General features: G+C 44.2%; 2 protein-coding genes and 1 non-coding gene across 4 annotated transcripts in view; all 3 read right to left on the bottom strand.

Moving 5' to 3' along the window:
- Window positions 1–2,147: 2,147 nt before the first annotated feature.
- On the bottom strand, window positions 2,148–75,534 carry LOC129865390 (cGMP-inhibited 3',5'-cyclic phosphodiesterase 3A-like). Its single transcript, XM_055938144.1, has 15 exons — window positions 74,614–75,534; window positions 27,848–28,105; window positions 20,122–20,279; window positions 18,587–18,714; window positions 18,050–18,284; window positions 14,088–14,161; window positions 13,775–13,959; window positions 13,401–13,541; window positions 10,936–11,047; window positions 10,523–10,630; window positions 9,545–9,756; window positions 9,102–9,305; window positions 8,652–8,813; window positions 3,652–3,919; window positions 2,148–3,143 (listed from the first exon to the last, which is right to left on the bottom strand). Exons 1-15 carry the CDS (start codon window positions 75,532–75,534, stop codon window positions 2,818–2,820), a joined length of 3,492 nt encoding a protein of 1,163 aa, XP_055794119.1. The 3' UTR covers window positions 2,148–2,817.
- Window positions 75,535–132,382: 56,848 nt separating this feature from the next.
- Window positions 132,383–132,509, bottom strand: LOC129866125 (small Cajal body-specific RNA 14). The gene has a single exon (XR_008761482.1). It is a non-coding gene; the product is annotated as a small Cajal body-specific RNA 14 (non-coding RNA).
- A 110-nt stretch (window positions 132,510–132,619) lies between these two features.
- The window catches only part of LOC129865392 (zinc finger protein AEBP2-like), a 19,019-nt gene continuing 7,459 nt past the window's right edge, over window positions 132,620–144,179 (bottom strand). Inside the window, exons 4-8 of one of the 2 annotated variants that reach the window (XM_055938162.1) lie at window positions 143,573–143,759; window positions 142,971–143,095; window positions 137,505–137,572; window positions 135,600–135,713; window positions 132,620–134,507 (exon numbers count right to left, since the gene is read on the bottom strand). In XM_055938162.1, the coding sequence (XP_055794137.1) occupies window positions 134,495–134,507; window positions 135,600–135,713; window positions 137,505–137,572; window positions 142,971–143,095; window positions 143,573–143,759 (507 nt within the window). In that variant the 3' untranslated portion in view covers window positions 132,620–134,494. Of the gene's footprint in view, window positions 134,508–135,599; window positions 135,714–137,504; window positions 137,573–142,970; window positions 143,114–143,572; window positions 143,760–144,179 lie in introns of both variants that reach the window. The other variant, XM_055938161.1, reaches the window with a different exon arrangement.

Below are 144,179 nucleotides of genomic sequence, written 5' to 3' on the forward strand. Positions count from 1 at the left end.
CAGAAAACCCCACAAACGCTTCTCTTCCGCCCCTCTTCATCTCCCTTTCTCTCTCATCCCCTTCCTTCTCCTATACCATTCTCTCTTATCCGCTTCTCTCTCTCTCTCTCATATCCTCTTCACTTCCCTCTCTCCTCTCCTGTTTCCTCTACCTTTCCCTCTCATCCTTCTGTCACCACCAATTTGTCTCTCTCTGGATATCAAACGGGGCTATGGAGCAATGGACAGCCACGGGGAGCCCAGCACTGACTGCAGCATGCTGCCTGGCTCAGGCTGGCTGGCTAGTCCACCTGGGCTGTGTCCCAAATAGCACCCTTTTCCCTATATACTGCACTACTTTGACCAGGGTCCATAGGACTATGGTGAAAAGTAGTGCACTATATAGGGAATAGGGTGCCTTTCCGGTCACACACCTGCTTAGGCCTGATCTGCCTGGTCATGTCATGGGAGCTGCCCTGGGCTAGGAGCTGGATGGATAGGGAGAGATGGGATAGCTGCAGGTAGATGTATCATCTGATAGCTACAATGGGGTAGCTACAGTTCAACCATGTTGGCCTTCTTCGACAGGTGCTTGAACCAGTTGGACCTATGGTTGAAATGTTGAAACTATCAGAAAGTTAATAAATACATCACTTATTTGTGGGAGTCAGCAAACACACACTAAGCAGACATCGGCCTTTCTTGGTATGGATATTTTTACTGCATTCTCTTTCTTCACACTTTTGTTTGCTTTGCATTCAGCCCCATGCGTGATTCACCATGTTCTATAGAGCAGCACAGTCTCTCTGTGGGTATGTGGAGTATATCTGTAACCGTGTTCTCTTGGTTGAACCTCAGGGCCCCTCCGCATCTCCTTCAAGGCTTTCCAAGGGCCACCCAGCAATTAACTTTCTTTGATCACTTGACTAGCTGAAAGCTATTCCAAGGCCTGTTATCATTTCAGCCTGATGGAGAAAAAGATGATATCCCAGAGTTCAATAGAAAATGCCGGGTTATGACTGTAACCTTGGTTCTCCGAAGGAACTGAGTGAGACAGCTCACTCGATGGGGAATTATGCTCGCTGAAGAGACTGAGAGAATCTGTGTACTTTCGACATTGCCTCTCTTGGCTGAACTGCCTGTCAGGGTATTGGGTGGTAGATCCCATTGTGAGAGAGCACAGAAACACAGGCTAGAGGTCAGTGTCCTGTCAAAAGAGTTTTACGAGAGAGTTCTACAAAATAGTTTATCAATGAAGACGGCTGTAGAGAACCTTTCAAAAAGGTGAATCTCTTTTTCAGTGTCATGGTCAGATTGACTTCCACAGATGAATCCAAATATGAATGCTTCTTCTCCAGCGAGGTGGTACACGTACTCATCTACTGGGTCAAAAGGCTATGAAGAGAGAGAAAAAATCTGCACTTATTAAACATCTTACATTGGAATACGTAACTAGGCTTCTGAATAATAGAAAGATCGAACTCTATAAGAAACCGTGTGATTCAGATTCAAAGTGATTCCCTTTGTAGTGTGCAGATAATCAAAGTACAGGGTACGTAAAATAAGAAAGGCAACAAAATAAAAGTCCCGCGCCATATTTAAAAAAACACAAACGCCACCGAGAGTGAATATCTTACGGCAAATGTTAATAAAAATAAGAACGCAAAACCACAAACCAATAAAACAAATGAAAGAACAATCACTTGTGTTGGTTGAAGCAACAATGACAAAGGGTACAAGGACACTGTGATGAGGGCTCTGCGTTGGGTCCCATTGGGCAGACGTCAATTCGATGCCAATTTCACTGTGGCTCAACGTAATTTCATTGAAACGACGTGGAAACAACATTGATTCAACCAGTCTGTGCCCAGTGGGGCGTGTCAGTGTTCCTGAGTCCTGTGGAACTGCGTAGGAGTGAGAGGAAAGAAAGAGCCTGAATGACTGACACAAAAGTGAAGAGAGTGAAAGAAAGAAAGACAGAAAGAAAGAAAGAAAAAACATGGTAAAATTGGGAACGAGGAGAGAGATGAAGAATGTGATGAAACACTGTGCTGTGGATTTTTCCCATGACTGAGTATAAAGCTTTTTTCAGAGCTACAGGGTTCTATGTTAGACTTCCCATTCCCTCTTCCTGGGGTAGCTAGCAAATCTTCTGATGGGTTTGTGTGTGTGTGTGAGTGTGTGTTTGCCTCCATGCGTGTGTGTGAGCACACTCTGTATCAACACTGGCCCTCCTCTCCCCAGTCCTCAGTCCTCTCCTCGCTCCCTGAGAACCAACACAGAGCGGACACAGCTTTTTCCCGCACTTTCATCTCATTGTCCTCAGGAGCTAGTGTTTGTACTGTCTATTCAGTACAGTCCACTTTGTACACCTTGGTTCTGTGAGGGCGGTCAGGTGGATGCGGACCACTAGTATGGCCGGCTGTGTCTTGAGGCTGGCAGTGGGGTCAGTGTTCTGTGGGCCCGTATTGCGTTGTGGGCACCTTGTCAAGGAGAGGGATTCTGAAATGGAAACCTGATCCAATATAGTACGTATGTAAAACAATAAATCCCAACTCATCCTCAGCTTCCCCTCCCTCCACCTTCTTTTCTTTAGGCACATGTTACTCCAAACTTCTACAGTGTTGTGTCTAAGTGATTTCCTGGCAACCAAATATCAGGGGCTGCGTCTCAAACAACACCCCGATCCCTGTATAGTGGACTAGTTTTGGCCAGCTAGTGCACCACATGGGGAATAGGGTATATTTTCTGACAAGAGTCAGAAAGTCTATTTGGGAGAGGGTATGAGTTTGTATAAATGTTCCATTTCCTGATCTTCAAGGGTCAAAGATAATCCTCTCACTCCAACTCCTCCTCCCTTTTCTCTGCAGTCTCTGATTGCTCGACCACTTCCTCTTCCTCCGCAAGCCCCGTCTCTTCCCCTTCTGTCTCCTCTCCCTGGCCATCTATTGGCTCCTCCTTACTGGCTGGCTCATCCTCCTCCTCGTGGATGGCTGTGATTGGCTCGGCGGGGTTGCTGAGGCAGTTAGGCGCCTCTCTGTCCGGTGTGTCCCGGGTTTCCGAGGCGATGACTCTTGTCCACATTTCGTGGTTGTCCAGAAGGTGCTGAGTGATGGGACAGAACACTCTCCTCCTGCTCTTCTTAAGCTTCACCACGTGCTTCTCTGTAGGGGGAAAAAATCCCTCAGAACAAAACCTACTACATCTCTACCCCCTTATACTGTACATGCAAACCCTTATCAATACAACCTCTGGACAGGGGTTACAAAGCAGGGTCTGATAACCTGGGAAGACCAAATACACTTAAGGCAGACCAGGTAGCCTCGTGTATTTGAGGCTTCTGCATCTACTGCTAATTACAAACCGGGTCGTTTGGGTCTTGGATGCTTATTGGCTGACTTGGTTTACTGTTCTATTAATGTTGGTAACCAGCTTATAATAGCATTACGGCACCGCAGTGTTTGTGTTATATGGCCAATATACCACGGCTAAGGGCTGTATCCATGCCAATATACCTTATTGCTTAAATCCACTACATGCATTATTGATGGGCACTATATCAACAACTCAATACCTGGGCCATTTCAAGCTGAGCTTTGATTTCAACAGGTTTCTGTTAACGGAGTTCTTTCAACTCAAAGAAGTTCAACATGAACGTCAACATGCTCTTACGGGAACTCTCAGAGCTAGTCGACGCATCCTCCTCTGCTGTATCCTCCTCTTCCTCCTCTGTCTCTCGTTCCCCCACCTCCTCTCCCTCCGTCCTCCGTGCGTCGGCGGGGTCGACCCAGTTCCCCGGCATGAGGGCGGCGGAGTCGTAGGAGGAACAGAGCGGCCCCACGATGTGTGTGATGAAGGACTCCTGGAGCTTGGCGAGCTGTGGCGCAGAGCGGTCCATGAAGGGGCTGATGGGAAGGCCCAGACTCGACTCCTCATCGCCCTGAGGAGTGGTGCATTATGGGTAAACATGGCAGAATGTTAGATATAAGCGTCTGAAAACCCACCTCTTCACAGAGTATTTTGATTAATCCCACAGCACCCCCCTCTCAACCCCACACCCCCCAAAAAATATAATAACCTTGATTTTATTAAACACTTGTACTTGTCTTTTCATACTAGCACGGACTTTTCTGATAGCTACTTTACTGAGAAGAAATGTACTTACATTGACTGTGATATATGGTTGTTTCACCTAGCTATCTTAAGATGAATGCAGTGCACTAACTAAGTCGCTCTGGGTAAGCACTTCTGCTGAATGACTAATGTAAATATAATATGAATGACCTCTTTACGTCACCATTTGGCACTGAGGAAAGTCAATCAATCAATCAATCAATCAACCAGCCAATGACATGAGGGAAATTAGACTCAAATGCAGGGCGTCACAGCTAAGGTACTAATACACAGAGAGAGAAAATGACCTTCAGAAATGATGTAAAACTACATTCAACTGCATTCTAACTGATGGTCGAAAACATATCAACATTTGTAACTCTCTCATTTTGTTCACCAGCCCGTCTCAGTCTCTAAGCTGGTAAACCAACGGCAACCGCCAGCGCGCAGAGCCTGTGGGATTAGCTACTGAATAATCAAAGCTTCAAACTGGGTCAAGAACATAAACAGCAAAACACACACGTCTATCCAGCTAGAGGAAGCCTACAAGTTCATCTATAGGTCCAGTATTGGCTGACTGACAAGATCACGTATACACATGTATAGCAAAGTAATATATAGCCGGATACATATATATGTGTCTGTTGACGTCAGGGGCTTATACACATCGAAGTGGACCGCAGCAGGCAAGGTCTCTTGTTGCCATAGTAACCAGCGGAGCTTTCGTCAGTCAGTGCAGTGGACTGAAATGAGTGTCTGAAGTGAAGAGGGAGAGAGAGAGAGAGGGGGAAAAAGAGAGAGAGGTGCTACTCTAGAGCAGAGGGGCGTGTTGAACCATTAAAACATCTTCTAAAGACAGGTGTCAAGGAGAAGGTAAAGTTACAACTTAACCACTGATACAGGGTCAGATCTTTAAGATGTTTTCACTGTGTTAATGGTCAGCGTTAGGATTGTGGGTATTCTCCAACTGACCTTAGTGTGTGTGTGTGTGTGTGTGTGTGTGTGTGTGTGTGTGTGTGTGTGTGTGTGTGTGTGTGTGTGTGTGTGTGTGTGTGTTCCCCTGTGTGTTATTCGTGTGCATGTCTTGGCGTATAGTGCAGTCAGTGCAGTTGAGTGCTCTGTGATCTGATGTGTGGCTGCTGCTGCATCTCTGTCTGTGTGAATGACGACTGTCACTGATGACACAAGTAGGTCAGCTGAACTGCAGTACAACAACACTTCCTCTCTCTATCTTTTTCTCTCTCTCCTCCCCGTCTTTCCCTCTCTCCCTTTCACTTCCCTGTCTTCGTGTCTTTCCCTCCCCCTTTATCTTTCTCTCTCTTCCTCCCTCTCTCTCTCTCTCCAAGGACGCAAGCAGGTCTGACATTTGAACGAGGGTTTGGGTTTTTATCATTGAGTGAGCTCAGGCGTTTGAAGAGACAGACAGACTGCGCTGTCAATCACAGTAGCACTGATTATAACCTACACCCTTGGTGCTCCTATCACTGTAGAGTGACATATTGTGCATTTTGTTTGTCAACACATCAACAATCTAATTGTCTCTCCATCAATGCCAGGGATCCCATTTTGAATAGATGATGCATTATGCAGTACATTGCCTACATACAAGGACGGTATGTGTCACATCAACACTACTGATAAAGAAACAGAAGAACAAAAGTAATTCAACATTTCACATTATTCCTCACAGTCAATTAATAAAACCTCTCATTGAGTTCCCCCCAACCAGTCCACGTATTATATGGTCAACTAATCATCAAGCCACTCATTAGTTAAGTGTTAGTTCTGAAATACATCAAATAAGTGGACTGACTTGGGGTACCCAAGGATAGGTCTGGGAAACACTGGCATAGAATATTCCGGAACTGGTAGACCCAGTATGGCCACGATTCCACATCAGAGAACTTTGATTTGAATGGGAGTATCCATTGGTTCTATCTATTCTGATGGGAATCGTATTAACGGCCATTGTTTACGTTGCCCATGCATCGTCAATGGGCCACGTGGTGCATTCTGGGCAATTCTGGGACAAGAAGAGCACTCCTTCAATGAGTGAATGGGAGACAATTGGGCGCTAGTTCAAAACCCCAACGTAAGCATTAATTACGTAAACAATAAGTACAACATTACAAATCTTTCCGAGATGTGAGATAATTTACTTTGTCTCTGCAATATCGTATAGCTTTGGAATCGTGACATTAGGTACTTTTGAGGAAAATAGGCAGGTTTCTCGACTCATACCCGGACTTTTAGAAGGGATTGCATGACGATTAGCTTAGCAACCACGTGACACAGCATGACAATGTGAACGCGATTGGTCGACAGTCTGCCGGGTGGGGCGTTATACGCTCCTCCATTCATTGCCCAATGGGATTCCTATCTCCTCCTTTCTCTAATACAGTGGGGCAAAAAAACGTATTTAGTCAGCCACCAATTGTGCAAGTTCTCCCACTTAAAAAGATGAGAGAGGCCTGTAATTTTCATCATAGGTACAAATCAACTATGACAGACAAAATGAGGAAAAAAAATCCAGAAAATCACATTGTAGGATTTTTTATGAATTTATTTCCATATTATTATGGTGGAAAATAAGTATTTGGTCACCTACAAACAAGCAAGATTTCTGGCTCTCACAGACCTGTAACTTCTTCTTTAAGAGGCTCCTCTGTCCACTCGTTACCTGTATTAATGGCACCTGTTTGAACTTGTTATCAGTATAAAAGACACCTGTCCACAACCTCAAACAGTCACACTCCAAACTCCACTATGGCCAAGACCAAAGAGCAGTCAAAGGACACCAGAAACAAAATTGTAGACCTGCACCAGGCTGGGAAGACTGAATCTGCAATAGGTAAGCAGCTTGGTTTGAAGAAATCAACTGTGGGAGCAATTATTAGGAAATGGAAGACATACAAGACCACTGATAATCTCCCTCGATCTGGGGCTCCACGCAAGATCTCACCCCGTGGGGTCAAAATGATCACAAGAACGGTGAGCAAAAATCCCAGAACCACACGGGGGGACCTAGTGAATGACCTGCAGAGAGCTGGGACCAAAGTAACAAAGTCTACCATCAGTAACACACTACGCCGCCAGGGACTCAAATCCTGCAGTGCCAGACGTGTCCCCCTGCTTAAGCCAGTACATGTCCAGGCCCGTCTGAAGTTTGCTAGAGAGCATTTGGATGATCCAGAAGAAGATTGGGAGAATGTCATATGGTCAGATGAAACCAAAATATAACTTTTTGGTAAAAACTCAACTCGTCGTGTTTGGAGGACAAAGAATGCTGAGTTGCATCCAAAGAACACCATACCTACTGTGAAGCATGGGGGTGGAAACATCATGCTTTGGGGCTGTTTTTCTGCAAAGGGACCAGGACGACTGATCCGTGTAAAGGAAAGAATGAATGGGGCCATGTATCGTGAGATTTTGAGTGAAAACCTCCTTCCATCAGCAAGGGCATTGAAGATGAAACGTGGCTGGGTCTTTCAGCATGACAATGATCCCAAACACACCGCCCGGGCAACGAAGGAGTGGCTTCGTAAGAAGCATTTCAAGGTCCTGGAGTGGCCTAGCCAGTCTCCAGATCTCAACCCCATAGAAAATCTTTGGAGGGAGTTGAAAGTCCGTGTTGCCCAGCAACAGCCCCAAAACATCACTGCTCTAGAGGAGATCTGCATGGAGGAATGGGCCAAAATACCAGCAACAGTGTGTGAAAACCTTGTGAAGACTTACAGAAAACGTTTGACCTCTGTCATTGCCAACAAAGGGTATATAACAAAGTATTGAGATAAACTTTTGTTATTGACCAAATACTTATTTTCCACCATAATTTGCTAATAAATTCATTAAAAATCCTACAATGTGATTTTCTGGAATTGTTTTTCTCATTTTGTCTGTCATAGTTGAAGTGTACCTATGATGAAAATTACAGGCCTCTCTCATCTTTTTAAGTGGGAGAATTTGCACAATTGGTGGCTGACTAAATACTTTTTTGCCCCACTGTATATCTGCCTACACGCTGATCGCTTTCTGACCTCTTAGAGTCGCTCTTCCTGATCAGCGGTGTGGTTGCTAGGCACTCGTCCATCTCTGACCAATGAGCAGCATTGCTACTGGAGAGTGGGCTGTTTCCAGGCACCTGTACCTCTTCACACTGGGCAGAACTGTGATGGACTCATGAAGTGGCCCGCCTTCTATTTTAGTCCCAAGTGGAACACATTTCAATGTAATTTGATGGAGAAATATAATGGCCCCTCTACACCCTCTCAAGTCTGTCATAGCTATTTATGCAGAAGGTAGTGTAATGACCATTTCATGATCAGGCAGAAAACTATCTGTATTTCAGTCTTCTCGATGAAGCATTGTGGACAAAGGTCAAATTTGGAGTACAGTATCCCTTTCCTGCATTGAGGTATGTTTTCTGATGCACATCTCACGCCGGCTCCACGGTGTCTTACTGTAACCATGATTGCATTCTGACCCCAGTGCAGCTCAGTGTAAACAAGCGTAACGGTAGGGTCGGTATCTTCTGGCAAACCTAGACCTAATAGATGTACCTGTTCATAGAACTCATTGACGATGCCCTCGGTCCACTGTAGATGCAAGTCCTTGTGTTTCAGTGGGCCGTTGATGTCCGCCAGTTTGATGCACATCTGACACACCAGCAACCGGTCGTTCTCATTGGACCAGTCAATTCCCGAACAGCCATCATCACCCACCTGGAGAGAAGCAAGGGTTAAATGACTCTCAAATGTCTTTCCTTGTGTTCTCACATCCTCTATGCCTACTTCCTTTCAACCTATCAGAGAGAAGCAAGGAGAGCATAAGAGGAAAAGTTCTGAGTAAACAAACCTCAGATCTTCTCCTACAGGCTTGTTACTGACATACTGTAAGTTGTCAGTCACCAGAGAAAATGACACAGTGCTTCAGTCCATTCAGCTGTAGATACGTTGTACATCAAAGAGAAATGTAGAGATTAGAAGCTCATGACCATTTGTTGTGTTTACCTTGGCGTTGAACTCCGCCAGGAAGTCAAAGTGTTTCTTGAGGTCGGTGGCGAGGATGGCCTCGATGACCAGGAAGCGGAAGCGTTTGAACTCCACATGCTCCAGGTTGCCCAGGAAGTTGTACTCTGGCCGGGACATGAACAGGTTCCAGGCCGACGCAGCGTGGTGGTTCTCTAACACCGAGCGGTCGTTATATAGCACGGCCTACAGGGGGAGACAGAGAGCAACATGTCACTCATTAGTTATCATTGGTGCATCTCAGTGGTCCCTTTGTCTTCCTACATTTATCTCTTCAGTGATCTGAGAAGAACACAAGATATGAAAGTATTATTGGTGGACATCTACCGGGACTTTGCTTTCACCTTTCCAGTTCCTTTAGTTAGATCCATCCATCCATCCTCTCCCTCTCTTCTTCCTCCCTCCTTCCCTCTCTCCCTTCCTACCTGAGGAGCGCTAGTCGCCACGAGGAAGGCGTTGGTCCGTCCAGGGTGGTCGTAGTCGTGCATGGCTGCAGCCACATACAGAGCCATGAGCTCCAGTGACGGGATGAGGCCAGACAGACATCCATAACCCTCCTCCATCACCGCAGACATCTTAGAAACCAGGAACCCTGTATGGCCTATATGGCTGGGGGTGAGGAGCCCACTGTCAGAGTCTGGGGACACACACACACACAGGGATAGAAGGGTCAGAGAGATAAATGAGGTGAGGGGTGATGGACATTGTCATAACAAATCAGAAACTTTAGCACAAAACACTTGGGTCAATGGGTGTTGTGTGTGCGTGTAAGTGTGTGCGCACGTTAGCGTGCTAATGTGTGGGCAAATGTGTGTATGGGATGACATGAGCATCAGAAAACAACATGAATGACAGACAGCCAGCCACCCTGCCCCTCAGCCATCAGAGTAGGCCATCTGCCAGCCCAGTCAGACAGGTTGTGTAAAGAACAAACAGGTCAAGACCAGCGTGTTGACATTGGTGTCTGTTGTATTCCTCTGGAAGAGATAGGCTTCTATGGAACAGCTCTACATAGAGAACGAGAGGTAAAAGAACTGTCGATGACCATGAACTAACGGTCATCTGATCTCACTGGAAACATTGTTCTGGGAACTTCCACAGCCTCCGGTCTGCAAACTGTACGGCTGATGTAAGACAATATTATGCCATTTCACATAAGCTACTGATGTGGTTGGTGTGTATGAATTAATACACAGCAGCTAATTGAGCCCCAGAAGGATGCCATCAGCAACAAGCATACAACAGTAGGCTTATAGACATAGGATATTAGCCTCCGTTGGAACACAAAGGAATGGAGAGTGGAGGAAAGGAGTGTGCACACACGCGTGTGTGTGTGTGTGTGGTTGTGTGTGTCCGTGCATGTGTGTACGCTTGTATTTGCATATGCGTGTGTGTGTCCTCACCAGAATCTGAGCTGTGGTCTGTGAGGTGGTTGGGCAGGCCTGGCACGGCCTGGGTGGTGAGGTACCACACGGCATGGAGCACGTCAGTGGCATGGATCCTGTTGTGGTCTGCATGGAGAGGGAGAGGAGATGCCAACTGTAATACTAACTTAGTCCACTGGATGATAATGAGACCTCACAAACCATACAGAAACAGGTGGCGGTAGAGGGAACAGAACGTGCTGTGATTGCATTGAGAAAGCCAACACCTCCCTCTTGTGGATAGAATAGGCAGTGCTACCGCCACAGCTGCACAGAGTTTGGATTACGGTAGTTTCAATTAAATGTTTTTGATATTCTTGAGTACTTGATGTAACTGTGTGTGCATTTTCAAAGCATATTCTCATAGATGATTGATGGTAACGTTTGCTCACATGGGATGTCCCTGTATCCGTTCTCCAGAGCATGGAAATAGTTCATGAACTCCTTGACAGGAATCTTGAACGTCTCAAACAGTTCCGTGTCCTCAAACAGGCGGTAGGAAACCTGGAACACACATAGATCAGCCTTATCCCATCCACCTAGTTAGTCTCTTCACACCTGAAGCTGTGATCTGCTCATGGGTCTTTCCCCGAAATGAGTCCCCTTTGTGTCACTTTGATATATTAAGTAGAAATTGTGCACCAATATTGAATTAAAAGCCTGTTATATTAAATCAAGTGCACTTTAATATAGACCAAATGGAAAATTCAATACATCTGATTGTTTTATACGATTAAAGACTTTCTGCAAAATTCTGCATTTTGACATGTCCCTCTGTGTATAACCGTGTGAGAACTTTGGGTCGACAAGGGAGGGGTGGGTGGAGAAAGTGATTTTTTCCCACGCTACAGAAGGCTATATAGGTCCACTAATACAGGACTAGTAAAGGCCCAGTGCACAACTCCAGCACCCCTACTTCCTGCGGCTATGCCTCTGCGCACCGTCTGTGACTTCTAGCAAGATTTTAACTCACTTAATCCCAAAATGTTCACCATCATTGTAAAACCGTAGTTACTTTGTCGCTTCGATAAAGTCATTTCTAAAGCTTATTTTTTATTTCATGTGATTAAGGTCAGCCCTGTTAAGTGAACTGAATTCTCGTTTTAATATGGTAAAAATATTCCTTTTAAATATTTGTTTCAAAAGAAAAATTGAATAATCAAATCATAGTGTAAAAGTAACTTTCCAGTGAAAAACTCATTTTTAAATGTATAATCGGTTTCCTCATAACCGATCAATGTTGTTGACTCATCCTATACTCGTATTTGTGGCCAAAGCATAAATTGGAGAAGAAAAACACATCGTCAACCCTGTTACGGTCAACCGTGTTACGGTCAACCCTGAAACAGTCAACCATGTTACGGTCAACCCGGTTACTTTATTTGGCACTTAATAAAGTTATTATCTATGCATAGTCACTTTAATAACTCTACCTACATGTACATATTACCTCAACTACCTTGACACCGGTGCCCCCGCACATTGACTCTGTCCGGCACCCCCTGTATATAGCCACATTATTGTTATTTACTGCTGCTCTTTAATTATTTAATTCTTATCTCTTACTTTTCTTTTAGGTATTTTCTTAAATACCTAAAAGCCCTTAATTGTTGGTTAAGGGCTTGTAAGTAAGCATTTCACTGTAAGGTCTACACCTGCTGTATTCGGCGCATGTGACAAATACAATTTGATTTGATATTATAGTAATTTTTTTATGAACCTCTTGAGATGAGAACATGTTTTTTATTAAGTTGAACATGTGCTATTCATGACAGAATGTTAAAATTAGGTGAAATAGAAAGTTGTTTGAACTCATTTCGTGGAACGACCCTAATGCCGTCTTGGTTTACAGTACACTGCAATTCCAATTACTTGTAACTACTGTTTCAACCAGTAGATGGGAGTGTAATCCCACCCATATCTCACAGTGCTTTATTCACAGGCATCCCTCCATGGACAAATCGGTGAGCGGATTCCTCTGTCTATCAAAGCCCCTAAGTTATGGAATAGCTGTTCCTGTCATGTAAGAGGGGCAGACACCATTGAGGCTTTTACATCACGTTTAAAACCCCACCTTTCTAGCTTGGCCTTTAATCAGTGACTGTTTTAACATCATATGTGTTTTATGTTCTTTTTATTCATACTTTTTACTGCTTCCTGTTTGCTTTAACTATTTTTCATTGCATTGTCATAATGTATTTTCTTAATTGTGTTGTGATTTTAAATGCATTTTAAATCAAGTTTGATTTCAAGTCTGAGCCATTCTCTCTTGGTTCACGATGGACTGTTTTCACCACAGTATTCTTACCTGTTCACCTATCCATACCTGGATGGGTCTGGGTTTTTCTCACTTGGCTCTACAGTAGCTAACCTTACCTGGCTGAGGATGCAGCCTAATCTCCACCCGGTTGAAAACCGAACAGATGTGCTGTTCTCACCTGTACTCACTGGTTGTCACCTGGCTGTAGCCTGTTCTCACCTGGCTGAGGCCTGTTCTCATCTGGCTGAGGCCTGTTCTCATCTGGCTGAGGCCTGTTCTCACCTGGCTGAGGCCTGTTCTCACCTGGCTGAGGCCTGTTCTCACCTGGCTGAGGCCTGTTCTCACCTGGCTGTGGCCTGTTCTCACCTGGCTGTGGCCTGTTCTCACCTGGCTGAGGCCTGTTCTCACCTGGCTGTGGCCTGTTCTCACCTGGCTGTGGCCTGTTCTCACCTGGCTGTGGCCTGTTCTCACCTGGCTGTGGCCTGTTCTCACCTGGCTGTGGCCTGTTCTCACCTGGCTGAGGCCTGTTCTCACCTGGCTGAGGCCTGTTCTCACCTGGCTGAGGCCTGTTCTCACCTGGCTGAGGCCTGTTCTCACCTGGCTGAGGATGCATCCTGAGCGGCCGTGTGTTTTCTCCACAAGGTTGAAGATGGGGAAGTTCCAGCTGTTGAGTTGAGTCATCAGAGGATCCAGCTCTGACATCACCAGAGGCTCTGGGGCCAGGATAGACTGTGTGTCCTAGAGGTCAGGGGTCAGGATCAAGGGTCATTTCAAGTGGCTATGGCTAATAGTATGTTACAAGTAGGGTAGTGCACTATATAGGGAAATAGCGTGTTATTTGGCATTTGCTCTTCGAATCAAATGCATCATTTCATAATGTGTTGATTGATTGATATTGCAGCCATGAAATGTTTAGCATATTTGTAGACCCATTTTCATTCCACTCAATGCATTTCTATAGAGGAACCTACTTCTGGAGGTGGCATTAGGGGTTGCAGGACGATGCCCTCAGGCTGGTACGACCTGCACCCGTCCTGGGTGTCCGAGGGCTTCTTGGCCCCCTCCCCGTCCTCCTCGTTCTGTGCAAAGTCACTGCTGTCACTGTGGTTGGTCTCGTAGGTGCTCTCACAGTCTGACGACGCCACTGCCGGGTCATCTTATAGGACAGGACAGATCAGGGGTTAAGTCAGGTGGCTGGCACGCTCACGACGTGGCAAATAGAAATGTAACACTAAGAGAGAAGACAGATATGGAGACGTAGAGACGTGTCCTTTTACTACTTACCAGGGTGGGGTATTCTGTCCCCTTTGTCCATAGATCCCTCCCCATGGCTCAGCCTGCTGTACGGTCTACCACAGCTGAGAGAGGGACAAAGGACAGATACACGAAGGATATTCAAAACATGTAAACAACTACAATGTGAAAAAATGCTCGACATTTATATCTACTGGGAGAGGAGAAAAGAGAACAAGATCCGTAGCGTTAGAGCAGGGGTGTCAAACATACGGCCCGCGGGCCGGAACCGGCCCCCAAGGAGGTTCGATCAGGCCCGCAGGATAATTTGAAAGTGGAAAAAATGCATAAAAGACATGGAATTAATATTTTTAATTCGCTGCAATTCATGGATTATCCGCTAAGGGGCGCACTCTTTCCATCAGAGTAGAAGACAAGCCGCATCACTGAGACAGACTGAAAACAGCAGACGGTATCAATGCGCCATCTGCTGCTTGTTACGACGTTGTTAATACCTTGGTCTCTACCTCTCCGCTACACCCTCATTAGCCAAAATGTCGTTATCCAAACGGAGAAAAGTAGATAAGGAGTGTAGAATTTTCAAAGAAAAATACAAGTCCAGACTAGACTAACACCTTTAAAATGCTGCCTTAGATACTGTTTGCATTGAAAGAATACAGCTCTGTGAAGATGAATCCTTACTGTGGTGATTTAAAAAATGTGCACTTTAATGTTAGTCAGCAGCTTCAAAACAAAAGTTGTGTGATGGAATTCTACTGTTCATACAACTCCATAAATTTTCAGTATGTATTGTATGTGTATGTATGTTTCATGTATGAAGTTTACAGATTTACAGGACAGGCGAACACTTTCTTCATTACACATTTAAAATCACTCTCCTTAGTTTGTAAGGTGTACGCAGGGATTACATTTAGATTTTATATGCGTATGTGTAAGTGGTTTAAAAATTCCTTTCTTTAAAAGTCTCATTTAATCTTAAAGTGCATTACTATATTTTTCAGTACCAATTAAAGTTTTGTGCCTTTGTACAATCAGTGGGATCAGTTGCAATGCATATTTGTGAATGATAAAAGTAAATTGCACATTTGTCTAAGGAAATATGAGGTGTTTCATGAAATGTTTTGTAAAAGGATAGTTCATTAAATTTCAATATTTTCCTAATGTTCTTGTGCTTCTTTACACCAAAACAAAGGAAAGACATGATATTTTGGTTATTTATAGCAGAGTATGGTATAATTTTAATGGTCCGGCCCACTTGACATCTCCCTAGGCCGTATGTGGCCCACGATGCGAAATGAGTTTGACACCCCTGCGTTAGAGGAAACACGGCCAGATAAAAGGCCAAAGAGTCCAGGTCAGTGATCACTTCTCACATCATCAGACCAGCTGTTCTAGCTGAACCAGGATCAACGACATTATTCCTCTGAACACAGCCAGAGCCAGGGGTGTATAGTTGTATTTATTAAGGATCCCCATTTGCTGTACTCTTCCTGGGGTCCAGCAACATAAAGGCAGTTATATACAAAAAATATATATTACATGACATTACATTTCATAAAAACTTTTCACAACACATTAAGTTTGTGCCCTCAGGCCACTACTCCACTATCACATATCTACAATACAAAATCCATGTGTACATGTGTGTTTGTTATAATGTTTATCTGTTTGCGTGTGTCTCTGCCTGTATTTGTGTCTCTTCACAGTCCCCACTGTTCCATAAGGTGTATTTTTATATTTAAAAAAAATCTGATTCTACTGCTTGCATCAGTTACCTGATGTGGAATAGAGTTGCATGTAGTCATGGCTCTATGTAGTACTGTGTGCCTCCCATAGTCTGTTCTGGACTTGGGGATTGTGAAGAGACCTCTGTTGGCATGTCTTGTGGGGTATGCATGTGTGTCCGAGCTGTGTGCTAGTAGTTTAAACAGACAGCTCGGTGCATTCAGCATGTCAACACTTCTTACAAAAACAAGTAGTGATGAAGTCAATATCTCCTCTACTTTGAGCCAAGAGAGATTGACATGAATATTATTAATCTAGGCACTCCATGTACGTTTAAGGGCCAGCTGTGCTGCCCTGTTCTGAGCCAATTGTAATTTCCCTAAGTCCTTCTTTGTGGCATCTGACCACACGACTGGACAGTAGTCCAGGTGTGACAAAACTAGGGCCTTTAGGACCTGCCTTGTTGATAGTGTTGTTAAGAAGGCAGAGCAGCGCTTTATTATGGACAGACTTCTCCCCATCTTAGCTACTGTTGCATCAACATGTTTTGTCCATTACAGTTTACATTCCAGGGTTACTCCAAGCAGTTTAGTCACCTCAATTTGCTCAATTTCCACATTTTTCATTACAAGATTTACTTGAAGTTCAGGGTTTAGTGAATGATTTAACCCAAATACAATGCTTTTAATTTTTGAAATATTTTGGATTTATTTCTTGCAACCCATTCTGAAACTGACTGCAGCTCTTTGTTAAGTGCTGCAGTAATTTCACTCCCTGTAGTAGCTGATGTGTATAGTGTTAAGTCATATGCATACATAGACTTTACTCAAAGCCAGTGGCATGACATTAGTAAAGATTGAAAAAAGTAAGGGGCCTAGACAGCTGCCCTGGGGAATTCCTGATTCTACCTGGATTATGTTGGAGGGGGCTTTCATTAAAGAACACCCTCTGTCTTCTGTTAGACATCGATAACGTCAAAAGTAGCACTGAGGTCTAACAAAACTGCTCCCACAATCTTTTTATCATCAAGTTCTCTCAGCCGATCATATCCACTAGTGCAAACCGTAACAAAACGTTTCACAATGGAAACGAGAGTTTCTATCGGACAAGTTCAGGTACAGTAGGTCCCTCCCCGTTTGTTTCCGTTTGGTTCCTAGTGAATACACCCCAGTACTCCCTTACCATGTCAACAACACAGCCCTGGTCTCCATTACTTACTTTATGGTTTCCTTTATGTCCACCATCTCAACACTTATAACCCTCCCACATTCAGCCATTCATTATTGTCTTTATGTATTTCTTCTGTGGTGGACTTTTCTTCCTTAGATCACTCATCTTAATAACTGAACATCTTGTCGATGCCATAAAGACAACCTATACTCCTTATCCACGTCCTCTTGTCTTAGAATATTGCAGCGGGACCTTCTCTGTGACTCTCTGGCGTGAGTCCATATGCCTCAGAGGAAGTATTTTTCTATCTATTTCTCTCTGATCTCTCTCTCTCTCTGGTGTGAGTCCATGTGCCTCAGAGGAAGTCTCTTCATCTCTCTCTTTGACTCGCTCCCCCTCTCTCTCTCTCTCTATTTGACCCTCTCTTTCTTTGACTCTCCCTCTCTTTCTTTGACTCTCTCCCCCTCTCTTTCTTTGACTCACTCTCACTCTCTCACTCGCTCCCCTCCCTCTCTTTCTTTGACTGTCTCACTCATCTCTCTCTCTGGCGTGAGTCCATGTGCCTCAGAGGAAGTCTCTTCATCACTCTCTTTGACTCTCTCCCCTCTCTCTCTCCCCTTGACCCTCTCTTTCTTTGACACTCTCCCCTCTCTTTGACTCTCTCCCCTTCCCTCGCTCTGACTCTCTCCCCCTCCCTCGCTCTCTCTCTTTGACTGTCTCACTCATCTCTCTCTGGCGTGAGTCCATGTGCCTCAGAGGATCTCTCTCACTCGACGTGACTGGTTACTCATCTCTCGTCCTTTGTAAGACACGTGCACACAGAACAGAAACACACACAGGACAGTGAAGCCGCATGATGCCGTTAAACAACGTCTCGTCTCCGATTCAGCGAGGCTGAGCTTATAGCTACATGCACGACTTCCTCAGTCTTTGCTTCAGTGTCTTCTAGACAGCGCTGCCAATGATCAGTGAATTAACGGGCAAGAATGCGACGTTCAAGCTTTTCTCTGTGTGTATGTTCTATATATGGTACCTCTTTGTGACAGCAAAAAGAGCAGTATCTGTTTAGTGTATATCTGTAAGTGCGTGTATGCTACCTGCTGCAGAGAGATGGTGGCCCCCAGTGCGGTGTGGTGGAGCTAGGTGCACTGATGCTGTGTGTTAAGGCTCTGTGTGGGACCTGGGGGTCCACAGGCCTCTCTCCCTGGCTGTCCACAGGGTCCGGTAGGTCCACAGAGCAGGACTTGGTGGTGGGGCTGGAGACAGGGGTCCCCTGGACCGGAGGGGAGTGGCAGGGAGAGGCCAGAGGTGATATATTGGAGGGGGGGTAACCTGGAGAGAGAACAGGGTTATTAGGAGGGAAGACTCGTTCAACGAAATGTAACAAATCAGATCACGATTTAAACAAAGACAAAATAGAAATTGCACATACTGCCAACACACAGGCACACATGCACCGACACAGGCACACACTGAATGGACAGAGAATGGGTTAACCCGTCTCTTGCATCTCTTACATGGCCCCATAACATTTGAATCATTCTAAATGACCTGTTCTGTTCTGATGGACTAAAATATCACTCTCTGTTTGTCACTCAAAGTGTCTACACACACACACACACTCACTCACACACCTGGTCTGGTCATTCGTCTGTTGTAGAGGTGGTTGGAAGTGGCTGAAGCAGAGTAGGAGGCAGACATGGAGCGACTCTTCGAGATGGTGAGCATTACAGAGCTGTTCCACGACTCACTGTTCACCGTGCTGGAAAACACACGGGATATCAAAACCTCAGTAAGTCCCAATACTCTAACACACAGGATATCACAACCACAGTCTGTCTGCACTGTCTGTTGAATGCTGTTATGGTGAACTGTGTTGCCTTTTCGCTATTAAACAGAGCATCTATTCAACTTCCATTGTCCCTGAAGAGTAGCAGATCAGACACTATCATAATACCATCACCTCCACAACATGAACCCTCCACTCTTAGAAAAAAGTGCCATCTAGAACCTAAAAGGGTTCTTCCACTGTCCCCATAGGAGAACCCTTTGAATAACCATTTTGGGTTCCATGTGGAACCATTTCCACAGAGGGTTCTACATTGAACCCAAAAGGGTTCTACCTGGAACCAAGAAGGGTTCTCCTATGGGGACAGCCGAAGAACCCTTTTTCCTAAGAGTGTACTTGGTGGTGACTCCAGCAGTATTTTACGCCTGCTCTGACACACAGGATAAAAATCTCCCTGGGACATTTATTCTAGAATGTTTAGTCTCCAGGAAGCCGCCAAAGAGCCAGACTGAAGTCTGCAGATACCGATCTGACTTCAGGATTAACTGTTATACTCTGAGCTTCAACCAATATCTCAAAAAGAGGAACAATTTAGATGATAAATAATAGCACCAAAAGGGATGTTGTTTTGGCCAGAACAACACAGATTGGGCCCCGGAGAGTACAGCCAGTTCTGAGTCTGACACAGAGTGGAAATGTAAGGAATCGCAAAACTGGTGTGCATTATCATCTGTATGTCTCAAACAATCCTATCATCTCAGGTTAGGTGGTTTATTCTGCATATTTCTTACACATATCCAAATCTTTAGGATCTACAAAGTGCTAGGAGGTAGGGGTTAGAGAGTATAGGGTAGGAAGTAGAGGACTAGGGTCAGTTTAGGATTGGGCAACAGACCCTGGATGCTAAAATGCAGCCTCTGTACAGATGAAGGCCAGCTGCCGTGGAGGAGCACTCGACAGGACTGAAGCCACAACCAGACCACAAACGGTCTCCTTCAAAGACAGGCATACACATATAACATCGTACATTCTCCAGTTCAAACTTCCACATGACCCATCCATCATTCACGACTTAAGAAAATATATTGCACGTGACGGGCCATAAAGGAGGAGGGTTTGCAGCTGGGGAGGGCCTTATGAGGACCGCTGGCCTCAGGATGACCCCTACGAGAAGCTACTCGAGCAGCAGGAAGCAAGTCTGATGTCTGGATGTGGAGAGAAATAAAGACGAACAGAGAGAGAGAGAGAGTCTATCGAGGAGGAGAGGGGCTGCTACCTGCACGGTGGTCGTCAAAAAGGGAGAAAAAGAGGGAAAGACGAGAGGGAAATGTGTGAGAGAGAGATGGAGAGAAAAGGGTAGTAGAGGATAGTGCATGCTACCTGCATGGTGGACTGTCGTGGAGGGGTTTGATGCTGGCAGAGCGGTCTCTGCGTACAGGTCCTGGCTCTATGGTGGGAAGACCTGTAGCTGAGGTGGTGGTGGTCCATGTAGAGGAGATCCTTCTCAGCAGGCCTGGAGGCAGGCTCCGTCGCAGACGCTACAACACACACAAAGTTGCGGGTCAGGTCCAGCTCTCTGAACAGCTAATCAAATCAAATGGTATTGGTCACATACACACATTTAGCAGATGTTATTGCGGGTGTAGCAAAATGCATCTACTTGTAAACATTTGATTCTCTACTGTGCACCAACAACATCCTGGACGGGAGACCCGAGGTCAACCACTACAGTACAGACATTATGAAAGGAGAAGAACATTTGAGGCAGGCAGATGATGGTTTTCCGGTTGATAAGGGAACGTGACAGATGGAAGACCTGGAGGAATGTCCTCAGAATCATTTGGTTGGAAAAGTGTTACTCTTTAACCACAGTAAAATGTGGCAAAAAAAATCTGTGCCAGGTCAAATCTTCCAATGACTGCATGATTCATTATCATAAGTTCAAATAACATGCTTGAGAGATTAGTTTGAATTAATTTTATTTTGTGATGATACAAAGCATACGGGTTAGTCTAGTATCAACTTAATCTTAATGAAACTAATTTTATCCATAATTTGGATAGATATGTTTTAAAGTAGTGGATAAAAGCGCCATTGTACATTGACTAAAGAGAGAGAGAACAGAACCAGAGAAAAGCCTTGCTGACAGGAACATTAATATTTCACTCTTTCCTGTGTGTGTGTGTGTGTGTGTGTGTGTGTGTGTGTGTGTGTGTGTGTGTGTGTGTGTGTGTGTGTGTGTGTGTGTGTGTGTGTCTCCCAGCATATTAATCCATCTGAAACACACACACCCTGTGCACACCCTTATTTAGTCTCACCTCCGCACTAAGTGCCTGCATGCATTTTGAAGTGCTGGCCTTGTAAAATATTAAAAGCTTTCTGTGGGAATGTCTGTCAATGCTCACTACATTATAGGGTCTTTCCAGCATGGGGAGGTGAAATGGGGATGTATGTGTGTGGACGAGTTTGAGAGGAGTGTGTACTGTATGTATGTATGTATGTATGTATGTATGTATGTATGTATGTATGTATGTATGTATGTATGTATGTATGTATGTATGTATGTATGTATGTATGTATGTATGTACAGTTGAAGACGTAAGTTTACATACACTTAGGTTGGAGTCATTAAAACTCGTTTTTCAAACACTCCACAAATGTCTTGTTAACAACCTATAGTTTTGGCAAGTCGGTTAGGACATCTACCTTGTGCATGACACAAGTAGTTTTTCCAACAATTGTTTACAGACAGATTATTTCACTTATAATTCACTGTATCACAATTCCAGTGGGTCAGAAGTTTACATACACTAAGTTGACTGTGTCTTTAAACAGCATGGAAAATTCCAGAAAATGATGTCATGGCTTTAGAAGCTTCTGATAGGCCAATTGACATAATTTGAGTCAATTGGAGGTGTAACTGTGGATGTATTTCAAGGTCTACCTTCAAACTCAGTGCCTCTTTGCTTGACATCATGGGAAAATCAAAAGAAATCAGCCAAGACCTCAGAAAAAAAGTTGTAGACCTCCACAAGTCTGGTTCATCCTTGGGAGCAATTTCCAAACGCCTGAAGGTACCACGTTCATCTGTACAAATAATAGTACGCAAGTATAAACACCATGAGACCACGCAGCCGTCATACCGCTCAGGAAGGAGACGCGTTCTGTCTCCTAGAGATGAACGTACTTTTGTGCAAAAAGTGGAAATCAATCCCAGAACAACAGCAAAGGACCTTGTGAAGATGCTGGAGGAAGCAGGTACAAAAGTATCTATATCCACAGTAAAACGAGTCCTATATCGACATAACCTGAAAGGCCGCTCAGCAAGGAAGAAGCTACTGCTCCAAAACCGCCATAAAAAAGCCAGACTATGGTTTGCAACTGCACAAGGGGACAAAGATCGTACTTTTTGGAGAAATGTCCTCTGGTCTGATGAAACAAAAATAGAACTGTTTGACCATAATGATCATTGTTATGTTTGGAGGAAAAGGGGGGAGGCTTGCAAGCCGAAGAACACCATCCCAACCATGAAGTACGGGGGTGGCAGCATCATGTTGTGGGGGTGCTTTGCTGCAGGAGGGACTGGTGCATTTCACAAAATAGATGGCATCATGAGAGGGGGGAACTTATGTGGATATATATTGAAGCAACATCTCAAGACATCAGTCAGGAAGTTAAAGCTTGGTCGCTAATGGGTCTTCCAAATGGACAATGACCCCAAGCATACTTCCAAAGTTGTGGCAAAATGGCTTAAGGACAACAAAGTCAAGGTATTGGGGTGGCCATCACAAAGCCCTGACCTCAATCATATAGAAAATTTGTGGGCAGAACTGAAAACGCATGTGCGAGCAAGGAGGCCTACAAACGTGACTCGGTTACACCAGCTCTGTCAGTTAGCGATGGGCCATAATTCACCCAACTTATTGTGGGAAGCTTGTGGAAGGCTACCCAGGAACGTTTGACCCAAGTTAAACAATTTAAAGGCAATGCTACCAAATACTAATTGAGTGTATGTAAACTTCTGACCCAATGGGAATGTGATGAAAGAAATAAAACCTGAAATAAATCATTCTCTCCTATTATTCTGACATTTTATATTCTTAAAATAAAGTGGTGATCCTAACTGACCTAAGACAGGGAATTTTTACTAGGATTAAATGTCAGGAATTGTGAAAAACTGTACAGTTGAACTCGTACGTTTACATACACCTTAGCCAAATACATTTAAACTCAGTTTTAAACTCAGTTCTTCACAGTTGGGATGGTGTTCTTCGGCTTGCAAGCCTCCCCTTTTTCCTCCAAACATAACAATGGTCACTGGAATTGTGATACAGTGAATTATAAGTGAAATAATCTGTCTGTCAACAATAGTTGGAAAAATTATTTGTGTCGTGCACCAAGTAGACTTGCCAAAACTATAGTTTGTTAACAAGAAATTTGTGGAGTGGTTGAAAAACGAGTTTTAATGACTCCAACCTACGGGTATGTAAACTTCCGACTTCAACTGTATGTGTGTATGTGTATGTGTGTGCCTCCCAGCATATTAATCCATCTGAAACACACACACCCTGTGCATCCCGGGACAGTCTTGTCACCCTACTCTTTCTAAAGCCTCTCTCTCAGGACCATGGATTAGTATTTCCATTGGTTATAACATGAGTACAGTCATTGTCGTCCTTATGACATTCCTATGACCTGATGGTGAGATGGACACAGTGTGATTGGCTCACAGACTCAGAGGCTTGGAGCAGGATTCAAAGGGTTGCAGAGATCCAGATGTCTGATGCTATCGAGGTGAGCCATGTCTCTTCCAGTTACTCACAAAGACAGTCTGTGTCACAGCCAAGGGGGAGGGGTCAAGTCTCATCCTATCAGGGTCTGGCCCACTTCCTCATATCAGCCCTGGTTTGTGTCTAATGGGCTCTAAACATTACCTCATTGAATCTACTCTGTAATCTATCTGGGTCTAAAAGCATGTCAATACTACTTTGCTATGCATAAGGTTCTAGTGAATTCAACTTTATTGAACAAAAATATAAACGCAACATGCAACAGTTTCAACTATTTTACTGAGGTACAGTTCATATTCGGAAATTAGTCAATTGAAATCAATTCATTAGGCCATAATCTATGGATGTCACATAAATGGGCAGGGGCACAGCCATGGGTGGGCCTGGGAGGGCATAGGCCCATCCACTTGGAAGCCAGGTCCACCCACTAGGGAGCCAGGCCCAGCCAATCTGAATGACTTTTTCCCCACAAAAGGGCATTATTACAGACAGAACTACTCCTGAGTTTCATCAGCTGTACGAGTGGCTGGTCTCAGATGATCCCGCAGGTGAATCCGGATGTGGAGGTCCTGGGCTGGCATGGATGTGAGGCCGGTTGGACGTACTGCCAAATTCTCTTAAACAATGTTGGAGGCGGCTTATGGTAGAGAAATTAACATTACATTCTCTGGCAACAGCTCTGGTGGACATTCCTGTAGTCAGCATGCCAATTGCCTGCTCCCTCAAAACTTGAGACATTTGTGGTATTGTGTTGTGAGACAAAACATTTTAGAGTAACCTTTTATTGTCACCAGCACAAAGTGCACCTGTGTAATGGTCATGCTGTTTAATCAGCTTCTTAATATGCCACACCTGTCAGGTGGATGGATTATCTTGACAAAGGAGAAATGCTCACTAGCAGGGATGCAAACAAATTTGTGCACCACATTTTAAAGTAGTAAGCTTTTTGTGCTTATGGAAAATTTGGGGGATGTTTTATTTCAACTCATGAAACTCATGGGACCAACACTTTATATGTTGCGTTTATGTTTTTGTTCAGTATATTTAATACAATTCATACATTTTCTGGTGAGATTTTCCATATTATGTCATTGTGATATACGCCTGGGATGCTGTTTTTCACTACAGTCTTATACAAATCATTGGTTTGGCTGCATTTGTCAGAGGAAAAGGTTTTGGGGGGAATTGAAGCATAAATAACTTCTCTAATCTAACACCATTATCATCAGAGGTACACAGTGTGAGCAAAGCAGCTTTTCCTCTGGACTGCATTTAGCTAGTCTCTCTCTGTCCCAGGCCCTCAGACTGAGTTACCACACACACTTACACACACACACACACACACACACACACACACACACACACACACACACACACACACACACACACACACACACAACACACACACAACACACAAAACACAAAACTCCAATATTCCGGAGTAGCACATCTCTTCTCTGGAATTTCAGAAAGTGTTTTGTCTAGCAGACTGAACGTCGAAACAGCTTTTATACAAGAAACAGAGATGGAACTGCACAACCAGACATCCCCTAAAACAAACCAGTATTCTGATCCAAGGGAAGAAGGAAGGAAGTAAAGGGGCATTGTGGACTGGGTAGCAGATGTAAGGGCCTCACCTCCTCACTACGACCTTCTCTAAATTGTGTTTTGATTACTTTTAACCATCAGAGAGAGTAAGAGAAAGTTGGACGGACACGGTTTTATTCACATGGACTCTGTGTTGACACAGCTGTGGAGAACCCCAGATAAAACAGCAGCAGCTCAGGAACCAGATGCTCTCGGTGGTGTTTGTCTGCACTCAGAAACAGACAGAATGTCACCTTTAATTCACAGGCTGAGAGTCTAGAGTGAGTGGAGACCAGGAATGTGGTCAACAGTCTAGCTAGGAGAGTAGAGCCCTACAGTATCAGATACAGTAGATGGTGAGATGAGACAGAGGGGTTAAGGAGTAGTGGGGTCTAGACTGCTGATGTAAAGCTAAACACTGGTGTGGGTAGCAGTTATAGGGAGTAGGGTAAGGGTTTGGGGACCGATACACGTGATATAAGGAGCTATATGTCTGTAAAGACGTGGCTGTTAAGATATAATGACCCCAGAGATGTAATTTAATGGGTACACAGTAGAGGTCGACCAATTAATCGGCATGAGTGTTTAATTCGGTCCGATTTCAAGTTTTCATAACAATCGATAATCAGTCTTTTTGGACACCGAATATGGCCGATTACATTGCAATCGGCGAGGAAACTGCGTGGCAGGCTGACCATCTGTTATGCGAGTGCAGCGTCAAAAGGACCTTGTGGCTGCAAGTAGCCAAGTTAAGTTGCTAGCTAGCATTAAACTTATCTCATAAAAAAATCTATCAATCTTCACATAATCACTAGTTAACCTAGTAATATCATCAACCATGTGTAGTTAACTAGCTTGTCCTGCGTTGCATATAATCAATGCGGTGCCTGTTAATTTATCATCGAATCACAGTCTACTTCAACCTCGCCAAACGGGTGATGATTTAACAAAAGCGCATTTGCGAAAAAAGCACCATCGTTGCACAAATGTACCTAACCATAAACATCAATTCCTTTCTTAAAATCAATACACAGAAGGATATTTTTTTAAACCTGCATATTTAGTTAAAAGAAATTCAGTTTAGCAGGCAATATTAACTAGGGAAATTGTGTTACTTCTCTTGCGTTCAATGCAAGCAGAGTCCCGGTATATGCAACAGTTTGTGCCGCCTGGCTCGTTGCGAGCTGTGAACTAATTTCCAGAATTTTACATAATTATGACATAACATTGAAGGTTGTGCAATATAACAGAAATATTTAGACTTAGGGTTGCCACCGATTCGATAAAATACAGAACGGTTCCGTATTTCACTGAAAGTTAGTTTTTTTTTCGAAATTACAGTTTCCGGATTTGACCATATTAATGACCAAAGGCTTGTATTTCTGTGTTTATTATATTATAATTAATTCTATGATTTATGATTTGATGTTTGATAGAGCAGTTGGACTGAGCGGTGGTAGGCAGCAGCATGCTCGTAAGCATTCATACAAACAGTACTTTACTGCGTTTGCCAACAGCTCTTAGCAATGCTTCCAGCACAGCGCTGTTTATGACTTCAAGCCTATCAACTCCCAAGATTAGGCCGGCAATACTATAGTGCCTATAAGACATCCAATAGTCAAAGGTATATGAAATACAAATGGTAGAGAGAGAAATAGTCGACGCGTCATAATTCCTATAATAACTACAACCTAAAACTTCTTAACTGGGGATATTGAAGACTCGTGTTAAAAGGAACCACCAGCTTTCATATGTTCTCATGTTCTGAGCAAGGAACTTAAATGTTAGCTTTTTTACATGGCACATATTGCACTTTTCTTTTCTTTTCCAACACTGTGTTTTTGCATTATTTAAACCAAATTGAACATGTTTCATTATTTATTTGAGACTAAATAGATTTTATTTATGTATTATATTAATTTAAAATAAAAGTGTTCATTGTTCATTCAGTATTGTTGTAATTGTCATTATTACAAATATATGCATAAATATCGGCCGATTAATCGGTATCGGCTTTTTTGGGTCCTCCAATAATCGGTATCGGTATTGAAAAATCCTTATCGGTCCACCTCTAGTACACAGCATACACTATGCATTATGACTATGTTCATAGTTGACTAGCCACAATGACTAATGCAATGCTTGGGTGTCTATGAGCCATGCCACGAACCCAACGTTTTTCCCTGATCTGAAAACGTCACCTGACAAGGAAAAACTGGGCCCGAGTTACAGCCTACATAACCCTAACTACATCAGTGGAATCCATAAAGAGTTCAATGAGGCTGTTTAAGCTTCTCTGGGTATCCTGCATAGCATCACACGCTTTATTTAGTCTCACCTCTGCACTAAGTGCCTGCATGCATTTTGAAGTGCTGGCCTTGTAAAACATTAAAAGCTTTCTGTGGGAATGTCTGTCAATGCTCACTACATTATAGGGTCTGTCCAGCATGGGGAGGTGAAATGGGGATGTATGTGTGGACGAGGTTGAGAGGAGTGTGTCTGTGTGCGTGTGCGTGTGTGTATGGAGTGTGAGTGTGAGTGTGAGAAGTGCTAACTAACAGAAAATATGAACATTCAGGGCGTTCTCATTGAAAATGTAGTTAATTAAAATCGACAGAATAAAAATGTACAGGTTTGTCATGCACGCACAAAACCTGTGTGCATGTATGTGTGTATGCGTACATACTATACATACGTACACGTGTTTATAAAAGTACAGTAGCCTTTACCTTTGGGATAGCCAGTTTCTCTCTCTCTGGCCAGTCCTCGGAGTCGGAGCAGGTGTGTGTGTCGCTGAGTGACTGCAGAGGGTGGCTTCGAGGCCGGTGCAGCGGCTGCAAACTGATCTGGGTACTGAGCAGGTTACTGACAGCCCGCAGGGTACTGCAGGTGTTGGGGGGCAGAGAGGGGTCCGCCAGCAGGTCTGAGATCAATCCATGGGCTTCCCCCATCACCGCTATGTCCACCACCACACTGGTACCCGACGACTTTAGGTAGAGAGAAGGAGAGAGGGAGAGAGAGGGGAGGGGGGGTGGAGAGAGAGGGGGAAGGAGAAGGGACAAGAAGCAAGGGAGTGTAGGGGAGAGAAAGACGGTGAAAGAGAGTCAGTTAGCGCATCTCCTGTTCAGGAAAGCTGACGCGGTGCAAAGGTGACGCTATCACTATGCTAGGCAGACGTCACCGCATGCTGACGCACACCGATTCTGCCTCTGCCCTGATACGTACTGTACCTGTGTGTGGGGGGAGGGGGAGATTGCAGAGGAGGAGAGACAAAGAGGGCCAACAATGAGTTTAAGAGAGAGGGGGGGAGAGATATGAAAGGGAGTAAGGGGAGAAGAAGGGGACATGATATCCTCCTTTAACTAATTTAATCTCTGTGTCAGAGAAAACACAACCAGTGGGTAAGGAGGAAGGCTGTATGAATCTTTGTGATTCATCCTGCCATTCCTTGGAATCCACATTCATCCCATACATATCCCAGGACAGTGTGTGTGTGTGTGTGCGCGTCTGTGTCACTCCAGCTCCCATTGAAAACTGTGTATTGGCAAGGCCATGATAGAATAGACAGACCAGTGGTTGCTGTGGCAACAGACTAGCTTCTGTGGGTCACACACACACTAAACAAGCTGTTTGTGACAGGGGCCTCGATGTTTTGGCAGCCAGATGCATCCACTCTGACATCTGACATTAAAGCAGACAGGAAGCCATGTCGGGGAGACAGTTTCACAGCAGGACACTGCTCTTCAATGGGATGTCTTTGCGTCTGCAACACATTATCCATTTTGGAGTCCATGGAGGTGGGATCTTGCCAGTGTAAAGCCGGAACTAACAAAGACAGCTAAAGCTCAATACAAAACTATTGCTCAACACAGAGACACATATAAAGAAAGTGCATAAAACGTTCAGACCAAAAGCCAGGCTACCACACTAGTGCTAGCACTAGTAAAAATAATATTTAGATACGATAGATCTCTTATTAAGATGATGGAAGAGCAGCTGACAATGTTTAGTCTCTAAGAATGGACGCAGCTAATCTTATCCAAGACAACTCATAACTCCATACGAATCAATACAGCTGTGTGTACTGAGGCAATATAGCTCAAGCATCCGTTTGAGGGTCACACACACACACACGGGCACGCACGGGCACGCACACACACACACACACTGTTTTTTTAATCGCTTTGGTGCAAGTTTGTGGTACATTTTCACAACTCTTAGCACAAAACTCAAAACAGATCAACAAACATTTTTTTTCTAAAAGTACAACACGAAAAAGTATACAGTCATCTTTTCGCCTAGACTTAGTGTTTCATCTAGAAATACATGTTTCACATAGCAATACATGTTCATACAATGCTCACATTATTTTTATGACTCTTCTCTTTTGTTAAAATACATTTTACTATTACTTAAGGGGCTTTCACACCAAATTGGTTTGATGCGTTTTAAACTTTAAAAGAAAAATCTCTTAGTTTGGTTGGTTTGGACTGGTGTGAGCACTATCCACACTCGGGAGTGCACTAAACAACGCACAGTGGTTCACTCCAAAAGGGTTGTCTCGGTCCGATTCAATTCGTACGGTGGTGCGGTTCACTGTAGTTGAGAACGCAGTCTGGACCAAACACAGGATAAGAACCAAAGTTCCGCATTATTATTGGTTGTTTGACTGCGAGCATTTGATGAAACACACACATCATAAATTGAGATCTCGGAAACATTCTGCTAATAGCAGGGCATTTATGAGCGCATCCCAGCTAGCAATGAGGAATTGGCCCAGAAGCGGCCCTCTTCTGGGGGTCCAGACCTGATTGACAAATAGTCAAACTCTGATTCGAACTATAGCTCAAAACTGTGTGTGAAACACCGGTAATCCGACTGGTAAATCGATAGAATTTGACATGTAAAATGTTTTTTTTACTACAGATTTTGAGAACTACATAATGAAAATGTATGTTTAGTAGAAACGAGTATGATACATACTCGAATGTACTACTATGATGATGACTATGATTTTACTTCAAAGTAAGTATTAAAAAGATCAACGATGTGCCGTATGTAACAAATCAAAATCACAGTTTATTGGTCACATACACAGACTAGCAGATTACAGTAGGTGCAGCGAAACGCTTGGTGTTTCTAACTCCTACAGTGCAGTAATACAATATCAACCCAATACCACTATGCAAATAATCCAGAATGTCCAAAACAAGAAAATTGTTTTATCTCCTATACAGTAAACATGTATCCAAAGTATAGCATGCTTTAATAAAACTGCATTGGCTAACGCAGTACTGTAATATATGCCATTTACGTAGCAGACAGTTTTACCCAAAGTGACAACAGTCCACATATTTTGGTATGTGACGCCATTGGGAATCGAACGAACAATTATGGTGTTGTTAGTGAATGAACTGAGTCACGTACAGGTCCACTACCTGCCATCCCCATGAGTGTACCACCCTCCTTATTTAAATAGGCAAATCAGTTAAGAACAAATTCTTACTTACGATGATGGCCTATCAGGGAATAATGGGTTAACTGCCTTGTTCAGGGGCAGAACGACAGATTTTTCAGTTACCGGGCCAACGCTCTAACCACTAGGCTACCTGCCGCCCCATGAATGAGGAATGGAATGATATCAATTCAGACCTACAGTATGTCAGGCTTCGATTCGCCAAGCCAAAAGGTTTTTCCCCAGGTGCATAACCAATGAGGATATTTACTGTGATTTCGAAGAGAACCTATGGCCAAATGCTCAAGACGACTTGACGCAAACTAATGCCTGCTAAATATGATGTTTTTCATTTGATAACATTGCGAAATACATGTCTTCAATGATCACACATGGGATATACATTTTGGAAATTTGATGTTCAGTCAATTTTAATGGGCAGTGCTATTGTATTGCCTAATGTGAAAACAGTGCAATGTACTTTAATTTACAGTACTGTAACATACTACATTCAAAGGGTCATTTTTTTTTGCTATTGGATTAACTGGTTGTTAAAATAACTACATTAAGAAGATATCATTATGCTGTGTTTTGGTGATTAAACCAATGTACTCGTTATATTTCACAGTAAACATATTTTGGATCAATGCTTGTGTGATGAAAGATGTCTGCAAACAAAATGAATGCACAATGAAAGGGTTTGAATGTAAGACTGGCTGCGTTACAAGTGCTACCATTTTGGAGTTTAGAACAATAAAGAAACGATGATTACCACGACACACAGCACGGCCTCCCGTGTCTTTCCACTTTGATAACAAAACAACTGTACTCAAAGTAACACTCAATTGTTCTTAAGGGGATAATATACTCCAGCTAGTTGTGATCACAGTAGTTAAAAATATATATATATTTAAGGAGGCAAACCCTTCCCTAAACCAGACTACGCTGGGCCAATTGTGCACCGCCCTATGAGGCTCCTGATCACGGCCCGGTTGTGAGACAGCCCGGGATCGAACCAGGGTCGGTAGCGACGCCTCTAGCACTGACATGCAGTGCCTTAGATGGCTGCGCCACTCAGGAGCCCCGGGAGTAAGAGAGTGGTGTCACTGGAGTCACTGGAGACTAGACTAATCTAACACATCATAACAGTACACTGTTAAGAGTACTGATCATTGCTGCCTGGAACATCTCCGGCTTTGTGACCATGCCTCTGTTGCTGTGTGTGTGTGTGTGTGTGTGTGTGTGTGTGTCCGTTTATGTGTGTGTGACTGCTCTAACTCCTACAGAGGTGATAATTGTATAAATAACCTAGGGAGTGATGGGAGAGGATGAGAGCAGCCTGGATAGCAGTGACCATCTCAATCACACAGGGACAGTAGAGGGAGTCACAATAACACAACATGACAACTCCACAGCAACCTGTGCACCGCCCTATGAGTGTTGGTGAGACATTCAGTGGAAGAATGGAAGAGCTGGTGTCTTATGTCGAAACCCCCTGTATCTGTCACTTGTGCATTCTGAGGGACCACACAGCAACATCTCATGCTAGGACCGAGGGTTGTGGAACTCTGTTCTATATATCACAAATATGACAAGAGGGACAGATGGTGTTTTTTCTTGTTTCAGACGTTAGACAAAACTTGACAATAAATCCATGTTGAGTTTCCGATCAATAAGCAATGGAGCAGAGACCCACATACCACTGTGTGTGTGTGTTCCTCTCTGTGCGTGCCTGAGACCACCCGACAGCATTCGCCAGGACGGATCAATGTATTGACCTATTAACCAAAGCACACACTTCATGTAAAAAGGTCATCCAAGCCATGTCAGAGCAGACCCATGATGGGCACCTCCTGTCATAGCAGAGTTGGGCCATAATGGACGCCTGAACGCCAGTTGCCTGTCAACGTCAACATGCCGCTCTCGCTGCAACAAGATCTCATAGTTTCCCTTCGAAATTCAACGTATTATGGATGAACGTCTTTTTTTTTTAATATAATTTTATTTTATATATATATTATTATAAAAAAATAATAATAATAATTACCCGCTTTTTCGTGGTATCCAATTGTTAGTAATTACTATCTTGCCTCATCGCTACGACTCCCATACGGGCTCGGGAGAGACGAAGGTCGAAAGCCATGCGTCCTCCGAAACACAACCCAACCAAGCCGCACTGCTTCTTAACACAGCGCGCATCCAACCCGGAAGCCAGCCGCACCAATGTGTCGGAGGACTGCACCTGGCGACCTTGGTTAGCGCACACTGCGTATTCACACACAGGATTCGCTGGCGCGCGATGAGACAAGGATATCCCTACCGGCAAAACCCTCCCTAACCCGGACGACGCTAGGCCAATTGTGCGTCGCCCCACGGACCTCCCGGTCGCGGCCGGCTGCGACAGAGCCTGGGCGCGAACCCAGAGTCTCTGGTGGCACAGCTAGCGCTGCGATGCAGTGCCCTAGACCACGGCGCCACCCGTGATGAGGCCCTTGATGAACGTCTATTTTTGAAGCGTTAATTCCACGTGGTTATAGGGTTAAAACAGAAACAACTCAAAGGGTAACAGTTTAGCCTGCTGGTTTTCTGTTCTACCTGATCATTAATTGCACAGTCCCTGATTAGAGGGGAACAATAAAAAAAAATTGAGGTCCAGAGTTGAGTTTGAGGTGTTTAGGCATTCATTCCGATTGGTTAAGGTTAGGGCTGTGGTTTGGGGAAGATTTAAAACAAATCATTAAAAACAACGTGCTATTACCAGGAAAACACACACATGCACACACACAATGGTATGTGGGTATCAGCTCTTTGCTTCATTGATTCGGGCTCCCGAGTGGTGCAGCGGTCTAACGCACTGCATCTCAGTGCTTGAGGAATCACTACAGACACCCTGGTTTGAATCCAGGCTGTATCACAGCCGGCCGTGATTGGGAGTCGCATAGGGCGGCGCACAATTGACCCAGCGTCATCTGGGTTTGGCAGGTGTAGGCTGCCATTGTAAATAAGAATTTGTTCTTAACTGACTTGCCTAGTTAAATAAAGGTTAAAAATGTTTAAGTATTCTCACGGCTTGCTAGAACATTGTGAACTGCAGTGGCGCAGCAAGCTCCAGCCTCATGAGTTTGCACCCAGTGCTGGGCAATCACTTTTAATCTTTTTTGTGAGTGTAGAGGAAGGCATATATCGACGTTCTCAGGATCTTTTCAAACGTCCGAAATGGAAGTTTATTTCTAGTGATCAGGCTGCTCTCCAATCTTCCTGGCCCCCTACAGCTATTTTGCTTCTCTTTCTTTTCAGTCCCGTTCCTCTCCTCTCTACTCTCTGTTTCCGGTCTGTACCCATTCAGCAGACGTGTTAAGTGTTAGGGGAAAAAGGTTTAGTTTAGTAAAAGGCACGTCCACAGCAATAGGCTAAGCTCTTGGATGTCGATTAAGGCTGCCCTCCTCACACCTCTCTGATTCAGAGGGGTTGGGTTAAATGTGGAAGACACATTTCAGTTGAATGCATTCAGTTGTACAACTGACTAGGTAGCCCCCTTTCCCTTTTCTTTACTGTACAGAGCAAAGCTGGAATTACTGTAAGCAACATCATTAGAATCAGTTCCAAACACCAAGAATCACTCTCCACAGACCTGGGCAATAACACACACAAAAACACACATACTCCCCTAACAGCCTTGGTAAATTACACAGTGCTCAGGGAAAGCGTCACAACATTGGTATTTGGTATTTCCTTCCCTGAATTACTGCAAAAACACAAACTGTAGACTTTCTTCCTGACCACTGATTCCTCTGGAACTTTTTTCACACCTTTGCAACTGAGAGGAGAGGTTTTTAACCATTCATATTTCATAGTGGAGCCATTTCAACCAGGGAATCTGTGAAAGTAAATAGCCACAATAAACTGTGCTTCATAGGGTGAATCTCAATTGTCTAAAGTGGTATCCTTTCCATATCTACTTTCCTTCCTACAGATGTTGGATTTTAATGTGACCTATATTGTCACAGCAAAATAAATCCTGCAACAACCGGATTTGAACGTGTAGTCGATAAATGTTGCTTGATTGGTGGATAGGCTATGCCAAAGGTATGATACATGAAAAGTGCAATACTGTTAATATAACCGTGTCTTAGTGTGGGTTTTCATAGAATGTATGTAAATCACAAATTGTATGACTTTGTCTACGTGTGTCTGTGTGTTTCATCACAGGCTTCAGAGTCAGATGTGGCCAAACGTAAGAGAGCTGACAGTAACTCTATATTGAGTGATTTATTTTGAGCGAGAGGAGAGAGAGTAAGTGGACGGGAGACCTTGCAACTCCTTTGTGTGGGAGGCTTCCGCTCGCTCCATCTCTCCTCCCTCTCTCTATCTCTCATGTCTCTGTCGGCCTCCAATAATACTCCCTCTTAGTGCTCGGTAAACAGAGCAGCATCATAAACAACTGACCGCAGCAGAGCACAGGACAGACATTTCCCACATTCTCAGGTCAAACTGCTGTGTGATCAGATGAGATACCAGATAAATAAATACACAGACACACACGAACATGCATGGACACAGCCAGGAGAGTACACACACACACACACACACACACACACACACACACACACACACACACACACACACACACACACACACTCTTTCTCGCTCTCTTTAGCAGTACACACACACAGATTCAAAAACCGCACTTTGGAGATGTCTTATAGCAGTTACAGAGAGTTGAAACAGGGATAGACACCAGTGTCCCACTGCTGTACAGAAACTCTCATGTATACAGTACAAATGATTCATCATGACCATCTTGTTTACTTAAACACCTCGTATTAACTCCTCAAACACTGGAACCCTGATGACTGACTCACCAAACAGATCTAACAGCAATGCAGAAAGAGAGAGCTAATAGATTCCTCAAAGTAGCCTGATGCTCTGATACAGATAGATGTGGAACAGCTAGGGTATGGGCCCCAATTGGCACCCTATTCCCTATGCACTACTTTCGACTAGAGCCCTGTAGGCCCTGGTCAAAAGTAGTGCACTACATAGGGAATTTGGTACCATTTGAGACGCAACCTCGCTCTATTGCTGTGCGAAATCAGCTCAACCTGAACAAAACCCATTAGAGTTCTCTTCACTCAGGTCTTTACGACATCCTGTGGTTGTGACATTCAACCATTACCTGGCAGTAATGGACTCCGTGTGGTTGGCTCATGTCCCTGGGAGAGAGAAAGGGGGGGACGGAGGGAGAGAGAGAGAAAGATACTGTAGATAACAAGGTAGAGAGTGTGGGCCTGTGTGTATCTTCTTTACGTGAGTACGTGTGTATTTAGGCCAAGCAAGTGATAGTGGGAGCCGTTATAGCGGAGACAGAGGTCAGGGAGTGGAGAAGTATTGATCTTGATGGGTTTAAAGACCGATCGCAAACAGACCAAGAACACAGAGAGGAGTCATTGAATGTGTGCACGCGCACACACGCGCACACACACACACACACACACACACACACACACACACACACACACACACACACACACACACACACACACACACACACACACACACACACACACACACACACACACACACACACACACACACACACACACACACACACACACACACCACACCCACCCGAGAGACCCAAGGTAACAGGGTGTCAATATCTGTCATTGATGGAACAGCTTTAGGGTTGTAGAAGTAGTACTGTAAACCCGGGCCCTTATTTCACAGTAACTACGTTACCTATGTGATCTTGCATACAGGTTTAAAACCGCATACAGAGGGGAAAAAACTATGCAAACTAGAGGAATCCATTTCCAGTACACCATAGAGCAACTTTTGTTCTTTCCATCGAAATGGGACGTGTTCTCTCTCTTTTTTTTCCATCCCTTCTCCTCCTCAGAGACACTGAAAGGCACATGAGACCAGTTCAAGCGTAAGCACGGTTGTGTGTAATGTGTGAGGTTGTTTGTGTACATGCATGTGTGTGTTTGTGTGCACGCGTGCGTGTACAGCTGGTGAGCTGAGTCCACAGGCAGAACTGAGTTAGCCAGGTGGAAAGTGAACAGCCCAACAGTTACAGACTGCCTGACATCCTCACTGCAGCACTCCACTATTGCTACTGTCAACAATACACTAATACGGTATTATCCCAGTACTCTACACTATTGCTACAATCAACAATACTCTAATACAGTATTACTACAGTCAACAGTACTATAATACAGCATTACTACATTAATCTACCCTATTATTACAGTTAACAATACTCTAATACAGTATTACCACAGCACTCAAGTCTACACTAAAACTACAGTTAGTTTTAGTTTTAGTTTTTTACATAAGAGTCGTGCCCTCTTCACGACTGTCTTAGTGTGTTTGGACCATGATAGTTTGTTGGTGATGTGGACACCAAGGAACTTGAAACTCTTGATCTGCTCCACTTCAGCCCCGACGATGTTAATTGGGGCCTGTTCGGCCCTCCTTTTCCTGTAGTCCACTGTAATCTATGTGTTACTTTTTGATTAGATTTTTTTACTTTAGTTTAATTAGTAAATATTTTCTTAACTCTATTTCTTGAGCTGCATTGTTGGTTAAGGGCTTGCTAATAAGCATTTCACACGTGACAAATTACATTTGACATTGTGTATGTTCATTTACACAGTAATTATTCAATGTTTCCTTACCAGGGATTTGAACTCACAATCCTTAATCACTATGATAAATATAAATCGTTTTTTCTTGAGTTTACTTTTAACAGAGCTGAAATTCACTTTGAAGTGCAAAGTATAGGAATACAGGTGAAACCAGTCATTGATACAGACATGGTGGAGTAGCAGTAAGCTTGGAATGCTATGAACCAAGTGGTTGAGCGTTCAAATCCCAGGTGAGGATGTGTTGAATAATAACATGTCTGTAAATGAAAGGGCACAAGGTAATCACGTGTGTCAAATATGTTGAAACCATTCGATGTCAAAAGCACCATTTTAATGCGTGGGTGTCCATAACCTAAGTTCTCAAGTTGGAGCTGAGTTTGGGCCAACCAAAAATGTTATGTTTAGGTAACACTTTGACCGAAAAGTTTAGTAAACTATAAAAGACTGTTACTAAATCATAATTAGTTGAATCAACAACAACAAAAATTGTGTACACAGATGAAAACATACATGCTGCCTTACAACGTACAGACTGGTAAAGAGCCCACCTGTTTGGGAGGATGGGTGGTCTCCTGATAGCGTCTCATGGTACACGATGTGTACCCCTTGTTCATCATAGCCACAATGCACACAACCAGCGACCAATGCTTAACATCAAACACCTGATACCCGACTCCTATCTCTTCCTCTCAGCCGCAGTAGCTGTCTTCCTATGGTGCCTGTCCTCCCTCCTCCTCAGAAAGTAAACGGTCACTCCTCTCTTCACTCCCTCTCTCTTTTCCTTCCTCTCTCACACCCTTCTCTCCTCTGCTCAACTGTACCACATAGGCAGTCAGTCCCAATAACCCTCTGGCCCTCGCCTGCTCCTGCCTCAGCCAATCCTGTGAGAGAATGCTCCTAGGTGCCCCTCCACCCGTCGAGGTGGGCAGACAGACAGGAAGCATTTATATAGAAAATAGCCTGTTGCTAGGAGACGCAGGGGCAAAGAGCAAAGTGAGTCCTACACAATAAATAGTTGTTTGGGTTAAATTGGATGCAACAACGCATCATCCCGTCCTACGAGTTTCCCTTTTATTATTAATAGTGTGAAAAGACGGGAAAGAATAGAAGTGGGTTATTTGTATTAGTACAGTGCTACCCACACATCACAGTAGTCTCAGTAGTCTAAATTCATCCTCGCCTCGTGTCCTCTCTCTTTCATCTGCAGTGACACTGAAGACAGCTGAGAGGAATGGGACGAGGCTTTCACCAGCTATTTGCTTTCACCAGTACAACTCTTTCTCGTGAGTAAAAAATGAATAAGGAGGAGTGATGAAGGAGAGGATATGAGCAGAAGAGATGAGGAGAGGAAGCCACGTTAGACTATTGAGAGCATGGCAGTGCATTCATCAATCAAATGTATTTTATAAAGCCCTTTTTAGAGCAGCAGCTGTCACAAAGGTCTATACAGATAAGACTTCGCTATTCAACTTTTTTCCAGGTTTAGGAATTCATTCCGAATGGGTACGGTAAGGGTTAAGGTTCGGGCTAGGGTTAAAAAAATATGTATAAAAAAAAGAATAGTGCCTAGTACTGGGATTGAACACACGACCCTCAGAGCCAGAGCTCGTTGGTTACGCCTATCCACTATCCCCATCCGCAATGCCCTAGCAAGCCGCAAGTCTACTTAATGGTAATAGTGCTTACTGTTGCTCCTAGTGGCCGGTTTTGAAGGCATCTCCCGACGCCCTGGGGATCTGGACGAACGTCAAATATTGCCTTGGATCTCGAGTGACCTGGCTGGACACCCAACCTAAAACACCAAAGAGCAAGCAATGCAGATGTAGAAGCACAGTGGCTAAGAACAACTCCCTAGAAAGGCAGGAACCGGGCTCCGAGGGGTGGCCAGTCGTCTTCTGGCTGTGCCGGGTGGTGATTATACGAGTACATGGTCATTTAGGCAAGATCGTTGCTTAAGATGTTCAAATGTTCATAGATGACCTGCAGCGTCAACAGTTTTACACCTCAGGACTAAATGTCAGTTGGCTTTTCATAGCCGAGCATTCATATCAGGGACTGAAGAGACACGGGGGGGATGAGTGATACATTCTCTTCTTCCCCTGAGACCTACTCTTGCTGAACTAAAATAGACACATATACACACGCTCCCATTCCCAGATGGGACAAGAATGGAATAATGTCAATAACTCAATATTTACCTCCTTACACCCGTTTCCATTGATAGAATTTTGGGGGGAATGTATCCCTATAAAACCAATGAGAGGTGCAGAACCAAGATGTTTCATGCACATGTTTATGCACATACACACACATTGTTCAGCCAGTGCTAGTGTCATTGTTCCTGCTATCAGTACCAAGCCTCCAGATTCTACAAGGGCTCAATACATTCTCCTCCTGCCAACACAATCTCTCACAGACACGACACATTGTGGAAGGTTGTGATTGACTGGTCGACCAGTGTGTGCATGTCTGTCTGTCCGTGTGTGTGTGTGTGTGTGTGTGTGTGTGTGTGTGTGTCTGTGTGTGTGTAAAGGCTTTGCTTCTCCTACAAACTGTAATCAGTCTGAATGTATCATACAGTGCCAGCATGTCTGTACACTATAGAGAGACTTAAGAAAATTAAAACGTTTTTTTTTTGTGGTGTGTGTGTGTGTGCGCACGTGACTGTGTAAGCCACTGTCATAGCAATCTTTCCAGAAATAAGATACACGATCTACAGTATTTTACCCACAATTCTGATCAATTCTGATCTGTCCCCTCTAGAATAATCTCCAGTGATTCACCATTTACTGCAGTCTACAGAGTTCCATAATATCCTACTGTATACCTATAGCGTCACCATCATCTCTAATAATAACTAAGGAAAGGGGGATACCTAGTCAGTTGTACAACTGAATGCATTCAAACGAAATGTGCCTTCCACATTTAACCCAACCCCTCTGAATCAGGGAGGTGCGGGGGTCTGCCTTAAATCGACATCATCGGTGCCCGGGGAGCAGTTGTTGTTGGGGGTTAACTACCTTGCTCAAGGGCAGAATGGCAGATTTTTCCAATTTGCCAGCTCGGGATTTGAACCACCAACTCTTTAGTTACTGAGGTTGACACAGATCTAGAATGGAGTTTATCCTCCCCTAATCCTAACCTTAACCACGAGGGGAGAAAACCACCAACCTTAGATCATTGTTTAGGGATGCAATTTTATATTACTCCTTAATTGCCTGGGTCTTAAAGGAAAACCAGCCACCTAAAAGGAAAGTATTTCCTGATCAGACAGACAGCAGTAGCCCCATCTGACCAGGGGAGAGGGGGAGGGAGAGGTGAAGAGGGGGAAAGGAGGAGAGGGGATACGCACACAAGCACTGGTCAGTCAGGTGGAGAAGTTAGAAGTAGCTTTATTGATTTCTCGCTCCGTCAGTGTTCATTCAGTACGGTTAGAGAGAAAAGTAGCATCCCCCCTCCTCCCTCCCCCTCCCCCTCTCTGTACTGACCTGAAGTGTTCATTCAATAAAGGGTTAGAAAAAGAAGCATGTTCCCCCTTTCTCCCCTTCTCTGCCCTACCTGGGATCCCCGGGCACCCCTCTTGTGGTCCCATTCAGTCTGTGAGATCATCTGGGGACGAGAGGGAGACACCAGTTTAGAGGAGATTCATCTCCAGTCTACTACAGTATCTTTAAGCTTTCTTCTCTATCATCCTCCACTATCTCTTCTCCTCCTCCTCCTCCTCCCCCTCTCCGCCGAGGGCTAAAAATAAATACGAGGCGGTGCTGGTGAATGAAAAGAGTGCATCCCCTACACTTGCGGGCTTCATCAACACATCCCTCTATCCCCCTCTCATTCCTCCCCTTCTATTCCTCTCTCCAACCCTTTCTATTTTGATCAACCATGCTAGGCTGTCATGTAATTTCACAGTGAGGCTGGGGCGTACTGAGCCTTTCAGCACAGCATAATGGCCTCTGCCAGGCTCAAACTTGAATCACTCTAATTAGCAAATAAACAACATACAGTACTAACATAGACATGCACGTACACACACTAACCTCCATCCCGAAGGCACGCCATGCTAAGTGCAGGCTCGTTTACACTCGCCGTCGCCAGACAGGAAGCATCGCAGGATCAACATCACAGCATTAAAGCATCATTGCCATTTTGGACACACATTGCAGAGACTAGTTTACCCTGATCTTCATGGTAAGGCAGGGGCAGGAGAGGAGGGAATCCACAAATGGACTGAAATGTACAGTAGCTTGAATATTCTCATGGTTTGAACTGATGTACAACAAATTGAAAGAGTCCCTCTAAAATCAGTGACATTGTCTCTGATTTGAGTTTCTGCTTTTCTGAAGAGTGTCCTAGTATTATACAGTAAGTGTCCAGTCTTTTACAGTCTGATGGGGCGACTTAACTCAGCTGTTGAGAATGAGTCCTGCATTGACTGGCTGACACTCTGTGGGCGGCTGGCTGTATGTCACATACGGTAACATTACGTAACACTTATTGGTGGGGTCCTCACCCAGATTCACATTGAGCCACAAACTCAACCATGATTATTTTTAACACAACCTTTTCAAAGAGGGAGAGAGAGGGAGTCAACGGAAACATTATTTATCTATAAAAGGATCATTCAGATCATTTTTCTCTGGGTGTTTTTTTTGTCTCTTCCACTCTCTCGTCCTCTAGCGTAGAGGAGAGGATGGTACTGTAGTCGTCGATGGTACTGTAGTCGCCACCACTCAACATCCTGGTTAACTAGACAGGTGTTGTATGTACTCAATACAGCTGAAAAAAAAGAATATTCTGATTCTAGTCCACATGTGTTCTCTCCCTCTGACCACACTGTAGTTAGCTGCGTATGTCGTTGCAATATATATATACACATAGGTTTTAATACCATGAAACATACAGAGAGGCTAATGATCAGAGAGAGAACCTCCTGATCTTCTCCATGGTTGGATGGTGAGTCTCAGCCAAGTACCCATTAAGTTAACCAAGTCTACAATGTACGCTATGTCCGACAGCTTTGAGGTTCTCTCAAAAGACTTCTCTCAAACGTCAACATTGTTGATGGCTATTTTCCTGAGCTTCCATTAAAAACCTACAGGTCTATATGTTATATTATGGTCTGGCTGGGCTGTTTTCCTAGAAGTACAGCAAGAGCAACTTTAAGTAAAAATAGAGGCCCGGGGCTGTACCTTTCATTTTATTGAGTTCTCTGGTAAAATCATTAGAGAAGTCGCATTTGAAACGGAGCAGTGTTCCTTTCCATGGTTCAGGATCTTAAACGGTTTACAATTTTATCCAGGGACAGCTTTAATGTATCATATAAATAACAGTCATTTAGGAGACACTTTTATCCAAAGTGACTTATAGTTGACACATGATACGGTAGCCCACTAAGGAATCAAACCCACTCTACTCCAGTGATAGAGACTGTGTACTAGTCACTACACGCTAATCAACTGAGCCATCAGAAGCACTCAGTTCTAAACAAGTTACCAGTAACAGAGTAACTGGGTCCCGTGTGGCTCAGTCTGAGTCCCGTAATGGTAGAGCACGGGCGCTTGCAAAGCCAGGGTTGTGGGTTCAATTCCCACGGGGGACCAGTAATGAAAATGTATGCACTGACTATTCGCTCTGGAGCGCGTCTGCTAAATGACTCAAATGTAAAAATAAGTCCCTGGGCAGAAGAACAGGATGAATCGGACCACCACTGAACCAGAGGGGAGTGAGTAAGCGGTGAGTGTACAGCTCATGAAAATCTAATGAGCAAACGGAGAGCCTGATATGTCCTCCTACTAACTAACTCTCTGTGTTTTGTTCATTTAGATAGAAAGAGAAAAATAGAAAATGTAAAAACTCTCAGGGAGGATGACAAAGGATGAAGGGAGCATGATAGAGGATGACAGAGCTGCAAACCAGAACTCTGTCTGTGTGTTATTAAATGACAGACGAGGCAATCTCCTTAATAAGGGGATGATGATGCAGTGTGTTTAATTTACCATGAATGAAACACCGCCACTGGAAATGCCTCTCTCTTCTCTCTCCAGTCTCTCTCTCTCTGTGTGTCTACAGCCTCAAATCTCAATCTCTCTCTTCAGTAGCTCTCTTTCTTCAGTATCTCTCTCTCTCCCTCCAGTATCTCACTCTCTCTTCAGTATCTCTCTCTCTTTCTCCAGTATCTCTCTCTCTCTTTCTCCAGTATCTCTCTCTCTCTCCCTCCAGTATCTCTCGGTCTCTCTCGCTCTCTTCAGTATATATATAAGTTACCAGTAACAGATATATCTCTTGAGTATCTCTCTCTCATCTTGCGCTCTTCTCTGTGTGTCTTCCTTATCTCTCTCTGCCCTGCTCATTGGTGTCATATACAATAGTGATGCGGGGTTAGACTCATAACCCTCATATCGCTCTCTTTCTCCAGTATCTCTCCCTCTTTCTCCAGTATCTCTCCCTCTTTCTCCAGTATCTCTCCCTCTCTCTCTCTCTTCAGTATCTCCCTCTCTTCAGTATCCCTCGCGCTCTCTCTCGCTCTTCAGTATCCCTCGCGCTCTCTTCAGTATGTATCTCTCTCTCATCTTGCCCTCTTCTCTGTGTGTCTTCCTTATCTCTCTCTGCCCTGCTCATTGGTGTCATATACAATAGTGATGCGGGGTTAGACTCATAACCCTCATATCGCTCTCTTTCTCCAGTATCTCTCCCTCTTTCTCCAGTATCTCTCCCTCTTTCTCCAGTATCTCTCCCTCTCTCTCTCTCTTCAGTATCTCCCTCTCTTCAGTATCCCTCGCGCTCTCTCTCGCTCTTCAGTATCCCTCGCGCTCTCTTCAGTATGTATCTCTCTCTCATCTTGCCCTCTTCTCTGTGTGTCTTCCTTATCTCTCTCTGCCCTGCTCATTGGTGTCATATACAATAGTGATGCGGGGTTAGACTCATAACCCACAATCACCGTGGTTATATCGAAGGGTGGGTGGACGAAGGGTGGGTGGACGAAGGGTGGGTGGACGAAGGGTGGGTGGACGAAGGGTGGGTGGATGAAGGGTGGGTGGATGAAGGGTGGGTGGTGGGCGGGTTGAACAAAGAGAAAACAATGCATTCAAAATCCATAAATGTATAATTCTCCGCAATTAATATCTATAGGTTACATTTAGGTTTATAATTCATTATTTTTTATCTTGCGTTAGTGCGTAGCCTAAGCCTAATCTTTACGGCCTAACTTTACGCTCAACAAATACGCGCCAATTGCTTTTGGGAACTTGGGCAGAAAGAATTCACGTCGATCCACCTGAGAGACAAAAAGGACAATGCCGGAGTTGAATTCAATAAGAGAAAAGCTGCGAAATGGAGAGTTGAAAAGAAATAGATGGAGGGCCAGAACAGTAGCCTGATGTTTGGGAAAGATTTAATGAAGTAGTAAAAGAGGATGGTAGCAGTGCTGGCTATGTTATGTGTGATGATTATGAGGTGCTATACAAAACTCCACAGTCACAAGACGGGGACTTCACAATGGCATGTCGAGGGAACTGTAGGCTACTGTTCAGATGGGTTAAATGGAATAGTAACTGAAATCTAGAAACTGACTGTAGGTCTACAACCTCTCACATAGCCTAATATAATATTAACTCCTGCAGAAGTAAGCATTTCTTACAGTAAAAGTATACACAAAATGTACATTTTGACTCGGGAACAAGAGTGGAGAAATATGATTGACTTATTTCAGCATCTTGAAAGAATACAGGTCTATAAAGGTGCTCTCTTTATCAGCATCATAAAAGCTGATAGTACTATCAAATACATAAAATATGCATACAAGCCGAAATCATATCAGAAACATGTTGGGTAGTTTTCACAGCTTTTAATTTCTCTAAAACGGGTCAAACTGATGTCATTTGGAAATTTTGCACGAAAAATTGTTATTGCATTTTATCCCCGGTCCCTAAACATCTTTGTAGCGTGAGAGAAGCAGAAGGGAAAACTTTACCAATGTCAACTAGATTGAATCATTCATTCATTCTATCAATTTATGACATTATTCCGGTGAGCAAGGACTCATTTAGTATTCTAGGGCAACAAGTAATGACAGAAGAGAAGCTGCATGCATCTAACTACAGACAAGTTGACTAACAAACAGCCTACCAAAATGTCAGAAATCTGAAAAGGCACGTCAAAACATCGCTTCGTCATCTCTGACTGTACAGCGCATTTTCCATATTAGCGGGATAGCGTCGTGGCATCAGATTTTCACTTGATCACATATAGTTGGGTGTTTGCGGACGGGTTATTAGCAATTGCAGTTGGGTGTGGGTGAACAAACAGCTGACCCACACATCACTAACACACACACCTCCACCTGGTCAAACCTGTATGTAGGCCCTCCACTCAGCCCCACTGCTCCCTCAGATGGCCTTCATTACGGCTCTAATGCACTTTTAATAATGTAAAGATATGGGAGGGTAGGAAACCACTGGGGCCTAAATGCAGTGTTATGCCAGATTACCATTCATAGCTCTCTGATTCATACATAACCAGCATAATAGTTGTTTTATGATGACCGGGGCCACGGTACTATCATGCTCTATCGATAGCTTCATATCAATGTAGGCTCCTTGACTGTCCAAACTCATGGCGATTACATTGTCACTTCCAACCTAGTGCCAGCAGGGATAACTACCCCTTCATGACTTTGCCACTCACTCACTCGTCTCTCTCTCTCGTCTCTCTCTGCCTCAGCGGTAATTTAAGCTCTGGTTTTCAATCAGTTCCATTCCAGGACTTGGGACGACTTTCTACCTACTTTTTTAGTTTCTCCTCGTTAGGGGAGGTTGCTAACGATGTGGGGTGCTGCTTTTCACCTGCAAGTGGAGCTGTTATCCTGACCTGGGCCTGTAGTCTAGGATCCGTTTAGCATTTTATGAATAACATTAAATGGACAGGTGGGTACCTGATCCTAGATCAGAGCTTATACTCTGAGATGGTTTATGAATGCGTGCCCTGGGCTGTATTAGTGTAACAGTCAAACACTCCTCTGACCCAGCTTGAAAACAACACAGAAAGCAGGGAATTTGCTGCCTCTTTCCAGACTCCTTCTCAGGGCGTTAGACAATGTAAACTACCCCTGTATTTCAGCGAAACTCCACCCCAGATAGTCGAGCCCTCCTCTCCTCTCTCTGTGGACTCTGGAAAAGACCAGTCACGGACCTGAGTCTTGGACCGCATTTCATTCCAGATAGTCGAGCCCTCCTCTCCTCTCTCTGTGGACTCTGGAAAAGACCAGTCACGGACCTGAGTCTTGGGCTGCATTTCATTCCAGATAGTCCATCCCTCCACTCCTCTCCTCTCTCTGTGGACTCTGGAAAAGACCAGTCACGGACCTGAGTCTTGGGCTGCATTTCATTCCAGATACTTACTCCCTCCCCTTTCACCAATCCAGTCATCTTAGATCTACAAAAGGGATGTGAACGAGGGCAAAATCTACAATCCAACAAAACCTTTTGCAATGAAATGCAACTCAGAGCTCACAGACTCCCTCCACTACCTGTTATTGTAGAGAAAGGCCAACTGGACACGGAATTGGACGACAGACGCTGCCAGTCAATCCCCAGGACCCTCATCAGGCCTCCTTGCTCCAGTGAGAATTGGGCCTGAAGCCTGAAACGTTATAGGAGGGAGGAAGAGAGACGGGGCTGTTGCTGCTAGACTCCTGGCATAGATTCATTAACTCTGGTCAGGGGGGTGGGGGTGGGGGGGGGGCAGGAGAGGAAAGGCAGGGCTGCTGGAGGTTTGCTTTTAACACTTTTGGATGCTATATGATCAGACTCACATTCAGACACACACACAGGTGCACCTGCGTTTGCATGGGCACACGCACAAACACACGCACAAACACACACCACGAATCTGGAGGTAGTTTTAACAGTGTTGGCTGCTAAACAGGATCTAGATGCCTTGCTAGTAACCCCCCCTGAGAGTTTCAAGGCCTTCCAAGCCCATTAAGAAATAATGGTACATTCATGCTGCCCATAGAAAATACTTAGCGTGACAGTAATTGCAACCATGGGGCTGGTGTTTCTGTGACTCACACATATCGGTCTTGTCCAACACTTCCCTGTGTGAAAATGCAACACGTTCAACTGGTGAAGATGATGACAAAGTTGTCGGTTCGATTACCGCATGGGTCACACGTACTGAATATATATCAAATGAATACGAGTCCCTTTGAATAAAACAGTCTGGTAAATGACAGTTATAAATGTCTCATAAATGAGAGGTGAGGTTGATCCCAATATGTCTGCCATGGATTTTCTAGCAGCTCACATACATGTTATGAATATTGACACATTCCACTGTGTTTACTACAGTCTGCTTCCATGCACACACACACACACACACACACACAGACACACACTACAGGCCTGTGTGTTACATTCCCAGTGTAAATCTTTTACAGCACCAGCAGGTCTGACTGACTGCTAGTATATCCTGTATCGACCAAGACCTTTAAAACCAACCAGTGGTTCCATACAGTAAATGTCCATGCAAAAACACTCAATGAAACGCAACTCTGAAAGGGACTCCATGTGTTTTCCTCAATTTCACCATTCAACAAAATCAGTGGCACCACAGCAGCATTCACACACACACCACATGATTACATGTTGGAGCGATGGGTGAACAATGGAAATCCTGAGGGAAGAGGGACCACATACATTGACAGAGCTGTAAAACACGAGGAGACATACATGCTGCAACAGCACAACCATGCCTCTGTTACACCAGCCACTGGACAGGAAAACCCACAGACGACTACAGAGAATGGATGGACGACAGTACTCGGACCGTGGACACATCAATAAAACCTGGTTGCTGGAAGCCCAGAGTCGGGACTGAGGCTGAAGCTGGAGAAATAAACTGGGGTATATGTGACTGGAGATAGGGCTGGTGTATAGGGGAAGGGACGAAACAAGGGAACAGGTGTGTCACCCAAATAAACAAGTCCTTGTAAGGAATAAAGGCCTTGGAGAAGAGGGTATATGTTGTGAATGGCCAGCCCCTGTATGCGTGTCTTTAGACTGTTCTGAAAGGACCCCTGGCTGAATGACATGACCGACGGGCCTGCGTCACACCGCACCCGCACGTCACGACTACACCACTACACTATGGAAGAACGAGAGAGAGTGTGTGTTTGTGAGAGAGGGAGTGAGCGAGCGAGCGACAGAGAAAGCGGGAGAGAGAGACAGACAGATAGAGCCCTTGGCTGAGTGACAGACAGATAGAGCCCTTGGCTGAGTGACAGACAGATAGCCCTCACTCCCTCCCCTCTGCCCTCCCTGCGCGTCACGACTGGACCACTCTAGGCCTGAAGAGGGCCCAGGGCTCATCTGCATAACGAGGTGAGACAAAGCCGGCTGGCCAGCAGCTGCTACGAGGGGCCTCAGCTGTAAACAACAGACACAGGGCCAGGGAACATTTACATCATCATGTACATCAGACATCTAGCTACATCTCACGAGCGCAGTTATTAACCAATTAAGGTCTCAAGTAAGACTAGCTTTCGCCATTGGCGCAGGCTGACGGGGATCCTAATAAATCTAAAACCCGAATAAATCTAAAACTTTGATTCACTGCCACATTGACTCTGTACCTTAAGAACATTATACGCCACAGGTCTCATCCTTTATTTACCATCTGTCTAGGGCTCCTCCATCCTCTGTCTCCCTGCTCCATTCTTCAGTGCAGTGCGTTCTTATCTAATCATGTGTGTGTGTGTGTGTGTGTGTGTGTGTGTGTGTGTGTGTGTGTGTGTGTGTGTGTGTGTGTGTGTGTCTTTCTGTTGGTTTCGTTCCAGGGTCAAGATTTTTCTTGACAGAGACTGAGGGGTCCCAAGAAAACATGTACCACTGGGAGATGCCTTCCTAGAAGCTGGCATCGCCATTGACCTCTTCTGAAGAAGAATACATCTTATATCTCAGCCACCCCTAGAGAGGGTGAGAGTGAACAGGGGACAAGAGGGAGAGAGAAGGGAGAGAGTCTGCAGAGAGGCAGCACTCGGTGTCCTCGGTGGGATTATATAAAGCATTCTTCTCGCTGGAGGAAACACCTGATCCTGCACAGCTGATCTGGGTTCAGTCATCATGCTGGAACACCTACTCACTACATCACAACTCCTCTCCATCGATATTCCCCATCTCCCTCTCTTACTCCCCCTGTCCTCCACACTCTCACTCAATCTACACTCCCCTACCTCACGTTCACATCATTTATGTCACTCTCTCTCTTCCTCCTCCTCCCTCACTCTGCATCTATTCCTTCTCACCATCACTCTCTCACTCACAGTGGAAGTCATGTTGATGGGTTGCGTAGAAGGGACCCTTTGGACCGGGCTGATGACTCACAGAGAGAGACCACTCATCTACGTCCCCACGGGCCATCAGCTGTGCTTACTGATGCTAATTGTGTCCGGCCGCCTGTCCGTCTGTCTGTCGATCAGTACGGAGCCTGTTCTGGGATTGCTTATTGATCACATTATCTTCCTGCGTCATTCAGTACCTCACAGACCTGCTGTGTACCGGGGGAGGGAGGGGAGAGGTGAGGGTGACAGTGACTGAGGGAAGGCGGAAAAGAGACGAAAGAGATGGAAAGGTTGGAGAGGACGAAGGGGTGAGGTGAGGAAGAGGGAGAAGGGGGTGTGAAGGGTGAGGTATAGGGGAGAGGTTGGTATGACGGAGGGAGAAGGAGGAGGAGAGGTTGTGGGAGGGAGGAGTGGGTAGACCACACGTTTGGAGCATGTGGATCTAGGTAAAGCATCTGTTTGGTCAGAAGAGGCATTAAACTCAGAGCCTGAACATCAGATCGTAATCATCGGTCTGTGGTATTTACAGTTTTAAAACCTACCAACCTACAGGCCCATTAAACTTGAATGATTCTCAATCAATGTTCTGAATTAGTATAGTGTCAATACCGTAACAGGCTGCTAGAGGTGGAACATTGACAGGCTATTTTACTACAGTATAAATCTAATTTACTCTACAGAATTAAAGAGACGTTTGCGTGCAAAGTGCATCTGGTGTGATTTTCCTGACCTTGCCCGCCAGTTAAAATTACCCGTACGAGTGTATTTCATTTCTTTCTTACATTTTCTCTGAGGTAGTGAACTGCAAAGTACGCAGTAGGCAGACATTAGAGGGCAGCTTCCAATTGGCTCATTCATCCCTGCCTCCTCTCCCCTGTAACTATTCCCCAGGTCGTTGCTGTAAATATGAATGTGTTCTCTCAACTTACCTGGTAAAATAAGGGTAAAATAAAAAATATAAATTAATTTCAAAACATATCCAGGAAAAACGCACCAAAATTTGACATATGGGCTCGTGCCCACATTAACGTTGTAAAGACGGAGGCCACCCTGAAAGAGGCATATTTGGGCAAGTGGGCACCTTTTTCCATCTGGGAAATGTTCACTTTTAATGACAGAGGGTATTACTCCACAGATGAATTTAACAGAACCAGACAAATCACTGGCTCTTAGTGCTCCATGAGAACCGTGATGAACCAGAGACAGAGGTCAGATCACTACACACGGACGGACGGACGGACACAGACAGACAGACAGACAGACAGACAGACAGACAGACAGACAGACAGACAGGCAGACAGGCAGACAGGCAGACAGACAGACGCAGGTTAAAAGTCTGCTATTTGGCACTACTCCCATTGATGTCTGAAATGGAACTACTACGTTAGAAAAACGCCTGGATTGACACGAATGTAGTGTACTACCATGGACAGACAGACAGACAGAGAGTCGTACACAGAGAATAGGACAAACCCCTTTTAAGCAAGGAACACGCGTCTAGACAAGACACAGGAACATTTGAAGTATAGTGTGCACTAAAACAGACATGTAAAAGTATCAAAGCTGGGTGAACCAACGGAAGAGGATGCACTGTAGGTGCTTCACTCTCTGACACTGGCCTGACTCTCTATCCCCCTTTAGACCATGACTCATGTTGTTGCTTCCTGTGAGTGAGTGTGAGTGACATCAGTCTCGTGTGTGTGTGTGTGTGTGTGTGTGTCTGGAAGCCCTCTGTCCCTGTCCAGTCCCCTGGGGCAGGTACAGTCCCTGTGGCAGGGCCACTGAGAGGGGCAGAGAGGGACTCTGGATGACTGTGATTGGGTTAGAGCAGGTCTAATGGCCTGGCTATTGAGGAGCTACATTAACCCTTCTTACCCCTTGCCTGGACACACCACTGATTACATTGGGAGCGGTAATAGGGACGTGTCTGGTGTCCTAAATCACTTCCATCGGGATGAGCAGACACCCAAGCAGCGGGAATCAGTGGTCTACAGGGACGAACACACTGACAAACAGTCATTATCTCAGCTCCAGATACGGATACATCAGTCTAAACTTAGTCCAAAGATAGACTTTCTGCCCTCTGGTTCAAAAAGTGGTTTCTGTTTTCATCAGATTTGATTTGGATTAATTTCCATGACAATGCTGAAAAACACCTAAAGTAGACAGACTCCCTCTGGTCCTATATAAATCAACTACATATCCCATGGTTCCGCCCTCTCCCAAGCTGCCTGCGTCATCAACACCAGTCCGACTGTGCATCAGATGCAAACAATTACCCTCCTGACCTCAGAAACACAAAGAATGAGGTTGGACTGTGTAGTCGGCCCCATCTGCTGCGGTGCACCACATACATACGTCAATGGATCGTTTCTCACTTGTCACAGAACAGTCTGAATCACAGTTTAAACATCTTTACACAGACCAAATGAAAAACACACAATCCCACAATGCAGTAAGGAGTTGAAAAACAGACCTGCGCATGAGGAAGGTAGAGAAAAGCAGGTTATTGTTTTTCGTCATGTTCTGGAAGCAGCTCTGCAGTGGTCAATAGCTGGCAGCGCCACAAACTCGGATTTTAAATGTAACCCAAACGTTAACCCTAACCATACTGCTAACCCTAATGCCTAACCTTACATTTTTGTTTCCATGAATATTTACAATATAGCCAATTTTAACTTTGCAGCTGGCCTATCTAAGGGGAAATCGCTTAGTTCTGCCTCCAGAACAAGACTCATGACAGCAAACATAAATCTGCTAGAGAAAGAGGGGGAAATGAAGAGAGAGAGAGAAACAGAGAAAACAGAGACACAAACAGACTAGGGAGAGTAAGTGAGAGAGAGAGAAGGAGAGAGCGATTGACAGGGGGGGGGGGGGGGGGGGGGGAAGGGGGAGAGAAAGGTCACCTTCAGTAAACTAGGGAAACCTGGTTTGCTGACCATGATGAATTGTGTGTGGGCTGAGGTCACAGCCTCACGACACAACTCCTATGGGGAGACTGTTCCGTCTCTATAAGACAGGGAGCGCGTGCTTACATGGTACATGATTATGTACTCTACCGTGCACCTTAGAGACTGCTGCCCTATGTACATAGTCATTGAACACTGGTCACTTTAATAATGTTAACATACTGTTTTACCCACTTTATATGTATATACTGTATTCTAGTCATGGCTCATCCTATATAACTACTACTGTACACACCTTTTCTACTCATATACTGTCCATACCGTGCCACGCGTGCTCCCTCTCCTGCCTCTAGTTACTCGCATAATGACACACACCTGGACTCCATCACCTCCTTGATTACCTGCCCTATATATGTCATTCCCCTTGGTTCCTTCGCCAGGCGTCATTGTTTCTGAATCTGTTTCATGTCGGTGCGCTGTTTGTTTAATTTATTTATTAAACGTATTCAGTCCCTGTACTTTCCCGACTCTCAGCGCACTCGTTGCAGAATGACGCCTCACCAAACGGAAGCATGAGGGAGTTTTTGTGTTGAAGGTGATGTCGGGTCCGGGTGTCATGACCGAGGTAACCGGGGAGGTCTCAGCCGGCTCATCAGGCTCTCGTTCCGTCAGATTTCTGTGCCTCAGCGGAGGCGACCGGTCCGCTCCTGCTCCCCGGGATCGTCCGTGTGGTTGGCGTCCTGCGGCTGGAGCCGAACGCGCCGGGGAGTGAATACTGTCACGTACGCTCTCTCTCCGGCGCGCTAAATCGACATGTTCCCGCGCCTTGGCAAGGGTGACCGGTCTGCTCCTGATCCCCGGGGTCGGTGTCCTGCAGCTAAGGCCGCGCGTCGGGGAGGGAGGTACTGTCAAATGTGCTCCCTCTCCGGTCTCTAGTTACGCGCATAATGACACTGACCTGGACTCCATCACCTCCTTGATTACCTGCCCTATATATGTCACCCCCTTGGTTCCTTCCCGAGGCGTCATTGTTTCTGTTTCTTGTCTGTGCGTTGTTTTATTTATTAAAACACAATCCCTGAACTTGCTTCCCGACTCTCAGCTCACTCGTTGCATGCTGTCTATACACCATTCACATATACAGTACAAGTCAAAAGTTTGGACACAACTACCCATTCAAGTGTTTATTTATTTTTACTATTTTCTACATTGTAGAATAATAGTGAAGACATCTATGAAATAATACATTTGGAATCATGTAGTATTAAAAGTGTGAAACAAATTAAAATATGATTCTTCAAAGTAGTCACCCTTTGCACACACTTGGCATTCTCTCAACCAGCTTCATGAGGTAGTCACCTGGAATGCATTTCAATTAATTAACAGGGTTGCCTTTTTAAATTAATTTGTGGAATTTCTTTACTTAATGTGTTTGAGCTAATCAGTTGTGTTGTGACAAGGTAGGGGTGGTATACAGAAGATAGCCCTGTTTGGTTAAAGACCAAGTCCATATTATGGGTAAGATCATAGCACTTGAAGAAACTTTCAAATTCTTGAAATGTTCTGCATTAACTGACCTGCATGTCGTAAAGTAATGATGGGCTGTCGTTTCTCTTTCCTTGAGCTGTTCTTGCCATAATATGGACTTGGTCTTTTACCAAATAGGGCTATCCTCTGTATACCCCCCAACCTTGTCACAACACAAGTGATTGGCTAAAACTTATTAAGGAGGAAAGAAATTCCACAAATTAACTTAAGAATGCACACCTGTTATTTGAAATGCATTCCAGGTGGCTACCTCATGAAGCTGGTTGAGAGAATGTCAAGTGTGCAAATGGTGGCTATTTGAAGAATCTCAAAATTAAAATATAATTTTGATTTGTTTAACACTTCTTTGGTTACTACCTCTACAATGTAGAAAATAGTCTAAATAAAGAATAACCCTTGAATGAGTAGGTGAGTCCAAACTTTTGACTGATACTGTATTTATTTATATTCTGCACTCTGACATTGCTTTTTCTTTATTTTACTTTTGGATTACATGAATATTGTAATTGTATTGTGAGACATTGCTGCATTGTCGGAGCTGAAAACATAAGAATTTCGCTGCACCTGCAATAACATCTGCAAAACTGTTTGCGCGACCAATAAACTTTGATTCGATTTTGTGCACAATTACATACAAGTCACCACTGTGCTGTGATGGTCACCCGAGGGTGAGTGGGACCTACGCGTTCTAAGTGTGCATTGCGTGTCTTTGCGCCTGCGTTGGCGTGTGCATGCATAGATGTACACTACCGTTCAAAAGTTTGGGGTCACTTAGAAATGTCCTTGTTTTTGAAAGAAAAGCACACAAAAAAATTGTCCATTAAAATAACATCAAATTGATCAGAAATACAGTGTAGACATTGTTAATGTTATAAATGACTATTGTAGCTGTAAACGGCAGATTTATTATGGAATATCTGTGTGCTGTTCTGTGAAGGGAGTAGTACACATCGTTGTACGGGATCTTCAGTTTCTTGGCAATTTCTCGAATGGAATAGCCTTCATTTCTCAGAACAAGAATAGATTGACGAGTCTCAGAAGAAAGTTCTTTGTTTTTGCCCATTTTGAGCTTGTATCTGATGCTCCAGATACTCAACTAGTCTAAAGAAGGACAGTTTTATTGCTTCTTTAATCAGACAACAGTTTTCAGCTGTGCTAACATAATTGCGAAAGGGTTTTCTAATGATCAATTTGCCTTTTAAAATGATAAACTTGGATTAAGCTAACACAACGTGCCATTGGAACACAGGAGTGATGGTTGCTGATAAATGGGCCTCTGTACGCCTATGTAGATATTCCATTTTAAAAATCTGCCGTTTCCAGCTACAATAGTCATTTACAACATTAACAATGTCTACACTGTATTTCTGATCAATTTGATGTTATTTTAATGGACAAAAATTGTATCTAGCGTGTAAAATGTATGTATGTGTTAGAATGTTGCCATTTGGAAAAGGTCCTGCTCTTCCATCTAAGAGAAATTAAAGGTCTGTTAAACATTGGCCCTGAATCAGTGTTATTTTCATAGAAAATGCCAGACTGGAGATGATAGAATCATGATGCGTTGTTTCCGCAATGTGCACCCCTTCACTTCATTTGCCAAGCCGCATTAAGAGGCAATCCAATGGCTTCATGCATCCAATGGCTTTATGCACACACACACCGTTCCTTCCACTGGTTCCCTCTAAGTGGAGCGTTTCCCATGCTAATGGCAAGCCAGTCTTAGGATACTCGCGTCGCGTAGCTCTTTACTGCCATTACTGTCAGAGAGCATCACATCACGTGCGTCACGGCTCGCGAAAGCGGCATCCTCCGTGACGTTCGATCCCCTTTCACCGCCCAATGATTGATGTGGTATGTGGCGTGAACGTTAGTTGAGTAATTGACTTCTCATGTAAAGTGAAGATTGAGACACAGGAACTCAATTTCCTTTATTATCCCTACTGTGTTGCATGCTTCCATCTCTGAGAAGAATGGATGAAAATCTATTCCATAATGTAGGCCCTATTTCCTTTTGCTGCAAAATATTATAATCATAATATTATGAATTATCAAAATCCATCAGTAGATGAATAAAATATCTCCAAACTCCATAGTCCAATATCATCCAGCATATTTACTATTGAAATTATAACAGTTTGTATTGAAGGGTTGTATGGGTGCTTTCTGACTGTACTTTTTGCTGTTTGTTCCTGTTTTATAAAGAACACAGCGTCACTGAAGTCTGACAGCTGTTTTAGCCGACGTGGAGGGAAGGATATGTTCTTGATTATCTAAATAAACACAGAACGCGCTGTGTTCAGAGGAAGAATGGCTCTTGGACAATTTGTGCAGGATTGGAAGTGTCAACATTTTAACTGGGGGCGTGTGGGTCTCGGTGGAACAGCCAGAGTTTAGCCAGGCATTATACAAACACTCTGCCTCTGTTTTCTTAGATCGCTGGAGGAGAGGGAGGGAGAAACAGAAGGGGGAGTGAGAGAGGGAGAAACAGAAGTGAGAGAGAGAGTGAGAGTGGGAGAGAGAGAGTGAGAGAGAGTGAGAGAGAGAGAGAGAGAGACGAGGGAGATGGAGAGAAAGAGAGAGATAATTCACCCAACCCTGAGTGAACTCATTCAGTTTTCTTACAGTCCTGAGAGAAGCTTAATAAGACACAGCTGGAAGCTACACAGACACACACAAAACTAATATAAACAGAATTTCTGCACGATCACTGTGCAGTGTTCATGGTCGTTTTTAAATCGTACTGTACACACAGCTCATGCAGTGGCTGCATTGGAAAACTGTATACAAAAGACAACAACCAACTCATGTTTCATATGACAGATTGATGTGCATACAATCAATCAGTATCTTTAACCTAGTTGTTAGAATGTTGGGCCAATAACCGAAAGGTCGCTGGTTTGAATCTCTGAGCCGACAAGGTGAAAAATCTATGTGCCCTTGAGCAAGGCACTTAACCCTAATTGCTCCAGGGTCGCTGTTGATAATGGCTGACCCTGGCCATGACCCCTCTCCAAGGGTGTCTCGGGAAGAGTTGGGATATGCAAAAAAACATATTTTCAATTCCCACTTGAAATAGGACAAATATAATCACCCACCAAATTCTTAGCATTATAGCAGCATACTGGTCTGAGAGACAGAGAATAGAATGATACACTAGCTTAGATGATTAGATCATTGTTACATGGATGAAACAACAGGCATATAATCGTCTCTGCTAATATGCTTTCACTCAGACAGTGGGTGAGCACCCAGAAGGTCAAGCAGCCCAAACCATTCATGGAAAGTGTTCATGCTTCCTGGAAACTGTGTGTACATTAGAGGTCTTCTCGGATCCAAAAAGTTGGACACGTTACAAAATGGACCCGGCACATTCCTCCCCGGACCCTACCCGAATAAAAAAAAATATGGAAACCTGATCCAAACGGACCAGAGAACAACCAGACCCGGCCCTGTAAAGACCCAGTCGGGTCCTACCCGAGTGAGGGAAGCAGCAGAAAAGCAATTGTTTTGAGCTACCTTATTAACTGAAGCTGTTAATGCAAAAGCAGAGGGATAGGGAAACAGGAGCTCTAGCAGAATGCGGGGGAGGGACCATGTGGTGTTTGAGTGGCGCAACATGCAGGCATCAGGGAGGAAGGAGAGCAACAAGCTTTCACAGTCTCACTGCAGAATCAGATGTCCAAACCCTTATGCATAAAAGTCACATTTCTGCACTAATTCTAAATGATTAAGTTAAGGGTTAAGGTTTGGGATAGGGTTAAAAAATATATATACAATGAGTGCCTAGCACTGGAATTGAACATGCAACCTTCGGAGCTCACAGCTTACGCCCATCCACCATCCCCTTCCACAACACCTTAGCAAAACCTCAAGCATACTTGATGGTAATAGTGCTCACTATTGCCCCTAGTGGCTGATTTTGATGGCATCTCCTGACCTCCTGCTAGGTTATTTATCATTCAATCTGATTACATAGTACCTATATTGACTATAACGAACTGAAAAGAGAAGGAGGCTAATTGAGGCTACATAGGCTGCACTTTCCCCCATCCTACACAATTACATAAACTCCATAGAGTATTATCAGCCTACCTGTTGGCTCTTGGTGGTTGAAACATCCTAATTTAACTTTTAATTGCATCTTCCATTGATCTTCTAACTTGCTTGCCACGACACACACAGAGCCAGAGGATAGTGGCGCTTTGATGACTCGTGATTGGCCGACAACAACAAGCTACACGCGGTACTCTCGTGAAAAGCATGAGCAGCAGCATGAGTCGCATTCGGGTCTGTATGGGTGCTTACCCATACAAATCAGACCCGTGACAATCAAATCAGCTCCGAGGGTCAACTACAGAATTTCGGACCCAGCCCGGTCGGGACCCGGGTAATCGGGTTCAGGTGGACCCGTGAAGACCTCTAGTGTACACTGACTTCCCTGACCACCATTACAGCTCTCCTGGACCTCTCCATGTAATAGTACTCTCTCTCTCTCTAGATGCCATTACGGGTCTACCCCTGCTCGCTCTCCCTGCTGTGACCATGGACCAACCAGTGCTCAGCCAACCCAAGGAGGCTTTCTCCACATGTCAGCACAGCAGGAAACTCCATCACCACCATCACTCTACTGGACAAAACACACCGTACTTATCTCTCTCCCTCTAGAGTTTAGACTGTGATTATGTGTGTGTGTGTGTGTGTGTGTGTGTGTGTGTGTGTGTGTGTGTGTGTGTGACCCCTGCAGGGTTGGATCTAATGGCGCTAACGGAGGTTCTGTGTTGTGGTGCTGAGACCATAGGCGTTGCCTGTCTTTGTCCTCCAGGGGCCTGTTTGTTGAGTGTTACAACTCAGAGCTTCGACTTCAGAGTCAGAGTGTTGTCCTCAGGGGGCACAAGAACAGCACAACCACAAGAGACATGTTGGTGAAAAGATTTGAGCAGACCTGTACATAGAGTACATATAAAACTGGGTAAAAGTGTAACCACATCATGAGCTCAAGTGGGGAAGAGGTTTCCTTTTCCTGTATAATTTGCATACATGAATGAATGAACATCCAGTTGTCTATTGTTTTCATTCAAATGACGGCTCACACAAAGACAAGTAATATCTACTCAACAAACAAAAGGTCTATGAAAAATATTACATGACAACCTGAAGCTTATTGAGAATAGCTGAAACAGGAATATTCAGAAAATCTAAGCTGAACCACGCTAAAAATAAGGTTTTTAGAAAATGTATTACAAATAAAAAAATATTCAGACCCTTTACTCAGTACTTTGTTGAAGTACCTTTGGCAGCGATTACAGCCTCGAGTCTTTTTGGGTTTGACACTACAAGCTTGGTACATCTGTATTTGGGGAGTTCGTCCTATTCTTCTCTGCAGATCCTCTAAAGCTCTGTCAGGTTGGATGGGGAGTGTTGCAGCACAGCTATTTTCCGATTTCTCCAGAGATGTTCGATTGGGTTCAAGTCCGGGCTCTGGCTGTGCCACTCAAGGACATTCAGAGACTCCTGTGTTGTCTTGGCTGTGTGTTTAGAGTCGTTGTCCTGTTGGAAGGTGAACCTTCGCCCCAGTCTGAGTTACTGAGCACTCTAGAGCAGGTTTTCATCAACGATCTTTCTGTACTTTGCTCCGTTCATCTTTTCCTCGATCTTGACTAGTCTCCCAGTTCCTGCAGCTGAAAAACATCCCCAAAGCATGATTCTGCCACCCCCATGCTTCAGGTTTCCTCCAGATGTGACGCTTGGCATTCAGGCCAAAGAGTTCAATCTCGGTTTCATCAGACAAGATAATCTTGTTTCTAATATAGTCTGCGAGTCCATTTGATGCCTTTTGGTAAACTCCAAGCGGTCTGTCATGTGCCTTTTACTGAGGAGTGGCTTCCACCGCCCCACTACCATAAAGGCCTGATTGGTGGAGTGCTGCAGAGATGGTTGTCCTTCTGGAAGGTTCTCCCATCTCCACAGAGGAACTGTGGAGCTCTGTCAGAGTGATCATCGGGTTCTTGGTCACCTCCCTGACCAAAGCCCTTCTTCCCTGATTGCTCAGTTTAGCTGGGCAGTCAGCCATAAGAAGAGTCTTGGTGGTTCCAAACCACTGTGTTCTTCAATGCTGCAGACATTCTTTGGTACCCTTCCCCAGATCTGTGCCTCGATACAATCATGTCTCGGAGCTCTACGGACAAATATTTCGACCTCATGGCTTGGTTTTTGCTCTGACATGCACTGTCAACTCTTGGACCTTATATGGACAGGTGTGTGCCTTTCCAAATCATGTCCAATCAATTGAATTTACCACAGGTGGACTCCAATGAAGTTTAATAAACATCTCCAGGATGATCAATGGAAACAGGATGCACCTGAGCTCAATATCGAGTCTCATAGCAAAGGGTCTGAATACTTATGTAAATAAGATATTTCTGTTTTAAAAATATATATATAAATGTGCAAACATTTCTACAAACCTATTTTCACTTTGTCATTATGGGGTATTGTGTGTCAATTAATGAGGGAAAAAAACAATTTAATCCATTTTAGAATAAGGCTGTAACGTAACAAAATGTGGGAGAAGTCAAGGGGTCTGAATACTTTCCGAAAGCGCTGATCATTTTCCCGGTTCTGATTCTGTTCCTAGAAAAATTACGTTATTTTCCGGTTTTCGGTTCTGTTCCCTGAACCGGTTCCAACCCCTGATAAAAACAGCTTTTCTAGGAAAACTGAACTCCCCTAATCCTTTGCTTCCGAGTAATACCACCACCAGACGCCCCAACGCCCATCACAACAACATAATCCAATATAAGAAGGGCTTCTGCCCTGAATGAGACTGGAGCAAGAGGGAGAGGGGGAGGGGGGAGACAGAGAAAGAGAGAGGGGGGGATAAACAGAGAGAGGGGGATAGAGGGAGAGAGAGAATGAGAGAGAAGGGAGAAATAGAGAGGAGGGGAGAAAGAGAAGGAGAGAGAGAGGAATTAGGAGTGACTGGATGGCTGGAGGAAACAGTGAATGGCTGGTGAATGGACGAGAGAGCCATCATGCCTGGAGGACCACACTGACATAAACACAGACAGTAACAGGCCCCACCGTGCCAAACAGCACAGCTAACCACATGATCTTGACGATTGTGTGTGTGTTTGTGTGTGTTTGTGTGTGCTGTGTGTGTGTGTGAGGAAAGCGCATGGTGTGTGTGTTCTGTGTGTGTTCCCCTCCTAATGGCCCGTACAGACGTCAGAGCCGTGGTCTGTCCCCTGGTCTGTTCCACAGATGAGCACTAAGGATGACGCTCCTTGCCTCTCACAATGTCTTCCCACAGCCACAAAAACAGCAAAAAAGAGAAGAGGAGATGGAGAGACAAACGAGAAGACAAAGACGGAGAGAGAGAGAGAGAGAGACGGAGAGAAGAGAGAGGAGTTCAGAGAGAGGTAACTAAGGATAAAGAAAGTGTGAGAGGTGTCTCCTTTGAAGGGTATGAAAGTGCGAAGTGTGTTGCTTGTTGGATTGGGTGATTGGGTTTTGACGCTTGTCAATGTTCAGTGTTCGCAGAACGTAAACTCACACCACACAGGCAACCATAACAACCACGAGTCAACCAGAGTGGAACACCAACCCGGTGGGCCCAAGTGATCACCTAAATAGGCTCAAACATCTCGGCACACGTCAAGCTAGGATATGCTCCAGTATGATAGCCCACCACAGCGCGCGGCATTTTGGACCACCTTGTTCTGCTTCCCATAGGGATGCACACACTATGCTTGACATTACAGGGTGAAAGGCAGTGGTTAACTACAGCTGGTTATCCAACCTGACAACCTCTGGGACCACTGTTTAACCCACGGAGGCAGGACAAATCGCCTGGGTGCATATGTCGATCATGACTCGAGCCATGAACACACACACACAGGGTGTGTTTTGCAGGTCTGGTAGGGATTACTAGTGTCACTGCTCCTGTGTTTATTTGACCAGGCCAGCCCTCCCGTTGGCTGCCCGCCTGCCTTGTACGCTCTTCTGCACGTCTGTTTGAAATGTCAGATGGGCAGAAAACGAGGGAGGGACGAGAGCGGTGTGTGTGTGTTCTGCCTCTGAGCTGGACATGAAACATAAACCAACAGCTGCAAAGAGCAAATGTCCCCCTTTTACTTGTCAAGAGATGAAAAGAGCTTTCTCTTTGTTTATGAGAGAACGATGCTCTTTTATGGCTCCTTCATTATTTAGAGAGCTTGGTAACACCGTTTTTACTGAGCAATGGAGTATAACAGCAGACCAGACCAGTGAACTTACTCATCTAACGGACAAAGCTTACATCAGTCAGACAGACAGACACAATAAGTATTCTAAAACAATTTCATCCAAACCAATTTGAGAGGCATTGCATTTGGTGGCTGAACATCCTACCTGCAGATGGGGCGATGGTGTCAAAGCCAACTCTCCAGTACATGCCCTACGATGAGCCCTCCCAGGCCCGGGGACCTACTAAGTGATTGGATTAGCCTAATGTTCTGACTAACGAGATGTATTGACAGTGTATATTTATATCATCAAATCATCCTTTCTGATAAGATCAGAGCAGTAGTGGTAATAAAATAGACTACAGGATAAACCTTGTAGATAGGATTTATGGATAAATGCTTTTGCACACAGCTAAAGCACAGATGAAGAAGGTAGCTAAAGTGGGTAGCATGAAGCACAGGTCAGGTGGATGGATCTGCCAACTATGTGGGTCTCCTGTGGGGGTGGCAGGGAGGGACCGTGAACAAAGTTACGGCCCAGGACACGGGCTTTCAGTACTTTGAGAAGCATGAGTATAAAGAGTGTATTTCTAAACACAAACGACCATCCTCCACCCCAGCACCACATGATGGCCCGTTCCATCACAGACACATCGGGCAAATCAGGCCAAAATGAATGCGTGCGAGCACACACACACACACACAGAGATCTGCCTTACGTAACAGCTGAGGACACCACTCCCTCTCTAACTCCATATTTCAGAGGACACCTGGCATCTGTCCTCTGAAAGATGGACTGAGAGAGAGAGTTAGAGAGAGAGTTAGAGAGTGAGTTAGAGAGAGACACAAATCTACAGCTTCGCATGCAGAGTGAGATGTAGAGGGACAGGACATTGGGTCTTATGTAATGACCAGTGCAGTTTCTGTGGGTTGGTACAGGGCCTTTCCTACTCTGGTTGAAGGCAAGGGGGAGAGATGGTTGGCTCTTAATTTCATATCAGTCCCCATCTCCCTGTGTCACTAGAGTTAACACGTTACCCTGTGTCACTAGAGTTAACACGTTACCCTGTGTCATCACTGCCAGAGACCTCTTGCTGCTCAGACAACAGGTACTGTACCTTAGTGTCATGGAAGTGTCATCGTCACCTCAGAGAAAGGAGGAGAAAGAGGAGTAGGATGGGGTTCTGGGGATCTCTCCAGCTCAGGGTCTTGGAACAATGACACCTCCCTTCACAAATGTCACATTCCCACTTTCCTTTTCACACCCCTAGCCGGACTCGCAAGCTCCCTCTGTCACACGTAACACACTTGTAAAGTGTTTACTGTTCACACAGTACATCACACACACTCCCTCTCTCTGTGTGATACACACAAATAGACATGCTGTGTTGTCCCAAGTTTTTGTTATTTTGCATTTATAAGCAAATTCTGCACAGCGTCATCAGCCCAGCAGCTGAGGTAACGAGCCACCAGTCAGCCATCTCTCTCTCTCTCACACACACACACACACACACAATTGTTATTGCAGAGCATTCATCTGGCCTGGGTTTTAAAGCGACTCTCCTTGCTCTGGAACCCATTAGGCCTTCTGGAAGTAATTAATGGGGGGTGGTTTGTGTTCGTGTTTGTGTTTGTGTGTGCGCGTGTGTGGCAGCTGGGACACACCTGAGGATGCAACGCACCCCCCCCCCCCCCCCCCCCCCCATCCTCCACACCAAAACAACCGACACGATAGCTACTCCGGTTGAAAACCTGGCAAAAAAAAAATGTATAATCTGGTTTATCCCTTTGGCCTCATAAAACATATCCAGTGAATGAAAAAGCTGAGGAATGCAGTGTGTCGGCAAATAAAAACAAACAAATATAAAAAGGCCTAATGTTCACCAGCATGATGAGGTCATCTTCAAGCGCCTTCAGTCACTGTATTCAGTCCCTGCATACGTCCGTGTTCAGAATGCCTTGACTTGTGTACACAAAATTACCACCCAGATACCAGGGAATAACTACTTCTCCAACAACACAGAACAGAGCAGGTCTGGCAGGCTGGCTGGAGGATAGGGCAGAGTGAACAGCCACTGTCTTAGTGCTTTCTCTACTTCACTCTGTGCATTTCAGGCCTCGCATACAAAACATACAGTGTCTTCAGAAAGTATTCACATCCTTGACTTTTAACCCACATTTTGTTGTGTTACAGACTGAATTTAAAATGGATTCCATTGAGATTTTGTGTCACTGGCCTACCTCATAATGTAAAAACATTTTTACAAATTCATAAAAAATTAAAAGCTGAAATGTCTTGAGTCTATTAAGTATTCAACCCCTTTGTTATGGCAAGCCTAAATAAGTTCAGAAGTAAAAATGTGCTTAACAAGTCACATAATAAGATGCATGGACTTCCTCTGTGTGCAATAATATGACTATGTCTACCTCATCTCAGTACCCCACACATATAAGTATCTGTTTTTAATTACACTTTGGATGGTGTATCACTACCACCAGTCACTAAATAAATACAGGCATCCTTCCCAACTCAGTTGCCAGAGAGGAAGGAAACCGCTCAGTGATTTTACCACGAGGCCAATGGTGACTTTTAAACAGTTACAGAGTTTATTGGCTGTGATATGGGGAATGGGTCAACAACATTGTAATTACGCCACAATACTAACCTAAATGACAGAGTGAAAAGAAAGAAGCCTGTATAGAATAAAAAATATTCCAAAACATGTATCCTGTTTGCAATAAGGCACTATTTTATTTAAATGTTTTATTAAACCTTTATTTAACTAGGCAAGTCAGTTAAGAACAAATTCTTATTTACAATGACGGCCTAACAAAAGGTCTCCTGCGGGGACGGGGACATGGGATTAAAAATAAAAAATAAACGGCAAAGAAATTAACTTTATTTCCTGAATACAAAGCGTTATGTTTGGAACAAACCCAACACAACACATCACTGAGTACCAGTCTTCATATTTTCAAGCATGGTGGTGGCTGCATCTTGTTATGGGTATATTTGTCATTGGAAAAGACTAGGGAGTTTTTTATGATAAAAATTAATTAAATAGAGCTAAGCACAGGCAAAATCCTAGAGGAAAACCTGGTCCAGTCTGCTTTCCACCAGACACTGGGAGAGAAATTCCCTTATCAGCAGGACAATAACCTAAAACACACAGCTAAATATACACTGGAGTTGTATAGTTGCTTACCAAGACGACCTTGAATATTCCTGAGTGGCCTAGTTACAGTTTTGACTTAAATTGGCTTGAACATCTATGGAAAGACTTCAAAATGGCTGTCTAGCAATGACCAACAAACAACCTGACAGAGCTTGAAGAATTAAAAAAAGTATAATGTGCAAATATTGTACAATCCAGGTGTGCCAAGCCCTTAGAGACTTACCCTGAAAGACGCACAGCTGTAATCACTGCCAAAGGTGATGCTAACATGTATTGACTGAGGGGTGTGAATAATTATGTGAATTCAACATTTCTGTATTTCATTTTCAATACATTTGCTAAAATTTCAAAAAACATCTTTCACTTTGTCATTATGGGGTATTGTGTGTAGATGGTTGAGGGGGAAAAAAAGTTCATCATTTTTTAATTCAGGCTATAACAACAAAATGTGGAATAAGTCAAAGGGTATGAATACTTTCTGAAGGCTCTGTACATGTACAGCGCATTCGGAAAGTATTCAGACCCCTTCCCTTTTTCCACATTTTGTTACATTACAGCCTTATTTTAAAATTGATTTAATTTTTTTAAATTAATTGTCATCCTTGAGATGTTTCTAAAACTTGATTGGAGTCCACCTGTGGTACATTCAATTGATTGGACATGATTTGGAAAGGCACACACCTGTCTATATAAGGTCCCACAGTTGACAGTGCATGTCAGAGCAAAAACCAAGCCATGAGATAGAAGGAAATGTCCGTAGAGCTCCGAGACATGATTGTGTCGAGGCACAGATCTGGGGAAGGGTACCAAAAATGTTCTGCACCATTGAAGGTCCCCAAGAACACATTGGTCCCCATCATTCTTAAATGGAAGAAGTTTGGAACTACCAAGACTCTTCCTAGAGCTGGCCACCCGTCCAAACTGAGCAATCGGGGGAGAAGGGCCTTGTTCGGGGAGGTGACCAAGAACCCGATGGTCACTCTGACAGAGTTCCAGAGTTCCTCTGTGGAGATAAGAGAACCTTCCAGAAGGACAACCATCTGTGGAGCACTCCACTAATCAGGCCTTTATGGTAGAGTGGCCAGACGAAAGCCGCTCCTCAGTAAAAGGCACATGACAGCCCACTTGGACATGAGAAACAAAATTCTCTGGTCTGATGAAACCAAGTATGAACTCACATCTGGAGGAAATCTGGCACCATCCCTTCGGTGAAGCATGGTGGTGGTGGCAGCATCATGCTGTGGGGATGTTTTTCTGAAGCAAGGACTGGGAGACTAGTCAGGATTGAGGGAAAGATGAATGGAGTAAAGTATCGAGAAATCCTTGATGAAAACCGGAAAAACAGGACCTCAGACTGGGATGAAGGTTCACCTTCCAACAGGAAAACGAACCTAAGCACACAGCCAAGACAACACAGAAGTGGCTTTGGGACAAGTCTCTGAATGTCCTTGAGTGCCCCAGCCAGAGCATGGACTTGAACCCGGTTGAACATCTCTGGAGAGACCTGAAAATAGCTGTGCAGCTATCCAACCTGACAAAGTTTGAGAGGATCTGTAGAGAAGAATGGGAGAAACTCCCCAAATACAGGTGTGCCAAGCGTCATACCCAAGAATACTCTAGGCTGTAATCGCTGCCAAAGGTGCTTCAGCAAAGTACTGAGTAAAGGGTCTGAATACTTATGTAAATGTGGTAGCAGTTTTTTTATTTGTAATAAATTAGCAAACATTTCTATCCTTTTGCGTCCACAGAAATAGTTAGAACCCATGACCTTAAAGATATCCAGGGCCAAAACAGCTTCCGTTAAGAAAACCATCAAAGTTTACCTATATACTATTCAATGTTTTTAAGATGATGCATCTGAGCAATATCCCTTCATCCATACACGAAGCTGAGCTAACTTATGACTCATTAATAGTTCCAAGACATCTGCATCCAATACTAGTACATTGTTGCCTTGCCAAAACAAGACAACTTCTTGGCTTAAGCAGAAACAGGAAAGTAGCCTACTGTCCCTATCCAATCCCAGACCCATTTCTCATGATAAAGATCTGATCCAACCTAGCAGCAGGTTCTCTTTGGCTCCAGGAACAGACAGCTTCGTGCAATTCACTGCATTGCGCACGTCTCCATTGTGTTGTGCGTAAAAGCAGCATTACACAAGCAAGGAGAGTAATGGAAGTGAAAAAACACTACCAGCTGCATGTGATGCAATTACGCTGGCAATTACCTGATAGACAACCACAGCACCAGGCACTGTGGAGCCTTAGAGGAGGCAGGGAGGGAGGCAGGGGTCAGGCAGGGCAAACACTGCCGCCCAGCAGACTGATGACAACACAGAAGCACTGGGCAACTCAGAGGGCTAGCCTGGAACCCTCTTGGTCCACAGAAAGCTCAATTAAGAAATGCATGAGATTTTATTCCGACGCATCAACAATCTGCAATGTCAATTTTTCAAACCTTTATTTGGCCAGGTAAGCCAATGAGAACGAATTATATTTTACAATAAAGACCTGGTTATACAGTATGAACATTTATAAACACTCATCGCTCAAACACACACACCGAACCCAATAACGCTGCATGTTCAACTGGGCCATAGTAATCAACCACAGTGACGTGATCGGTGGACAGGAGCTATGGTTTATGAGGACTCCTCTATGGTTTATGAGGACTCCTCCATGGTTTATGAGGACTCCTCCATGGTTTATGAGGACTCCTCGATGGTTTATGAGGACTCCTCGATGGTTTATGAGGACTCCTCCATGGTTTATGAGGACTCCTCCATGGTTTATGAGGACTCCTCCATGGTTTATGAGGACTCCTCCATGGTTTATGAGGACTCCTCCATGGTTTATGAGGACTCCTCCATGGTTTATAAGGACTGTAGTTCTCTGGAAGGCTTCTTCAAGGACAGTTCTCCAATGCTGCTGATATAGGGGCTTGAGCCATTATAACAGGACGCTATTGTAGACATTTAGAGAAATCTATCATATTTTATCATTACACTTATGATTCATCGGAATTCACACAATTGATCACATTAGCTGTCTGTCCCCTCCAATGAACAGAGAAAAACACCCGTTGCATAATTATTTTAATAAACGCCCCCGTTTCAACAACAAAAAATCTGACCATGCATCAGTCCACCTCCTCGTACGCTGACTGAGACTCCACGCCTCTCCTCCTGAACATGGCATTGTGCTGTGCTGTGTTGCACGGCAGCATTTAACCCACTTCTCTCTCTAATTAAAATAGACTCAGAGAAAACAAACCCTGCACCAAAATCCTTCAACCTTTTTCTCTCCAGCCTCTCCCTCCCTGGCTCTCACTCGTTTTCAGACGGACAAACAGATGTACAGACCTGGTTTCTGTTAAAGGCTGGCTTTCTTCCCCCCCCCCCCCTCCCCATCTGCCGGGCATATTTTCAAACTAAAACACACCATTGAGTGGGTAACAGTACGCTCCTTGTCTGGGGCCAGGGGCTCATATGGCTGGCCAGCAGGGTAGCCACTCTGTATATGGGGAGAGGGGAGCAAGTTGAGGGGAGAGGGGAGAGGCTAGCAGGGTGAGGGGAGTAGGAAGTTGGGAGCAGGGATAGGGGAGCAGGGGAGAGAGGAGGAGGGGGTAGGGAGCAAGGAGCGGGGGAGATGGGATCTGGGCAGCGGCCAGTCCAGGTTAAAAAAACAAGCTGCCTCTCAGCAGTGGGCTTAGTAGCCCTACAGCTACAGCTAGTTAGCTAGTTGGGGCTCGAGCTTTCTCTCTCTCTTGCTGGTACACTCATACACACAAATTCTCAAAAACGCACACAGATGCACAAGCACACATCCACATGTGGGTACACAATTATGCATACACATTTTGCACACACCTTGCATAGGCACACACAAACCGTAATGTGGGCAAACCAGTATGGTACTGACGCACACATATGTGGACACACACACAAACGCGCCTTCACAATCATGCATGAACACATACGTGGACCACACACTCAGCTGCCCAGGCAAGCATACAGACACATCCCGTCCCTCCTGTTTCACATGTGAGTGATGTTGACGTGAGGCTGATAATGAACTCCTAATGAGGAGGATAAGTCAGACTGTGACAACCGGAGGCAGAATCTCTCTTTGGGATGCCTCTGGTCTCTAACTCCCGACACAATACTGGCTTTTCATAGGCTACTGTGAGACTATACAGGCATCTGCTATGTTTCACTAGTGAATGGAAAGCGAAAACAACTTCAATCCTAATGTACCTTCAGGTACTGGATAGAAAAAAACAAGTACATGGAAAAGAACCATTGCCTACATAGGAGACACTGCCTTGGCAGCCGCGGCAGAAACTGTCGAAATGTTTAAGTGTTTGGAGTGAGTGTGTGTTAGTATTTGAGTGTGGTGTCCGTTAGTGTTTTGGTGAGCAGAGCGGCGCTGTGGTGTGTTATAAGAACAGTGGTGAGGTTCCACAGGCCAGCTAGGCTGTTGTCCTGTTACGACTGACATCTTTGGTAGACTTGGCAGGAAACTGTTCTCCCTCCTCCGTTTCTCTCCATCTCTCTCACGTCTTTCACCACTCTTCATCCCCATCCTTCTCTTCCCCACTTGCTCTCTGCCGTCCACTCCGCCCTCCTTCTCCACCTACCTCTGGCCTGAATGAGGGGTCCATTCATTCTTTTTTTCTTCGTAAGAGCTACAGCTGCACACCTGGTGACAAAAGGGCATGGCTCTCTCTTCTCTTGCTCACTGTCTACCTTTCTTTACCTCTCCTATCCGTAACCCCTGCCTCTGTCTATCTACATCTTCCTTTGTCGCTCCCTCTCTGCATCTCCCTCCCACTCTCTTCTTCCCCTGCATCTCTCTATACCTCCCTACCTTAACCTCGCCGTCTCTCTTCCTCTCCAGGACCGTGTACTGGTGGTGCTGTTCTCTGAGACTTGGGTCGCTGTGCAGCGCTGTTTTTTTTTAAATGAATGAGGTTTGGCAGCCGGCAGCCCCATCAAACAGCTGAAGCTACACATTCCTCGGACGCCCTCTCAGAGTCGCAGCTAGGCCCCTCTCACTCACAACCAAAATAAGGTTGGCCGTGCTGAGCTTGTGTGTGTGTGTGTGTGTGTGTGTGTAAAAGATCCCTCTGTTCATTCACACACAGACAAGCTCAATTAAACAGAGAGGGCTAGGCAGACTAATAAAGTCAACATTCAGCATGTCTAGTCATCAGGTAGAAAAGACACCCTCTCTGCTTCCGACAAGATGAAAACAGGTGAATATACACTATGACAACATGTGGAGGAATATGCTCAACACACACACAAGCTCGGCACGGCCAAGCTTATTTTGTTGGTGAGTGAGCGGCCAGGCTGCGACACACACACACAAGAAGCCACTACGTTAAGTACAAACCGGTTCTAAGTTAATCTGTTTTTGTACAGATGTAGGATCTTAATTTGAGCCAGATTGCTACAGCATGAAAATAATCCTGCAGCAACAGGAAATGTGAATTATTATGTGGATTATAATTCATGTACATTTTTGTAGGGGTTGATACATTTTCCTTAAGGGAAAATCAAGTCTGGAATTTCAAATTGAGATCTACAAATTTCAGAAGCCTTTTTAAACCTCAAATACATTACAAGCTTTACAACGTTCTCCTGCAACAGGGGGATCAAAATAAGATCCTACATCTGTACATGATCCAGGCCCTTTTGGGGACTATAGTCTAAACCTATGAGGCAGATAGAATAGTCCAGCCTACTAACCTTGTATCAGTGGCACAGAAATTCAGGAATCTATGGCACAGAGAGTAATGTGGTGGGTCTCTGTGGGAATGAATGTGCGTCATTGAGAGAATAGTGTTTCCCTCAAATAGATTCTCGCTGCACCCTTTTCTCCTTCAAATTTAACTGAATCACACCCTCTCTCTCTTTCCTTTCTCTCTCTATCTGTCATTCCCTCTCTCTCTGTCATTCCCTCTCTCTCTCTCGCTGTGGCATAGAAATATTAAGACGTTTGATAATTAGGTAATATATAGTTCGAAAATTGAACAAAATTCAGAACTGCTTGGACTGTTGGAGCCCCATTCCCCAACTCTTTTTCAAGCATTCAACTATTTTAGCAGAAGCATTGTTATAATGTATGGCATTGTATAATATACAGTCCTCTGTGTGTGTGGATGGGTAAAATGAGAAGGAGAACCAAGGCAGAAACTAATCTCATAAAATGGAATTTTTAAACGTTCTACTTACAACTTCTCTATTCCTGAGCCAACGTTTGGACTGAATCCACCCCAAACTCACTAGAAAAGGCTATTTCCTCAAATCATATCCCTCTAGAAGCCTCTGCTGAAACACAAACAACTTTTGCAGCTAGCTAGTCCACTGCAGCGCTGCCACAGAGCTACTCACACTGTCTCTGCATCCACTCAGTCTAAAAGGAGATTTATATCATGATATGTCATTAGAAGTGATCTAACTCTAAGAAATCCCCCAGAATTCATTAAAAAGCTATTTATGAAGCAGCAATCTATCTGAAACGGTTTCATCTGACATTACAATGTCTTCCCCAAACTATACATGCTATATTATACAGAGGGTAATGATTTACTAAGAACTGAATGTTCATAAAGCCTACCTTACACATTTACAAACGCATCGTAAACGTGACATTATGGCAACATTGAGCAACACAATGGCGACAGGAGAGTTTGAAGTAGCAGTGGAGGACTTCTTGGAGCTGTTTGATGCTGCAATGTAAAGCAAGAACACATTCTGGCAGGCAGTCAGAGGAGGCTGGCTCATAAATACTGCAGGAGGTCAGGTTTATGAAAATCTATGCTTCTCTGAGTTGAGCGAGAACTGCACCCAGAGGAGAGCTGCACACACACACACACAAGATTAGTTTTTTTTTTAACCCTTGGGAAAAACATAAGGCTGCTTCTCAAATTATACCCTGAATCAATTTCAATTGCACTAAAAAGCCATTCACTATAGAGAATAGAGAATAACATCCTACCATCATAGGTGACATTTGATAATTTCCTATACTGTACAGCACATACAGTGACCCTGGTGATCGGCGACCAGGCCCTGTTTTTCAGACAGACTTGTTTTGATCCAGCCAGCGAGCCTCTCCTGGAGTAGCTAGCCTTCTCTCTCAAGAGGCTTATGCAACTCACTTCAAGGAGACGCCTGTGGAGGACAGGACACGCTGCCTGGCCTGCCGCTCCGCACAGCACTCACCCTGACCAATCGCAAGGCCTCTTGAGTATCAAAGCTCCCAAAACCAAGTCCTCTGAGAGAGGGGGGCCAATTTGTCAGACCTCGTGTCGTTGTGTGTTGTTCGTGAGGTTGATCAGCATCATTGAACATGATTCGATCAGACGACCCATCGCTAACACACTGTGTACAGTTCAAAAGGGATGTGCCCAAAGTCACTCAACAGTCAACACCAAAACACATGGCCTAAACAAGTTGCAATAAACATCCATATGAAGCTATGGGCCAGCTCGGGCCTCTTACTTAAAAATAAGTCATTATATTTAAGACTTTGGACAGCGTGCTCATCCTGAGTACAAAGTACAATATCCTTGTGGATATCCATGTGGATTTTATATGTTCAATGTTGTTTTTTATGCTCCTTTGCTGCAAAACCAATTTCCCTCTGGGACAAATAAATGTGAAACCTTTTGGAGAGTGTCCGGTATCTCGTCTTTAATCGTGGGACACGCCTTCTGCCAACACAAAACGTCTGCTTGGATAGTATCTCAACTTGGATACCTTTTTATTTTTGTTTTATTCTAAACTATCACCAGAGGGCGTAACGTCAATGGGAGGCAACACAGTCGTAACTGCTGAGAAGGTGTGGAGGAGGTAGAGCTGTTGTGAACGTTTCACCCTTGAAGATCATCGACGGCAAATCAAACATTTCGGAGCTCAGTCGTCGTCGTTTCACTTTGTTGTAGAATTCACAGTTGAGATGATGCATTATGAACACTACCCACAGGTCTGGTTGATGTACTAGAGTACCTCAGCTTCATATGGATGTGTTCATTCACCTCATACATGTTGAGGAGGATACAAAACGTTGCCAGCAGCACAGCATGTCTTCTCTGTTGTACAGCTTATAAAGGCTGTATACGTGGGGAGTCCCACACACAACACTTGTACATCTGCATCTAAAATGTAGCAGCTGTACTAACTTTGGATTGCAATTCAATGATGAGAGAAGATTTCAGGTAGTATTAAAAAAAAAAGTCCAGCATTGCACAAAATCTGTTCTTAAAGACAGGAAACCCCTTCTCAGGATACACAGTGTCCTTAGACATTAAATAAACAAAGCACGAGGCAGAATAAAACAATAGGCAAGGCCAGTAAATGCAATTGAATACAATAAAAAGATACTCTAAAATGTGTACCTTCACATTTAAAATTAATTTCTTATTCATATAAATTCAAGCCGGTCTGTAGAACACATTTCCTGATAACTACCGTATAAAAAAAACATGAATTACAGTAAACTATGCAGAAATGTGTTTGATATCAGTCTCTAACTACTGATAAACTTTTAAAATTGGTGTGAGCTGACGTGAAAGCCATTCCTCCGAGCCAGAGCCACCCGGCCAGGTCAAACAAAAGGCCGGGTTTGAGGGCTGGTTATCAGCCCTGACTCTGTCTCAGGTGCCCCACCCTGGTATGACTTACTACCTGAAGGGCAATGCAATCCTTCACTAGATGGATGGACTGGACACACAGCATGTACCCGATACGGACCACTGGATAGTGGCATACAGTTGTTTATCAAAAGCACAAACTTGCCATTTGAACAGTGGCCTACTTTAAAATAGAACGGGAAAGGGAAAAGGGGTTGGAACGTGCATGCAGAGAGTATTTCCCTTTATTAGCGTAGATAAAGTGCTCATGGTAGAACCAGCGCAAGTAAACACACGTGTTCTATATTCAGAGTAGCCTATAGGAAAACGTGTCAGAGAAGAAGCTAAGCTTTGAGGCATCCCGCAAAGTAATTCAAAGGACCCTCTAATGTAATAATAATATGCCTAATAATAATAACAATACTAGTCATAATCATAATAACAATACATTCGGGCACAATGCATAAATTGTGGGCACATTTTTGTGTCATTCCCTTGCTCTAACCCAAACGAAAAAAAGGCCAAACATTCAAATTATAGCTAAGCTTTTACCTGTTCCCGTGGAATGCATGGGAGCGAGGTCCTTCGGTGGGACCTGCTGTTGCTGTGACTGTGCGCCATGTCTGAAGAGACCACTGAACTGGACATCCGTCGCCTTTTAAACACGGGAAAGATATTCTCTTCCTTCCCCGCTGTCACGTAGCTACAACCCGCCCCGAGTGGCACTGAGCCCGTCAGGAGCCGGTCAGCATACCTCGCTAGCAGGACTCCCAGCACTCCTACCAGGTACGCCAGGTAGGGTCTCCAGCTGGCCCGGATCTTGTTGAGGGAGATGAGAGACACAGTTCTGATGATACTGATGAAGACGATGACGGAAACCCCCTGTCCGAGTCTGACCACCATCAGCGCCCCGACGGCTAGACAGGACAGAACCACCACCGTGGCGGTGAACGACAACAACTGGTCCTCCGCACCGTGCAGGAGAGACTGCGCCGCGGCTTCGCCGAAGTGACACACTGCCAACAGAAACACGGCGGTCCGGATCAGCACCCCGCAGCGGATCAGGTACAAGCCAACCCAAAAGAAGGCACATACGAGAGTGAAGACGGGGGACACCAGGTACCAAACGTTCGACAACAGTTCCACCACACAGGTCGCCACGAAATGAACTAGAGATCCAGACTCGCCGTTATTCTTGCTGTTACTGCTGCAACTCTGCTGCTCCACGTCCCAGTCCACCAATCTGACCAGCAAAGCAAGAAAAACAGAGACAGAGCCCACACACACCGCGGACGACAGTCTTAGGGAACTCCATATATCTGCGAGTCTCAGCCACGACTGGCAGCCCGCGTCCTGATACAGAGGGGTGACACATGTTTTCACATAGCCGTTGCGCTCCACCGCCCGCGGGCATTTCTCATGAGCGCTCCTTGATATACCTCTGCCGCTGTCAGTTTCCACTTCCATCGTCATCACACAGGGGGGACGAAGGAAGCGGCGTGAACTATATATTCGCAGTGTGTAAATGTGAAAGGTTCAGTGCATTTTCATACACCATGTTTGACAGAGAGAGCCATAACGCGCGGCAGTGTGTGGGACTGTGCGCTACTGCTTGCGCGCTTCGAAATTATTTGACCCATTTCTCCCCAAAACACACATAAAGTAGGCCACATAAAAATACTGAACACGAATGAACGAAAACTCGTACTGGAAAAAGTAACGTTACACTGTGTAGCCTTCAACAAACCACGTAAAACATCCCCATATTTTCTATAGTCCTCCCTGCGCGAGAGCAGCCTCCATCCAGTGAACCAGAAAGAGCAACTCTTGGCGATTCGCACATCTAGGCCACTGCCTGCATCTCCTCTCATCTCCCTCTATCTCGCCCTCCCGCACAACACTCTCCTCTCTCCTTTGTGCCGCTCCGTCTGTTCCTCTCTCTCCGTATTATTTATCCCTCACATTTCATCTGCTCTTCATAGGCTAGGCTACTACTCTCCTCTTGAAGAAACAGCAGCGGAGTTTGCCGAAGCGTGGCATACTGCTGCCCGGACGTAAACCATGCTTACATAGAGATTTCCTGACGTTTTTTATTTTTTTTAAAGGAGATGAAATAGAGCCCCGGCTTGGTCCGGTGGCTCGAGAGGCGTCACAAAACAAATCAATGATGATGGAATTTATTATAATTATGATAATGAATGCAATAAAATTAGGCCTATTTCCACAAACATCAATTATAACATTTTCTGTAGGCTATGCTGGAAATAAATACCATGATGTCATGATAGTCGAAAATGGCTCGTGAGATTCCCAGTGCCGCTGGCAGAATATCTCACGTTTTTTCTATGGAAGGTTGAATAATGCATATTAAAGCCACTTGCATCATGGGCCACGTCATCCAATCCATATCCTGAAAATATGATCTCAACTTACACCTCTTCTCTCAGAGCGTATTTTATGAAAGCAATTAACTTCAGAGGGTAACTATTCGGCTATCTTTCACTTTTGATGATCTTATCAAAGTAATTGATTTTAGGGTATAATCCAAATACATTTATTGTCATGAAAGAGGAGTCCAGGCAGGTGCAACTGAAGGACAATTCACATGATGTAAGACTGGATCTGAGGTTTGTGATATGGGAAGAATGGCACCCTATTCCCTATATAGTGAAAAGTAGTGCTTTATATAGGGAATCTGTGGCATTTGGGACCCAAGTTAGATTTTGTATATAAACTCCTCACCTATTTTGGTAGAATAGAACAACTTTTGTAAACAGTGTATTCAGAGAGGAAGGTGTTTCAGATTGTGTTTACAGTATGTCACAGGTAGCAGTCACACATCCAACCTCCCTCCCTCCCTACCAGCTCTGTGTTGTCACATTGTACATTGTTTGTGCTTGACCTTACATGCACTTTTTATTTAACCCTTATGTTAACAGGTAAATTGACTGAGAATACATTGTCATTTATAGCAACAACCTGGGGAATAGTTACAGGGGACAGGAAGAGAGATGAATGAGCCAATTGGAAGCTGGGGATGATTAGGTGGCCATGATGGTATGAGGGCCAGATTGGGAATTTATCCAGGGCACCAGGGTTAACACCCGCTAAGTGCCAGGTCATCTGGTCCAAATTCACCAAGACAGTCGTGAAGAGGGCACGACAAAACCTATTCCCCCTCAGGAGACGATTTGGCATGGGTCCCCAGATCCTAAAAAGGTTCTACAGCTGCACCAACAAGAGCATCCTGACCGGTTGCATCACCGCCTGGTATGGCAACTGCTCGGCAACTGACCGTAAGGCACTACAGAGGGTAGCGCGTACGGCCCAGTGCATCACTGGTGCCAAGCTTCCTGCCATCCAGGACCTATATAAATAGGCGGTGTCAGAGGAAAGCCCATAAAATTGTCAGAGACTCCAGTCACCCAAGTCATAGACTGTTTTCTCGCAAGCGGTACTGGAGCGCCAAGTCTATGACCAAAAGGCTCCTTAACAGCTTCTACCCCCAAACCATAAAACTGCTGAACAATTAATCAAATGGCCACCGAACTATTTACATCTACACCCCCCCCCCTCCATTTGTTTTGTACGCTGCTGTTTATTATCTTTGCATAGTCACTTCACCCCTACCTACATGTACAAATTACCTCAACTAACCTGTACCTCCGCACACTGACTCGGTACTTGTTCCCCCTGTATATTGCCTCGTTATTGTTATTTTATTGTGTTACTTTTAGTATTTTTTACTTAAGAAAATATTTACCAAATAAACTGAACTCATCTTGAACTGCACTGTTGGTTAAGGGCTTGTAAGTAAGCATTTCACGGTAAGGTCTACACTTGTATCTGACGCATGTGACAAATAAAGTTTGATTTGATCTTTAGTGACCACTGAGAGTCAGGTCACCTGTTTAACGCCCCATTCGTAAGACGGCACCCTACACAGGGCAATGTTCCCAATCCTTGCACTGGGGCATTGGAATATTTTTATAGACCAGAGGAAAGAGTGCCTCCTACTGGTCCTCCAACACCACTTCCAGCAGCATCTGGTCTCCCATCCAGGGACTGACCAGGACCAACCCTGCTTAGCTTCAGAAGCAACATTGTACATTGGCACTCAGGTGTTATACAAAAACACTCAAAAACGAACTGCAAAGCCCTGCTCTCCAACTTAACCTTAACATGTTTATTGGACAAAAGACAGGAATAGGCCTGGGCTGATGGATCTCACATGGCAAGGACCCTTTCTCTAAGCAAACAGCTCTGAGCAGTCGAAGATGAAGAGAGTGTGATGTGTCAAACAGAGACCACCGCTAATATACCCAAGCTAAAATAAACATGTGACTGACTCTAGATCAGAACATACAAGGAGGTGTGCACACACAGACAGACCTCTGTACATTTTGTGATTAACCTGAGTGTTTCGGTCGCCTAGTTTTATGAGTGTTACACCAGAGCCCTACCACAAAGGCTGAAATCATCTGTATTCTGGACCTGTTAGTTATTTAGCACCCCCTAGTGGCAGTTTAAGTTCAGCAGTCTAGAATTTATCCTTTTGTGTCATGTGACAGGAAGCAGTTTCAGAAGTGAAGCAATGTGTAAGATGTGCAAGTGTGACAGAGTAGTTACAATCCTTCAACATCCTTCTTTATAAGCTTTGTATGATGTAATGTCTGTAAGTACATTTGTTAATAACACAAGAAAAATGTTTATCACATAGAATTTTCATGTTTCTGTAAAACCCATAAGAGAGGAACCTCCACGTGGAGCAACAAGGATTAAAGAGTCAGCGGGCTGTCATCTCGGTGCAGAGCAAGCCGTGCCACACTTACCTCATCATGGCAGAAAGTAGTAAGGAAAATGCTACGCAGCAAGACGAAAACATTAAAGAGAAACATGGAGCATTTGATGCACAGTCTAAGTTCTCGCTCTTACAAATCAGTCAGTCAGTTCGAGGTCGTCAGCCAGTTCAAGGGCTTGTATAGTCATCACCCAAGCCAGAGCAGCTTATGCGAAGAGAGAGATAGACATTAAGTTTGAGAAGGCACTCCATTGAGAAGGCCCAGCTCCATGGAAGTTAAGCTCATCCCCTTCCTCTTCAGAGTATGGCGGGGAGGAAGAGGAACCAGCCAATCAGGAGGTAACATTAAGTGTACAGAGGTATGTGGAGAAGGAATGAGCGCGAGAGCATGCTCCAAGATATGCCTTGTTAATCTGTTCCCCAAAGGACGTCGTGAAAAATCCAAAATGATGTACGCTATACTGGATGAACAAAGCAATCGGTCTCTAGCAAGATCAGAGTTCTTCGACATCTTCAAGGTCAAAGGTAGTTCTTCACCATACACACTCAAGACGTGTGCGGGACTCACAGAGACAGCCGGCAGGAGGGCCCGTGGTTACGTTGTGGAGTCAGTCGATGAGAAGATGAGTCTCTGCCTTCCCACACTCATCGAATGTAACCAAGTCCCTAACAACTGCTCAGAAATTCCCACTCCAACTGCAGCTCACCACCACAGTCCCCTGAAACGCATCGCAGACGAGATCCCACCTCTGGATCCTGATGCATACATACTTCTCCTCTTAGGCAGAGATGTCTTGAGAGTACATAAAGTCAAGAACCAAATAAACGGTCCAGACAACGCTCCATTCGCCCAGAAGCTAGATCTAGGTTGGGTTGTCGTCGGGGACGTGTGTCTCAGAGGTGCCCACAAACCATCTCAGGTGAGCTCGTTCAAGACATCCATCTTGGAAAATGGTCATCCAACCTACCTCAGCCCATGCAATAGTCAGGTTAGGGTGAAAGAGAAGCTCAGTTACGGAACACAGCAGCAGATCCTCGACGAGCCAAACCTGCAAGACAACTCACTGACACTTACCTGAGAGAACCTGGGTCGGTCAATCTTCTGTCGCACCACTAGCGATCACAAACTTGCACCTTCGATCCACCTTCGATATTCTTTCAGATCATGGACAACGAGGTCTGCCAAGACAGCTCCAACAGCTGGGTCGCGCCCTTGCCGTTCCAGACACCCAGGCGACGGCTTCTTAACAATAGGAAGTACGCTTACAGTCGTCTCACCTCACTCCGTCGTACTCTAGCAAAGCGGCCTCAGATGAAGGAGCACTTCCTAGAGTTCATGCAGAAAATGCTCATCAACGACCATGCAGAGGTAGCGCCACCACTTCAGGAAGGTCAAGAATGCTGGTCCCTCCCTTCATTTGGAGTCTATTACCCTAAACAGCCAGACCAGATCCGTGTGGTGTTCGACTCAAGTGCACCAATCGAAGGAGTCTCCCTCAATGATGTACTCTTCACAGGCCCTGATCTCAACAACAGCCTGCTGGGGGTACTCATGAGGTTCAGAAAAGAAGCCGTGACCATCACTGCTGATATCCAGCACATGTTCCACTGCTTCGTGGTGAGAGAGGATCACATAGACTTCCACTTCCTGTGGTATCGCAACAATGACCCCAGCAGTGACATTGTGGACTATAGAATGCGTGTTCATGTCTTCGGCAATAGCCCGTCCCCTGCTGTCGCCATAAACGGCCTAAGGAGGGCTGCCGAGGAAGAAGGATGACTTTGGCCGCGATGTGAGAAGGTTCCGCGATGTGAGAATCACTAAAGTCATTCACTACTGAAACAGAGGCCATCAGTGTCCTCAGTCGAGCACAGAAATGCTTGCGCTATCCAACCCCAGGCTACACAACATTGTCTCCAACAGTCCTGTGGTGATGGATGCGTTTCCCCCTGACGACCAGGCCAAGGACATTAAGGATCTAAACCTCTTCACTGAAGATCTCCCCCTACAGCGCAGTCTAGGAGTGTCTTGGAACATTACGGCAGACACATTCACATTCCAAGCCGTAGACGGCAAGAAGATAAATGTTTATCACATATCATTTTCATGTTTCTGTAAAATATGAATAATTGAGTTAGCTACTTTGCATTAGCTTCAATGCTTTTTCTCCCTAGGGATACCTAGTTGAGTAATATCAAGCATACGGTTGCATTCTAGTAACTTTATTTTATATTTGGCTCTAGATTGAATACTCTTATTCCTTATTTCATACATTTAGTGCAGTTATTGTGGAAGACATTCTATGCTCTATACTACTGTAACTGAAAACATGTACTTTTGTGTTTGTTGCAGTTTCACACTGTGATTCAAGTAAACTTCCAAAACGGCACCCTGCTTCCCAGTTATTTGAATGAGTGTTTCGCTAACTGGATAGCTGGATAAGGGCTACTGTATATTTAGCGAGTCCAGTATAATCTGTTTATGGTTCATAGACAGTCTTGTTATGTATACCTACACTGTAAACACACTGTGCTTACATAGGTATTACAATGTTATAATAAAGATGGCTGGTTGGAGTGCAGCACCTCTCCTCTCCGTCTAGCCGTGCTTTGCTCAGTGGTGCTGAGGGCAGACCCTTTTTTAACGAGACACAATAGTTAGCAATCAACACAAATTGTCACGCCCTGGCCTTAGTATTCTTTGTTTTCTTTATTATTTTAGTTAGGTCAGGGTGTGACATGGGGAATGTTTGTGTTTTGTTGGTTTTGGGTGATTCTATGGTAAAGGGGTTGTTGGGTGTAGTATATGGGTTTGTGTTGAGTACATGTGTCTAGCGTTGTCTATGTATGTTTAGTTGTCTAGGAGAGTCTATGGTTGCCTGAATGAGTTCCCAATTAGAGACAGCTGATTTCGGTTGTCTCTGATTGGGAGCCTTATTTAGGGTAGCCATGGGCTTTCATTTGTTGTGAGTAGTTGTCTATGTGATACGTTTGTAGCCAGTGTGTGCACATCGTTGTTTAGCTTCACGATCGTTTTCTTGTTTTGTTTAGTTCGTAAGTGTGTTTGTTTCGTTTTGCCTTCTTCGTCAATAAAAAGGAGATGGCTTATTTTCCTAAAGCTGCGTATTGGTCCGTCAATCCTCCACACGATCGTGACAGAACTACTCACCAATACAGGACCAAGCGGCATGGAAAGCGGCAACAGGACCCACCTACACAGGATTCGTGGACATGGGAGGAGATACTGGATGGTAAGGGGCCGTGGGCACAACCGGGAGAATATCGCCTTCCTCGTGAAGAGCTGGAGGCAGCTAAAGCCGAGAGGAGGCGATATGAGGAGGCAGCACGGAGACAAGGCTGGAAGCCCGTGAGTACAACCCAAAAATTTCTTGGGGGGGGCCTTAAAGGGAGTGTGGCGAAGTCAGGTAGGAAACCTGCGCCTACTCCCTGTACTTACCGTGGAGAGCGAGAGTACGGGCAGACACCGTGTTACGCAGTAGAGCGCACGGTGTCTCCTGTACGCGTGCATAGCCCGGTTCGGTACATTTCAGCTCCACGTATCGGCCGGGCTAGACTGAGCGTTGAGCCGTATGTCATGAAGCCGGCCCAACGCATCTGGTCACCAGTGCGTCTCCTCGGGCCGGCGTACATGGCACCAGCCTTACGCATGGTGTCCCCGGTTCGCCTACATAGGCCGGTGCGGGTTATTCCACCTCCCCGCACTGGTCAGGCGACTGGGAGCATACAACCAGGTAAGGTTGGGCAGGCTCGGCGCTCAAGGGAGCCAGTACGCCTGCACGGTCCGGTATTTCCGGCGCCACCTCCCCGCCCCAACCCAGTACCACCAGTGCCTCCTCCACGCACTAGCCATATGGTGCGTGTCTCCAGCCCTTTACCACCAGTGCCTAAACCACGCACGAAGCCTCTTGTGTGTCCCCAGAGTCCTGTGCGTCCTGTTGCTGCTCCCCGCACTAGCCCTGAGATGCGTGTCCCCAGCCCGGTGCCACCAGTCCCGGCACCACGCACCAGGCCTACAGTGCGCCTCAGCCGGCAGGAGTCTGCCGTCTGCACAGCGATGCCTGAACTGCCCGTCTCCCCAGCGCCATCTGAGCCATCCGTCTCCCCAGCGCCATCTGAGCCATCCGTCTGCAATGAGCCTGCAAAGCCGCCCGTCTGCCATGAGCCTGCAAAGCCGCCCGTCTGCCATGAGCCTACTGAGCCGCCCGCCAGACAGGAGCCGCTAGAGCCGCCAGCCAGACAGGAGCCGCTAGAGCCGTCCGTCAGACAGGATCTGCCAGAGCCGCCAACCAGACAGGATCTGCCAGAGCCGCCAACCAGACAGGATCTGCCAGAGCCGCCAACCAGACAGGATCTGCCAGAGCCGCCAACCAGACAGGATCTGCTAGAGCCGCCAACCAGACAGGATCTGCCAGAGCCGCCAACCAGACAGGATCTGCCAGAGCCGCCAACCAGACAGGATCTGCCAGAGCCGCCAACCAGACAGGATCTGCCAGAGCCGCCAACCAGACAGGATCTGCCAGAGCCGCCAGCCAGCCATGAGCAGCCAGATCAGTCAGCCAGCCATGAGCAGCCAGATCCGTCAGCTAGCCATGAGCAGCCAGATCAGTCAGCCAGCCATGAGCAGCCAGATCCGTCAGCTAGCCATGAGCAGCCAGATCCGTCAGCTAGCCATGAGCAGCCAGATCCGTCAGCTAGCCATGAGCAGCCAGATCCGTCAGCCAGCCATGAGCAGCCAGATCCGTCAGCCAGCCATGAGCAGCCAGATCCGTCAGCTAGCCATGAGCAGCCAGATCCGTCAGCTAGCCATGAGCAGCCAGATCCGTCAGCTAGCCATGAGCAGCCAGATCCGTCAGCTAGCCATGAGCAGCCAGATCCGTCAGCTAGCCATGAGCAGCCAGATCCGTCAGCTAGCCATGAGCAGCCAGATCCGTCAGCCAGCCATGGGCCGTCCCTCAGTCCGGAGCTGCAGTCCCTCAGTCCGGAGCTGCCGTTCCTCAGTCCGGAGCTGCCCCTTATCCTGGTGCTGCCCCTTATCCTGGTGCTGTCCCTTACCCTGGTACTGCCCCTTAGTTCGGAGCTGCCCCTGACCCTGGTACTGTCCCTTACCCTGGTACTGCCCCTTAGTCCGGAGCTGCCCCTTAGTCCGGAACTGCCCCTTAATGCAGTGGGGTTAATGTGGAGGGGGGTCATTTGGAGGAAGCTAAGGAGGCGGTTAGGGACTGTGGTGACGTGGGGACCACGACCAGAGCCGGAGCCGCCACCGTGGATGGAAGCCCACCCAGACCCTCCCCTAGACTGGTTAATGGTGCGCCCGGAGTTCGCACCTTAAGGGGGGGGTTATGTCACGCCCTGGCCTTAGTATTCTTTGTTTTCTTTATTATTTTAGTTAGGTCAGGGTGTGACATGGGGAATGTTTATGTTTTGTTGGTTTTGGGTGATTCTATGGTAAAGGGGTTGTTGGGTGTAGTATATGGGTTTGTGTTGAGTACATGTGTCTAGCGTTGTCTATGTATGTTTAGTTGTCTAGGAGAGTCTATGGTTACCTGAATGAGTTCCCAATTAGAGACAGCTGATTTCGGTTGTCTCTGATTGGGAGCCTTATTTAGGGTAGCCATGGGCTTTCATTTGTTGTGAGTAGTTGTCTATGTGATACGTTTGTAGCCAGTGTGTGCACATCGTTGTTTAGCTTCACGATCGTTTTCTTGTTTTGTTTAGTTCGTAAGTGTGTTTGTTTCGTTTTGCCTTCTTCGTCAATAAAAAGGAGATGGCTTATTTTCCTAAAGCTGCGTATTGGTCCGTCAATCCTCCACACGATCGTGACACAAATAGGACCAATTCCATTTCACAGTAGGACCAAATCCATTTCAAACCGACCCAAAGAGTTGCCTAGATGGTAACACCACATTACATTATTAAAATGTTATTACTACACAAAGTCAATGTATTGCATTGTAGGACCAGTCTCTGTAACCTTAGCAGGACGGCCCTGTCTGCCTCTGCTGGACCATGTAACCTTTTTCCTGGGCCTCCCGGGTGGCGCAGCAATCTAAGGCACTGCGTCACAGTGGGCACAATTGGCCCAACGTCTTCCGAGTTCGGGGAAGGTTTGGCCGGCTGGGATGTCGGTGTCCCATCGCGCTCTAGCGACTCATTGTGGCGGCCGGGCGCATGCACACTGACTTCGGTTGCCAGCTGTATGGTGTTTCCTCTGACACATTGGTGCGGCTGACTTCTGGGTTAACTTCTTATGGCTGCAGGGGCAGTATTGAGTAGCTTGGATGAAAGGTGCACAGAGGTGCCCATAGTAAACTACCTGCTCCTCAGTCCTAGTTGCTAATATATGCATATTATTATTCATATTGGATAGAAAACACTCTGAAGTTTCTAAAACGGTTTGAATTATGTATGTGAGTATAACAGAACTCATATGGCAGGCAAAAACCTGAGAAGTTCCACTTCTTGTTTGAATTGTTTCTTAGGTGGCAGATTTTCAATCAAGCTCTCATTGAAATTACAGCGAGATATTGATGAGTTCTCTCTTCCTGCGGCTTCCACTAGATATCAACAGTCAATAGAACTTTGTCTGATGACTCTAATGTGAAGGGGGGCCGAAGGAGACAGGAATTAGTAATCACTGCCATGAGGTGACCACGCATTGAACACGCGCCTTCACATGAGGACCTCCATTCCACCGCCCTTCTGAAGTCAATCTAATTCTCCGGTTGGAACGTTATTCAAGATGTATGTTAACAACATTCTAAAGATTGATTCAGTACATCGTTTGACATGTTTCTACTGACTGTTACGGAACTTTTGGACATTTCGTCACGTTATAGTGGATGCGCTTTGTGACTTTGGAATTGTTTACCGCTAACCAAAGTAGCTAATTGGACATAAATAACGGACATTATCGAACAAATCAAGCCAATCTTTTGACTGGTACTGTTAATATATATATATATATATATATATATATGTATATATATATATATATATGTATATAATTATACCTTTCTCCTGTTGCTCTAAAAAAAAAGACTACTGGGAGAGGAGAGGAGGATGGGGGGGCATTGATGGAGCTGTGTCAGGAAAACAAAGGAGAGGAGACGATCAGAGGGGAAGAGAAGAACAGGGAGGAGAGAAAAAGAAAAGAAAGGAGAATAGAATAAGAAATTAGAAGAGAGTGGCGGAGAGACAGGAAAAGGCAGGGGAGGAGAGATTAGAGGAAAGGAGAGAAGAGGACAAGGGAGGAGAGGAGGGACTGTACAACTGTACTACTAAACCGTATGAGCCATGTATGCACATAGTAGCCCACTTTTGAACCTAATTAACCCCTACTACTCAGCCAGAGCTCAAGGTTCAAACTCCTCTCCAACTGGACCAACAAATCAAACATCCCATTTCTGGGAACAGTGTAGCATTTGGAGGGGATACAGATTCCTCCATCCATGCAGCATAAAGCTACTAAAAACATCCCGTATTTTTCTAAACACAGCCGGTGAATTTTTAACCTTCCCAAACGACAGTGATTCATAACCATAAGAGGGTTTAATCAAGGGTCAATAATGAGTTCATATCACGGTTGAGTTAGACCGTGGTTCCTGACAGCGAGGCTGACCTGTGTTTGAACCCTGGGAGCAGGCAGAGAGGCTGCTGAACTGAGGCCTGAGGCTAAGTACCTATATCTCCGTGTGGGCTTTGTTGTGTAGTTAGGAGCCTCGATGCCACTTCTTTATCCATGTGTTGGCTTTAGTCACTTGGCTCTCGAGTGGTGCAGAGGTCTAAGGCACTACATCTCAGGGCAAGAGGCGTCACTACAGTCTCTGGTTTCGAATCCAGGTTATATCACATCCGGCCGTGATTGGGAGTTCCATAGGGCGGCACACAATTGGCACAGCGTCGTCCGGGTTTGGTCGTCATTGTAAGTTAGAATTGGTTCTTAACTGACTTGCCTAGTTAAATACAGGTTAAATAAAAATAAAAAAAACATTCAGGAAACCAGGCTAGTTTTGTAGATACTGGATCGCTGAACTGGAGGTCACACGGGGTCATTTAACACATTATGAGGTGAGGAAGGCCTGGTTACTCTGGCTCCAGTCAACCCTCGCTCTGTGTAGCCTACAGTCTATGAATGTGAACATTTTAGTTCATCTGATGACTCATCAACCAGACAAAAGATCCACTTTCAGAAACCACTAATGTTTCACAATGGAGTTCAAGCACTCAATCAACCCCATGGGCAGATCAGTATGTTGATGGCAGATATCCAGGTGGATGATTCCCAGGTATACATTACCAGGGTCCCTTTGATGTCCATGGGTCTCCTCTCCTCCCCCCTTCCCCTCCTCATTACAGTTGACACACACACACACACACTGTGAGTGTTCACACATATTGCCTGCTCCAGAGTTACTGGTGTCGTGAGCTGTGAGCTTGCTGAATGAGCAGCAGCAGCCCCTGTGTGTCTACAGAACTGAGACACTGCCCCCAGCCTCAGCTTGCTACTGCAAAGAAAGTAGAGGACATTTTGAATCTCCATACTCCCAATGAATCAACACAGCTGTGTCAGTTCCTAAGAAACTGTCGTAATTAATATGAAATGTTCTTAATATGGACAATAATATTTTGGTTACACTTACTCAACTAACTCCACTTATACCTGTGTAGAAACATTGTAATTACACTAGTAAAAATATTGTATTAACATGCTGTTACATATTACTAGTGATCTATACATTTTTAGTTTCTAAATGGACAAATGGAGATTTTTTTGTTTTAGGCTAAACCCACTAGAATGCCTGGGAGGGACTAGTCTGCTGCACCTGTAGTGGAGGGCCGCCTGTTTGCTTCACGGTCACAAGTCACTTATTCTATTACAAGATTTACACTTTCACTGTATGTACATGGAATACTTCTGCTTCTCAGGTCAATTCAGAATGCACTGCTATTTCCATAACCTTTTCAATAATAATAATAATACCTCATAAAACTATTTGTCATGTTCTGACACTCTGGCCAGTGCGACGTCATAGGACGGGTGTTTGCTCAATGGCTGCCAGGACAAACAGCCAGCATCCCCCTCCTCTTTAAGAGAGGGCACACCACACTGGGGTAGTGTGTTTGTGTGTGTGTCTGTGTGTTGGCGCATGTCTGTGTGTGTGTGCGTGCATGCGTTTCTGTGTGAGGAGGGGCCTCCAGGGGCCCAGAAAGAGATGACTTCATTCTCAGCTCAGTTCCTGCCGGGGGCGATTAGATGTTTTCCTAAACTCGAGGAATGTCGTTAGAAGGTGCTGCTCTGATGCTCTCGCTCAGTGGTCCAAGGGGCCACTCTTAAAGGTGCTTCAGAAACATCCAAGAACGCCTTTACTCTCTGAGCCATGTCACCCACAAACAGCCTCTGTGTACTTTTCTGTAATGTAGATTTTCCAACCTGATTTCCTCAAATCAGCAGTTGAGCGATGTTGCTGGATTTTGTTGTGTTAAACGTTAGCCTGGTAAATGGAACAAATATATTGTGTGACATTTTCAGTAGGGTTGTTCCTATTACTAAGGTGGAAGGGGAGATTGTTCTTGTGCATTCATTATTCTGAGTATATATGGAGTACTTATATCGGGATCTACCTTTATGCTACAGTATCCCTACAATTATCCCTGAAGTATTGTTAAAAACGGAGAAGATAAACATGAATGGGTTCTGATGATAGGGGTTCTGATGATAGCGGGTGATAACAGATTCCATCTGAGGGTTTCACATGCTGCAGTCTGTTGAGGAGAACATGATCCAGTAACAGCATGGTTACAGCATGGTTATTATATTACTGTAATCAATGACTCATACTAATGGACAGAGCAATTATAGAGGGCAGACATACCAGCTGGAGGCTCATCTGCCTCAATTCACAAACGTAGTGTACGTGTGTGTGTGTGTGTGTGTGTGTGTATAGCCTCAAGATCTTACTGCTATAGCTTTAGCTGACCAATGTAACAGAGGGCTTCAACAAACACTTTTGACCATTTACATACCGCCAACCTTTTGCTTGACCTCTTGTGGTTTTATCACACATGCAAACATATCCCTAGAAAACTAAAACTGTCACAAGGCACTGTCTATCCAGCCTAGGTCTGTGGATAGATGACACGATATTGCATTTGCGTAAAGGCCACTCAAACTACTGGAGGAAGTGGATCCTCTCTGTTTATTTTCGAGATGCTAAGAATTCTGGGTTTTTACTGCTAGAGGAAGTTGCTCCTAACCAGAGATCTAGGATGTCGGTCTTTCGCTACATTATGATTTCGTATTTTTTTATATACTGATGAATTTTTCATCATTTTGCTGACAGGCAGAGATTATTAAACCTCTACAAAGAGTCCCTGGTTCCTCAGCCTGAAGATGAATGGAGGGAACTGATTTTAACATCAAAGCGTTAAAGATGCTTTCTCACTTTTTTTATGAGACACAATTTTGGTAACATGATTTGTGGTGCATATTTTTACAACGGTTTAGAAATTGCATTCCAAGGAAATATCCTCTGCAATTAACTTCTCACACTCCTGTTTAGGGTTTCAAAAATCCATTAACTTTCCCCAAATTCCCCGGTTTTCCAGAAGACTCTGCTGGAAGATTTCCAGAATCAGGATTTCGGGAAAAACAGAATAAAAAATTATAATTTAATACATACAAAGTGATCTGCTAGCTGTAAAACAGCAGTTTTACAGCTAATTTCCTGCAATTCTACACATTTTGCAATGACTTATGTCTTAAGCCATGTTAACATGATATCTGAGTTAGAGTGACAAAATCAAATGGGGGGCCCCCAGGAAGTCAGGGCCGCTGGGCACATGCCATGCGTGCCCAGCTTGTAATTTGGCCGTGATTAGTACAAGTTTAGATAACTGGCTAGACTAATTTACCAATCTAAAAATATTTAACTGACATGGGCTAACTGAGTGACTGTCAATGAGTGGCATACTGTATAACAAGAGGAAACTGCTGATGCTCAACCAAGTTTAGAAATGGCACCTTGTGTATTCTACTATTCTCACTCTCAACAGTTGAGACTGAGTTCCTAAAATCTCTCTATATATTTATTTGTTTACTTTTAAAAAAAAGACCCGTGTGCTCATATCTATACTGAACAAAAATAGAAACGCAACATGTAAAGTGTTGGTCCCATGTTTCATGAGCTGAAATAAAAGGTCCCAGAAATCGTCCGTACGCACAAAAAGCTTATTTCTCTGAAATTCTGTGCACATATTTGTTTACATCCCTGTTAGTGAGCATTTCTCATTTTCCAAGATAATCCACCCACCTGACAGGTGTGGCATATCAAGAAGCTGATTAAAACGGCATGATCATTACATAGGTGCAGCTTGTGCTGGGGACAATAAAAGGTCACTTTAAAATGTGCAGTTGACACACAACACAATGCCACAGATATCTCAAGTTGAGGGAGCCTGCAATTGACATGCTGACTGCAGGATTGTCCACCAGAGCTGTTGACAGAGAATTGAATGTTCATTTCTCTACCATAAGCCACCTCCGTCATTTTAGAGAATTTGGCAGCACATCCAACTGGCCTCACAACCGCAGACCACGTGTAACCATGCCAGCCCCGAACCTCCACATCCGGCTTCTTCACCCTGACAGCTGATGAAACTCAGGAGTATTTCTGTCTGAAATAAAGCCCTTTTGTGGGGGAAAGTTCATTATGATTGGCTTGGGTCAGCTCCCCAGTGGGTGGGCCTGGCTCCCAAGTGGTTGGGCCAATGCTCTCCCAGGCCCACCCATGGCTGCGCCCCTGCCCAGTCATGTGAAATCCATAGATTAGGGCCTAATGAATTTATTTCAATTGACTGATATCCTTATAGGAACTGTAACTCAGTAAAATCATTGAAATTGTTGCATGTTGCGTTGATACTTCTTGTTCAGTATAGCTATGACCCTGACAGCTTTGTCCTGTGTTTCAATCCAACAAATCCAAAAAATAAGAACAAACTATTCACCAAAAAATGATGTAAACCTAGCACAGAGCAATTTCAACATTGCTATAGATTTTAAATCTATACACTTTAAAGATTACCACCAGTAATTCCTGCTTCAAGGCTTACTCTATTCCCCAGGAGACGGTAGAGATTTACATTTAAACTGGATTAGTGTTTTATTATCTTCCTTACTGCTCTCCTCTGCTCCTCTGCTAATTGTTTCCTTATGATAGAGGGCTTTGTTTATGCGTTGGTGGAGCAGGAAATTCTCAATTTCCCATTTTCTCTCCTGTACTGCAGCGTAAATTACACAGACAGGCCCGTTCACACCAACAGTATGGTTAACATCGCAATGTGCAAGACTGTCCTCCATGGATTTCTGAAATACCTGTATCTCTTGATCCATGATGTATATCTCTGTGTGCGCACTAGGGGCTTGTTAGAAAGGGAATGGAGTTATTTTAGAATACTTTAGACTATTGAGATATTACCCACGCTCATAATGATTTTGACCTCCGACCTCTAAAGTATTACAGCTGGTAACAGGTCACTTCCTGCCCCACGTCCTCCATGTACCGGCTCAGTTGCATTCTAGACTTCTGCTCCTTTCCTTGGAGAGATGGATTACATTGTCAAAACTCCCTAGTCCCTAGACGCTGATCTATGGTCAGTTTAGTAGCCCCTACCCTAATGGATAAATTAGGCTTTGGGTAGGCCAAGCTCATCCTAGATCTGTGTATGCATATCAGCAACCCCGACTTCCCATAGTGAGATGGGAGACTTCCAACCCACTCAGTCAGTGACGTCCATCTCCTCTCTCAGCCCAGACGTTTCAATCACTCTGATCTAATCTGCACAGCTGCAGGGAATCCAAGGAAAACCTATTATTCTCACTAGCTGGTCTAAATAGAAAAGAGCATTTCCTCCAGGCGGCCCAGTGCGTTGCAGTGCGGACCTCTCTTGCGTCAACAGGAGATAAGCCAGGGCTGCTAATCCTTTAGGAATCCAGGGATAAAAGGCTGGTTATCAGCAGCTGATTGGGGCTGCTCGCCCCACCCTCTATCCCGGTCTGTGTCCCTGCTCAGAGACCACTACGTACGTATAGGTCAGGTGAGAGAGAGTCTGGGAACATGAGGGTGTGTGTGTGTGTCTACATGTTTGCCGATACAAACATCCTTGTCCATGTTTCTTTGTGACACACACACACACCCATGAACTTATCAGAGAGGTGAGAGAGAGCGAGAACAAGGTGGATCCTAGTGGACCCCATCCAATCACTCATCTTCCATCTCCTCCACATCAATTTTCTGGTCACCCTCTCTATTTATAGAGCAGATTTTCACCTTCATCACAGCTATAATGATCACTGAAGTAGCCAGGGATGGGTTCCTACCGCCTGCAAACACGCAGAGGAAAGAAGCAGAAGGCCATCCACGACCTCTGTACCAGGCGGTGTCAGAGGAAGACCCTAAAATTGTTCAAAGACTCCAGCCACCCAAGTCATAGACTGTTCTCTCTGCTACCGCACGGTAAGCTGTACCAATGCACCAAGTCTGGAACCAACAGGGCCCTGAACAGCTTATATCCCCAAGCCACAAGACCGCTAAATAGTTAACCAAATAGCAACCTGGTCTATTTGCATTGACCCTTTTTAACTCATCACATACGCTGTGGCTACTGTTTACTATTGTTCACTTTATTCGTAGTTATATGTACATATCTACTTCAATTACCTCATACCCCTGCACATCGACTGGGTACTGGTACCTCTTGTATATAGCCACGTTATCGTTACTCATTGTGTATCTATTAATACTTTTAATATTATGTGTTTTACTTTCTATTATTTCTCTACTTTCTTTCTCTCTGCATTGTTGGGAATTTTGCTGTTAGTCCACACCTGTTGTTGTCAAAGCATGTAGTTAATACACTTTTATTTGATATGTCACTTAGGTTTGCCATTTAAACTGGGTAAATATTGAAGAGTTGTGTTTGTTGTTTTTGTGAATTTTAAAAATCATGGCCTTAGCTGCTCTTGTATCCTTTACCAAATGCCAGTGAAATTGTGACTCAATGAAAGAATATGACATATTGTCAGTGGAAAAAATAACCATGCACAAAGCCAAGACGTCTGATTTTGATTCTGGAGGACATTGGACAATAATGCCAGCAGTTGCACACCTGTGAGCTGTGGCAGATTTAGGTATAGGTATTTAGATATGGGCAGCCTATACCTAAAGGGGGGGTTCGCCCAGGGAGCCATACAAGCTAGAACCGCCACTGCCTGTGAGTGAGTCTGCGCCGAGGAAACCTGAAACAGAGTCAACTGCATGTTTTCAATTATTTCATATGATGAACTGGAACATTTCAGATCTGGAGAGAACATACTTGTTATTGAAGCTCAACGTTAGAGACGCCTGAGCTAGAAAACGGTCTATTCAAATCGCCGGTGTGTGTTCATAACCCCAAATGATCGGATTTTCATCACTCTGTGTTTCCAGCCAGAGGCCATTGCCAAGGGAGTGACGACCCAATCAGTTTCCCCATCAACCCATGAAATAAAGTCCCTAATAAGGGCAGGAGCCATCCATGCAGCAGGCATGCCGACTGATGAATAAAACACACACACACACACACACACGTATGCACATGCACAAACAAACACACACAACCTCAATATCCATCCATGCCATTCATCAATATGTAAATCAAAACATTTTCAGAACTGGCCAAAACAAAAACCTTTGAACATGGTTAGATTGGGGCCAACTGGTGGTATTAGAGTTGTGGATTAGGAGATAGGGGAGGTAGTAGGAAATAAGGGTAGATCCCGGCTTAAAGACTGATCAGCATTTACACATACATGCTCATGTGCACACGCATACGTGCACACACTAAACCAGACTGTACTTGCGAAGGGGGAGGGTGATATTAAGACTCATCAGCATTGTGTGTTTGACTAAAAGCCCTTATAGTCATCCTGCCATAGAGCCGCAGCATCATTCGACTCTCTGGTTGCTTTGAACATTATGCTAATTGCAATACCTGATTGGTATTCAGTATCATCTGTTGTTTATCCCACAACAACAAGAATAGATGACATGCTCTACAGTCAGGAGAACTTACCTTGCCACAAAGAAAATATGTGGCCTGCACTTTTATTCAATAGATTTAAATGTATTCACCTATCTCCTTCTTCGACATTTCCCACTGGGCACACACTGGTGTAATCAATGTTGTTTCCACGTCATTTCAATTAAATTATATTGGAATAGACGTTGCACATTTGTGGCCTGCTGGAGGCCATTTTGCAGGGCGCTGGCAGTGCACCTCCTTGCACAAAGGCGGAGGTAGCGGTCCTGCTGCTGGGTTGTTGCCCTCCTACGGCCTCCTCCACGTCTCCTGATGTACTGGCCTGTCTCCTGGTAGCGCCTCCATGCTCTGGACACTACGCTGACAGACACAGCAAACCTTTTTGCCAAAGCTCGCATTGATGTGCCATCCTGGATGAACTGCACTACCTGAGCCACTTGTGTGGGTTGTAGACTCCATCTCATGCTACCACTAGAGTGAGAGCACCGCCAGCATTCAAAAGTGACCAAAACATCAGCCAGGAAGCATAGGAACTGAGAAGTGGTCTGTGATCACCACCTGCAGAATCACTCCTTTTTTGGGGGTGTCTTGCTAATTGCCTATAATTTCCACCTTTTGTCTATTCCATTTGCACAACAGCATGTGAAATTTATTGTCAATCAGTGTTGCTTCCTAAGTGGACAGTTTGATTTCACAGAAGTGTGATTGACTTGGAGTTACATTGTGTTGTTTAAGTGTTCCCTTTATTTTTTTGAGCAGTGTGTATATAAAATCTGTTTTACGCCCAAAAGGCTAAATGTTAAGGTTACTGACACAGAATGAGTGTTGTTGTGTTTGAAAACCTTATCACAGAATGCTTTGGGAGAGATAAAGCAGAGGTCAAAGGACATGTAAGGATATTTATCCATTGTTATGTTCTTATTCTTTAGCTAAGAGGATTTATGAAGATAATCACTCTCTCTAATGGCAGTTTAGGAACCACTGCATGTTGACTATCAACATCATGAGTTCAGAGGGCACTAGATAGATTTGTATTACTCTCAAAGTTGCCACTTCTGTGGAGGGATTACGTCAAGTCCAAGTTACATAACAAAACAGCATATGACAAAAGGGCAGCACAGCAAAATATCCTCACATCGGATGTATGGGACTTTCATCCGTGCAATATCAAATAGAACATGATAAGGAATAGCAATATTTGATTGAATGAAGAAGAGATTGTCGTGTCAATGCTCAGTATGCCATTTCATCCGTTAGGAAAGTATAATCTTGTTTTTTTTTTTTTACTTTGTGAATACTAGTGTGAATACCTGAGCAAACATAACCTCCTAGTGTGGGAAACACAGGAAACAGCCAAGATAGATGTACTGTATGTTGTCAAAATAAGAAGCAAATTGTAGTTACAAAGGAGTTTCAGTCCAGGACGATTGTCTCAATGTGCCTTGAGAAAGTTTGGAAGATCACAAGCTTTCATCTGGTCCCATTTCTGTTCAACAGAGGACATGTTCAACATTTCCGTTCCTTTTCCATCAACAGCCAGCCCAGTGCGGCATTCCCAGTTTTTCCACAGTCAGTCCCAGCCCCAGCCAGGATCAGTAAGAGAAGGTCCAGAAATGTCAACGTTGTCTAGCACTGGTGATGTCATTATCAGTTGACATGGACTTTGATGGTTTGGGAGAGATAAAAACACTACAGACTTTCCCTCGGGACGTTAATGGTCTCGTCCACAGGGAGACGTCTTTACCTCATTTGCACGCACTGTATATAGACTTTTTCTCTATTGTGTTATCGACTGTATGTTTGTTTATTCCACGTGTAAGTCTGTGTTGCTGTTTGTGTCGCACTGCTTTGCTTTATCTTGGCCAGGTCGCAGTTGTAAATGAGAACTTGTTCTCAACTAGCCTACCTGGTTAAATAAAGGTGAAATAAAAAATAAAAATGGGACTGGGACAGAGATTTCAGCTGCTAAAGGACCTGATCCAAACAGACCAACATACTCACTTTATAATGTGGCTCAGTTAGTAGAACATGGTGCTTGCTATGCCAGGGTTGTGGGTTCGATTCCCATAGGGGACCAGAACAAAAATGTATACATGTATAAGTTGCTCTGGATAAGAGTGTCTGCTACATGACTAAAATGTAAAAACATTCAAGTGGAGTTCTATTGTCAATTCAGGAAATTAATTGAAAATTCAATGATTAAAGAGTGTTGAATTCCATTTATTTTATTGGAATTTCAACATGTCCCTGAGCCTAAAGAGACAAACATTCTATAAAGTCAAAAACATCCCATATCATCTCAGCTGAGGTGCCACTTGTGGACACATACCATAAGTGTTTGGAGGGACATTTGTCATGCAATGTTTTTGACAAAGCATCTTGATGGCTTCTTATGACAATAACCAAACATGGACACTTCACACATACTGTAATTTGCAGTACTTATTGGCAGTTTGATTTCTGGGGTGTGGATATACTCTATATTTCACAATTTTAGGCAGATTCAGTTTCCATGGAGCTGGCAGATCCCCGATTAATTAGGTGATGTCCTCATTAATCAATGTTTGAGCTAATGAGAAGTGATCACAGTTGTGATTGGCTGACGCTATAGCTGGCCAATTTAAACAGCTAGTTCATATTGACGTGACTCGAGTCAAAACACCTCAAAAAAAGGGCCCATATTTAGGAGTGCTGATCTAGGATGTTTTTTTCATTTTATAATCGTAATTAATAAGATGATATGGAGCGGGGTGATCTGATCCCAGATCAGCAAACTTTCTCTGAGATGCTTTTTGAATACCAGTGAACTATTGTGTCCCTTAGCACTTTAAACTTAGACAATTTTCTGGTGCAACCTGGTCTCACAGCATTTCATATTATTCTGTACATAAATCCAAGACGCTCCATTTAGAATGACATGTTATGGTGTGTATTAATTTGTGGATGTCCATGACCCATTTCGTTTGATATTACATTTACATTTTAGTCATTTAGCAGACGCTCTTATCCAGAGCGACTTACAGTAGAGTGCATACATTTTTATTACATTTTTACATACTGAGACAAGGATATCCCTACCGGCCAAACCCTCCCTAACACGGACGACGCTATGCAAATTGTGCGTCGCCCCAATATATTACGATAGGTTAAAAGGTTAAGATTAGGGTTAGGATTAGAGGAAGGGTTAGCGAAAAGGGTTAAGGTCAGAGAAGGGTTAGCTAAAAAGGTTAAGGTTAGGGCTAGCATTAGATAACATGCTAAGTAGTTGTAAAGTAGACCAAAAGTAGTAAGTAGTTGAAAAATTGATAATTAACAAAAATGCTATGTCCATGATGAAATGTCCATGATGAGATTTGAAATCACAGCCTTTGGGTTGCTATACGATAACATTATATTCCCACCCATCCACCCTGACCAACCACACACTTTTGATGTTGTCTTAAGTGTCCATCTGTTATAGGTAACCGTACCAAACGTAACATATCGTACTAATTAGTGTTCCAGATTTACTTTTACTATGTTACGGCTAGTATATGAAACCAGGCTATTTTGTGACACATATACAACACACTCTAAATCACCTTTTCACCTGCATTTTCCAAAAGCAAAAGCCTCATTTACGATCTCAGTAATCTTCAAATAGGATGTCTGAAATGTCATCCTATAACCTACAGATGTAAGATCTTAACTTGAGCCAGTTTGTTAAAGCAGGAAAATAATCCTGCAGCAACAGGAAATGTGAATTATTATTTGGATATAATTAAATGGACATGTTTGTAGGGGATGATAAAATCAAAATATAAGTGGAAATTACAAACTTTAGAAGCCTTTTTAAACTTAGAATACACTACAAGTTTGCATTTCCTGCATTGCTGGAAAATTCTCAGCCACAAAAGTGTGATCAAATTAAGATCCTACATCTCTATATAATGTGCTACTTTTGGCCAGAACTCTGGCCAAAAGTAATGCACTGTATATGAAATAGGTTGCCATTTCAGCCACAGTCCAGCACTGTGAGAAAGTCCAGTCTCTGGCCTGGATGGCAGTAGTAATGAGTTGGTAAAGTTTATAACAGCCCCCAGGGCATTTACAGGCTGTTATGAAGCCGTAAAGACTTCATACCTAGCGGACAGCCTGTCCACCCAGGGTACTCATTAACCTCTAGACATACACACCACTCTACAGGGCTGGGATTGGCTCCGAGGCAAAGAGTTTGATTAAAGAAAAAACATGCACAATATTCACCTGGAACTAGGTTAATGAACTGGCAAAACTCAGAGTCCTTGTATGAATCAACTCAGAGGAGTTTATACCTGAGAGAGACAAGAGAAAGAGAGAGCGCAAGAGAAGGAGAGAGCGGGCGCAAGAGTGAGAGAGAGCGAGAAAGAGGGAGACAACAAGAGAGAGCGAGAAAGAGGGAGACAACGAGAGAGAGAGAGAGAGCGAGCGAGAAAAAGCAAATGAGTCAATATAAATGTGCCAGATATGATTAACATCAAACCCAGCTCATCGCCGCCAGTCATACAGCAACAGTCAAAGCTCTGTCTCAAGACAGTATTAAGTTGCTTCCCACACAGGACCTCTCTCTCTGCACCTGCCATATATCACCTCTGTGCACAGTGATCACTCGGAGAATCATATAAAACACAAAAGCCCAATAAACCATGGCACTAATCAAAGCTGCTACCGACACAAAGTCATCCAGTACCGGTACTCCCAGCTTCACTTGAATAGAACCGGAAAGCTTTGGGCCGAACAGTGGGGGGGAGAGTGAGCAACAATATTACAAGCTAATTAATTAGCTATAGATTTGGACTGAGTTTAAACCTTGTCATTCACTCCAGTGATGATAAATGGCTTAACAACTGATTGAGTAAACCTATCAGCTGGCTGCGGTTCACCATTCATGTTTAAAACAAGGTTGTTCTAGCAATTGTAGAACACACAGAGCATGCATCACACACACACACACACACACACACACACACACACACACACACACACACACAGCATAACAAAAAGGAATGCAGAATCCTCCTGGCTCTTGTTATTAGGTCAGTGTAGCCCCCAGGCAGTAGCTCCCGTATGTGGATGGGAGGAGAGGGGAAAAGAGGCAGGCAGAGCAGAGGACAGTAAACGGCTGTCTTTGACACTCATCGTTATTGAAGGGGAGCATGTTCCCCAGACATCACAGCTCTGCTGACAGCTGCTCCCTCACTTCCCCTCTCTCCTCCTGTCCCTGACTGACCTTACCCAGCACTAATGTATGCATGGACGCGGACACACACACACATACACACACACACTCAACTTGTTTTGGTGGGAGAAGCTATAGGAGGATGGGCTCATTATAATGGCTGGAATAGAATTAATGGAACGCAGTCAAACATGGTTTCCGTATACTTGATATTTGATACGGTTCCATTCATTCCATTTCAGCCATTACAATGAGCCCATCCTCCTATAGTTCATTCCACCAGCCTCCTCTGGTTGACACTTCTCTCCCTCCCTCCCCCCGTTTCCGTTGGGGGCCTTCTTTAAAAACATTCAGCACAGGAGGGAGTCCTAACAGTAGGTCCTACAGCACACAGTCTTATACGCTGCTGTAAGGGTCCTTAGTATCACTCTGTCTTTGGTGTGGGCTCTCTGGGCTAAATCAGTCCTGGGTGACTGCTCTTACCACAAGGTAAACAACACTGCAAACTGTCCGGCCTCTGTTCCCTAGCCAAATGCATCTGTGACGCAGCCAAAAGTGGAAATGAAGTATGAAAGCTCCGGTCCCTTGGGGGAACATATTGACTGTAACACCGCATTGTTTTTATGCGAATTGAATTTCCTAATCAATGGCGGTAATCAGGGGTTAGAGGTCGGAGCCCTGGGATACAGACAGGCATGTAAGGTCTGCGGTTTGCCTGGTGTCATCTTAACCTGCGAGGGCTACGAGACGTGACGCAATGGTCATTGCTCCCCTGCAAATCAAAATATTATCACAACGGGAATCTCCTGATTAGATGAAGGACGGATAATAATAAAACAGAGAATACTTTCTCCTTTAAGTTGGAGTCACTATGTGGACACAAAACAAACAACCTATGATCCAAGAGTGCCAGGGCTGGTTTCCCTCACTCTCCTCCCAGGTTAGAAATGACATCTGACTAAGAAGAGATAAGGTCAGGCCTCTCCTCTTCTAGTCCAGAACCACAATAATAATCCTGACTCATAGTTATTACGTAACTAAAGAGATGGACTGATCGATAGAGATGGGAGAGAGGGGGAGAGAAAGAGAGAGGAGAGTGATATATAGAGAGAGGGGGGGGGGGGGGGGGGGGGGTAGAGGGGAAAAGTTTTCATCTCAGCTCTTAGCGCTGCCCAGTGTGTGTGTGTGTGTGTGTGTGAGCCTTGGAGCACTTTTCTACCTGAGTGGTCCTGACAAAGACCTCTCCAGCATCACTCTAAACCACCCCCTACCTCCTCATACATAATTATAGCCATAAACGTATACTTAAGACACTTAACATAGTTATCGACTCTACAACAGCAGGACAACCTTAAATGAACTGTTCTCTTAAATGTGACGTAAAAATGCAATTATCGAAACTTAAATTATTCCCATTTACAGTACGAGCCATACCACTCATCCTTCATTATCAACACACCATTATATACTTAAAGGTCTATCTGTATGTTATTCATAATGTCTTCTAAATAGAAGTGCTCGGTCTCTGTGTCACGTGTACACCGGTTGCATGAGGATTAGACTACTGCATTATAATGTAACACTGCTTGCGTGTGACTGCCTCTTTCCTCTGTCAGCAGAACTCGTTCTCCCTGGAGGGATCTTCAGGGATCACAATCACACAACAATTTCAACACCCATCTGATGAGTTGAGCCCTCCAGAAATCTTTGACGGAGGACCTGAAGCATTTACATAACTCATGAGAGCGAAGGAGGACGAAGACGAAGAGAAGGAGGAAGAGGAAGTGGTGGAGGAAGGAGAAATATTAGGTCTTTTTTTTTACGCTGATGGTAGCAAAAAATGTTTTCCCCGCGCTACAGATGGCTATATCGGTAAAGTTTTATTTATTAATATATACAACACTTTCAGAAAGTATTCAGACCCCTTGACTTCTCCAAATTTGATTACGTTACAGCCTTATTCTAAAATTCATTAAATCGTTTCCCCCCCCCCCAACCTACACACGTTACCCCATTTTTGCAAATTCATTACAAATAAGAAATAAATATCATATTTACATAAGTATTCAGACCATTTACTCAGTACTTTGTTGAAGCACCTTTGGCAGCGATTACAGCCTTGAGTCTTATTGGGTATGACGCTACAAGCTTGGTACATCTGTATTTGGGGAGTTACTCCCATTCTTCTCTGCAGATCATCTCAAGCTCGGTCAGGTTGGATGGGGAGTGTTACTGCACAGATATTTTCAGGTCACTCCAGAGATGTTCGATCAGGTTCAAGTCCGGGCTCTGGCTGGGCCACTCAAGGACATTCAGAGACTTGTCCCGAAGCCACTCCTGTGTTGTCTTGGTGTGTGCTTAGGGTCGTTGTTCTGTTGGAAGGTGAAGCTTCACCCAAGTCTGAGGTCCTGAGCACTCTGGAGTAGGTTTTCATCAAGTATCTCTGTACTGAGCTCCGTTCATCTTTCCCTCAATCCTGACTAGTCTCCCAGTCCCTGCCGCTGAAAAATATCCCCACAGCCTTATGCTGCCACCACCATGCTTCACCGTTGGGATGGTGCCAGACTTCCTCCAGACGTGACGCTTAGCATTCAGGGCAAAGAGTTCAATCTTGGTTTCATCAGACCAGAGCATCCTTGTTTCTCATGTTCTGAGAATGGAGTTTGCCAAAAGGCACCTAAACAAACTGGCTGTCATGTGCCTTTTACTGAGAAGTGGCTTCCGTCTGGCCACTCTTCCATAAAGGCCTGATTGGTGTAGTGCTGCAGAGATGATAGCACTGTCAACTGTGGGACCTTGTATAGACAGGTGCATGCCTTACCAAATCATGTCCAATCAATTGAATCTACCACAGGTGGACTCCAATCAAGTTGTAGACTTGTAAACATCATAAGGATTATTAATGGAAACAGAAATCCCCTGAGCTCAATTTTGATTGTCATAGCATAGGATCTGAAATAAGGTATGTTAATTATTTTTAATACACATGGAAAAAAAATCCTGCATTCCAGGTGACTACCTCATGAAGCTGGTTGAGAGAATGCCAAGAGTGTTATTTCATAGTTTTTATGTCTTCACTACTTTTTTACAATGTAGAAAATAGTACAAAATAAAGAAAAACCCTTGAATGAGTAGGTGTGTCCAAACTTTTGACTGGTATTGTATATATATATATATATATATATATATATATATATACATTTGTTAGGAAATGCACCCCTTACTTCCCGCGGCTATGGAGAGGTGCACGTGTGAGGAGAAAGAGGAGTCAGGGATGGTGAAGGAGATGGAAATCGAGGGAAAGGTGGATGAGGTTCTGTTGGAGTACCATAAATACTACAAGGACACAGCTGGAAGAGACACCATACCCTGTTCCAAAATGCCACCCCACTCTGACACACACGGCACAGCGGGCAGGAGGATAGGAAAAGCCTGGTCCATTTAGTCATCATCCTTATCGAGCGAATCTGTGGCACAGCCATTACTGCCACACTCCACCCAGAACACCGTCTCTTGCTGCCACCAAAATGCCACCCCATTCCCTATATAGCACACGTTTTTAAAAAGTAGTGAACTATGTGGGGAATAGGGTGCCATTTGGGACACAGACCGTGCCGAACCAGGTGAAACTGATCAAATGGCCTTGATTCGTAATGGATGGACCCAGCAGTGATCACCATGTCCTGGATAAAAGCCTTGGGGCTTTTCACCGAACTAAGTCCCCAGCAGTTCTAGGGATTATTCTGGATCTGTAAGAGCTCATTTAATGGGACAGGGTGTGTGGACAGGATTCATACAGGGTAGCATTATATATAGAATATCCAAATATGAGGGTCTAAGTAGCTCTATCCATAGGTAATAGGGTTGTCATTGAGCTTCTAATATAATCCTGATGGATGTTGAGTAGGTGGTTTTTGTATTTGTATGTTATGTTACATCAGTTGCATTATGTGATGAGACAATGAAAAATAATTGGAGCGTATGGCAATCTGTCAGTCAGTCAGTCAAACAGACAGTAAGTCAGTCAGTCAGTCAGTCAGTCAGTTAGTCCAACATGATCAGTGTGTCTCTTTTGCTTGATAAGTGCAGCTGCATCCCACTTGAAAAAATATTATATTATACTATGGTATAAACCTATAGTATTCAATGTAGTGTTTTTGCAGACTTTACTGTAGTAGTTTTGCAGACTGTAGTATTTACAGTAGTGTTTTTGCAGAAATTACTGTAGTGTTTCTGTTTTATTATCTTTGACATAGAAGTGGGGGACTTTCTCCTTCAGGAAATCTACTGGAGAAATACTAAAAGAACACATTTTCCATAACCTGTAGGTATGACTTGGTCTGAACAGATAACTCAGAGCTTGCTCTTTTCTATAACCTGTGGGGAACACAATATATGGTATATACTTGGCATGTAGGTTTATCACTTATGGGTGGCACAAATTGCGATATGGTGGAGGGGAATGGGAAGGGTACAATGCTAATGAAATACTGTAGTATTTACTATAGTTAAATTAATAGAAGGAACCATGAATTCTGCTCTGTATCAGAGAATTCTACAGGAGAATGTCAGGTCATCTGTCTGAGCTGAAGCGCAATTGGGTCATGCAGCAGGACAATGATCCAAAACACACAATCACAATCAAGTCTTTAATCAAGTTATAGACACGTTAACTAGGCCAAAGACCCCTAGACTTAGCGAATGCAACAATATTAGTAGGCTAGTTATTGGTTTGGTAACAACATGGCCTGCTATTTGACACTTTCAGTGTAGGTCAATGTGATTGGGAGATACCAGGGCCTCTCTGTCTCTCTTATTCCCCTCTCACATTCTCTCTTCCTCTCTCTCTCTCACTTTTCTTCCTCTCTCTCTTTCCCTTTCCTGTCGGACTCTGTAAGGTCACTGTAAGCCCTCAGTCCCCATGGGAAGGTGTTGGGTCGATATGAAGCAGGGAGGAAAGGAGAAGAGTGAGGAGAGAGCGAGAGGGAGGATCGAGGGTGAAGACGATGAAGACAGAGAGCGAGGGAGGAAGGGAGAATAGAGGAATATGGTGAAACAGCTGAGTCCAGTGTTTCTACTCTATTCCTGATGACTCCCAGATGTTTCATAAAACTCCACTGATACTCTCTCTTGCTCTCCGGCCCTGGTTGGGCTTGCACTACCATTCTCGGGACATGTCCTCTTATTTCATCAGATATTCCCTCTCCTTCCCCGTTTCCCCTCCCTCTCGTTCCCTCTTTTATCCTCTCAATAATATCCCTTGGATGACAGGCATGCGTTGAAATTCGTGTGGACTTTTATACATTCTAAAAGCAGAGTCTTAGCTTGAACAGAACAGATGGATGCCATGGACAGTGTGTTAATTATTTTCTCACGTCGTTGAAGCTGACCCCAGCACCGGATCATGCTCTACTCGGAGTGTGTAATGACTGGGCTGTGATGAGTCTGCTTTGTGTGTCATACAGTTCTCTACTCTGTGTGTATGATGGGGCTTAGTTAAGCATACTGTATTTTTCCCCTGTAGGAATAACAGGAGAAGAGGAGGTTATGGAACATATTTTGGCCCCATCACAGCTCTCTTCAGGGGCCGATTCCATGTAAATGAAAACAGCTTGTCTGCAGTCTCCTGGGGTTTGAGTGCAATTCCCAAAACGCACGTACCCACAGACACACAGACTTCACATTCTGAGGTAGCTTGTTAATATTGAAGAACACAGTAAAAGTGCTCTTCCTTTGTTTTTTGTCAACCACCTTAAAAAAACACAACTTCTTTCCACTATTTCTAGTTGTAGTTGTTATGTGGGAGCCGTATCACTAGGTACCGACTGGTTAACATTTTCTCATAAACCCGCTCTGGTGAGGAATGTTTATTTCTCTGTTTCCACTGTATTGTCCAGGAGCCATTTCACAGAGCAGAAAGAGTGTTTGTCAGTACTGAGGGAGGGAGTGGGACTATAATTGTTTTCATTTTGGTCGAGGTCCGGCTCTCTAATGCTTCAGACAATAAAAGCTCTTCTTTCCTCTCTTTTTAACAGTGGCTGCAGATTCTGGCTCACAGCAAATTCACAAATCTGCTTTTATGAGCTTGGCGGCCTCCCAGTTTCACAGCCCTGCTCTGGAAAGCAGAGTGCACTGCCAAATGATGTTGGAGGGATCGAGGTGGTGTGTGTTTCTAAACCTGCCTCATTATTCAAACCCCATGATGAGACATTAAGTGGATACATAAAACCAGTCAGTGTGGATCAGAACTCACCTACTGCTCTTTTAATTCAGACAGTTAAGTACGCTGTCAGAGCCAGTTGGCCCAGACCTGAGGTCATTGTCTTCTGAACGCTGTGTGTTTTTTTTAACGTTCTCCACAGTCAGTAATATGCTCTGTCCCCTCATGTTACTGCTGTTGTTCTTCTTCACCATAACATGGCACTAATAGGGGGAAACAAGATGGCGGCTACCATCCCACATGAAAATACTGCAGTTTACTATATAATACTACAGTACTGACTATAGAATTCTATAGTAAACTGTAGTATACTTTAGAATACTATACTACACACTGTAGTATCCCTTGATCATGTATAGTACTTTCTATAGAATGGAATGTTGTAGTATACTATACAATACTATAGAATCATAAAACACGGAACGAGATGTTAAAACTGTCCATTGTGCCAATAGATGGTATGCACTCACATGAGATTTGCCGTGATGTTGACAGTGGCATGGGAGGTTTATTTCTTAGACTGGGTTAAGATGTCAATTTTGGGACACATCCTCAGTAGTCTGCCTTCGATTCAGTGGGTGTTTCGGCCTTTAATCACTAAACACCCTCATAAAAGGTGGCCAGCTAAAGGGTGATCAAGCCTTAGCTTGTGTCCCATGCCCAATTAAGATTTCCCACGGGACTATGCTAGGCAGGGGCGTCCTCCTCCCTGAGCCAGCCCTACAGCTGACCGCATACCTCATATGCCCTCAAGTTGGATGGATCTGAATTGGGTTCTCAGGTGGGGGTGGGGGGGGTCGTGAAGTTATAGCCCAGCAAGGGTCCTTCCGTTTGATCCAGATCCACTGGCTGCCTCTTTCAGCTGCTTGAGAAACTGCTCTGACGGTCTGCCGCAGAGCCTGTCCATGGATTCCAAGTTCTTTCAGCAACCTAATGGTGGAAGAAGCCACGAATCCTCTGCATCCCACTTCAACTGGCCAGACTTTTGCATTCCAGCCACGCTGAGTTGCGTCTGCTGCCAACTCTGTGTAACGCAGTTTCTTACGCTCGTAGGCCTCTTCAACAGAGTTTTCCCACGGGACTGTGAGCTCTAAGATGTACACAGCCTTTCGTGAAGGGGGCCAGAGTACCATGTCTGGCCTAAGGTTGGTAGAAGCAATCTCAGGTGGAAAAATTAGTTGCTGGCCAATATCGACAAGCATCTTCCAGTCCCGGGCCATGGCTAGGTGTCCAGTTTCTGGCTTCGTAGGAGGATGCTTGGGCCTTTTCTGTCCCTCCCGGATGAATGTTGTTGTTTTGACGGGATTGCTTGTTTTTGAAGGTAATGAATTGGTTGCACTCCTCTTGGTCTCAAGTGCTGCAGCCAGGCTCTTGAGGACCTGATTGTGCCTCCAGGTGTAGCGCCCTTGTGAGAGGCTGGTCTTGCAACCTGTCATTATATGCCTGAGAGTCGCTGGAGCTGGGCAGAGGGGGCAGGTCGGGTTCTCGCCATACCATTGATGTAGGTTTTTTGGTGATGGAAGCACATCATAAACAACTCTTATGATGAAGCTGATGTTGCTTGCCTCCATTTGCCAAAGCTCACTCCAGTTGATCTTTCTCCTCTCCAGGCCTTCCCACCACGTCCATTGCCCTTGTTTAGCAAGAGAGACAGCCTTTGCACTTCTTGCAGTCTCCTCCTGTCTGCGCACCTCCTCGACCAGCAGCTTCCTGCGTTCAGATGTTGTTGCCTTATGGACCGTTGGTTTGCTTGCTGCCAGGCCAAAGCTTCCTCTTCCATGCTGGATATTCCCCACAATGTCTTGGTGTCTCAGGGCTGATGTTGCTTGCTGCACAGCCTTGGACGATGTCCATTTCCGTCCAGTTTGTAGGGGAGGTGCAGCCTTGCTAATGGTCTTGGTCTTTGGAGTCCTTCAATGTCATCTGAAGTCTTACTTTAGAGCAATTGTACTCCTCCGTTAGACTTTAAGAGGTAGTTCAAGGACCCCTTTGCCATAGAAGCCGATGTTACTCAGGCATCGTGGGACACCCAGCCATTTCTTCACGTATGAGGTAATGGTTCGCTCTATCTTCTCCACTGTTGTTATTGGGACCTCATAGACGTTGAGTGGCCACATTACCCGGGGGAGAAGTCCAAACTGTAGGCACCAAAGCTTGAGCTAGTAAGTACTACAGTATTATCCAGAAGACAAAAAACACCATAGTAAATATTAGAGGTCGACCGATTATGATTTTTCAACGCCGATACCGATACCGATTATTGGAGGACAAAAAAAGCCGATACTGATTACTCGGCCGATTTATTTGAAGAAAAAAAATTATGTTTTCTAATATATATATATATATATATATATATATATACATATATCATACACACACACACATTTTTGTTAAAGTGACTATTGCAACAATACTGAATGAACAATGAACACTTTTATTTTAAAATAATATAATACATAAATACACACAGCTCTGAAGTGACAATGATACTGAAGAGTCTGCTTAGGTGACAAATACTCTCAACTGTTTGAATAAAAATAGTTTAAGTAACCTGTGATGAATGTTGAAAACAAAAACTGTCATTTCTATATGCAGGAAATCCTATTTTTATAATGGGTATGGTAAGAATTGATGACCAAAGTGCGAGTCATAATTCCCATGACACCTAGCAAAATCTGAAAAGCGGTTCCTTCATTTATTCCATAGGATATTTTTAGATTCACTTAAAATAAGATCTGTGTTTCGTGTAGGCTTACACCACCTTGCCAATTTTATAACTGTGTAGATATCCATAGAACAAGGTAACTTTGATCAATATTGGCTAAATATAAGCGAAGATCATTTTTTTTGTAGAGTGGATTTATGAAAATATGTTGACAAACGTTAACTTATCCTAGTGAGATTTACACGAGTATCAAAACGTTGAGGCGGTTTAAGCCTGCACGAAACACAGACCTTATTTGAAGTAGATCAAGACATTCTCTATGGAAGACATGAACAGTAAAATAACGAAGGAACCTCTTTCAAGTTCAGCTGCAAGTTATTACAGGAATTATAACGCGTCGACTATTTCTCTCTAAACCATATACCTTTGACTAATCCGGAAACTATCACCTTGAAAACAAAACGTTTATTCCGTTCCATACTTTATCTAACGGGTGGCATCCATGACTCTAAATATTCCTGTTACGTAAAATTCTGGCAAATTAGTTCGCAAAGAGCCAGGCGGCCCAAACTGTTGCATATACCCTGACTATGCGTGAAATGAACGCAAGAGAAATGACACAATTTCACCTGATTAATATTGCCTGCTAACCTGGATTTCTTTTAGCTAAATATGCAGGTTTAAAAATATATACTTGTGTATTGATTTTAAGAAAGGCATTGATGTTTATGGTTAAGTACACATTGGAGCAATGACAGTCATTGGTTGATTGTTTTTTATAAGACAAGTTTAATGCTAGCTAGCAATTTACCTTGGCTTACTGCATTCGCGTAACAGGCAGGCTCCTCATGGAGTGCAATGTAATCAGGTGTTAGAGCATTAGAGGACTAGTTAACTGTAAGGTTGCAAGATTGGATCCCCCGAGGTGACAAGGTTAAAAATCTGTCGTTCTAGGCAGAACGTTCCTAGGCCGTCATTGAAAATAAGAATGTGATCTTAACTGACTTGCCTAGTTAAATAAAGATTAAATAAAGGTGTAAAAAAAACAAAAAAAAAACATCAAAGCGGCGCCAAAAAAAAAACGATTTCCGATTGTTATGAAAACTCGAAATCGGCCCCGTTTAATCAACCATTCCGATTAATCGGTCGACCTCTAGTAAATACTACAGTAATGTCCAAAGAAACAAAACACTTTCACTACTCTGCGCTACGGATCCCTTTTACGGGATCATTTTACTAAACAACCGCTGAATTGCAGGGTGCAAAATATTACAAAAATTATTTATAATCATGCAATCACAAGTGAAATATACCAAAACACAGCGTAGCTTGTTGCTAATCCACCTATCGTGTCAGATTTTGAAAATATGCTTTACAGAGAAAGAAATCCAAGCTTTTGTGAGTGTATCAATCAATGCTAGAACAGCTAGCCCCAAATTAGCATGGTCACAAAAGTCAGAAAAGCAATAAAATTAATCGCTTACTTTTGATAATCTTCGGATGATTGCACTCACGAGACTCCCAGTTACACAACAAATGTTCTTTTTGTTCGATAAATATTACTTTTATAACAAAAAAACGCCATTTGGGTTGCGCGTTATGTTCAAAAAACTACAGCCTCGTTCCGGTCCTGAAAGCCATCAGAAAATTCCCAAATGTATCAGATTCAAAAATATTACTAAAAATATTTATAATCATGCAATCACAAGTGAAATATACCAAAACACAGCTTAGTTTGTTGTTAATCCACCTATCGTGTCAGATTTTGAAAATATGCTTTGCAACGAAAGCAATCTAAGCTTTTGTATCAATCAATGCTAGTACAGTTAGCCGTATATTAGCTTGGTTAGCTTGGTCACGAAAGTCAGAAAAGCAATAAAATGAATGAAAAAAACGCCATTTGGGTTGAGCGTTATGTTCAGAAAACCAAAACCTCGTTCCGTTCGACGTAAATTCCAAAAAGTATCCGTAATGGTTGTAGAAACATATCAAATGTTTTTTATAATCAATCCTCAGGTTGTTTTTAACAAACATAATCGATAATATTTCAACCGGACAGTAACCTACTCAATAAAAGAGAGAAAGGAAATGGAGCGCTACCCCTCTCGCAGGCAGGAACTAATCTGAGGACACCTGACTACTTTTGAAAAATCTCACTCATTTTTCAAAATAAAAGCCTGAAACTATGTCTAAAGCCTGGTCACAGCCTGGGGAAGCCAGTGGAATAGGAATCTGGTTGATACCAATTTAAATGGAAGAAAGACGGGCCAGGAAACACAGATCTTTATTAAACTTCCGGGTTAGATTTTCTCAGGTTTCCCCCTGCAGAATCAGGTTTGTTATACTCAGACAATATTTTGACAGTTTTGGAAACTTGAGTGTTTTCTATCCTAATCTGTAAATTATATGCATATTCTATGATCTGGACCTGAAAAATAGTCTGTTTACCTTGGGAACGTTATTTAAAAAATAAATAGAAATCTGACCCCCCCCTCCCGGATCCGGGATCATCCTCTTCAAAAAAGCTGACTAGCATAGCCTAGCCTAGCGCCACAGGGATATCATATAATATAATTTCATGAAATCACAAGTCCAATAGAGCAAATGAAAGATAAACATCTTGGCTATTGTGAATCCATTTCCGATATTTAAAATGTTTTACAGCGCAAAGACAATATATATTTATGTTAGCTCACCACAATAGCCAAATACACAACGCCATTTTTTCACCGCAAACATAGCTTTCACAAAACCCACAAAGAGAGATAAAATTAATCACTAACCTTTGAACAACTCCAGATGACAGTCTTATAACATCATGCTATACAATACATTTATGTTTTGTTCGAAAATGTGCATATTTATAGGTATAAATCGTTGTTTTACATTGCAGCCATCGTCACAAATAGCACCAAAACAGCCAGAATAATTACAGAGAGCAACGTGAAATACATAAATACTCATCATAAAACATTTATGAAAAATACATGTTGTACAGCAAATGAAAGATAAACATCTTGTGAATCCAGCCAAAATTTCTGTTTTTTAAGTGTTTTACAGCAAAAACACAACATAGATTTATGTTAGCTCACCACAATATCCAAAAACACACCGCCATTTTTCCACCGCAAAGGTAGCTTTCACAAAACCCACAAATAGAGATAAAATTAATCACTAACCTTTGAACAACTTCATCAGATGACAGTCTTATAACATCATGTTATACAATACATTTGTTTTGTTCGAAAATGTGCATATTTATAGATACAAATCCTGGTTTTACATTGTGAATATGGCGCCAAAATGCACCAAATTGTCCGGAGAAATTTTGGACAGTCACGTAATCTAACCAAAAAACTCATCATAAACTTTGCTAAAAAATACATGTTGTACAGCAAATGAAAGATACTGGTTCTTAATGCAACCGCTGTGTTAGATTTTAAAAAATAACTTTAGTACAAAGTACAGCATGCACTAATCTGAGACAGCGCCCAGCCATTCTCCGCCATGTTGGAGCCAAGATATTCCACAAAAATACAAAATAACATCATAAATATTCTCTTACCTTTGATGATCTTCCATCAGAATGTAGTGCAAGGAGTCCTAGTTCCACAATAAATCGTTGTTTTGTTTTAGAATGTGCATTTCTTCTGTCGAATTAGCAACTTTGGCTAGCATGGTGGAGTGCACATGTCCATGAACTTTTGGCGCATGGAACGAAAAATTCCAAAAGTCACATTAAACGTCGAATAAACTGGTCAAACTCAGTTGAAAATCCATCTTTAGGATGTTTTTCTCATATGTATCCAATAACGTCCAAGACTGAGCATTTCGTCGTGTCTACCTAACGCAATGCAGAAAACAACATGATGCTCTCTGGTGCGCAGCAAAATACTGCCAATATGGTGGACCTGTCACTCCAAAACCTCTCATTCAGTCTCACATCAAGCTACACACCCCACTCAACATTCTACTGCCTGTTGAGATCTAGTGGAAGGTGTATAAAGTGCATACAGATCCATAAATACAAGGCAATTGAATAGGCAAGGCCTTACACAGACACCCATTTTCAGAATTTTCACTTCCTGTTTGGAAGTTTTCTGCCAAATGAGTTCTGTTTTACTCACAGATATAATTCAAACAGTTTTAGAAACTTCAGAGTGTTTTCTATCCAATAGTAATAATAATATGCATATCGTATGATCTAGAACAGAGTACGAGGCCGTTTAATTTGGGCACGATTTTTTCCCAAAGTGGAAATGGCGCCCCCTATTTCCAAGAAGTTTAAGACAAGTCATCCAGGTCCTGCGGCAGTAAAGCATCCCCAAACCATCACACTACTACCACCATGCTTGACCGTTGGTATGAGGTTCTTACTGTGGAATGCAGTGTTTGGTTTTCCTCAGACATATTGGGACCCATCTCATCCAAAAGTTGATTCAAGTTTGCCAAAAAGCATGTGGAAGCACCTGGATGATCATCAAGACTCTTGGAAGAATGTTCTATGGACAGATGAGCAAAATAAATTCCCTTTTTGGACGACATGTGTCCCATTATGTCTGGCGAAAACCAAACACTACAATTACTTTTTCACACAGGGGCATTGGATGTTGCATAACTGTTTATAAAATAAGTATGTAATTGTTGTTATTTGTTCACTCAGGTTTTCTTTATCTAATTATTAGGTTTTGGTGAAAGATCTGATAACATTCAGCATAAAAAAATTGCAAAAGTAGAGAAAATTAGAAAGGGGGCAAATACTTTTTCACATCACTGTATGTGAACGATCAGCGAATGCGTTGAATGTACATGGGCCCTGGGAGACCGCAACCGTACCCTGTTCCAGGACCAGCTCTGTCTCTCTCGACCTCTTGGTTGGCCATTCCAAGCAGATTATTGTTTGTTCAGATGGTGACTAAACATAAATATATACAATAAGGAAACTACAAAACAAGCATGCCTAAACTAAAGATTCAAAACCAATTGAAAGGCCTCATGGCCACCAAACCAACCAGCACCGTCGCAGCTTTACAAGCTGGCACTCTGACTGACAACCTCCTTAAATTGTCAGCACCTGTCTCCTTATCAACCAGGCTCAGCATCTGGACAAGGTTGCTGCTGCCCCCTGGGGGAATGGAGTGTGGAAGTGGTAGTGTGCTGTCTAAACTGCCTAACCTCTTCCATAACCATGTAAACACACACAAAAACACACAAAGGAGTTTCAAATGAGCCTACTGGGCTGAACTGTTTGGCACCAAATAGATTAAAATCACACACACACTAACATACAAGTACCAGCAGCCATACTTCAAGCTTACCGGCTTTTGCAAAAGCTAATGGAAAAAAGCGAGGTGTGTGTGCACTCCCCTCTTTGCTGAGTGAGTGAGCGGAGCGCTTACGAGGTCGTGCCTAAATTACAGCTTCATCTATGGATTGTCGTCACTCGCTGCTCCCTCCTCACCATTAATAATTCAAAGAATCTGCTGTTCGACGTTTATCAGCAGCACATTGCCATAGATGGCTGCAGCGCAGGTCGGTTTATAGTATGTAATTGGAAACACGTCTGTCCTGCTGTTTCCTGTGTGGCAGCGGTCTGATGGTCTGGGCAGCGGGCACGATGTGGACCAAGCCCTGTACCAACACTGAGAGGGTTATGCCAATGTTACACAGCCTGATGGGAACGATAGTAAAGCTGAAAGAATGTCCATGCTACATTTTCTCAAGTCAGACATTCAGGGTGGAAGGCATGCAGTGAATGGCTGACTGGGTAGTGAAAAGCAACGGGGAGATTCACTATGATATTCTGTATAGTGTTATGTTGTGTGCATAGGGTGTTTCAACTTCCGCACATGAAAGCATATGCTTAGAAAGCATTTCACCTCTTGAAAGATTATTGTATAGAACACATACACCTCACACGCACACAGCGGTTCATGCACACACCGCTCGTGTCATTTGCATGAGTGGTCGCACAGAAACACACACGTCACACATGTGAACCACCAAACAAACCCACTGCATAATAGAGCACGTTACTGCACTCTCCCCTTTCAGCTGCACTGTTACTGTACATCACACACACATACATCACACACACACTTTGGGTGATTCCTCACCAAACTAGAACAAAAAAAGAGCTTTGGAGGGAGGATTGTTGACATATATTTAACATTTGTATCGTAAAGCATAATTGAGAAATAACGAATCAAAGTTGGAATATTTGTTACATTTTGGCTTTAGCCAGGCCTCCTTTAAGACTTCATAATGTTTCATCTGTAGATGCTACAAAGCAGAATTTGGTGTCGTGAAGCTTTACCACTTGCTCTGTAATATGAGTACGATTTTGATTTCAATAACACTTTTCTTACATTCATTTATACATTTTGAAAAATGTAAACATGAATATTGAAAATATAAACATTTGGTGTTGCAAATGTTTCAATATATTGTTGAACATAATATACTCTACAGAGTAGGATCTCTTCTAGTTTTAAAGTTAAGGCCCATTTTATACAGAGAAATTGGCATAGTAGGCAATGTAACCAATCACAGCCCTCCTTTTACTTGTATCATTGCACATCCTGCTAATCAACAGCAGAAGGCGACCATTTTGAATCCATTGTCATGCGGTAAAGCTTCATATGAAATACATTTTTTGCTTTGTAGCACCTACAGATGAAACGTTATGGAGTATTAAAGGACGCCTGAGTATGGCCAAAATGTCACAAATAGTCCGACTTCAGTTATGCTTTAAAGATACAGTTACTAATGTCAAATATATGTCCACAATCCTTCCTCCAAAGGACCCTTTTATTGATTAAATGTCATGATTTTTGTTTTCTTTTCGAGTTTCGTGAGGAACCGCTTCTTCATAGTTTTATACATGACTAAGACTGTGGGTCTACTCTCTGCTGTATGTCAAAACAGAATAAGCTTCAACTGGCATGTTATTCAAAACACTTTAGTGTCATTGACAGCTATTCTATTAGGTGATTCAATACTCATGTATTGGCAAAACCAACATTACAAATGATGTACCAAAAATGTTTGCAGGTGTGCCCACCATGGAAGGTTTCTTTGAATGGGAATATGGACTGGATTAGGAGTCAATAGGCCAATCAGAATCGTATGTACAGTATACTGGCAGAAAATGGGCCAATCAGAATCGTATGTAGGGACAGGAAATGTGCTCCGGAGCCTGTGGACCACGGCCAGATGATGTGTTTTATAACACACTGCTCTCGGCTCCCTTCTCTCTCTATGGAAAGGCTGGGCCCCTGGGATAAGGCAGCTCACAGACCACGTACATCAATTCCTTATCTAACCACAGGGCTGGCTGGGGGTTAGCTAGACGTAGGCACAGAGCAGTGTCACGCGCACACGCAGGCTTGGTCACTGTCACAAGACACTGATCTCAGAGGGAGGAGCATGCAAAATGCCAAACACACACACACACAAATATTGACATTAAGCCATTTGTCATATTATTGTGAACATATCACACCAGTGGAACACAGAGGGTTGTCTGGGTCCAGGGCGAGACCTGACGTGTGTGTGTCACTAGGGTGGACTGGCGTATGTTTGGTGACGTGTTTGTCACTGGAACAGACTGGCATGTCTGTGTGTGTGTGTGTGTGTGTGCCGCTGGGGTATACTGGCAGGTGTGTGTGATGAGTGTTGCATGGGCACTTGGCATTCGTTCATAGCCCAGGGAGGATGGAGTATGCAATGTTTCTCTCACTCGTTTCCAGGACAAGTTGAGTTCGTCTGAGGATGCAGCCATCCAGTGGTTCACACCCATCAATCAGGATTGCTTATGGATCTGTCAACCTAGGACAAACTGTCAACTTAGGTAATGGGAACGTCCTTTCTACTCATTATAGTTCTATGTGTCCCCTTCTGTCAACTTTATTCCTGCACTGTAGTGACTTTCCTTTCAGACTAAACAAGAAGAGCGAGAACGAGAGCAAGAGCGAATGCACCAATGACCTGCTGAATATAAAAACTAATCAGAGATAAAGCACAGGTCAAAAATAGCCCAGGAGACAGTAGATAGATGCTTACATGGGCAGGAACTGAGGTGAGCACTTCTTAACATAAACTCAGCATCGCTGGCAGACAATCACTGGCAACGCCTGTCATCTGTGATGTACTCACTCACACACCTGTATAAAAATGCCTTCCTCGCTCTCTCCTCCCTCCCTTCAGTCCCATGGTCCTATCAGCATCACTGGTAGTCTCAGCCAATCAACATGCAGGAGACTCACTGAGCGTATACGTATAGAGTACTCAGCAGGCAGAATTCCCCTATCATCATGTGACGCACACACAGGCAGACACACACAAACACACAAAATGATAGGCAAATTATTAAATTCACCTATGATATGAGTGAGTCAGTCAAACCAAAGGGATGTTATGAGCAGTATCTGAAGGGAAAAGAGCAGGCAGACATTCAAGTCTACAGGGGAGACTTAGTTAAAGAGCATTACGCTAATGATCTGCAATAAAAATAAACTTTGAATAAAGTCTATGTACAGTACATACACTGCCACAGGCAACACTCAGATACCATCCAGCAACAACCCTTCAGGGCTTTATGTGTCTGAGATACACTGAACAAAAATATAAACTCAACATGTAGTGTTGGTCCCATGATTCATGCGCAAAAGATCTCTGAAATGTTCCATACGCACAAAAAGCTTATTTAGTTATCATTTTGTGTGCCAAGTTGTAGTGAGCATTTCTCCTTTGCCAAGATAATCCATCCACCTGACAGGTGTGGCATATCAGGAAGCTGATTAAACAGCATGATCATTACATAGATGCAACTTGTGCTGGGAACAATAAAAGGCCACTAAAATGTGCCGTTTTGTCACACAACACAATGCCACAGATGTCTCAAGTTTTGAGGCAGCGTGCAATTGGCATGTTGACTGCAGGAATGTCCACCAGAGCTGTTGCCAGAGAATTGAATGTAAAATGTTTCCACCATAAGCCGCCTCCAACAACGTTTTAGAGAATTTGGCCGTACTTCCAACCGGCCTCATAATCGCAGACCACATGTAACCACGCCAGCCCAGGACCTCCACATGTGTACGACAGCATGTTCCAGTTCCCACCAATATCCATAAACTTCACACAGCCATTGAAGAGGAGTGGGACAACATTCCACAAGCCACAATCAACTGCCTGATCAACTCTATGCGAACGAGATGTGTTGTGCTGCATGAGGCAAATGGTGGTCACACCAGATACTGATTGGTTTTCTGACCATTTGATTTCTAAGGTATCTGTGACCAACAGATGCATATCTGTATTCCTAGTCATGTGAAATCCATATATTAGGTCCTAATGAATTTATTTCAATTGACTGATTTCCTCAGTAAAATCTTTGAAATTGTGTAGATCCCTTATGCCCTTTCAAAACATCAGACACACACGTGAACTCTTTCACTCACTGACTCAGACACCCGCATATAGGCATGCATTCACAAAGGCACGCACACACACACACACACACTTTCTTCCCACCACATCTGTTATTCCTGATGAATCTAATAATAATGATGGTGTGTTATGGAGATGCACCAAGCGGAATGTCCTGTCAGCAGTTGGACTCATTCAAAGTGACATACATTCCCAAGTATTTATCTGACAGCTGCCTTAATATATTCACTCTGCGGTCGTCTCCCCGTCCTAAATGGCTGACCGGTTTCCCCTTTGCATCCAAAAGCTTACTTCACACATTCCTTGGATTGTGGGCTTAATAACACACACACACTGCAAGAGAGAGCTATGCATGATACCAAGGCCTATCTTCTTCTAAAGGCAGTGGTTTACTGTTTTAATAGATCACTAGAGCCATACCATTTGGATGGGGCGAACGCACGACATACTGAAGCAGATATTCAGAACCTGAATAAATGGGTTTATTAATGAGAAGAGTTTAAAGAGTTTAGGGGTCATATGAGACTCCTTCTGTTAACAACATTTACTGTGCCAACCCCAGATGACAATTTTCTCTTTCTGCAATCATCCACTTCTCGGATTCACATTATAATATGACAAATCCTTAGAACCCTGAACTTCCTAGAACGTAGTAGCTCATGTTCCTCTTGTATAGAGCTCACACAATTCCCTACTGTTCAAAGAATACAATAGGTCATTTATTTTCCATTTAATTAGAACAGAAATATGTCTTCTGCCTTTTCCCCAACCCCGGGAGGATGATGGACATGCATTTCTATTCTACATAATATATCGGACTGTTCTGTTCCGTTCTGTAACATCCTGTAATTTTGCAAAGCTCCTGAGCGCGACCCTAGATCTTCCTCTCAGACGAGGTGGACGTGGGCCACGTCTCACATGTGTTTCCTGGACCAGTGTTGGAACCTCTGTGTCTCTGCAGCGTTGTTTAATGTTTTGGTTGGGCACACCTCTCTGAACTGATTCTTCTCTTCCTTTGACATTTCTAAATTCTACCTTTACGCCCATTTATCCAGTATGCTTCAAGACACTGTGAAGGAGTGACCCTATTTGAACAATGTTCTGTGTTCTGACGGAGGACAGGAGTTACATCAACACTCAGACACCTAGTGAATGTATAGTATTAGTGGTTCACTTCACTTCTGAAAATGAAGGAAACACCTTTCTAATAACATAGGTGTTTTCTAGTACATGACACCTATACATGTTTATCTTCACTGTAGCCAGGGGCGCAACTTTGGTTTTAGAAGTGGGGGGGACATATTATTATATATATATTTTTTAATCCAGTTAGATAAACAATCCAAACAGCCTACCCGACGGCTCGGAGGCGTCCGTGTGGTCCTAAAGCACACCGTTGCCTCATTTTGTATCACATTCCAATGATAAAACTGGGGGGGAAATATATTACATTTCAGAATGTGGGGGGGACATGTCCCCAGTGAAAGTTGTGCCCCTGCTGTAGGCTACCAAGCTATAGAGCTTTCACCACCAGCACTATATAGGGAACAAGTAGTGGGCTTTGGTGATGGGAACTTTTAAGTCCTACATTTGTCTTAGAGAACGCCGGTGGTGGGTGGTAGGTTGTCTGTTGATGTCATGTGTTTAGTTTTGTAGCCATAACTCCATGGATATTGTACATGTTAGAATAAACATGACACATTACGATCATTAGTCATTAGATTACCATGGTTTGGGAACATATAAAATCAAATGTATTTGTCACATGCGCCGAATACAGCAGGTGTAGATCTTACAGTGAAATGCTTACTTACAAGACCTTAACCAACAATGCAGTTCATTAGGAAAAATATTTTTTTTTAAGTAAAAAAGAGAAGTAAAAAATAACAAATAGTTAGAGAGCAGCAGTAAAATACCAGTAGCGAGGCTATATACAGGGAGTACCGGTACAGAGTCAACGTGCGGGGGCACAGGTTAGTTGAGGTAATTGAGGTAATATGTACTTGTAGGTAGAGTTATTAAAGTGACTATGCGTAGATTATAACCAGAGAGTAGCAGCAGCGTAAAAGGAGGGGTGGGGGGGGGGGCAATGCAGACATTTTAATAGCTGTTCAGAAATCGTATAGCTAGCTTGGGGATAGAAGCTATTAAGAAGCCTTTTGGACCTACACTCGGCGATCCGATATCGCTTGCCGTGCGGTAGCAGAGAGAACAGTCTATGACTAGGGTGGCAGGAGTCTGACAATTTTTAGGGCCTTCCTTACATATGGCCTGGTATAGAGGTCCTGGATGGCAGGAAGCTTGGCCCCAGTGATGTACAGGGCCGTACGCACCACCCTCTGTAGATCCTTGCGGTCGGAGGCTGAGTAGTTGCCATACCAGGGAGTGATGCAACCGGTCAGGATGCTCTCAATGGTGTAGCTGTAGAACTTTTTGAGGATCTGAGGGCCCGTGTAAAATATTTTTAAGTCTCCTGAGGGGTAATAGGCTTTGTTGTGCCCTCTTCACGACTGTCTTGGTGTGTTTGGATCATGATAGTATGTTGGTGATGTGGACACCAAGGAACTTGACGTTCTCAACCTGCTCCACTACAGCCCTGTTGATGAGAATGGAGGCGTGCTCGGTCCTACTTTTCTTGTAGTCAACAATCATCTCTCCTATGTCTTGATCACGTTGAGGGAGAGGTTGTTATCCTGGCACCACACGGCCAGGTCTCTGTCCTCCTCCCTATAGGCTGTCTCATCGTTGTCAGTAAATAGGCCTACATAGTACCACTGTTGTGTCGTCGGCAAACTTAATGATGGTGTTGGAGTTGTGCCTGGCCATGCAGTCATAGGTGAACAAGTAGTACAGGAGGGGACTGAGCATGCACCAGTGTGGGGCCCCCTGTGTTGAGGATCAGTGTGGCAGATGTGTTATTACCTACCCTTACCACCTGGGAGTGGCCCGTCAGGAAGTCCAGAATCCAGCTGCAGAGGGAGGTGTTTAGTCCCAGGGTCCTTAGTTTAGTGATGAGCATTGAGGGCACTATGGTGTTGAACGCTGAGCCGTATTCAAGGAATAGGATTCTGACACGTAGGTGTTCCTTTTGTCCAGGTGGGAAAGGGCAGTGTGGAGTGCAATAGAGATTGCACCATCTGTGGAACTATTGGGGCGGTATGCTAATTGGAGTGGGTCTAGGGATTCTGGGATGATGGTGTTGATGTGAGCCATTACCTGCCTTTCAAGGCACTTCATGGCTACAGACAGTAAGTGTTCCGGGTCGGTACTCATTTAGGCAGGTTACCTTCACTTTCTTGGGCACAGGTACTATAGTGGTCTACTTGAAACATGCTGGTATTACATACTCAGTCAGGGACAGGTTGAAAATGGAAGTGAAGACGCTTGCCAGTTGATCAGCGCATGCTCGGAGTACACGTCCTCGTAATCCATCTGGCCCCGCGGCCTTGTGAATGTTGACCTTTTAAAGGGTCTTACTCACATCGGCTACGGAGAGCGTGATCACACAGCCGTCCGGAACAGCTGATGCCCTCATGCATGCTTAAGTGTTGCTTGTCTCGAAGCAAGTAAAGTAATTTAGCTAGTCTGGTAGGCTCATGTCACTGGGAAGCTCATGGCTGTGCTTCCCTTTGTAGTCTGCAATAGTTTGCAAGCCCTGCCACATCCGACGAGCTTCGGAGCCGGTGTAGTACAATTCAATCTTAGTTCTGTATTGACGCTTTGCCTGTTTGATGGTTTGTCTGAGGGCATAGCAGGATTTCTTAGCGTCCGGGTTAAAGTCACGCTCCTTGAAAGCTGCAGCTCTACCCTTTAGCTCAGTGTAGATGTTGCCTCTAATCCATGGCTTCTGGTTGGGGTATGTACATACGGTCATTGTGGGGACGACGTCATCGATGAACTTATTGATGAAGCCAGTGACTGATATGGTGTACTCCTCAATGCCATCAGAAGAATCCCTGGAACATATTCCATTCTGTGCTAGCAAAACTTAGTAGCAAAACGTAGCTTAGCATCTGCTTCATCTGACCACTTCTCCATTGATCGAGTCACTGGTGCTTCCTGCATTAGTTTTTGCTTGTAAGCAGGAATCAGGAGGATAGAATTATGGTGAGATTTGCCAGATGGAGGGCGAGGGAGAGCTTTGTACACGTCTCTGTGTGTGGAGTTTAGCTGGTCTAGAGTTTTTTTCCCTCTGGTTGCACATTTAACATGCTGGTAGAAATGAGGTAAAACGGATTTATGTTTCCCTGCATTAAAGTCCCCGGCCACTAGGAGTGCCACCTCTGGATGAACGTTTTCCTGTTTGCTTATGGCCTTATACTGCTCATTGAGTGCGGACTTCGTGCCAGCATCGGTTTGTGGTGGTAGACAGACAGCTTACGAAGAAAATAGATGAAAACTCTCTTGAAATAATGTGGTCTACAGCTTTTCATGAGATACTCTGTACACCAAACCAAGAGAGTTTTCATCTATATTTCAGGAGACTACTTGGTCTACCGTTGACATTGTGGCCTGTAAAGGCCATCCCAAACGTGCTTGTGTGTTTGTGTACAAGGACTCGGACCCACCAAATAGTTCAGGGTTCGATTGCTCTGATCACTCTCTGGCGCGACACAGGCGTACAAATGTAAATACTAAATTCTGAAAGGTCTTCATTCCCCTAAGGGCAACTGGGGAGCAAGACGGATGGAGAAAAAGAGCACACACTCTCTCACAAACACGCAAGTGAGTAACACTGGTCCAGAAGCCTGGGGCCCTCAGCTGGATGAGGAAATGTCTCCCACATGTCCAAATCAACTTCTCCTGTTCCTGTTGTTCTCTATTCTCTCAAAGCTATAAACACAACACTACCAAGTCAGCAGGAGTGTACTGTACAGGCAGTGTGCCACCATAGTAATCAATAGCATGCTATGGCAAAGTAGAGGATAATGAAGTTAATGCCTCCAAATGCTCCTAAGTGATAGCATCAGCAGGATAGTATACAGGTTATTCATGCTAAAAGAAACCAGAAAATGACAAGCAGCTCATCTGTTTGGATGAGCAATAAGAAGCAGACACATCATTGGATGGAGAAAAGGGCAAGGATTCAGAAGAGACTCAGAGGAAAAAAAATCAGACTCCACTAAACCAGTTATTGACATACACAGTTTACACATCACTTTGACCCTTCATCCGTGGACCAGAAGGGATTTGGTGATCTGCAGTGCCAGAGCCTGAAATGAACTAAACGACTAGAACTGCTATCCCAGAATATCCAGCCAAATGCTTTATACCAGGATAGAGAAAATCAAACATTGAAGTTGGAAGGGTAAGCAGGCAATGCTTCATGCCAAATATTGCTGACAATCGATCATCTTTATATAATAAAATTATGGGGTATTAGTCATTTGACTGATGAGGAAAATCCTTGTTCGGGAGCCAACCATTTACTAATCAGCTGTATGTGTGTGTATCCCCGAAGATTTGTAATGCACACTCGGAAATATGTGCTTACTAGACTACGAACTGAACGCAGGGACATGAGTCGCGAGTGAGCAACTCTGATTTAATCCACAAAGTAAAGGGGGCACAGAAAATTATCTGCTATTTGGAGAAGCTATTGAATATGTAACAATCTGTCAAGCCTGCCTGTGCCTCCGCTGGCTGGGGAGAACCCTCTCTCCGCTTTTCAACCACTCCATTTTCAATTAGTCTCCTTTTATTCAGGTAATTTGTTGTGTGACAGTGTGTGCGTCCCAAATGGCACCCTATTAAATACATCAGAGCCCTATAGGCTGTGGTCAAAGGTAGTGGACTATATAGGGAATAGGATGCCATTTGTTATGCAGCAGTGACTGTCTGGGACTGGGGCGAGGAGCAGGAATGTGGAGTACAAGGATGAAAAGATTACTCGCAGTGGTGTAAAGTACTTGAGTAAAAATACTTTAAAGTACTGCTTAAGTCATTTTTTTGGGTATCTGTACTTTACTTTTTTGCCAACTTTTACTTTACTACATTCCGAAAGAAAATAATGTACCTTTTACTCACATTTTCCCTGACACCCAAAAGTACTCATTACATTTTGACAGGAAAATGGTCCAATTCACACACTTATCAAGAGAACATCCCTGGTCATTCCTACTGCCTCTGATCTGGTGGACTCACTAAACACAAATGCTTCATTTGTAAATTATGTCTAAGTGTTGGAGTTTGTCCCTGGCTATCCATCAATAAAAATATTATAATAATTGTGCCGTCTGGTTTGCTTAAAATACAGAATTTGAAATGGTTTATACCTTAACTTTTGATACTTGAGTATATTTTAGCAGTTCCATTTACTTTTGATACTTAAGTACATTTAAAACCAAATACTTTTAGACTTTTACTCAAGTAATATTTTACTGGGTGACTTTCACTTGAGTAATTTTCTATTAAGGTATCTTTACTTTTACTCAAGTATGACAATTGAGTACTTTTTCCAATATTGTCAATAATTAACATTTCAATAACTTTAGATAGCAAATAACAGAATGAGATGGGGTTGAATTACCAAGAGAAAACATGAGATAACTTGGGGAACAAACAGATTATGCCAAGTAACCATTTCATCCTCTTTCTGTCCATATTATACTCTTCTGTGGCTCTATCTGTCTGTGTGAGACCTTTTGTTGGGAAAAATAGAATAGACTGGAATATTATCCACATAACATGGATATGCAATAAGCAGAAATATAAGGTCTGACTTGGTTGTATCCAAATGCCCTTATACTGAGGGCTGCTAACAAGCCCTTATGTTGAGGGCTGCTAACAAGCCCTTACGTTGAGGGCTGCTAACAAGCCCTTATACTGAGGGCTGCTAACAAGCCCTTATGTTGAGGGCTGCTAACAAGCCCTTATGTTGAGGGCTGCTAACAAGCCCTTATGTTGAGGGCTGCTAACAAGCCCTTATGCTGAGGGATGCTAACAAGCCCTTATGCTGAGGGATGCTAACAAGCCCTTATACTGAAGGCTGCTAACAAGCCCTTATACTGAGGGCTAATAACAAGCAGTGTTCAGTGTGGTTAACCAATAGTTTAGTGTGGTTAACCAATAGTTTAGTGTGGTTAACCAACGGTTCAGTGTGGTGTTTAAATATTATTGTGGGGACTTGAACAAATATTTGACCAACTGGGGACATTTTGTTAGTCCCCACGAGGTCAGGGGGTTTAGGGTTAAGGTTAGACTGTGTGTGACATCAGGCTAGCTCTCACAATGGTGATGATGTCCCTGTGAGAGAAGAACTCTCTGCAGAATTTCTCCTGGGAGGCTGGGGGATTGTACTGAAGACAACAAGTCATTAATCAATGTGTAGTCACCTCGAAATCTGCTCCACTCCACACGGAGGGAACGGTAATTCCTAGCAGACAGACTGAGTCATGGTAGGAATGACCACACAGGACGAGAGAGAGAGGGGATAATCAGCGGGGGACCAGCCTGGTGAACAGACTGGACCACCGCAGACCTGGGTTCAAGTATTATTTGCTTTCTTTGAAATACTTTCTGACCGTTTGATTGAGTATGCCTGGAACGCATATGAGCAGGGTGGTGTGGAGGAGAAGCACCCATCGCTCCTCTACTGACAATACAGTTCACATTACACCTTCCATAGATCTCGGCCTATAGGCTAAAATCGCGGTAGCTGCGGTAAAGACCGGTTGTTTTGTTTGATCAAAAGTTAAAAACATCTTATCAATAAATGATACACAAAGTCTGATCAACTCTGGACATGTAGTACTGTTTCAAAGATATTGTCTATCATGAACTAGCATCTTGTCTGTGTTGTTTGAGCTTCTCTCTTCGGGACAGAGTGGTGGAGTACAGCGAGCTGCAGGAGGTAGGAGCCGATGAAGAGCTGCAGGAGGTAGGGCCAATGAAGAGCTGCAGGAGGTAGGGCCAATGAAGAGCTGCAGGAGGTAGGGCCAATGAAGAGCTGCAGGAGGTAGGGCCAATGAAGAGCTGCAGGAGGTAGGGCCAATGAAGAGCTGCAGGAGGTAGGGCCGATGAAGAGCTGCAGGAGGTAGGGACGATGAAGAGCTACAGGAGGTAGGGACGATGAAGAGCTGCAGGATGTAGGGCCGATGCAGAGCAAATGTGTGTGCCTGAGTGAGCACATTTTTACACGTTACTCTGTCTTTGGAGAGGGGTACTATCTTTTTGCTTTAGAAATTATTCTGCCAGAGATAAAATATTAAGCTCAGGCTTTTTATACGGAATAAATAATTGAATGGAATCTCGTAGTCGTCAGTGCTATCCTTTCAAGACTGATGCCCTAGGTCTCTTTCTTACAGGTGGGGTTTGAACTTTTAGGACTATTCTATTGCTTTCATTGTGCAAGGCAAGTTCAGTCAAACCTAGCTAATGTATTTGAAAACAAATAGTATATGAACCCAGGTCTGTGAACCACATAAGGTTTTGGTCACAAGCTGTAGGACTGGACAGACCAAAGTCAAATATCCATGTAGCTTATTATGGTAGAGATGAGAAATGCTGGGCATGCGCACAGCTAGCAACATATAAACTCAGCAGAAAAATAAATGTCCTCTCACTGTCAACAGACTTTTTTTTCAGCGAACTTAACATGTGTAAATATTTGTATGAATATAAGATACAACAACTGAGACATAAACTGAACAAGTTCCACAGACATGTGACTAGCAGAAATGGAATAATGTGTCCCTGAACAAAGGGGTGTCAAAATCAACAGTAAGAGTCAGTATCTGGTGTGGCCACCAGCTGCATTAAGTACTGCAGTGCATCTCCTCCTCATGGACTGCACCAGATTTGCCAGTTCTTGCTGTGAGATGTTACCCCACTCTTCCACCAAGGCACCTGCAAGTTTCCACACATTTCTGGGGGGAATGGTCCTAGCCCTCACCCTCCGATCCAACAGGTTCCAGACGTGCTCAATGGGATTGAGATCCGGGCTCTTCGTTGGCCAAGGCAGAACACTGACTTTCCGGTCTTGCAGGAATTCGCGCACAGGACGAGCAGTATGGCTGGTGGCATTGTCATGCTGGAGGGTCATGTCAGGATGAGCATGCAGGAAGGGTACCACATGAGGGAGGAGGATGTCTTCCCTGTAACACACAGCGTTGAGATTGCCTGCAATGACAAGCTCAGTCGGATGATGCTGCGACACACCGCCCCAGACCACGACGGACCCTCCACCTCCAAATCAATCCCGCTCCAGAGTACAGGCCTCGGTGTAACGCTCATTCCTTCGATGATAAACGTGAATCTGACCATCACCCCTGGTGAGACAAAACCTCGACTCGTCAGTGAAGAGCACTTTTTGTCAGTCTGGTCCAGCGATCGTGGGTTTGTGCCCATAGGCGACGTTGTTGCCGGTGATGTCTGGTGGGGACCTGCCTTACAACAGGCCTACAAGCCCTCAGTCCAGCCTCTCTCAGCCTATTGCGGACAGCGGGAGCACTGATGTAGGGATTGTGCTTCCTGGTGTAACTCGGGCAGTTGTTGTTGCCATCCTGCACCTGTGATTTTCAGATGTACCAATCCTGTGCAGGTGTTGTTACACGTGGTCTGCCACTGCAAGTACGATCAGCTGTCCGTCCCTTCTCCCTGTAGCGCTGTCTTAGGCGTCTCACAGTACAGACACGCAATTCATTGCCCTGGCCACATCTGCAGTCCTCATGCCTCCTTGCTGCAGGCACGTTCACGCAGGTGAGCAGGGACCCTGGGCATCTTTCTTTTGGTGTTTATCAGTCAGTAGAAAGGCCTCTTTAGTGTTCTAAGTTTTCGTAACTGTGACCTTAATTGCCTACCGTCTGTAAGCTGTTAGTGTCTTAACGACCGTTCCACAGGTTCATTAATTGTTTATGGTTCATTGAACAAGCATGGGAAACGGTGTTTAAACCCTTAACAATGAAGATCTGTGAAGTTATTTGGATTTTTACAAATAATCTTTGAAAGACAGGGTCCTGAAAAAGGGATTTTTCTTTTTATGCTGAGTTTACATGTGTACATACACTGAGTGTACAAAACATTAAGAACAACTCCCTAATATTGTGTTGCACCCCCCACTCGCTTTTGTCCTCAGAACAGCCTCAATTCGCCGGGGCATGGAATCAACAAGGTGGCTAAAGTGTTCCACAGGGATGCTGGCCCATGACTCCAATGCTTCCCACAGTTGTGTCACGTTGGCTGGATGTCCTTTGGGTGGTGGACAATTCTTGATACACACAGGAAACTGTTGTGTGAAAAACCCAGCAGCGTTGCGGTTCTTGACACAAACCGGTGCGTCTGGCACCCCGTTCAAAAGCATTTAAATCTTTTGTATTGCCCATTCACCCACTGAATGGCTCACATACACAATCCATGTCTCAATTGTATCAAGGCTTAAAAATCCTTCTTTAACCGTCTCCTACCCTTCATCTACACTGGTTGAAGTGGATTTAATAAGTGACATCAATAAGGGATCTTAGCTTTCACCTGACACCTGGGCAGTCTATGTCATGGAAAGAGCAGGTGTTCCTAATGTTTTGTACACTCAGTGTATATTATACGTCTTCCAAATCCTGTCCAAACAAGCATCAATCCATATCTCCAACTTCATGCAACGGTGGAGCTGGTTATGTTTGTTGTACATTAATTTATTTTACTGCAAAAAGATGCACCACATGCGCGTATAAGGGGCGTTGGCAAACTCACAAGACAGAAAACATTCTAATTTTCTGTATGTTTATTATGAGTCAAGTGATGCGAGAAACTCACAACCCCAGTATAGAGCCACCTCTGGGAATTGTGGGAAATCTATGATGTCATTCATGACCATCATTTTCTCACAGAAGACCACATTCTCATTGTTGGAGGACAGCTAGCTATAATCTGTGAGGTCCCCTGGGAAGATGCAGTTATTAGACGTGTTCAAGCTATAAGTGAAACCCTGTGGTGTTGTTTCCCATGTTAACCCTGCCACAAACATTCACTCGGTTTATTTGGAGTGGTTAACAGCTACAGAGCCACTTTCTCAAAGTTTTTTTTTTTTTAACTATGGGAGAGTTAAACAGTCCGCCTTCCAATAGTAGTTTGAGAGAATCTGATTTAAAGGGAGAACGTTTTTATGAGATTTCTTTTAACACAATCGCTAAGCGACACAATGTTCTTGGACTGTAGTGCGTTAAGATGGCCAAATCCAAATTAGCAGCCTATCCAAAATCATGATTTACGAGCAGCTGGCTAATCAGATCCAATCTGCTTGATAAATCACAGAGCTTGTGAATCTTATGTAAAAAAAATACCCCCTAACGATCAAATCCCAAAGATAATGAATTTGTGTGTGTGCGCGTGCAACATGCGTGTGTATGCATGTACAGTTGAAGTCGGAAGTTTACATAAACCAGTTTCAATTACTCCCAACCTAAGTGTTTCAACCACTCCACACATTTCTTGTTAACAAACTATAGTTTTGGGAAGTCGGTTAGGACATCTGCTTTGTGCTTGACACAAGTCATTTTCCCAACAATTGTTTACAGACAATTTCACTTATAATTCACTGTATCACAATTCCAGTGTGTCAGACGTTTACATGCACTAAGATGACTGTGCCTTTAAACAGCTTGGAAAATTCCAGAAAATGTCATGGCTTTAAAAGCTTCTGATAGGCTGACATCATTTGAGTCAATATGAGGTGTACCTGTGGATGTACACTGCTCAAAAAAATAAAGGGAACACTAAAATAACACATCCTATATCCGAATGAATGAAATATTCTTCTTAAATATTTTTTTCTTTACATAGCCGAATGTGCTGACAACAAAATCACACAAAAATTATCAATGGAGGTCTGGATTTGGAGTCACACTCAAAATTAAAGTGGAAAACCACACTACAGGCTGATCCAACTTTGATGTAATGTCCTTAAAACAAGTCAAAATGAGGCTCAGTAGTGTGTGTGGCCTCCACGTGCCTGTATGACCTCCCTACAACGCCTGGGCATGCTACTGATGAGGTGGCGGATGGTCTCCTGAGGGATCTCCTCCCAGACCTGGACTAAAGCATCCGCCAACTCCTGGACAGTCTGTGGTGCAACGTGGCATTGGTGGATGGAGTGAGACATGATGTCCCAGATGTGCTCAATTGGATTCAGGTCTGGGGAACGGGGGGGCCAGTCCATAGCATCAATGCCTTCCTCTTGCAGGAACTGCTGACACACTCCAGCCACATGAGGTCTAGCATTGTCTTGCATTAGGAGGAACCCAGGGCCAACCGTACCAGCATATGGTCTCACAAGGGGTCTGAGGATCTCATCTCGGTACCTAATGGCAGCCAGGCTACCTCTGGCGAGCATATGGAGGGCTGTGCGGCCCGCCCCAAAGAAATGCCACCCCACACCATGACTGACCCACCGCCAAACCGGTCATGCTGGAGGATGTTGCAGGCAGCAGAACGTTCTCCACGGCGTATCCAGACTCTGTCACGTCTGTCACATGTGCTCAGCGTGAACCTGCTTTCATCTGTGAAGAGCACAGGGCGCCAGTGGCGAATTTGCCAATCTTGGTGTTCTCTGGCAAATGCCAAACGTCCTGCAATGTGTTGGGCTGTAAGCACCACAAGTGGCTGCACTACCTGAGCCACTTGTGTGGGTTGTAGACTCCGTCTCATGCTACCACTAGAGTGAAAGCACCGCCAGCATTCAAAAGTGACCAAAACATCAGTCAGGAAGCATAGGAACTGAGAGGTGGTCTGTGGTCACCACCTGCAGAACCACTCCTTTATTGGGGGTGTCTTGCTAATTGCCTATAATTTCCACCTGTTGTCTATTCCATTTGCACAACAGCATGTGAAATTTATTGTCAATCAGTGTTGCTTCCTAAGTGGACAGTTTGATTTCACAGAAGTGTGATTGACTTGGAGTTACATTGTGTTGTTTAAGTGTTCCCTTTATTTTTTTGAGCTGTGTATTTCAAGGTGTACCTTCAAACTCAGTGCCTCTTTGCTTGACATCATGGGAAAAATAAAAAAGATATCAGCCAAGACCTCAGAAATCAAATTATGACCTCCACAAGTCTGGTTCATCCTTGGGAGCAATTTCCAAATACCTGAAGGTACCACGTTCATCTGTACAAACAATAGAACACAAGTATAAACACCATGGGACCACGCAGACATCATACCGCTCAGGAAGGAGATGTGTTTTGTCTCCTAGAGATGAACGTACTTTTGTGCAAAAAGTGGAAATCAATCCCAGAACAACAGCAAAGGACCTTGTGAAGATGCTGGAGGAAACGGGTACAAAAGTATCTATATCCACAGTAAAATGAGTCCTATATTGACACCTGAAAGGCCGCTCAGCAAGGAAGAAGCGACTGCTCCAAAACCGCCATAGAAAAGCCAGACTACGGTTTGCAACTGCACATGGGGACAAAGATGGTACTTTTTTTGGAGAAATGTCCTCTGGTCCGATGAAACAAAAATAGAACTGTTTGGCCATAATTACCATCATTATGTTTGGAGGAAAACAGGGGAGGTTTGCAAGCCAAAGAGATTCTCAATGAGTGTTGAATAAATTAGTCGGATTATGATCTTGACGATGAATAGTGACACCCACAGAATGAGCCACACGTTTGGCCCACTTTGCCTTACAAGAGGTTACAGCATGTCACAATGTGCTGGCGTCTGCGTTAGCCTAGATCCTCTACCGTGACCACTGTCCCTCACCCGAAACCACTCTGGATTATGTGGCTCCTGCTTTTCCCCTAACTATTCTAGAATTGCAGGATACTGCAAACCACAGCTGACCTTATCACCACAGCCATAGTTACGGAATAATGAAATGACTAGAATCTTTCTAGGGAGAGAGAAGAAACTGTTTCAGCCCAACAACCCTGAATGCTTTCTGCCAGCATTCATATTTTGAAACCATTTGGAATGAAGGCCGAGAAAAAGATCCCAGAACTGATTTTAGGGTTCTACGTTATTGCCTTTGCTCTTGATAGAAGACCTAAATTCTTGATCTCGACGGTACTAGTCATAGCCAAAAATCTGGAAAGGGATCTTTTTTTAAATTTTCTTCCTTCCCAACTTGCACCCGACAAGTCAAAGTTGTTGGATAACCAGCAAGTAATATACTGGTTCATACAGAAGTGATTGATCCAATACATTCTCAGTAGGAATCTGGCACGTTGGCAGAAGCATAACCCCCATTCAAATGTTTGTTCTCTATTCATATTTTCATGTCTACAGATTTCAGTCACCACCAGATGACTTTTTTTATCATGTAACACTAACAAACCTAATGCCAGATCTTGTCAGTTGGTGAAAAACGATCGATAGATTAGCGCTAGCCTAGAGGCTTCATGATGTTATTGTAAGGCCCAGAGTGGACTGATATTGCTAATATTGTTTTTGATCAATGTTTTGTTGTTCCATACCTCAATATTCCAGCGGTGATGTCAGCGGTCATTGATCACTTCAATTATCCGTTGCACTTGGCCTAGATGTAAATACCATTCTCTTATCTGACTTCTCAGTTCACTGTGGACGGTCATGTGTGTTGGACACGCGTCAAATCCCTGCCCAAATGAAATGCATTCAACAACGCACACAGCCGATGCTGTGGGATGACTTTTATTGGGTGTGTAGTAGGTCCGTCCGCACTATGCTCACGAATCTGCTCAGCAAATCAGTCCCAGATGCCCCTACTGCCACCGCACTCCTCCCAAACAAGCCTGTTACACAGCCTCCCAAACACCACAACAGCCCTGCTCTGGATCAACACACAGGCCTGGTACACAGCCTGAACCAGCTAAAGAATAACCGACACAGCCTGAACCAGCTAAAGAATAACCCCAGAACAGCACTCACAAACTAGGCCAGAGAGACAGCAAACCATGCTCTACCAACTAAGCCATAGAATGTGTATGGAACCATCGCACAGGGAGCCCAATAGCTTGCTAGGTCCTGTCGGTGAGCACCAGTATCACTATCTGTGGTGTCATGGTCAACAGTACACTGCTCAGTACTGTTTTAACTGAACAACCACAATCTCCGCCGGATTCGAATTTACAACCCTTTTGAATATAGTGCAGTGTCTTAACCACGGGTCCACCAAGCCACTGCCTAATGTCAAAGGCAAAAATAGGAGATAACAGGTTTTATTTAAACATTTTATTCCAAAAGACCTGTGATGCCACGTTATAAATGGACCCCTATAGGATGTTCAGACAGACCGCGAACAGTCCTACTGTATAGTTCAACATGATTGTCTCTAATCCCTGTGGACACTAACATGCAGAGGTTAGTTAGCCAGTCTGACAGAAGACTGGAGAGGGGTTAATACTGTTCCTGTCTATTGCCAGCAGCACAAAGATAACAAACACATACACCTTACAACTTCCTCATCATCATGACCCATCAGAAGCTGCGACGGTAAAATTGACCTAGCTAGTGTCAGACAGAAGCCGGGTGTACTTAACAGCCTTTAAAGAAATAATAAGGAATTGATATCGTCCATCAAAACTATTTTCCTATTGCATTATGTACAATTATTACAGTTTAAAACATTGGAGCAGAAATAATAAAACATCTACAGTACAATTTCAAGGTATAAAAATAAATTACCAATCTCCAGGAGTATTTACAAAGACAAGTTTCTCTACAAAATACAACTAGGTCTCTACAACATCAAGTAACTGTGCTGTTAAACTCATAGTCTAATTCTATTAACTAAAATGGCTCAAATGTTTAGCACCTAGTATATAATACATTTGGCCTACACTACATGACCAAAAGTATGTGGACACCTGCCTGTCGAACATCTCATTCCAAAATCATGGGCATTAATATGGAGTTGGTCCCCCCTTTGCTGCTATAACTGCCTCCACTCTTCTGGGAAGACTTTCCAGTAGGTGTTGGAACATTGCTGCGGGGACTTGTTTCCATTCAGCCACAAGCGCATTAGTGAGGTCGGGCTGGCACTGATGTTGGCCGATTAGGCCTGGCTCGCAGTCGGCGTTCCAATTCGTCCCAAAGGTTCGACTGAGTTGAGGTCAGGGCACTGTGCAGGCAAGTCAAGTTCTTTCACACCGATCTCGACAAACCATTTCTGCATGGACCTCGCTTTGTGCATGCGGGCATTGTCATGCTGAAACAGGAAAGGGCCTTCCCCAAACTGTTGCCACAAAGTTGGAAGCACATCATGTCTAGAATATCGTATGCTGTAGCATTAAGATTTCCCTTCACTGGAACTAAGGGCCCTAGCCTAAACTATGGAAAACAGCCCCAGACGATTATTCTTCCTCCATCAAACTTTACAGTTGCCACTATGCGTTTGGGCAGGTAGCGTTCTCCTGGCATCCACCAAACCTAGATTCGGCCGTTGGACTGCCAGATGGTAATGCGTGTTTCATCACTCCAGAGAACGCGTTTCCACTGCTCCAGAGTCCAATGGCAGCGAGCTTTACACCAGCCAACGCTTGGCTTGGCGCATGGTGACCTTAGGCTTGTGTGCAGCTGCTCAGTCATGGAAACCCACTTAATGAAACTCCCCACAAACAGTTCTTGTGCTGATGTTGCGTCAAGAGGCAGTTTGGAACTTTGTAGTGAGTGCTGAAACTGAGGACAGATGATTTTTACACACTATGTTCTTCAGCCATCCCATTCTGTGAGCTTGTGTGGCCTACCACTTCGCGGCTGAGCCGTTGTTGATCCTAGACATTTCCACAGTGGCTGAAATAGCCAAATCCACTCATTTGAAGGGGTGTCCACACACTACTGTGTATATATAGTGTATTTTCAGAAACCATTAAAAACAAATACTAAATTCACTTCATCATTTGGAGGAATTTGACATTGAAAAGAAAGTGAAAAGAGCAGAAAGTGAACAAAGAAAAAAGGGGGAAATAAGAGGTAATGAAATCTCTGGTTTTCACTCCTGTCCAGACAAGACAAGACATGACATAGGGACTTCCTATGAGAGGCGACATCGTCAGGCTCCTTCGGAGTCTCTTGATTGGTTGTTCTTAGTCTCTAGAAGAACATCCTGTAACAACAGGCAGCACTTTACATTAGTTTACAGTTATGCATATCATGACTTCTAACATGGTCCACCTCCACCCACAGTTATTCGTGTAATGTTTGGCATTCCTTTACATACACAGAATGTTTTATGGGAGGATGCAGAACACTACATCAAAAACAAAGGCAGTCTGTAACCTTGTAAATGATCATACAGGCATAATAAAGGCCCGGTGCACAACTTAAAAAGAATGTCTTATTTATCAAGGGAGTGGTGATGAGAGGTATTGTAGTGGTCAGAAAGGTCCAAAGCAGGGGATGACACTCAAGATGCAAGAAAAGGGGTGGAATGCTTCGTCTACAGCGTAGTATTTTCTACTGGCTGACAACAGTGACTGGCGCCACCTGGTGGGGAAATAAATAGCAGTCACATCATTCCTGAATCTTGAAAGCTGTACTTCTCAGATTACTCCTGACACTGAAATCATAACGATAACGACAACACACCATAACATGACCCTACTGAATGTCAGGCATGTCAGGATTCCTCCTCTCACCATCCCGTACCCCAAAAAACAACTTAAGTAGTACTTTACACCACGACGGAGGTGGGGGGGGGGGGGGGGGGGGGGGGGGCATTCTTCAGGGAACCGTATACCTTCTTCACTTTGCCTATAAAGCATCTACAACACTGCTTGTAAGAATAAAAGTGAGGAAAGACTTGGGAGATTTTGTTTCTAGGTGATACAAAGTCAAAGCAGCATGCAAGGTCGACGTGGGGTTCAGGATCACATCTCTCCACAGCCATTGGGCGTTCATATTTAGCTCTGTGCTGCATGGCCATCTATTACAGGCAGAATGTAGCCCTCATTCACAAGCTGTGTAAACAGAGTAGCACTGGCCCTCAGGGATCACTGGGCCAGTACTGAGTCTAGGAAAACACACCGGCTGTGGTAGCTATGCTCACATTGCTGCTGTTGTGAGTCAACCAAAGTATGAGTTATGTGCACGTCCACAGGCACGCACACTATTTGGAGAGTTAATGATTAGCCCTAATGGTCTCTGCCTCAAGATTCCCCCCCCCCCCCCTCCAGTCAGTGCATGCACGCATACACACCTGTATATGTTGGGGTCCAGCAGTACGTGTGTGTCCTGGGGCAGCTGGGAGAGATGGACCACCTTGGTCTTCTGCTGCGGCCGGTCACTCTCATTCACCCACACATCAGGTAGTCTGGCGAGAAGGAAAGATAGATTGAGAGAAAGTCAGAGGGAAGGAGGAGAGAGACAGAGGTGGAAGAGATGAGTCAGTACAAATCCAGCCTTTCAATTGGTTCCGTGGCCTCTAAGCTGGTGTCTGACTGGCATCAGCTTAGAAACGGGTTAAGAGGAGATTACAGTGGTACATATGCATGCTTCCTAAAGCGCTTGTCTAACTAAACGTTGTGTTTAGGTGTTATCCGTGGGAAACAATGGGAGAGGATCAATACCAGTACTGGGCTCCTCTACTCCTGCCAGTGTGTGCGTCACCAGGAGAGCACCCCGGGGGAGAGAGCGGGGGAGAGTGTTGGGGAGATGTGAATGAGCGGTGCTTGGTTCATCATTAGCAGACTGCTTGGCTATAGATCACAGATTCAGAGAGGGGCAGATGAAAGCCCCAGGTGGAGGAAAGGAAGAAAGAGGGTTGGATAGCGGATGAAAGGAGAAGAGAGAGTGGTGATAAAGAAATGGAGAGGCGAGAGGGGACCATACCCTTGCAAAGGGACGAACACAAGTGGACAGAGCCAAAACAAAAACAGCAGAAAAGCACCCAATAACATGGTAGGAGACAGAGAGGGCAAGGTCTCAGCTGTCTCCTGTTACAGTTTAAAATCACAGCAAATACAATGCTCGCTGCACAGAGGACTGTGTACATAGGGTGCTGCTGCAACTCTGTAGCTGAGAGCTACAGTAGGAGTGACTACAACATCTGTTAGACATTCTCCATGGTAGTGTGGGTGACGGTTGCTTTTACAGCAACATGGTCCTTAGAGGGACATATCCATCTCTTAACCCCTCACAGGTTCTGAAACGAGTGCAGCAATATGTCTCTTGCTCCTCCTCCCTCCATCCAAAAATTCCAAAGAAAGGTTTATTTTGGACAAAACGACAGCAAGCGTCGTTTTGGCTTTTAGCCCGTTTCCTGACCGAGAAAGTTGTTTCTATCGGAGATGAGCTCTCGGGGAGAGGGGTTTTAGACGGAGCAGAGTTGAGCTGACAGCCCGTTCCTCCGGCTGAAAGACTAATGGCTAGAGACGAGGAGGGCTGCACAGGGCTGTGTCTCAGTCTGAAGTGACTTCCTCTCTGGCTGAGAGACTAATGGCTGAGGTCTGAGGAGTAGGGCTACACAGGGCTGCGGCTCAATAGTCTGAAGTGGCTTCCTCTCCTTGTCTCCTTACCTTCAATAAGTTTTCTGATAATATACTATGCTAACTACATAGCTAACTTACAATATTCCAGTCTGAAACGCACATAGCTGGTTAGGAAAGCTGGTATGCTAGTCAGGGGGAAAGAGACAGGCGAGCTCTTGGTCCTTAATGCTCTAAACTGGGCCACTGATGCGGGCAAAAGGAACAGAGAAAGAGTTAGAGAAAGAGATGAAGGGAAGGATGGAGAGCGAGACCACAGGGTAGCTCCCACGAGATGAGTGAACTCATCCAGATCACTGACCCTTCTGGATGGAGGAGACGCTAACCTAGGTATCCTCCTGTGTGTGTGTGGGGGTGTGGTGACATGTGATTGCCTGCCTCCTGCCCCCAGCCACAGGACAAACTGTCTAACCACCACTAAACGCCTGCTGACATTTACAGAGCAGGGGAGGAGAAGGATAGGAAGATAGGAGGGTAACCCTCTGCTTGCCAGTAGTACAGGAGAGAAAAGGGAGCGAGGGGAGAGAAGAGGACTGTGGCCTTGTGTCTGCCAACAGGAGAGAGATGAAGAGCAGGATGTGGGGGAAGAGAGGAGGGTGGAGAAGAGGGCAACTTACATGTCCTCAGGAGTCCAGTGGAGGAGGACTTTAACCTTCCCAGAATCTTCCTTCCTCCTCGCTATTACCTAGAGACAGAAGAAGAGAGTCAAGACACCACCCAGTAACAGAGACATTGGAAAACAACATTGTTGTTGAGGTCATACTGGAGACACACACCATCCCTAACCAAAGGTCTGATGCTGATGGCAAGTCAGTAAAGGAATGAGACACCTGGTTCCAGTCTAATTGAGCCAGAGTCAATCTGTCCTCCCTCCCACTCTGCAGACTAACAGTTACCTCACTGGCCTGAAGACGCCAGTCCAGCCACTAAACATATACACACATCCCCTGTGTGGTAGGAACAATACTGCCCCCCGACTGACGTTAGTGCATTCCACAGTTCGTGAGTGTGACCCTGGACCAAGGTGACGACTAGGAATGCTATTTATCTTTAGAAACACACACAGCAAGTAGCTGGTTACAGCGTGAAAAGACGCTACACTAGACTCTCTCAGGATTTTATTTGCTTATAGCTTAGGCGTAGACAAGGCCTGCTGGGTTTGCCGAGCTACCCAAAGTCCTTGCTTCAGCCAAATGCTACGCCACGGTCGTCAATTTCTTCTCCGCAATGAGTCTGGATCAGAATACCTCCCCGACAATTTCTAGAACGCCAACACATTCTAACCATTCTGATTGGTCCCAGAAACTGATGGGGTGGGTAAAGCGGTGTTTTGAAAATGGAATTGGCTTTGATACTCTGATTAGAGACAATCCATATGGCTGACGACTGTTTTGTAACACCCCTCATTTTGACATCACCACAAACGACTTCAATGGCGGAAGAAGTGAACAGAGCAGCGGAAGAATTCAGTTGGAGTCGTCAGGCAACTGCTGGGTTCCTACGCTGTCTCTCTCTCTCTCTTGATCTCTCTGTGAAAATACTGGTAGAAGCACTCCAACTGCATGTGTAGGGGAGAGATGGAGGGTGGAGGGTTGAGGGAGGAGAGCGGCTTAGGGGTCTGTTTTTTAAGCGGCTCCAACAACAGGCCTGGCTGGGTCTGGACTCTGGCATGTACGTCAGAGCAGTGCGTGTGTTTCGTGGGAGGGTTGCTGGCAGTTCCCTTATTAGCAGTTTAATTAAAAGGGGCATGGGAGTCAGTGTTATTCCCTGGCTAGGCCCTTCATTTTCCACAGGCCTCAATACTGCACACATTAACTCATGAGAGTTTAAACCAGACTGCTGGTAATACATCAATTTTGGAAAACAAGTTGTGTCAGACTCTTGTATTATTATTGAGAAAAATTAGATAGTGATGCTTTTAAAATCAGCATTTAATCAGCAGGCTTTTTATTTGAAATAAATGGTGGTTTAATTGACCCCGGGGAGCCAGTCGACTGCCTGCCCCTCTCCCAGCCTCTAGTTGGCTCAATGGAAGTTCCGTCAACTTCTAGTGAATCTTTGTTTTCATTTCAACAACTTTCTACTTGTGATGTGCTAGACGCCACGAGGAAGATCGCTGTAAAAAAAATAATATATACAAATAAAAAAAACACACGGGCTGATTTGCTTGATCCTTTCTTGCTGCAGCTTTCTGATTGTAGAATCTTTAACACGTTACCTTACAATTATTTCTGGTGACATCCCCAGGGTCTGGAAAGTGGCCCCACATACTCCCCCTTCAAAAGATGGTGACGCGTGTGACCTAAATAATTAGCGCCCCATTTCCAAACTCTTGCCTTGGTAAATACTCAACTTAGATCCTTTTCAACCACAAAATGTATTTCAATTATATAACGGGTGGGTCTAATCCTGGATGTTGATTGGTTAAAACCGCATTCCAGTCGGTGGCATATTCCACAAGTTACCATAGCTAAAGCTATGACATTGAAATGCCTATTTTCTCTGTGCAATCAGCCCAGCCAGGCATAGCTGCCAGAAGTAGGGGTGCTGAGGGTGCTGCAGCACCCCCTGAAAAAAATCTGAAAATGTAAAAAATATATTATAATAATAATAATACACAAAAGTAGTGCACTGTGCCTTTACTAGTATTAGTGTCAGGACTATATCTCGTGGAAGGATGAAATAGTATGAATACATTCATCAAAATAAAGTTAATGAAAATATGTCTCGGTCCTCGTGCCAATATATCCTCCAAACACCGGCTTCTCTGGCATCATCACTTAAAAGTAAATCAGTCATGTTTCAGACCAGGTTATAGCACCATCTCTGCTACTCTTTTGGTTTTAAATTATGTTCTTAATTGTTTGGATAAGAAGTAACACTGTGTGGCCCTTTTTGTTGATCTGTCTAAAGCCTTCGACAGTGTGTTTCACGCATTACTTATTCAGAGGTTTTCATCAATTGGCCTGGACCAGGCTGCGTGTAGCTGGTTTGAAAATTATTTTTGCCTAATTTCAGGTCCTTTATTAGCAGTTAAATTAAATGGGCATGGAACCAAAGTGTAGAGAATCATTGTACCATCTAAACCACTGGCAAATATATTTTCCATAACCAAAAATATTGTATTTTCAGTTGTTTGATTCACTTGTACAAAACCTAAAGTAAGACGCAAAAAACGAAACATCGCAGAAAGCATAGAAATAAAGCACATATATGTACCACTTCGTCGACTTGCTTTCAACGAGAAAGACATGTGATTTGTAGATCTGTCAATGTGAATTTGGTTTGGGTCACCTAAAAAGTGACATATTACTGCTTTAAGGAGTATACCGTGTGTATTTACTGATGGCGTTAAATCAGGTTCTCTCCACATAACAAAGGGAGTCCTACAGGGATGGATTCTTGCTCAGGTTATTTTCACATGAACAATATAATTGATCTGTTAAAAAATACATTCACCTGTATACAGATGACACTGTGGTGTAATGCCATTGACCCCATAGCTGACCAGGCTCTGTCAGTGTCAATCTGCCTCTATTGCCCTGCAGAATGCCTTTGATGAACTTGACATTGGTACATGATGCAGGTAAAACCAAGGACATGTTCTTTTCCAAATCACATACAAATCTGAAGATTAATGCATACGTACTTTGTAGGGGTGTAATGGTACCGAACCATTTGGTCCAGGGACCTCGATTCGGTCGCACTGAACCCGAATGACTACATAAAAACAACAATTATTATAAAATAAAAATACTACGTCTTTAGGCTATGCATACGCTGCGTAGTAGGCCTATGCCGCTTGAGAAAATCTGACCTAAAACAAACATTTCAGACTATTCCCGTTAAAACGAGCACCTATGCAGACGGAATCAGAATTGGAGGATCATCAACAATCGTTTAAATGTCCAGTTTGGGAACATTTAGGCTTCCCAGCAGATTCAACAGAGATGGACAGAACGTTGTGGATCAAACGTTAACAGTATGTCGCCACGCTCAACAGGAATAGCCTATGCAGCTGCCAACACCTCAAATGTTGTTGACACATTTACTCTGACATCACCAGAGTACACCGGAGCAAGACAGAAACGCAAAGAAACACAGTCTCCCTCTGCATTCCAGCATTCCGTGGCAGCTGATTCTGACCGGGCCAAAGAAATTACAAGAGCGATAGGTAGGCTATGTTTATATTTTTTACAGTCTTTGCTTTATAACCACGGCTATGCACCGATTCACCGTGATTGAGAATAGAGGGTTTCAGCGCTTTGTGAAAGTGCTTTAGCAGCGTTACGAACTTCCCTCCTGCACCAATTTAAACAACCAGGTTGTACCCGCTCTATATAAGCAAGCCAAAAACGAAGTTCTGAATGAATTGGCCAACGCACCCTGTGTTGCGCTTACTTCACAGTGACAGCTCATCACATTACCCACGCATAGGAGATGTACCGTGCTACAGACATGCCCCTTTATGAGCGTCGCAACTGCGCATCTGGCACTGAAGGAGACAGTGTCATGGTGTGTTCGCAACCAAGTGGGAATTTACCACATACGACTGGGCAAAACCCACTTGAATGGCCCTCCAACTGGTACTTACTTGTGGGAAACTTGTCAATGATCTGAAGCACACACTTCTCCCACATGATTAACCACGGACGTCACCTGCTAAGGAAATGGCCTCGAACAGCATTTGGCATTTAAATGGAACAAAACAGTTAGAAAAAGCAATCTATTGTGGTTCGCGAAACAAAAACATTTTTTACAAGCACTTTTAGTTTATGGTTGATACAGCTTGTAGGCCATTAGCCACTGGCATTTCTCAAAGAGTTCAAATCACATGAATGTGTCCAACTGCTATTTATGACTAAACAGCTCGGAAATTCCCACCTCCCAAAAGGTGACCAATGCAGCATCAGAGTGGAAACTTGAGAGGACCAACATAACAATCCTGCCACAAGAGAATGACAGGAATATTGTGAATGCTAAACATTGTGAATGGAACTTCATTTACCCTCGCTGTACTGAAACTGAACCGTGACCCCAAAAACCTACCGAACCGTGGGTTTGATGAACTGTTACACCCCTAATACTTTGGATGGTGCCCTCATTGATCGTGTCCCCTCTTACAAATATCTGAGCATCTGGATTAACGAAAAGCTCTCCTTCAAAAAGCATGTTGATGAATAAGGTAAGAAATTAAGAATTAAAATAGGCTTCTTCTATAGGGCCAGGCTCCCCGTCTTTCGTTAAATAGCAGAGAAACAAATCGTCCTGTCAACATTCATTCCGGTTATTGACTGTGGCGATATCGTCTATATGAACGCTGCTGCCACGGTACTGAAGCCATTGGACACAGTTGATCACAGTGCATTATTACAGGCGATAGGTTCCGTACACATCACTGCATTTTGTATCAGAAAGTAGGCTGGCCCTCCGTGAAGTCTCGTAGATCGATGCATTGCGCTCTTTTTGTGTCTATAAAGCCCTCTTGCATAAACTTCCATCATACCTTAGCTCATTGTTAAAATTCAGACATACAAGTTACCAGACCCAGACTCAGGGATGGCTAACCCTGGAGAGCCCTTCAATCTCCACCGAATTAGGTAAATCTGCTTTTAGTTTATTGCGCCTCATGTGGAATAATCTCCAAAAGTCCTTAAAGTTAGAGTTGGTGCCTCTAGAGAAATTCAGTTAGATGTTCGAGAGCCTTTTTACTGAAGAATGTGTTTGTTTCATATGCTTGTGTTTTGCTTTTCGTGTTTACTTTTCATGTATTGTGTAATTGATGTGTGTAAAGATGAGTTTAATAGTGTAATGGTTGTGTATTGATGTGTTCATGTAAGGCATCATCTGCGAAAGAGACCGTGGTCTCAGCACGACTCCCAGCTTAATTAAAGGTAAAAAAAAACAACAAATAAACTCCTCTGTGCAGCTGAGACCGTAATACTGTAGGTCTGTCGTGCCCTCTGCTGTCTGAACAGTGAAGTACAGTGTGTGTGTGCAGGACCATGCATGGTCTGCTGCCGCTGGATCCCTGACCATGCTGTGGAAGACGATGGTGATGGTGTGTGTGTACTACTACTAACCGTGCTGTGAAACACCACACTGTGCCCGTTGCCCAGGCTCTCTATATGTGTAGCCAGGTTGAGGCAGATGGCCCGGTGTCTGATAGCATCCATGGTCTGGGCATCAAAGAAGTCGTGAGGTCGTGCTGGAGGGACAGAACACACTGGGGTGAGAGAGGGGGAGCGTTAAACTGAGGTTCATAGGTCAGAGGTGATTAGCCAATCAGATGGATCTGACCCTCGTAGATATTCATCAACACGTTTCCCACCACCTGATTGGTTAAGACGCTTGGTTTGAAAGCCAGGCAACCTGATCAGCGGGTACATGATTGATTGTTGTATGATTGAGTGTGTGCGTGCATATCTGTGTATGTGTACACATGCTTGCATTTCTGTGCGCGCGCTTGTATTACCATCCTCGTGGGTACCAGAAATTCCAAATAGTCCCAGAGGACAAAGACTATTTTAGAATTAGGAGTTAGGTTTACGGTTCAAATTAGAGTAACAATTAGGGAAAATAGGATTTAATGGAAATCCATTTTAGGTCCCCATAAGGATAATAAAACATATGCTGTGTGTGTGTATTGCGTGTGTTTATATGTGCGTGTTTCTCGGATACGTACGTAAAGACCTCCTGCGTTTATTCTTGAGTTTCCGCCTCTTGTTTAGCCCCGCCTTCGAAGGTGAATCCTCCTTTATCTTGGCCTGGTTGGCCAGCTTGTTGGAGTTCTGGGAGCTAAAGTGGGTAGGTACGTGGCGCGCCAGCCCCCCCTGGGAGGCAAACGTGGCATTGCAACCCCCCACCACACACTGGAGATAGAGACAACACCGGTGAGAATACAGACTAGTAGATAGCTTATACAAGAGCACTTACATACAGTTGAAGTCGGAAGTTTACATACACCTTAGCCAAATACATTTAAACTCAGTTTTTCACAATTCCTAACATTTAATCCAGGTAAAAATTCCCTGTTTTAGGTCAGTTAGGATCACCACTTCATTAAGAATGTGAAATGTCAGAATAATAGAGAGAATTATTTATTTCAGCTTTTATTTCTTTCATCCCATTCCCAGTGGGTCAGAAGTTTACATACACTCAATTAGTATTTGGTAGCATTGCCTTTATATTGTTGAACTTGGGTCAAATGTTTTGGGTAGCTTTCCACAAGCTTCCCACAATAAGTTGTGTAAATTTTGGCCCATTCCTCCTGACAGAGCTGGTGTAACTGA

This window comes from Salvelinus fontinalis, chromosome 11 (genome assembly GCF_029448725.1).
Source record: "Salvelinus fontinalis isolate EN_2023a chromosome 11, ASM2944872v1, whole genome shotgun sequence".
NCBI lineage: Eukaryota > Metazoa > Chordata > Actinopteri > Salmoniformes > Salmonidae > Salvelinus > Salvelinus fontinalis.

What these genes read in the sequence shown, in the direction of transcription:
- LOC129865390 (XM_055938144.1), bottom strand. Translation starts at nt 75,534, where the DNA reads ATGACGATGGAAGTGGAAACTGACAGCGGCAGAGGTATATCAAGGAGC. An exon ending in AGAAACTGGCTATCCCAAAG is followed by an intron (nt 20,280 to 27,847) that starts GTAAAGGCTACT and finishes TGTGTGTTGTAG; the next exon opens with CGTCTGCGACGGAGCCTGCC. An exon ending in TCAATGAGTTCTATGAACAG is followed by an intron (nt 3,920 to 8,651) that starts GTACATCTATTA and finishes ACCACTCCTCAG; the next exon opens with GGCGATGAGGAGTCGAGTCT.